The sequence below is a fragment of the Parasteatoda tepidariorum genome, chromosome 6, assembly GCF_982258835.1.
Source record: "Parasteatoda tepidariorum strain Cologne lab strain chromosome 6, Ptep-v5.0, whole genome shotgun sequence".
In the NCBI taxonomy this organism is placed as follows: Eukaryota; Metazoa; Arthropoda; class Arachnida; order Araneae; family Theridiidae; genus Parasteatoda; species Parasteatoda tepidariorum.
The window spans coordinates 89,728,608-89,862,433 of NC_141760.1; the positions used below are offsets into that span (position 1 = coordinate 89,728,608).

General features: G+C 28.3%; 5 protein-coding genes and 1 long non-coding RNA gene across 8 annotated transcripts; 4 read left to right on the forward strand and 2 right to left on the reverse strand.

Moving 5' to 3' along the window:
- The first annotated feature begins 4,635 nt into the window (after nucleotides 1-4,635).
- Nucleotides 4,636-5,525, forward strand: mRpL43 (mitochondrial ribosomal protein L43). The gene has a single exon (XM_016049535.5). It carries the CDS (start codon nucleotides 4,811-4,813, stop codon nucleotides 5,372-5,374), a length of 564 nt encoding a protein of 187 aa, XP_015905021.3. The 5' UTR covers nucleotides 4,636-4,810; the 3' UTR covers nucleotides 5,375-5,525.
- Nucleotides 5,526-9,345: 3,820 nt separating this feature from the next.
- Nucleotides 9,346-36,974, reverse strand: LOC107437510 (DNA replication ATP-dependent helicase/nuclease DNA2). Its single transcript, XM_016049534.4, has 15 exons — nucleotides 35,840-36,974; nucleotides 34,278-34,412; nucleotides 33,767-34,013; nucleotides 32,228-32,307; nucleotides 31,589-31,823; nucleotides 28,735-29,081; nucleotides 27,709-27,891; nucleotides 25,892-26,146; nucleotides 24,829-25,133; nucleotides 23,125-23,366; nucleotides 22,100-22,293; nucleotides 21,808-21,894; nucleotides 18,961-19,240; nucleotides 12,001-12,195; nucleotides 9,346-10,643 (listed from the first exon to the last, which is right to left on the reverse strand). Exons 1-15 carry the CDS (start codon nucleotides 36,706-36,708, stop codon nucleotides 10,464-10,466), a joined length of 3,834 nt encoding a protein of 1,277 aa, XP_015905020.3. The 5' UTR covers nucleotides 36,709-36,974; the 3' UTR covers nucleotides 9,346-10,463.
- An 88-nt stretch (nucleotides 36,975-37,062) lies between these two features.
- Nucleotides 37,063-50,741, forward strand: mRpS10 (mitochondrial ribosomal protein S10). Its single transcript, XM_016049533.4, has 5 exons — nucleotides 37,063-37,347; nucleotides 37,866-37,999; nucleotides 40,232-40,340; nucleotides 46,097-46,186; nucleotides 50,609-50,741. The coding sequence occupies exons 1-5, from the start codon at nucleotides 37,255-37,257 to the stop codon at nucleotides 50,687-50,689; spliced, it is 507 nt and encodes a 168-aa protein (XP_015905019.1). The 5' UTR covers nucleotides 37,063-37,254; the 3' UTR covers nucleotides 50,690-50,741.
- Nucleotides 50,742-53,967: 3,226 nt separating this feature from the next.
- On the forward strand, nucleotides 53,968-67,800 carry Rab1 (RAS oncogene family member Rab1). Its single transcript, XM_043041093.3, has 7 exons — nucleotides 53,968-54,405; nucleotides 58,200-58,272; nucleotides 59,405-59,452; nucleotides 60,247-60,294; nucleotides 62,521-62,616; nucleotides 64,875-65,006; nucleotides 66,337-67,800. The coding sequence occupies exons 1-7, from the start codon at nucleotides 54,383-54,385 to the stop codon at nucleotides 66,535-66,537; spliced, it is 621 nt and encodes a 206-aa protein (XP_042897027.1). The 5' UTR covers nucleotides 53,968-54,382; the 3' UTR covers nucleotides 66,538-67,800.
- Nucleotides 67,801-71,776: 3,976 nt separating this feature from the next.
- On the reverse strand, nucleotides 71,777-75,875 carry LOC147808202 (uncharacterized). 3 transcript variants are annotated; one of them, XR_015434780.1, is made up of 3 exons: nucleotides 75,596-75,875; nucleotides 74,242-74,301; nucleotides 71,777-72,386 (listed from the first exon to the last, which is right to left on the reverse strand). It is a non-coding gene; the product is annotated as an uncharacterized LOC147808202 (long non-coding RNA). The 3 variants fall into 3 exon arrangements; XR_015434779.1 differs by lacking the exon at nucleotides 71,777-72,386 and having other exon boundaries at nucleotides 73,525-74,301; nucleotides 75,671-75,875; XR_015434778.1 differs by lacking the exon at nucleotides 71,777-72,386 and having other exon boundaries at nucleotides 73,525-74,301.
- A 2,083-nt stretch (nucleotides 75,876-77,958) lies between these two features.
- On the forward strand, nucleotides 77,959-115,876 carry Ost48 (dolichyl-diphosphooligosaccharide--protein glycosyltransferase non-catalytic subunit Ost48). The gene is made up of 11 exons (XM_016049531.4): nucleotides 77,959-78,409; nucleotides 81,547-81,657; nucleotides 83,823-83,909; nucleotides 86,461-86,564; nucleotides 87,592-87,686; nucleotides 87,776-87,869; nucleotides 97,069-97,214; nucleotides 98,581-98,728; nucleotides 105,103-105,223; nucleotides 106,439-106,545; nucleotides 115,628-115,876. The coding sequence occupies exons 1-11, from the start codon at nucleotides 78,265-78,267 to the stop codon at nucleotides 115,781-115,783; spliced, it is 1,314 nt and encodes a 437-aa protein (XP_015905017.1). The 5' UTR covers nucleotides 77,959-78,264; the 3' UTR covers nucleotides 115,784-115,876.
- Nucleotides 115,877-133,826: the final 17,950 nt, after the last annotated feature.

Genomic DNA, 133,826 nt, shown 5'->3' on the forward strand with positions numbered 1-133,826 from the left:
TAAAATCACTAATTATAAAATTATGTTTTCAGACAAGTGTGTTGTCTGCAAATTAAAAGATGCATAAATAGATCGCATTTTGTGTCATTGAGAGAAAACATAATATTGAGATCGAATCCAGAACATCGAAACTACATCGAGATCGAAACTACAACATCATTTATCCCTAACGTGTCAGATTTCTTTCCTTTTTTTTGCATTTAATATCAAAACTATTATAATTTTTTCCTGCGTTCTGATAAGCCAAATTATATGAATGAAAAATCATTGATTGCCTGGTATTATGGTACCTTTACAGAACGAGAGAAAGTCTTACGGTGCGCCAGCAGCACACATCTCAAAATCGATGTCGTAAAAACGTAGTTTTTAACATCGCACAATATTGTTGCGAAATATTCTTCGATGTTTTAAGAAGCGCTGTAAAATGTCGATAAATATTTCCCAACATTTACAGATACTGTAGAATGTCGACCGACATCGTCAGCAAGATATTCACAAAGCCAATGTTGTGGAATGTTAGTTTGGTCATTATCACCATTGCGTTAATTTTAAAAACTAATAATTTAAAAAAAAGGTGTTTATGAATATTTAGGCCTGTTTGTAGCCTATAAAAGGTCATTTCCAGTTCATTTTCAAAAGAAATAAAATACCCTTCAATACTGTAACATTTTAGCAGTTATTAACAGTTTTAACGTGCATATTTACATCTGAAAAATTTACATGTGAATTACAGCCTTTATTTATTTAATTGGTAAAGCCTTTTCGATTAATTATTAACTAAACGCCACTATTTACATTTTTCAGGATAAGAAACTGCCCTGTACATGTATGCTATAATTTTAGTATTGTCAGCGATATTTTTTTATTATTCCCGAAAATAATGCAGCAATAAAATGGCTTTGCTACCAGTTTTCTCTCTTTTCCGGGGTACAAACATTCCTTTTATAATTTTAATTTGCCATTTCTTTTAACTTTATTTCTACAGTATCTAAAACTTATTGCTTTAAAAAAATGCCAAGATCCTGCAACTAAACCTAGAGAGAAAGAATTGCGTTTAGGACATGTAGTAATATTTTATTCACGTCTCACTGAATCTGCTTTCAATGGGCTTTTGGTGACGATCTGGGAAGACAAGTATACTGAGAAGGAATAAAAAGTGACAAAAAAATTTTGCAAATTTTTTAATGTTCTATTTCTGTCAACTAAACATAGATAATAACAGAGATGATGATCAAGATCACCCTTCATTGCTTTCATAAATAAATGTTTACAAAATGTTTTGTATTGCTTTAGCTGCATAAAAATGTAAGGATATGATATCAGAAATAGTTAAGCAATTTTTTTTTAACACTGACGTTAAGCAATATCTCCAGCTTGCGAATATTTATATTATCAGCATTGTGTTTGTTACTTTAAATTTGTATTATTCCTTTTAAATTTAAGACAAGTACATATTTTTTTTTATCTCGTTTAAAATACAGTACTAAAATAATGGTGATAGTAAAACATTCCCTTAATTGACTTAATATTTTAGCTTAATATACACATTATAATGGTCATAAAAAAAGTAAATAAATCAATATTAAGAAGAATCTTGTTTAAATTTTCCTCTGAAAAGTTCTGTATGTTCTTCACGAAAACAAATTTTGTGAACACATAATATAGCTTTTTCTATTGACGATCGATATGAGCTACAGGTGGGACGTAACAGATCTCTTTACCAATGGCAAAATTAACCATGTTTTCACCATTAGCGTGTGAATAGAGATAGGATTTCGAAGTACGTTTGTTTCTGTCTTGATTTTCACACCGATTAAAATTTTTTCGAACCTGGAAATTACATGAAACTAAACATTTCATGAAACATTATGCGTAATGTAAGTATCATGGAAATTTTGAAAACTATTCTTAATAATCTAAGCACGAAAAATGTTATGGATGGGGGGAACATCGTTCTACATTCCCATACATGTGAGCAAATGAAGAGAAGGAGGCTGTAAACATGGAAACGATCCTCTCCCTAGATTGCGTAATCGAGTGTTGTGATAACTAATGGCTAATTAATGAATACTGGAAATTGCCTTGCTTGAAAACGCATAGTTTTTTGGAGGAAAGCTCTTTACTTAAGGCTCCTATACTATCAGAGCTGACCTATCAAGCAATATTGGAGCAAACAAGTTCGCAAGTTAACGTTATGTTAGTATTGTGCTTATGTTAGCCCTTTGCTCCAAAAAGAGATGATAAGTCAGCCTGTCTAATTCAGGGGCTCTATCTTTACTATGCTCGTAATGCGTAATCTCTTATCATTAAAATACAAGCAATGGAATTGGTTTGACAAAATATATTTTCAATATTAATTTGCTTAATTAAAAATACTAATTAAACAAAAATATATTTAGTGGTAGCAGCGTTCTCAAAATAGCAACTGGTGGTACTTAAAGTTCAATCAATAGTAATGGCAACTTTTAAAAGTTGATGTAAAAATATATATGTTTTTTGACACTATCCCGTATGCATGCTTGTGCAAATCTAATTTAGGTAAATACAATATTTATAACTTTTTTTTAATTTGAATGGTATGTAAATGTTTTTGTCAAATATTGTTGGTTTAGTACATAATAGCTTTAAATAATTATGGAATTAAAAATTTCTGATGAACCCAAGTAAAGTTTATTTTTATGGGGATATCTGTTTATATCTGTTCCACTTGACTCAAATGAGGATATCGTTGCTCGAATATCCGAAGCTGCTATGCGCGTGTGTGAAATACCTGGCATCCTTGAATGAATTAATCGCTCCACCGACGCTGCCAAGCATGTATCGCTACTGGAGGACGCAATTTTGAATAGTTATTGTAAACATTAAACTTGTCCGCAACGCTTTCAACAAGCACTTTGTCCTCCCTTTCGTCTCTTATTTTTTTGCGTTTGCACCTCACCGCGTCACTTACGCCCACACATTCCTATACGGTAAATGATTGTTATAATGTCCTGTATCTACCCTTAAAATTTGTACCATTAATTCGGGACCACACTGTATATTTTATTTAGTATTTCTGTATTGTTAAGTAAATAATGCACGGAATGACATTATAAAACCATTGTTCTAAGTTTTACTGCTTCACAATAATACAGAAAAATTAATTCCAAAATCTTATTCTAAGAATAAAAAACGAAGCAAGATGATAACAGAAAATATAAAATCTAATACTATGTGGCGTAACTACCACTATAAATATTAAGTACCGAATCACTAGTACACAAGACATGTTAACTTGACTCTATCAGGAGGTACCTTTTGATAGATGAAGGTTGACATAGTCGATTTGTAATTCCCCCACAACTATACAGCATCAAAAGAAATGCAAAATAATGTTACGTTGAACGTTAGATAAAATATGATTTTGTGTAGAATCTAACGTTATGTAACGCAGGGAAAATAGCGACCTCTTGCATCTGTCTAATGTTCGAAAGTTGAGCGAAATATCGTTATTTTTTATTTTTTCTGAAGCTATTTAATATTATCCGTTACTTACATGGGAAACTAGGGAAGTGTGACTCGCCAATTTTGAAATAAACTAGTGGGATGTATGCCTTATGAGGAATAATTTTAGGGGCCAACATTCGTTTCGGTCCATAGAAGGTCCTGTGAGAGATAAAAAATAATTCAATATATAGAAAAATCAGTATTTTATTACTTCAATGCAGACTATTAGTTATTGTAATTGTCTCATACTCCAATTAATTTTGTGGTACTTTCACGTACTATATAATGCATATTTATTGTCAAAAATGATTTCGAAAATTTTATATATCAGTTCAGGTTTTACCTAACAGGTATTTCAGAAAAACCTGTTAGGTAAATTTAAAAAAAAAAATTGACATCAAATTTTTTTAATTTTTTTTTCTTTAAAAAACTTTCCAAATTAATTGGAGTATGCAATTATTGCAAATCAATTAATAATTAATTAACAATTAATTAACAATAATTTATTAATTAATTATTTTTTAATTAATTTATTAATTAGAAAATTAATTAGTTATCCAATTCATTACAAATTAATTGGATTATGAGACAATTACAATAACTAATAGTCTGCATTGAAGTAACACAACACCGATTTTTCTATATATTGAATTATTTTTTATCTCTCACAGAACCTTCTATGAGCCGAAACGAATGTTGCCCCCTAAAATTATTCCTCATAAAGCATACATCCCACTTGTTTATTTCAAAATTGGCGAGTCACACTTCCCTAGTTTCCCTTGTTAGATAGAAGAACAGAATTTATGTTGCAAAATGTCAATATTTTAGTCATTACAAATTATAGAAGGATAGATATTTTACGTAGTAAAGATGAATCCAATATATTCTACAATATATTCTCTTCCCAATATATTCTCTTAGAAGAAAATTAATGGACAGATATTTAAATACCGCACACATTTAAATTATACAATCTCAAACTGTCAGTAAAATTACATAATTAGCTATATTCCTATATTTACTACCAGATGGCGCAGCTGTAAATCCGATGTGCATGAATAAATAGCCTTTTGCTTTCAGTGAGAATATAACTGATCTAAATGTAAAACGCAAGCTATAAGCTGAACTATATTATAAAGCTGAGGTCTGCTAATGCGTCAACCCTATCAACAATTCTGTTATTCGAGTTACATGAAAAAGCATCTAAAATATTTTACTTCTCTTTCATATACCCAATCAACTTACGACATTTTTTATCGTCAAACAATTAAAAAATTTAAAAAGAATTTTTAAATTGCTTTAAATTATTTCGTGAAAGTTTAAAATGTCTAATCAAGTGTATTCTGGCTGCTCCACATACCTAAAAAGTGTTCTTCAAAACGGCATAGGAAGATATATTTGCCAACTTCAGCGAGTAACATTCAGATTTTCTAAAAGCCACGGTGGTAGTAGAGGATTGCGTGAGTTTTTAGAGAAAGACTTGATGGATCTTGTAAGAAATAATCCTGGCGTTGTTGTGTATTTAAAACCTCGCCGCATTGGTCCTCCTAGTATAACAGCTGAATATCTTAATGGCCATTCACACTATCATTCTTTTCCTAGAAAGCCTAGAGAAGAAATCGTTAAATGGGTTGAATATATGTTTACACAATCTGGTTTTCCTACATCACGTTTTATAAACAATCATCACACAGACACTCCCAGTATTCAAGGTGTCTGGACGCCATTTACTCACAAACCTACTTGGTTAAACGTGACACAATTTCCAAACGAAGATTTGTCCAAAGCCAAGACGTTTTTTCCTAATGCTACAGAACAGCTTTTGGACATAGCATCAAACTGCAACTCGGAGACTGTGGAAACTGAGCATATCAAATCAACTGAGTAAACGAAATAATAGTTTTTAATTCTATTTTGATTGTTTATCTGTTGTTTTGGTCAAGATTTATAATAGAAATAAAATGCTAGTTTTTATCAGAACAGATATAGTGATTGTGATAATGAACGGTATAACATTTAAAATAAATTGTTCAAAATTAGTGATGTTATTTTAATTCTGGTTAATGAACTGAATATTAGTATGTCATCTCTTAATATCTTATTCTTGATGAATTATGAAAAGTATGGTAATTTGTTCTACATTGGCAGGACCACACTAAGCATTCGCCACCTCGTCAAATGCGATAAAATCGTAAATTTGGCACACAAAAAAAATTTGGGGCGGATTTTTTCTACAAAAATTAAATATATATGTATATATTCATTTTGATGTATAAAAAAAAAACCAAAGGGAATTTTTCTGAAGAAATCTTGTATTTTTTATTTGTTAACAATAATTTTATTCTTATATTACTGCTCTAGTCTATGCAATTATAAAAAATAAACCTCAAACTATTTCTTCTCCTCAAAGACGTTAAAACAACTTCAACATTTTTCATTGCTCATCCTATTCAATAATACATTTTGAACTTTTTCCATTTTCTTAAATACACATTTTGAGTTTCATGCATTTTCTTAATACATTTTGAGCTATATTAATTTAAAAGTGTATTTCTATGCTACACTCATTTCTTGGATTAGCACTTCGAGTTGTGTTGTTTTTCTAAAATACAGATTTTGAGCTGTGGTCATCCTTAAATATGCAGTCTAACTAAAATTTAAAGCTCAGTGACTCTATGCTAGATGTTTTGTGCTTGTTACAACTTAAATTGGCATAAAATCGTAGGAATAGGAATCGCGATGGGTGATTTCTAAAACATTCATGATAAATTTAAAGCTCAGTAACTCTATGCTAGATGTTTTGCGCTTGTTACAACTTAAATTGACATAAAATCGTAGGAATAGGAATCGCGATGGGTGATTTCTAAAACATCTTAATGTGTAACTTCTAAATCACGTTAATACAACAAGTGATTTTTGATATGAAAATCACATGAATCACGGGATGTATATTTTTAAATCGTGTCATTGCGAATCGCAATGTGCGATATTTAAACCACAAGGATATGATTTGCGATATTTGATTTTTAAAAGACATGAATTGAAATTGTGCTGTCTAGTTCTAAAATTGAGCGGATACGACTCAAGAATTATGATGTGATTTTTACATTGCTTGAAAAATTGCTAGGTGTGATCTTTAGATCATGTGAATACGAATAGCAATTTTTTATTTGTGTATGAAATGCGGTCAATGTGGAGACTTAGTGATCATACCCGACTTGCAAAAAGAGATGAAGTGGCGATGTACACTTTGTAAATCAGGTCAATATGAATAGCAAAACATACAGTTAAAAAATATATATGAAGTAAGGAGTTGCAAGTTACACGTTAGTATTAATCATAAATCAAAATAGTAATAAATCACTTTAATGCGAATCTTGATTTGTGGATCAATTTAATGCAAATCGTGATGTCTATTTTATAAATTGCTTTTATACGTTTTTACTCGAGGATGTCAAGGAATTTGGTACGTGAAAAAAAATATCAGAAAAATCCCTCCCTTAGGATATATCATTGCTAAATTAGATCAATTTAAGTATAGAACTCTTTTTCCATACTTTCATAAATAATTACAACCAATGCTTGTACAATGGAAAATTTATGTTTTAATACATTTTAATAATTCTATAAAAATAATAATTACCAGTGGAATTTTACTTATTTTTTTTATTGTATTTATAAAATGGGTATCCTCAAAATGCTATTATTTTTTTCTCAGCTGACATTTAATATTAATTTGCAAAGTATCAATCACAGCCTTCCCTGCTTTCTTGTTTCAGTGGGTCTAAAGAGCAACTTAATCAAACTTACTTCATACTTTAGATCAAAAATCTAAATATGAATGTACATCAATCATAAGATCAGGTCAGATTATTAATCAATGTCACTATCTTCATAGTTAACCAGAACCCCCAATGCCTTCCTCTAAAGATTTCTCCATAACAACTTCCAATTTATCTTTGATCTCCAATTCTTTTCATTAATTGCAAGAAAATCAGACTCCACTGAATCAGCCCGTGTCAACCATGGCCTTCCCCGCTTTCTTGTTTCAGAGAGTCTAAAGAGCAATATTTTTTTTATGGTATTGTCATCTCTCATTCTAATCACATGGGCCATTCAATTCCTTCTATTTATTTTTATGTATTTAATAATATCAGGTTGTTTATGAATCTGGTCAAAGTTACTCCTTCTCCAGTTATGGTTTTCATTTACACCGCCAAATATACTCAGCAAAATCTTTCTCAGATATTACGCTACAATTTTCCTCTAAGTTTGTCATTGCACAAGCTTCAGAAGCATATGTCAAGACCCGCCGGACAAGGGTTTTGTAAATTGAGAACTTTGTTTTTCTAGCAAGAAACCTAGATTTAATAAATCTTCTCAGCCCATAGACAGCCCTATTTGCCAGATAGGGTTGATTTTTTATTTCAGGAGACATTCTGTTATCAATGATCCTAAGTAAGTATAACTCCTTACTCTTTCAAATCTATAAGAACCTATTTCAAGATAGGAGTCTGGGACTCTGTTTCTTGAGGATAACATGCATTTTGTTTTCTCTACATTTGTCTTACAGCCACCTCAAGGGCAAGAAATACTTCTTTCAGGGCAGGAAAGGAACAAGCAATTACATCAATATCATAAGCATATGCAAATAGTTGTACTAAATCAATGTCATCAAGCATTTGTAAATTTTTTAAAACTCTGTGCATCAAAACTTACAGATTCTGTTTTTTGTAGTATTACATGGGGTCTTTTCTGAAGCCTTTTTTTCACAGACTATTTTTTTTCCCGAGATTTTTGAAATTCACGCTGTTGTAAATAAAATAAAAAAATTAACTTTCCTTGGAGAAGGCTGAATTTAAAATTTTTCTTAAGAATATTGGTATTTTATAAAAATGCCTCTAAAAAAATTTAAAAAGTATCTGCAAAATTTAAGAATATTTGCTGGGGTATCTGTGCACGGTGTATGCAACTTCTTTAACTGATAGCTCTCAAAAATAATTAAAAACAAGGAACATTTTCCGAATGTTTTATAAATAAAAAAATCTATTTAATTTTCAAATTAAGCACCTAATTTAATAGATCATTTGAATCTATTGCAAAATAAATAAGCCACACAACTTTTCCATTGTTGCAATATAATTTATTACTTTATAAAGTTTATCTTGCATGTCATCAAAAAAAAAGAAACAAAATTTTTTAATTTTCATGATTTTAACTATACAAAAACAATTTAACAAGGCTAAATCTAAAGAAATATTCAAATTATTAATAATATACCAATCATGCTACATTTTTAACTTAAATTTATGGTAAATTTTCAGATAACTCAATCCACTATGAAATAAATAAAATAGTACTGATTATTCTATTAACAAAGAGGATTAAAATATATGTTTCAGTAAACTCCATCTTTTCAAAAATATATTTTTCTTAAAAAGTTAATAAAAAAAGTTTTTTTTTTTTTTTTACTTTTAGCAGCCAAGTTCCAACTGCATTATGCTTCTTTTTTTTTTAATTTTTATTGACTATTTTCTCAGCTCACACATAACATGCTGAAAAATCACTTTTTGCACACCAAAAATCTAAAGCAGTGTAATAAAATTTTAATTGTTAAAATATTTAAAAAGTTTGCAGTGATATAGAAAATAAAATTTTTAATTAAAGCAATTTAATAGATTTTGTAAAGAATTCTTTTTTTTTTTATTTATAGCAAAAATGTTATAAAATACTTATTAAGCATTTAAAAATAAATATATTGAAATAATTTCCACATTACTTTAAATTCTAGGAGGGAGAAAACACTACTCAAAATTCATAGTATGTAAAAAACAAAACCCTGATATTAATTCCTGACACTTAAGCATTTCAAAAATTTTATTACATATACAAGATGCTTTAAAATTAACAAATTTTTTTCTTTTACATATAATCTGTGAAATAATTGCTAATAGAATTAATAGTTTTAATAAATATATTTTAAGAATTTGTTCGATTATAATACTTTCTATTTTAATGTGTTTTTAAGCAGTTCATAGCCAATTATTTAAAATGAAAAAAACATTTAAAAAATTATTAAATTTTATTCATTTTTACTGAAATTCTTAATGATATAATAAACAAAAGTTTATAGTTTGAATCACAACACAAATTGTCACATATATATAGTTATGCATTCAACATATATGCATTTTGTAGAACATAATATGAGTTACAAATAAAAAGATTCAAATATCCTAAGGATCCTAAAAAATATGGAATTAATTTTTTTATTTTGTATACACAGTTATCAGAAATGGTGCAAATGCGGAAATACTTATTTTAATTCAGGTTTTTATCTATTATATTTTAATATTTTTCTTGAAAAGGTAATTTTATAACTGCTAACATGCATGGCTGTACGGAAAGCGTTTCTAAAGTGAAGTATTAATAACAACACAAGTAGGAACAATTTTCTAAAAATTAGTCTTCTTTGACATCTCAGTCTTGAAAGCAAAACTGATTAGTAAACTTTACATGCATGTATTTTAATTACTGATTATTCATGATGGGTAAAGCAGTGTGCTTACGAACTTCATAAGATAAGTTATATGCATAAATGATACTATCACTAATTCCAGTTTTATTCATTAGCCATACAAGTAAGCAGTTATGTATTTTAACGTGCAACCATAGAATTTTTTAAGTATATTTTCTTATATATATATACGTACACATAAATATGAATTGATAGGTATATTTTAATCCAGGATTTATAGAAAAATACTTATAAAATTTGCTATTTATAAAAGTACAAAAATATATGTTATTCACATGAATGGATTAAATATTTAAGCACAAATAGGTAAACAGTTCATATTTATATGTTTTACTACCAATGTATATTTTAATGTGTAACTTACAAAAATATGTTAATGTAATTCATAAAAATATTTAGAATGAACATAAATAGTTTACATTTCTACAGCACACATAAATTAAAGTGGAAAATCCTTGCTATTAAGATTTAAAACTTGTTCATTCTTTAAGCAAGCAAATATATCTTGGAATGGTTTAAATTGTATTAAAGAAGTTTTGCAACCAATGATGATCAGTTTTTTTCTAGCTCTTGTGATTGCAACATTTAGACGTCTTTCATCATTTAAAATGCTTCCTTTCTGAAAAAAAAAACAGATACATACACTATATTATGCATTGTATAATTTATTAGAAGTATAATTTGCAAACAAACATTGCTTAATTTACAAAAACTAACATTTGATATTATTGAAAGCAACAACTAGAACAACAACAGCTTAAAAAAGTTTTACATTTTAATGAAAATTATTTTTAAATCATGAGTATCATTGGTAAAGTTTTTTTTAAACTTGAAATTTTGGCAAAAATTAATATACTTTTAATTTAACACACTGCATAAAAAAAAATATTCTTCCCTTTAATCTAACCTTTTCTCTGTCTAACCTGTTCATTCAATAATAGTCATTTATAAAATTTAATTATGCTGGAGTTACCACAGAAAATTGTAACACAAAACATGAGATTAACTTTATGGAACTTAACAAAATTTAGTCTACAACTTTACCTATTTTTAAGAACAATATGTACATTTACAAACTTGATTTTTTATTTGTAATTTAAACATTTAAACTTGTGCAGGGGTGATTGTGAACCCAAGTCAAAATTCTGGAGAATTTCTTGAGTAAAAAAAAAAAACAGTTTAAATTGAAAAAAAATTTAAACAAGGTTTTTTTTCCCTTTTTCTCAATCTTTCTTAGTTTACTTAAAATATATTTAAAATTTCACACATACTTATACCATTTACACATAGCTATGATAACCTGGAGAAGTAATTGAAATTTACAAAAAATATGTCTTTTTTTCTTGAGTTCATGATTATATTAACTATTTACTGATAAAAAATTAATATTAATCTTGAATATAAAGCATCTGGCTCTCCCTTACAAACAAATAAAATAAGCTGCGTTTTTAAGTTTCACCTTTGAAATTTTGATTTCCGGAAACTTTTGTGATCAATGATTTTTTTTAAACGTCTGGACCTTCGATCTCCGGAAACTTCCGTATCACGGTTAGCGAAAAATCCGGATTTTTTCCGGAGCACAATCAGCCCTGCTTGTGCCATTTTGAAAACGCACTCAATACTGTTTTAAAGTAATTTTGAGAGGGGGAACATAGTAGTGCATATTTTAGATATAAGAGCACAATTTAGATGAATTGGAGCAAAATTAGTACAAGTTAACAGCAACTTTGACCAAAAATACTTGTTTTGGATCAGGATAGGGAAGCAAAGGTAGTTAAGGACAATTTGAACAGCAATTACATCACTGCATACAGGATTATCAAAACAATATTTAATTATAATAATTTCTTAAGCTCTTAAATATGAAGAGAAAAAAATTATAACTCCATTTGATTGTATTATATTTCAACCAAAAGGAAAAGTCTAATGATTAAATAGACTTCATGATTTTAAAATTTAATACAAATGCAACATACCAATTTATTTTCATTTGATGATTCCTTACACCTGACACAAGATATAATTATGATATCTTTATCACGGCCTTGATACTGATCAACAGTATTAACTTCAATATCACTCTTCTGAAATTCCTTTACTTTCCTCTTAATTAGGTCAACTTGCTGGCGATAGGGAGAAATGATGCCAATATCTCCACTTTCAATATTATTCTGTAAACATATAGCAAAAAAATATTTAAAAAAATAGTAGTTTAAAAACAGAGCAATAATTTGATATTCATATGGATTATAAATTATAGCAGTATATAAGCTAAATTATTATCTGATGTCCAGAAAATAATTTTAACAGATTATCCACAGCGACAATTTGCATGTTTTTTTTAACAGATAATCCATGAATTATACGTAGGAAATTACAGTAATTAATTCTTCAAATATTTTTAGACTAATTTCAGCAAACATACAAAAATAACTTTTTTTTACTAATGTTTTGTATTTTACTGACATTGAGAGAGTAATAAATAATATTAATAATAAAATATCCTTACAAAATGTTTCATCTTTCAAGTCCTTAAAACTGTGTTTTACTTTTCTTGTTACACATTTTTTCTAAGGCATACAAAAATTAAATGAATAATGTAACATTTTCAGATATTTTTATTATGAGTGTAAAATGGTTAATCAGTGTTCTGGGGTAATTATAACTACAAAATTGGCAATACAGATTAATTAAATTTCAGTAATCTTTTTTTTTTTTTTTTTTACTCTTTTGTGTTTAGAGAAGATAAAACAACCCCTAAAGTTACCTCTCCAAAACAAATTGTTATCCTAAAATCATCACTTTTAGCACTTTAACTCTTTAAATACCGAGCACTCTAAACCACAACATGTCCAGAATACCGCAAACGCCCGAAGTTGGAAATCAGGTAGCAAAAATTCCCCAGCTTTACTCTGAAATGACTGATCATCTTCTTATTCACTTGGGGAAATATCCCTAAAATAGGTGTGGGAAGAAAGACTACTTGAAGCAAGAATATTGCTAACATAACAAGATTTATAAAATGTTAATAAATGTTTTTAATCATTTGTTTGTTTGTTTTTTAATTTTATTATTTACATAGAAAATTAAGTATGTAATTCCTTGCAATCCAGTTATACAATTTCTAAACAAAGCATTTATATTGAAAATAATATTCTCGCTCAAATAAAATGCTTTTTTTCGTTGTAGAACAAAAACTAATATAATTCAATAACTTAAATAATTAAAAAATAAACTTTAAATTTCATAGAAACCAACATTTAAAGTTAACATCTGTCATTAAGGAGAAATAATTTTGGTGACAGTATTAAAATAGTATTCAACCTAAATGTGTATGTGTACATTTTACAATTTGAAATAAGAGAAACTTTTCTGATTATTTAATAAAGCTCTGAAACTGTTAAAAATATTATCCCCCAAAATCACCCCTAGGTATAAAAAATATTTTTCGCTAAATCGTTTAACTAATTTTTAATTATTTGAAAGTAAACGATTCGAAATAGATGCCAAATTTTTTATATGTCTTCCCATAATTAATATAAAAATATTTCAGTTTTTGCATTCCGGATATGCTTTTTATACGCTCTGATTATATGTAGTTTGAGCAAAGAGTAAGTCATATAAATTTCATAGTACAATATTTCTATATAGCTTCTAAAATAAATTAATTAATTATGGCTTCAAATTAATGAGATATAAAAATTTTAATGTGGTGACTCCCGATGTCGACTCAGTGTTATCGGAGAGTAAAAGATTAAAATTTCAATATGTATTTTGATTTAAAGCCTAAATGTATTTTTATTTTATTTTTAAATAATGTATTTACTGTAAAATGCTTATTTTGTTATGTATATATTCTTGAAAAATTTTCTCTCTTAATTTTTTACTTGTTTGTCTGATATGGTATGAGGTAAAAGACCAAAAAAAAAACTAAAAAATGTTTATTTGTAAGTAAATCAGTACTTTCTTTATTTTAATTTGCAGAAATATATACAGTACAAAACCCGTTATCCGGAAATCAGAAAACCGGAAAACCAAAAAACCGGAATAAAATTCGATAAATTTTCCCGCCATTTTTTTCAAGAATTTTTTTTTTCCTCATAAGATTTTAGTATTTTTCTTTCTTTTTTGAAAGATGTTTACCTTATCATCATTTCGGAAATAATCATTAGTGTATTACTTCATCGTTTTTTCTTCTTTTTAAGATTATTCCCAAAAAGTTTTTTTTTAGTTGAGTTTAACAATAAAAAAACGGCTTTTTGCAGCGATTCAAACAACCGGAAAAATCAGTTATCCGGAATAGCGATGGTACCGATCGTTCCGGATAATCGGTTCCCTACTGTATATAAATATATAATGTCTAAATTTTTATTTTATTCACTTATTATTTTTTTTAAAATTTCATTTTTAAAAAATTTTAATGACTATATTTAATAATCTATATTTAACTACTATATTTAATGCATAATTTTTTAACCTCTAATCCCATCGTTAATCAGCCAGACAGCTATTCTTTACGTATGCTAGGGAACACAATTACTTCCTATTTCAACACTGCCTTCTAGACTCAGATTTATCTTTCTGTCGCATTTTACTTGTAATTTTTTTTTTTTTTTAGTATACAACTAAATTCTTCTGCATTTTACTGAAGAGTTGGAAATCGGCATCTGTTTATCGACATGTGGTGCATTATAAATGGGTGTGGTGACAAGAAATTTCTTTGGAAGAAAAGGGGAATGTAGAAGAAATTTCTTACACTACCACACCATAATTTTGGTGACAAAGATATCAGTCCCAACTTCAAGTAGAAGTAGAGAAAATCTACAATATGACATGTTACTTTTCATTCAACAATAGCCTTTAGAAGCTATGCTGATAAGGCTTATCTTCTACAGAAATGAATGAGTTACTTGTAATATAAGGATATGGGTGGCCTGACAGCTGAATATAGAACATTCATTATGAAGGAAACAATAAGTTTATGAGAAATGACAGTTTACTCCCGATTATTCTCAGGCAAAAAATCCCTTTCGTAGGAAGATAGCATTTAAAATTGAAAATTAATGAATTTATGGAGACTTAACTATATCAAGAGTTTTGACACCAACAACATTCTCAACTAGTAAACATTCGTGTTCTTAGACCAGGTGTTAACAATTAATAAAAAAATGGGTCCTTTCAGCTTCAAGTGCAATACCTAAGTAATAACAAGCATTGAAAATGTGAAAATAGCGAGGCATTCATAAACAGCAATACAACGTGAATTATGATTTATAGCTGTCCAACTGCAAATGCAAAATAAAGTTTAAATTTCAAAGAATAGTTTCGGTACCCGTCAAAGCAGTTTTTTCTCCTGGATCCTATTGTTATAAATATAAAAACCATTTTTTCAGGCATCAAAGCCAACCCTCTAATTTAAAAAAAATAATGTTTACCTATTCATTTTATATTTAAAATTCGATTTATAATTAATTGTATTTAGTAATCTTTCAGTCTTGCAGAATTTCTAGCAGTTTATAATTTTGAACAATTGATATAGTTTTAAAGACACAATAACTAAATAATTAGATGTTTTTTTTAAAAAAAAAAAAAAACTTTGACACCATTACTCTAGTATTTTCTTTTCAGCGTAAGTAACCCAAAAAACTCCGATAAAAAAGGCAGACAGTTTCATAATTTAAAATGTTAAAAAGAAATGAATTTAAAATGTTAAAAACAAAATAGTTTTAAAACAAAAATTTCACGTTAAATGAGTTAAAAACAATCCAGATTTTATTTTAGCTGATAAATAATATGAACTTTTTAACCTCTAAAGAAATAATTTTCAATCAAAAAATTTGTTAAAAAAATTGATGCAAAAATCAAAATAGAAAAAAAAAATAAGAAAACATTTCAAATTTAAGAACAAGTATTATAATCTATTAAAAATGTATAAATAACTCTGCTTGTGCCTATATTTTATTTAATTTCAGAATTGTTAAATAGCCGTATAATTTTTGCATGCATTATTAATGTATAAAATATTTTTAATTAACACTTTTAAATATAAATAAATCAAATAATATTAAGAAATATTTATTTATAAAGGCTGAGCAACAAATATATATTTATATTTGCAAAGAATAATTTAACCTGTGATTTATGTTATAAGGTCACAAACATGTAGCGTATAAAATTAAGAAATAAAACTTTTATAAATAATATTCAAAGTAATAATTTAAAAATATTTTATTTGAAAATTAAAAAAAAAGAGCATATTAATTAGTTTCTTACATTTTGCTACAATATACTAATTTAAGCTTCTTTTTTTAAAAAAAAAAAATATTATTTTTAAATTAGATACAATGTGATATTCAAAATAGGTGTAAATATAAATAAGAGACAAATATACATGCTCTTTAACAATGTTAATGAAAACAAAACTGCATTGATATCTAAATTTAACAAAATTGTTTAATAACGCCTTTTTTCACAGGTCATAGACGCGCAGAATATTATTAATTCACAACATAAAATAAATTAGTCAAGCAATATTGAGGTAAATTTTCTGAAATTTTCAAATAATGTCTGAACAATAAAGATACATTTATATTTACAAACTATAATTTATCATTTTTACGCTATAAAGTCAAAACTATGAAGTTTAGAAAATTAACTGAAAAGTGTTTTGTGCAATATTTATGATTAACAAAATATTTGAGATAAAAAGACAAAATAAAGCATATTACTTAATTTATTATATCTCGATACCATGTATTTACTAATTTAAGCCCTTTAAAAAAATTAATAAAAAACTTCTAGCTTAAATACAATAAATAAAACATGTTATTCAAAATAAGGTAAAAATAAATAAAAGGCAAATATGCATCCTCTCTAACAGTGTAAATGAAAACAAAATGGCATTGATATATAAATTTAACGCAATTTAAAAATTTTTCAGAATATTATTATTCACAGTATAAGAAAATCAATTAATCAAAGCATGATTTACACAGGCACATTTTACATGTTTCGCATTCCCAAGTGCTTTGAATGCTATGATCCGAAGGAGTTTTCCTATTCATATTCTTACATTTCATGCAGATTCTTTTACGACCGTCAATCTTTCTTCTTTTATGCACATAATTAGCTGAGGTGGGTGAATAATCTAGAAAAGGACGTTTACGTTGAATCAGATGACTCGTTTCGATGTTGTGAATGAGTTCATTTTTAAAATGATAAAGAGAATTTTTACTTTTAGATTGTTCTGAAATCTTTTTCAAAATAAATGCATTATTGATGGCGGTGTCTATTACAAAGGAAAAAAAGATAATAACACAATTTTGAAGATTTTCTACTAACAGAATAGTATTTACGATTCTGATCAGCAAGATCTACACCGCCCATAAATTTGTTATACATTTCAAAGGATACTGGGCAACATACATCAATTTTTTCAGATCCTTTTCTTCTTAGAACTATTTTGTTTTCATTTTTAACGTTTGTTGAGAGCATGTATATTTGTTTTTTGTCGATCCAGGTTGTGCAGAGTATATTTGATAAGGAAAGGCATTGCCAAGATGCACTTTCATGATTGTTTTTAAATTTTAATTGTTTTATGTTTTCCGACAAATTTTTTCTGTTCTGCATAAGAGTACCACATGCATAGTGACCCGATCGATATAAAGCATACATTAAAATTGAACTGGAAAAAAATCCGTCAAAATAAATAACGTGTCCAGATTTTTTTTAAATTTGCGTCATATGCATCACTACGTCATATCCCAAACCTTTTCCACTTCTCTTGACATTATCCTGTTTTCCTCCATATAGATCAAAGCTCAAAACATACCCATGCTTTGATGTACAGAGCATCCATAATTTTATGCCACGTTTTGCAGGTTTAAGGGGAATATACTGCACTATGCCAAGCCTTCCTTTATACTTCAATAAAGCTTCATCAACTGTATGGAATTAAGTGCTTCCTAAAATTTTCCTAGATTTGATCAAACATTGGCCGAACTTTTTGCGAATATCTATAGTTTTCATCCGTTTTCTGCAACTCTGACTCTCTGTCAGAGATGTGAAAATAATGCTTGATTTTCAAAAAACGGTTCCTACTCATCAGTTTTTTTGTCATAGAATTTCCGTATATGGTGTCTTGGGACCAGTAATCACTAAACCCATTTTCACTAAACTCATGATGAGTAAAATGCCAAAAAAGCACCACAATTCGTCAATAGAAGTCAATGGCTCCAATTTGTTTTCTCTATGTTTTTCTGTTTTTAGCAAAACTCTGCATATTTGTTTGTATTTTCCATAACTGATTTACAAAGCTCATCAGTTAAATAGAGCTTTAGATTATCTAACGGTGACGAATCTGGTAGTTTCCATGGTTTGGCCCTGAATTTAGACAAAAATCTTTAACAAGAATCTTTTCATTTTTTAACTCAGATGTCCAATGAAATTCTATTGGATTTTCTTCATCATCTTCCTCATCACTATTACTGCTATCGTAAGGGGCAATAGTGGTTTCAGTTGGAGCTACATCATCGAATTCTTCATCATCCCCTTCAAAGCTTCTTCGGTCGAAAGACCTTTACGGCGAAAAGACATTTTTGTTTATAAAGATAAAGCAACTTTACAAGAGCAGAATGATATGAAACAAAATTTTGTTGAAAAATCCCTCTATTCTCTCCCCTTTTCGTAAAATTCCTTCAAGGACGATTACTGCTACACCTCCCTCATTGTGCGTCACTTTTTGAAAAGGGGGGGGAATTTCTAACTAGCTTCACGGGCACTTCAGGCATTTTCGGTAGTCTAGTTGACGAGGCGTTCCGGTAGCGAAAGTGTTAATCTGAAGCTGAAAAACTAACACCTAAATTTCTAAATTTACAGACATTTTTATAAGAATAAAATGTAAAAAATTTCCCGCATATAAAACATGGTACACTTACATTAATGAGAAACTCTACAATTGATTTGACAATATTTGCTTCATATTCATTAGTTTCCTGTCTTTGTAGGCTTATTTTACTTGAATTGACTATTTCATCTGTATTTAGAAAAGTAAGAGAATACATTAAGTCACACTTCATTACAGTAAGAATCCATGATGGTGTTTGAGATTTCAAAGATTCAACAACACTCAACTGTATAGTAGATTTGGCAATGTTTTCTGAGCCGCACTGCAATATGCCAGCATAAGTAATTTCGTTACACAATCTCATAATTTCCCTACAAAGGCAAAAAAAGTTTAATTAATAAATGACATTCTATACTTTTGTCCTGAAATACAAACACAAGTTACTATATAAGTACAGCATGAATAAACAATAAATTAACAAGACTATATCTTTTTGCTAGTAGAGTACACGATTAAATTACGTTAAATACTGTAGAAAAATATTCAAAACAAATTAAACAGCATCTTTGGATTAAAAATATTATTCTATAAAAAATTTAAGCAACACTAAAAAAAAAACAAATATGTTTTGCAAAAGTACATTACAATATAAAAGAATTATAAATTAATTTTTTGCAAAGAAATTACAAAACATTCATGTTTTGCTATTAAATTAGCTGCCTTAATATTTTATGATGTTTTTCTTAATTTAATTAATTTACTTTTTAATAAAAATTTTTACATTTCCCAATATTTTTGCTGTATGAAACATTTGGCTACCATTTGAGGCATATTTAACTTAGCATTTCAGGGGTCTGTCCAGACATTTTGTGAAAGTTCCGTTTTTATAAAATTGTGAAAAAATTATTCGTAATTTGTGAATATAAAATAAACGTTAAGTCAAATTCTTTCAACCAGGGTCCTGCTTTTGTGAATTTGTGCAAATAGGGTCCTGTTATTGCAAAAAACTTTTTCAATGAGTTTTTTAATTTAAAGCTCAAATTAATTATGCTCAACACTGTAAAATTATAATTTTAAAAAATAAACAGCAATTGCTGCTACTAAATTAGAGACGCACCATACAAATATTTGGTATTTAGCCTATACTGCTGAACGCAGAATATTCATTTTGGATGAATAAAGGAAGAAGCGTCTACCTAAGACAAAACTTGGTTCGTTTACATCTGTCTTTCTTTCCCCCCTGGGAAGGGTTTATTCGATTAACAAAACAATAATGAAGATAAACAAATTTGTGAAGGGTCCGATTAAGAGATAAACTATTTTGTGAAGGGTCCGTTTTTAAGTTAAAATATTTTGTGCAGGGTCCGTTTTTATGAAAAGATATTTTGTGAAGGGTTCGTTAACAGACCCAAATTAATTCTGAGCAGACCCCTGCATTTAGTAAAGCTACTAACGCTTGCAACTTTTTTCATAATAAATAATCATCTAGGAAGTACAATGGATATTAAGACACCTCATCAAGACAATATTAAGACATATTAATTAGAGGTTGACTGCTTTTTTTACCATTGTAAAATTTTTATTATTGCAATTTTTTACTAACTCTCATTAAAAACTAGTACATGAAAATTCATATTAAATTTATTTTATTGAAAATAATGTAATCTGCTAGATTCTTCATAGTTAAGCCTCTTTCAATATGTTATTTTTAGCTTATTGTAAAACAAATTTAATTAAGACAAAAGTTGAGGCCAATATTTGCAAAGGAAACAAAACAAGTAAAAGGCTCTATTCATGACGCATAGTCCATTGTAAGGGAAGTAACATTAATTATACTTGCATGCATACTGCCTAATTTTAAAGTAACTTTCATTCAATAATTGAAGTTTATTTATTTTAAAATTCTGTTAAACTGAGGAGCTTATCATCACAATATTTAAGGTAACTAGTTTGTACAATTGCTTTAATTACATATTTTATGTAATTCCATTCAAAGCAGTTCTGTTCAAAATATTTAATGGAAGTTGATGTATATTTTGAGCTTCCCTTGCTCAAAGTAGGGATAAAAACTTACATAATTGTTTGAAAATTATTCATATTTTACATAATTTAATTCAAAGCATTTTTTCTAAAATATTTAAAAGAAATTTGTAAATATTTTGAATTTCAGTAAAAAGTATAAGAAAACTTATTTAATTGTTTGAAAATTATAAATGTTTCATTTACCATAGTTAAGTTTACCATAGTTAACATAGTTTTGGCACAAAAAAATAACAAATATTTTAATTTGAATATAAACTTTTGTACTTAATTAAAAAAATAAAATGTATTAGATCATCATTTGTTTTTAAAAAACTTAATTGAACAAAATACTGGAAATTTATTGCATACTAAAATACATTGAGATAGCTATTAAGATAGATTAAATGTTAAGATAGATTACATTTATTTCAACAGTAATAAAAAATTTAAAATTTAATATAATTTGTCTAAAGTAAAAACTCCCCGAGCTATTCGTCTGGAACCGTGGTGATGACTATGGTAACAAGGGGTAACTATTTCCAGTAGGGGTGTAGGGTCATTGTTTAGGATAGGTTTTGGCTCGGGTCAGGGAGAGAAAGGGAATCTTTCTCCACCCTCCCATAAATGCGCTATTCTTGTTTCCATAGCCCCAGATGGCTTCAGATTTTGTGGCAAGAGGAGCTCTTACCATAGACAAACTATAGTAAACCTTTGTAATGTGATTATTTTAATATAATATATAAATAAAAGAGAATAATGAATATGCAGGAATTTAAACTGAATAACTTGAAATAAAAATGTATTTTTTAGTTAGAAACTTGTAATAATAATTTCAAGAATAATGACCTTTTAATTCAAAAAAAATTTTAGTGAAAATCTGTGAATATGCAGTGAAATTAATTTAAAAAATTCTTACTCATTCATTCTGTATTGTATTACTAATTCAATACTATTTTCAGGATTTGCTAATCTCTGAAAAAGACTTTCTTCCATTCCTTTACTCCTTAAAATAGAAGAAGAAAAAATTGAAAATATATACATATCTATGACTAACACTATTTGTCAAAGACATTCTATTTTTTAAGGAATAAATTATAATTGAAATTTTACATAAGTACCATTTGTATGTTTGATTCTTATCTATGTGATACAAAATTCACAAAGTTTGAAAATTTCTGCCACAGAATACATAAACAGTAAATACTTACCGTGCTTTTTCATTTGTCACAAGAGGTGGAAGCTGTTTGTCATCACCAACTAAAATGATTTTCTTAGCATGAAACAAGGGACCCAAGCAGGCAATCTGATTTATTTGGGATGCTTCATCCACTATACATACATCAAATTTCCTTACACTGAATATGGCATGATTTATTCCTAAACATGTTGTGGCAACCACCATCTGAAGAATTTAATACAAAATACTCAAAACTCATTCATAAAAGAAAAAATATAAATATCATATATAATAAATAAATTAAATAATGAAATTGGCATTAATATTTTCTCTAGAATTTTTTTTTTAATTCAACAAGTTGTTTTAGACAACAATCTCTTTCACTTATGGCCTTACCTCTTTCCCTCAAAAAAATATTTTTTTGAATTCAATAACTCAGGATATTTGTTGTAGGGCATGATATACATAAAAGAATACCTAAATTTCAATGGTATATTACAACAGTTTAATTTAGACTATTTACAACAAATCATGCATCAGACTGAAGGTAAACTAACCTAATTTTTCATACAAATGTTCAATAAGTGCACCATTAGTTATATGACAAACATCCAATTTTAACTTCGTTTCAACTTCACACACTTATGAACCATATTGTGGATACTTCAAGTACAGCCAACTAATGACAAGTACAGCTATCTTACAATTCACCAGTTTTCTTGCATTCTTGAAAATATTATCTTTTATGCTGCACATGAATCATTATATCTAAATATTTAATCTAGCCATCTGATATTTGATGCTTTTAAACGATAGTTTAAAACAATGATACAAGCTTTTAAACAATAAGAAATTAAGTTGCAGAGGAAATAAAAAATTTATTTTAAAAAATCATATAACACATTTAAAGCATAGTTTAAAAACAAACAATTTTAGTCACTAAGTTAGACAATTTGATTAGAAAAAAGAAAAAGTCTGGGAGAATATCTTATATGATATCCATTATAAAGACGAATTTTAAAATAAATTAATTCTTCTAAACGAAACATTTAATACCTGTTCCTTCATGAATGTTTGAAATTCTTCTACTGTCTTAAAATGTTTAGTTAATGTTTCAAATGAAAACTCTTTCACTCCAGAGTGAATTCTTGATCCTTGGCCAATTCTTACAAATTGAATGTGCTCCTTAAGCTTCAATAGAATATTGTCAACTGCAGAATGGGTGTAACTAGTTAACAGAACTGATAAGCCCATTTTCACAAATAGTCTCACCAAGGCAACAATTGTGGATGTTTTACCTAATGAAATATTTCACATAATAAGATCAATATATTTTTTTTAATACAAATACTATAAAAAAAACACAACATATGCTTTCATAATTTTCTTATTTCACTAAAAATACTACTAACTGAATTGCCAATTAACTTTTTCTTTTCGGAAGACAAAAAAAGGTGTCTAAGGGGTAGAAACGGAATTTTGTGGCAACTATTAGCTTCCTTCCATGAGAAGTTATTAGCAGATTCAACTAATATGAAAACAGAGAGTAAAAATAAAAACTGTTATGGTAGTCATTAAGCTATTATGTGCTAAGCAAATTTCTTGCTGTTTTGATAACTATTTCAATTAATTTAGATAATTTTCTGAACAAGTGAGCATCTAAATTATGTATGGGTATTTGAAAAATTAGAAATTTACAGCCTTTTGTGAATCGAATCATAGAGCACTTCATTTAGTTATTACAGTAAAAAAATTCAATGATAAAAATAATCAAAAGATTGTTAGATTGGCAAAACCAGGACGGAATAATAAGTCGGAAAAAAAGAAAACAAATAAAAATACCATTTATTATGTAATTAATTTATTCTTAAGAGGATTGTGACATAATAGAAATGAAAATAAATAATAGTATAAAAAGAAATGAAATGAGACGTTTATTAAAGAATTCATACAAAAACGCATCACAAAGCTTTTTAGAAGAATTTATTTTATTAAACATTGTAAATTGTTGATAATTTTTAAATCATATAGCTCTAACAAAATGAAACATACAATAGCAATCCTTTACCATAAAAATGTTTTAGTATCAAATAATAATATATAACTATATAAAATAATAGAAAAAGAAGAAAAGTATGTTTGTTAAATCTTTATTGCCAATACAAGATAATTCCGATCCAGATTTTTTTTTTTTTTTTTTTTTAGAAACGTTACAATTGCATCACGGGATATCAATATCTGAATTACAAAAAAGATAAAATCTATAGACTTAAAATATTTTAAATGAAACAAGATGTTGATTGGAAATGGAAAAAAATAGTCAAAAAAATGCTTAATTTGAACTGATTTATAACAAAATATAAAAAAAAAAAAAAAAATCTTAAAAATATTAAGTGTTTAAGTCACTAGCAATAATATAAGAGGTAAAAATAATAGTATACAGAAAATATAGTTTAACTGTTGTTAAAAATATAAACTAAATTTCTATAAGTAATATTTTTTAATTTAACAGAAATTTTTAAGGATATACTTTGTGCAACACAATTCTCTGAATTTCTGATTTGTACATGCTTTGATAAAAAATAACATTAATTACTCATAAAATAACTTTCAAATGAATTAAACTGTTGAAAGCATTCTCAAAGTTCAAATACTTATCTTATACATTAACAAAAATAAAACTTAAAATTTAATAACAATACTTGAATAATTCACACCTAAAAAAAATTTAAAAATTTTTTTAAAAAAACAATAAATTACCAGTTCCCGGCATTCCTTTGATTAAAAAGTAATCTTCAGCCATCAATGATTTGAGAATAGCTTTTTGTTGAATTTTGTTCAGTACTTTTAATATAGAGCGACCCAGTAACACTACATTTTTAGGTAAGGACTTCAAAAAGTTAGGATTCTCTTTAGACACAATATATTTTCTAAGTCTAGCAGCTTGTTCATCATCAGACATCAGGAGCATCAGGTTGTTTCGAATGCAAGCAGTAGCACTATTTGAAACTTGTTTGTCGATACGAAAATTATAAGTTTTATAATGTGGCACAGCATATAAATCTCTAAAAAATACAGAATAAAAGTATTTTAGTATAACTATTTATTTAATTCTACATAAAATGTAACAAAGAACTATGCAGAAATACTTCTATAAAATTGACTTATGATTTTTTTTTCTAGCAAAAATATAGCATTTCAAAGGATATGCATCCAAAGTATAATAATACACAGTTTAAGAAAGTTGAGTTCAAAATATTCCTTTATGAAGAGCAATTTTTAAAATATTATCTCTTTCTTAGAGGTAGAGATGGGAGCAAACAAGTGCTACAAAAAGAATAATAATTAAATGAAGCAAAATGTGGATAAAGGTTTAGACATTTTAAAGATATGCCTGTTATTTTTTTTCCTTTTTATACAGAAATAAATAAATTTTAAAGCGATCAATGTCTTTAATACTTACTATTTCTTTTCACATTCTGATAAGTAAAATAAAGTAGTTCATAAGTTACAAAATAAGTTTGGTATTTCTATATATTAATAAAATGTATGGAAAGGTTATATTTTTTGCTATTTTGTAAGCTTTCACTTTCAACCCTCAGACAGTTCTGAAAGTTAACTTTTATTCTTGCTCAGCATGCTTTTCTCAGAAAGTAAGCTTGTTTCTACCATTATTCCAGGGAGAGAAAAAAATGGTTTGTAAAGAAGAAACATCCTTACAACTTACAAATTTATCAGTGCAACGAAGAGATTGTGTATAAATGATGAAAAAATATACATACTTTAAAAATGCAATGTTTTATAACATTAAAAAACAACATACCTGTCAGTACCAACTTTGATGCAAACGTCATTGACATCCAAAATGTATCCCATTGAAATGGCTATTTCATCAGAATTATCTTGATTACTTAATGCAACATAATCCCCTGCCCTTAAACCACCATTTAAATGCTGCTCAGAAACAGGGCTGTTTACATTTCGATTGAAAATATTCATATAATACTTCTCTTCTGTTTCATTTATAGGTATGCATTTTTCCAACACCATCCAACTTAGACACATGCCTTTTTTCTCTCTGAAAGAAAAAATAAAATTCATAAGTGTTGTAAACTAAAAATATTTAGGAACTATCACAATATATGTTTAGCAAAAATACTATTAATTGGGAATGATTTTAAAAAGACCAAACCATTTTCATGTGCATAAACTAAAATCAAGAGTATCTAAACTAACTACGTAGTTAATCATTCAACTCATAGAATATGCATCAAAAACACATTTTTATATTTTCTATATGTATATCCAAGAAATCAGGGCAGCTAAAAGTGAATGCTCTCAAAAATTTTATTAAAATAAAGATAAGTGATAAAATGTAATCTTTGGAGTATTTGAAGATGTTAAAGTAAAACAATAAGATTCCGATATTGTAAAACTGGCAAAAATCATTATATTTAGATAGAATCAAAGAAAATAAAAGTATTGAGAAAATAACTGAGTAAATAAAAGTATTAATATAGGAAAGTGTGTTATAATAAAGTGTTAAAAAATAACTTAGAACATAAAACTGTTATAAAGATACTGCACTAAAAAAGTAATCAGAAATAACATAAATATTAAGCATAAAAGTGATATAAAAAAATTGAAAAAACTAAATTGTAACTAAAAATTAAACACAAATAAAAATTTAAATATTTCTTAAAACTGACTTGATCTTTCAAGATAGTATCAAAACTGCGTATACTGATTTTTCTGTTTATTATATAAAAAATATCATGCAATATTTATATACATATATACAGGGCCTGTGCTAAGGATTTCTAATTATTAGTCAGTGAATTAGCCAAACATTAAAAGTATTCACCAATTTTGGAAAGTCTTCGCCTAATGCAAATCTTAATTTTTTATGATTAATTTTTCCCCATAGAAAACTGCTTCGCGGTAGTTTATTTCAGGCTTATATTACTTCAACCCAATGCTAATTGGTTATGCAACACATCTACCAAAAATTACTGTAATCGAATAAAAAAATATTGATTTGTTTAGAAATATTCATTTTGACGTAATTTTGAAGATCGAGTTAAATATGTAATTTTGTTTCCAGTGGAAAAAAATCATTTGCCAAAACATAATTTTATTCGCCAAATTTACGATTTTATTGCATTTGGCGAGCTGATGAATGCTCAGCGTGGGCTATGTATATATATATATATACATTAAAAAAATAACTAAAATAGCACAAAGGTGTGGTAGAAAATATTTTCAATCTATTAAGCTTTTGCAACGCTTTAAAATGTCCCTTACATGTTGATTTTTCTTCTTATTCAATGAACAAGTGCAGAGAAATTTCAATACAAACTAGCTTAAATGCTAATATTAGTAAAAAAAAAAGTGCATTTTTCATACGTTTATAATCTGTAAAATAATATTTTTAAACAGAAACACAACAATTTATGAAATTTGTAACAAAGTAACAATAATATATAAACTTTGGAGCTTTAATAAAGAAATATATATTTTATCTATGGTCAGCTGAAAATATAACTGTATCAAAATTATTCAAAGTTATATATATAATAAGCATATTATTGTCTGACAAAATAAAGTACTTACATCTTAATTTAAAAATATGAAGCTTACCTAGAAAGAGCATCTTCTGTCCAAAATGCATTAGACACTGCTGAACTAGTTGATTCTAAAAGAAGAAGATTTGACCAATGTATGAAATATTCCAGATGACTAGAAGTAAGATGACTAGTAGTTGATGGTATCAAAGAGATCATAGCATGATTTGGATCTAATTTGTTAGTTTCTAAAAAGGATCTGAAAATTATTTAGAATTATTAAATGTTTTCAATACATTAATACATGATTAGATAATTCCACATGGTTTTTAAAAACAATGATTAAAATTTTCATGAATATTTATCCCTGTAGCAGACATGTCTCTAATATTCATGAAAGGCCACATGAATTTTATATGTAAAATTATGGAATGTGAATTTTATGAGTTTTATTAAAACCCTATTCTAATTATCCTGAATAAAAATGGACATTAATGGTACTAAATGCTTAGTACAATTTTCTATGATTTCTGTTGATGATCAGTTTCATAATACAATAAAAAAAATTGCCAAAACTTCTGTTGTAATCCTGTATTCTTAACCAATGATGCATATATATGTTTTATTCCATCAAATTTAACACACAGTATGGGGAGTCATGTTTGCCCATCATGGCTTAAGCCAGGGTTGGATTTCTCATTCTAAAAGCCGGTTGTCTGATCTCATTTGCTTTGATCACCATCTGCTCCCTGACCCAAATTGTAATAGAGTAATATGCACACAGACTAACATTTTCTTTGAATCATCATTAAGGATGAACCTCTGATTATCATTATTTCACCATTAGTGGATTTTGTGCAACATTGGCAATCAAAATAGGTTAAAATTACGAGAAAAGTTTCACTAAGGATAAATAAAAATAAAACAAACTAATAAAAGCATTAATCAATAATTTAAATTGTGGGAGCCTTGACCTCCATCACCCTAAGGCCGACAAACAGACTAACATGGGAGAGCTTAATTTAATGAGTGTATTAATAAGATCTCCTCAGCACTTTCATTTTAACTAGCTACTCAAACAACTTTTGCATTAACTACTTACTTTTGATAAACTGTACATGGTAGAAGATAAGGACACTTTTGGCACATTCTCTTATTATTTATTGGAGTTGGAAGATGGCAGTGCTCAATGTCTTCATTTTGGTACTCCGTTGATGAAAACCACTTATACGTATAAAATGCAAGCTCATTTCGCAGCTGTATCAGACCTCTTCTAGAATTATGGTCTGCAGATACTAATTTCATGTTAGTGGGATCCTTTAAATACAGCAGTAATCCTTCAGAAACATCTTTCATTCTCTCATCCATCATAAGAGTGTATAAATTAACCTGACCCATGTGTTCAGCAGAAAAGGTAGGGCGACCAGTTTTTAATTCCAAAGGTAAGATCTAAAAGTAAAAAATATTTATGCAATTAATTAATAATATTATTATAATATATAATTAACAATTAAAAATAAAATTCATAGAATATAATTCGAAAATAGATCTTTTAACAAAGGAAAATATACTCGCAATTTAATGAAGAAATAGTGCAAATTACAATTAGAAAGATCATATATGGGGAATAACTAACATTGTAAGAATTAATCTAACTTAAAAGCGAACAAATTTTATCAGGAAAAGGGTGCAAGAAGTGGCATAACTTTTATACAAGGAAAAAATATTTTGTGATATATTGAAGAAATATTGTAAATTACAATTTCAAAGATAATATATGGGGAATAACTACTATTGTAAGAGTCAATCTAACTCAAGGGTAAACAGTAATCTCAACATTTTTCCAAAATTTACAGCAGTAAAAGGGACATCTTCTAACAAAAGAAAATTATACTTGCCACTTAATAAAAAAATATTGCATAACTCAAAAATAATATATGGGTAATTGTTGTAGAAATTAATATAACTAGAAGGTGCACAAATTTTTAGAAAAGGACTGCAAAAAAAGCTAGATTTTAAGGTTTGCAGCAAATTCAATTTTTGTATCAATTGATAGTATCTTAATTATTCCAAATGTTATAAGACCAATATTAATTTGTGTAAAACTCCCAAGACAAGCACAGCAAATTTTTCAATTATTTTTAAATGTATTTATATATACGAATATATTTATAATATTTTTATAATATATTAAAGTATATTAAAATACATTCAAAGCTTTGCAAATTTTCTATTCTTTAAAAAGAATTTAATTATTGCAAATTTTAACTTACTCAATGAAAAAAATAATTATATATATCTTTTGCAGTGTATAAACTTTTTCATTTGAAAACAAATTTTTGAACTTAATTTCTTTTTGCATGTTTAAGTCTAAGAAATTTTCTTAAAAGTAAAATCAAAATGTTGAGAGATTTAAATTTTTTTAACACTTTATATTGGAAACCTTACATTTTAAAAATTTCATTTTAATTTCAGTGTAGCAATTCTATTTTTTTAAATGTTTATTAAAATAAATTTGAATAACAGAATAAAAAATGATTTTAAGATAGTTATGTATGTTTCCCCAGTTATATTTTGGCTGTAAGCCACATTTACTAGCAGAGTTACATATTTCCCGTCATACATTGGGCACCCTTAGACAAACTAATAAATAAAATCTATAAAAAAAAAATTTATATTAAATAATTTTTCAAAATGTAATTCCACAGAAGTTGTTATAATTATATATTTCTTCGACTAACAAAACCCTAATCTGATAACAAAAAATTTCAAATTACAAATAGCATTAAAAAATAAAATAATGCCAGATAATAAAAAAATAATTAACCTGTACAAATAAATCCATTAAGATAATTAGTTTCTATCAACTAGCAAAAAAACAACTCCAGTTATGTTTTATGGTTATTTTCTTATATTGATATAACTTCAACTGGTAAGGTGAGTCTAAAGAAAGTTAAACAAAAGAAGAAAAAAATAAACTGAAAAATCTGGTTTAAAACTTCAAGCAAAAAATCAGTTTTGTGTTTAAAAATTATTTTGATACCATATGAAGAAAACACTTAATGGTGTCAGTTCATGACAGCATTAAGTGTTTTATGTCAGTTAATGTAACAAAGAAATAATTTTTTAGAACATGCATATTTACTTTTAGACTTCTTAAATATATCAAAACTGCTTCACAAAAAAAAAAAAAAAAAAAAAAAACTCTTAGTGATTGGTTTAAAAAATTGGTTATTCTAACTTTAAAAAACCAAACTGAAGATAAAAATATGCAATTTTTTAAATCCATTTTTTACCAATTGATCTAACTTTGTCTAAACATACCAATCTTAAGCATTAAACTAAACTTTAACTTTAAAAAAATGGCACATTTCTGCAATACATATAATGTTACTGATTTTCCAAGGTTTTTTCTGGGAAGAAATTTTTAGTCTAAAATAAAATCTACAATAATTTGAAAACTAATTGCCACACTTCAACATCATAAAATTTTAAAAATATTTAACATTTTAACATAAAACAATTCTAAATAAATTCATAGCAATCAGGATATTTAACTTTGATAACAATGAATTCTAAATTAATATGGAACTTAAAATTATCATTCATCCAAGTGAAGTACAAATAAAAACAGAACGAATGGGGAAAAAAGGGAAACAAATTACTTTATGTTATTAGATTATTTCATCATAGGAAAATATTTCAAAATTAATACAAACAAAAACTATCTTAAGCACATGATAAAGGCATTGACAACGTATGATTTTATTATTACAGATACTACAAATTAGATACTATATAAACACATCAAAAAAAAAATCTAAAACTTAAATCTAAGTAATCAAGATGCAGATAGATATTTTACAAATATTACAATAAAAAAATCAGAAGAAATAGACATTTTTAAGGAAAATACAAATCAGCTTCACAATTACAAATGAAATGTAAAATAATACTTTAGTTTTCTTCTGGTCACGAAATAAGGTGTTCACGGTCAAATCAATTTTTCCTTTAATTCCATACTTTGGACACCATACATTGTCTTCTATACCCTCCACACACGTGACTTGTATATTTTCAGATGCATTCATTTTATTTAAAGAAACATGCCTTTTAATCCACAGAGCAATATTTGGAACATATTCCTTTACTTGTTCTCTGATCTCAGAAAAGGACAAATTTTGGCAACTTCTAAAACATAAAAAAGGATTTTAAACTAAAAAGTATACTTTTTAAAAAAAAATGATTAACTAATTTTAAATTGTTCAGATCCCAGTAGCCAACATTTATTCAAATCCCTTTAAAACTAAATAAATTGAATAACTAAGCAGACTTTAAAAATAATATAAATGTAATATAATAATATAATAAAAATAATAAAAATAATATTCATTAATAAAATTTAAAAGTTTAATTATTGACTTTCATTACATGAACAAACTATTAAAATAGGAAATAGATGAAAAATATGACAAAATATACATAAACATAATCAATAACATCAAGAATATATGAATTCAATAAAGAATAATGTATGTTATATTGTTAAATAACACAACACATAAATCTGAAATTTATAAAATAATTACACTCACAATGCTAGTAAATTCTCCTGCTTCCATAAAACTGAATCAAGAATTTTATTAATTTCTTCAACAGAACCTCCATTAACAGTCTAAAAGAATAAAAATATGCAATTAGTTACAGAACTACTGCTTTTATTTTAATTAATAAAATTAGCAGATTAGTAAAATCAAGAAATAAAAATTGTGTAATACTTTATGTCAAGAAAAGTAATTTCAACCCTCTTTCATCTATATCCAGATGCATATTTCTAATAAACTTTTTTATTAATAATGACAAAAATTTAATTGGTTTACAAGAAAGCATGACGGCTAAGAGTCAGAATTTTACAAACAAGCCCACTTAAAGTTTAATAAAGATTTTTTGTTGATTTTGTTTTGTACAATTTGTGTTGACTAAAAATTTAAATTTTATAATCTAAGTTTCTGCAGACACAATTTTTGTATAGTAAAACACCACTTTTGGAATCGTTTAGCATGAATGAACATATTAACATCAAGCCCAATTTTGCAGATTATCTATCTTAAATAAAATTCATTTTCATATTTATTTTTAAAACATATGTTAAGTTAGAAGATGTAATAAATGAAAAATAAGTTAATGTACAATAAATGTAAATTTCAGAAAACACTTAACACAGCCACATGGTGACAGAAGGAGTCAGTCAGGTTATGTAATACTACAGAAGATAAAGCTTTACATTTTTAGATTTAACAATAAAAATATTTAAATTTACACTATAATTCTACAATAACAATTTTCAGACACTTTTATTTTAAATTAGTTACTTTTTTAAATTTTATAAAAAATTTTAATACCTTTTACCTATCACTTGTGGCACAAATGTTAGACTGGTGTTTTAGTTATTGCTCTGATTTTCTATTTGATATTAAAACTCATTTTTTACTTTTGTTTTTATTATTATTACTTTGTATAGGTGCTGAAATATATTTTTGATTAATATTGTTTCGTTAATTTAACCTCCCAAAGATGGATTCAACCACTGTTAGATATTGATTTATGAAATATCTATGATTTTAAAAAAAATTATGTGGATTATTAAGTCAAATTAAAAATATTTCAGATCAAACTACTAAAAGAGAGCTCCAACTCATCTCTAATGTACATACTAAAAAGATAACTGATATATAACAATGTTGTTTCTGTCTTATGCCACTTGACAATGCTGACAAGACTATTTTAAGGCAGTGGGGTGCACTTCTCGTTTATCAGTGACGCATTCTATGACCAAGAATTCAACTTCTGCCACACACATACATCACAGCCCATTTTACAAGGAGGACACATTCACACACCATCCATCCATTCACAGATCGTAATTTTGGCCTGAACCAGAGTACAATTAATCTCCGATCCAGTACCCTCAGAAGAGCTTGAAGGGCTTTGTGACCCCAACAGATTTAGCCTGCGCCAGACATAATTTGTACACAGGGAGTCTTCTGCCCACAGGAATCGAACTCATGACCTTTTGGATTATAAACCAGGCTATCTCAGCCCATATAAAACAATAAATATGATATAATAGAAACCTGTTGAAATATATCATGAACTAAATTTCCAATCATCATAACTTTATTCCCTGAAGACCAAGATGGAAGGATATGGTTGAGGACAGCCTTCCTCATGCAGAATAATGTTGAAACAATGGCTGTGCTTGACAATAGGAAATCAGGGTTGACAACAAGGAATCCAGTTTTGTCATTTATAACACATGTGTCCTTTTCAAACTCTGACATAACATGCACAATGTCTCCAACATTGACTAAACTATCAATCCTAGAAAAAAATAATAATTTTTAAAGCTTTGAATATAATAATAAAGTCTTTAAAATATACACATCTATCAGAACTAGTTGTGATAACATAACAAATCATTGTAAACACTAATATAAACATTATAGTAATTAGTAATGTAACATTAATTTATAATGTAAACATAATGATAACATTTAAGAAACAATGTAAATATTATGAATGACAAGCAGATGCAATAATTTAAGACAAATTTCACAGACATAAATAAAAATTTGAAACACATACCAAAATCCTCTAAGATAACATGACCTTAAACTGGAATCTTGAGCTTTCAAAATCAATTTAACTTCATAAGGAACACTGCTTCGATTTACATCTTGTACTCGAAACAAAACAGAACTTTTTTGTGATGAGCTAAATCTATAAAATATAAAGAAAACATAACTGATACAATATTTAATTAAATAAACAATGGTAATGTCTTTCAGAATTTGGGTCTACAATGCTGTGAAATTAATAAAAATCACTAGATAACTCAATTTTTTTTCACATCAACACTTTAATTCGGATCTTTTCTAAGCTTTTGTATTGTGAAAAACACAAAAATTTGAAAAAATGAAAAGCAGTAGAAACCAGATTATATGAATGCTTATCCAATAACCTGAGTAGGTTATCAAACACCCCTTTTGATGCACATTAAAAGGTCCCGACACAAGTTTCGAAATTATTACAGTTAATGTCACATAATAATTGTTTAGTTTTTGTACCTTGTGCTAACTAAATCCAATTCAATTTATTTATCTATTTAGAATATTGAGAATGAAAATTAAAAACAATTTATAATCAAAATTAAAAATAAAATGAATACTGAAATCATACTATAAAAAGAATAATTTAAAAAATACACAATGAAAATAGACAAATATACGGTATCTGACTAAACTGACATAAGTTGCATTGCTAATTCATGCAAGACAGGGATTTCTAACCAGATGAAGGGAGAGTTTAAAAATATTACACCTAATGTTGCCCAATAACTGTTTCCTTTTTGGGGTCACGTGCTAATTAAATCCCTCATTAAATCCAATTCAATTAATTTTATTTTAAATATTGAGTATGAAAATTAAAAATATATAATAAAAATTAAAAATAAAATTAATAATGAAATTGTAATATAAACAGAATAATTAAAAAAATTATAATTAAAACAGGCTAGATATACTGTATCTTGCTAAACTGACATTGCATCACTATCTTTATAAGTAATCTAGTTGAATTCTTCAAACTTTGTTTCTGCGTGTGTCTTTTAGAACATATATTAACAAATTTTAGATTTTAACAAATATGTGTAAAAACTATTTCTAACAATGTAGAGCAAATAAAATTATTTCAGATTATCATTTATTAAATCTATTTAAATTTCCACCAAAAAAATTTTTTTGAAAAGTAATTTTCAAAATAATACTTAGCCGAAAATTCAGCCAAAGGACCGAATACACCGAATAATGGTCGAATATTCATTGCATCCTTAATTTATATCAAATGTCACGTTTTGTATTCACATAATTTAAAAGCCACTATGATGATTCATATTCAATGGACTTAAAAATTATACATCAGAAATCATATTCACGCGATTTTAAAATTATAATAAATAAATACACTGATAAGATTAAATGACCACAAATAGCAATAATTTATCACAGAAATGCATAGAAAAAATCAGGACAATTTAATTCTGAAAACATTAAATGATTGATAACATTAACAGAGATCACATTAAGCTGAGTAATGTAATAAGAAAAAATATATATTTATTATTTAATTCCATTTATGTTTCTTCTTACTTAAAATCATTTTCATCAACATGAGGTTCCAATAAGGCGACATCTTGGATAAAAGTATCATTTTTCCATTCTAGCTCAGTCATCCAACTAAAAGAATTTTCCATATCACAAGTAATATTTTTGGAAGGAGAATCTCTGCATTTAACAACTTTATTATCAGTCTCATGACCAGCAGAATCAAGTCTCAGATTTTGAACCTCAGAGCAAATGCTTGTATCAATTACTTCTAAATGTGAATTTGTTTTAATGTTTTCACAATCTTTGCCAGTCAACGAAGTAGAGTTTGATTTATTGTACATGTTTGAGGCAACATTTTGAGAATCAGTCTTACTAGAAGTGCTTAGAAGAGGTGCATTAAGATTGTGACTTAGATCAATTTTTGCATTAACTTGCGGAATGAGACATGTTGATGCAGGTAATTTAGAAGTATTGCATTGCAGCTCTGCATTTTCAAACTGGTTTATTAAATTCGTTTTGACAGATTTATTCACAGAACAAGTCTGTCTTGCACTATCTAATACAGATTTATCAAATATGATATTAACAGAGCAATCATTTTTTGCGGTGTTATGATGTTGATTTAGTTGCTTTTCAGATGTATGTATTTTTATATTAGAAGAAGATGTTCTATAGACATCACTATTGTCTGACGTTCTGTTTTTCATCATGTAGTTAAGCAAAGAGACTTGCTTGCTCTTGTTCTTAAGTTTTTTATAATCAGGAGATCTTTTAGTTGGAGAACTCGTGATTTTTTTTCTCTTGTGGGGTTTTGAAATTTTAACATTAGATCTGGCAAGTAAAGATGCTTTCTCTTTTATATTTTTTGGTGTAGGAGGAATGAAATCATCACTATCTGATATTGGTTCCATGTTAAAATATAAATAAATCTTTCCACTGATGAATAAAGATTTCTTTTATAACTTACATTTTTTATATATTACAGGTTAATGAATAATGTATCACAATTGAAAGTTTTGAAAAATAAAGCAAATAAGTCCAAATATAAAATATTGTATTTGTTTTTACGAAAATACATCTGTAACAGAGAAGATAAATACAATTAGTTTACTATCTAAAGAGAATCAACCTGCGCGGGTATAGGTGGTAAGCTTGTAGCTGACTATTTCTATGCAGTAGAAAGACTAGTTGAGAAACGATTTAAAAAAAAATTTAATACAAAGTGGTTAGCAACAGCATGTTTAAAAATTGCAAAGATTGATTTTGTTACAAAATTAAACTTTCGGAACTTTTGTAAATGTTTTATTTACATTTTTAACAAAAGTTAATAGTATTTTTTATAGTATTGTAATTCGAACTAAACATTTATAATTTAATTCGATTTTATAATGGTTTTTTCCACTAAAAGATAAATTCTATTTGGTTGGCTGAGTTGAAAATAGCTTTTAATTCCTAATATGTTGCGTTCAATGTTAAAAAAAAGTTCAAACTTTTTGTATAATATACCTTCCTTTAATAAACTAGCAATATCAGCAAATATTTCAAATCAGGTGATTTTTTATGAATTTAAGTAATTACGTAAAATACTCCTAAATGCATGGATATAATATTGATTTTCGCAGTATATTAATTTTAACAATTGTTTTAAATTAAATATATTTTACGAGTATGCCAAATTTATGATGCTTAGGATACAATAATTTATAGCTTAAAATATACTTTTTTAGTTTAATTTGGGGATATTTCCGTATCGTGATCTGTAGCAGAAACTGCTATCGCCAAGGTGCCAAAGAAATTTTAAACGTGCAAATTTTTAAAAAAAAGATGTAGATGATGGCTACGAGTTATATCTTTCGAGTTGGTCCCTTTCTGTGATGTTTTTTTATAGTGGGCTGCTGCCCAGAAGTTGCCAAGACTTGGTGATTATTCTTCCACAGACCACAATGTGAAAATCTCCCTCTTAATTTAACTTTCGAATCTTGTTGAGGATATTCATTAAACAATTAATTATTATAGCCATATTCCGTGTAAACGGTATTAATCTTCTCCCCCCCCCCTTTTTTTGCAGGTGCAGCCGAAGCTAGATGATCTTTACAAAAGTGTTCTTGTAGAAGTCAGAGGTCATGATCAAGCAGTCTTAAACAGTTATGAGTGGTTTGCTAAAACATCTGCAAATGAACTTGGATTGAAAATTGCTAAAATGTAATTTACATTTCAGAAATTTTACCTTAAAGTAATTTTCATAATTCTCTTCAGCTATTTATATGATTTAATGCCAAGGTTAATTTAATTTCCTGCCTTAATACAAAAAAATATATATATATAATTTTGAATAATTGCCCGTGTAAAGCTAAGCACAGATGGCGGTATTGGTTAAAATTCGTCGTAAGACTTCTGGGTTACTATTTCCGATTGGTTATTATGCCTGAGATTGAAAAAAGGTGCAATCAAATATTATTACACTTGGAGTGTTTACAATATAATGAATTTTTTCAATTTGAATTTCAACCAAGCAAACAACATATAAATTTGAAAGACTCTGCGGCCATAGTATGCTCTGCAACAGTGTTTCCCAAACTTATGACTTTTGTGTACCCTTTCTAAATTTTTCATAACGCTGTGTACTATTAATAAAAAAATTAATGTATTTTTTTCTGTAAAGAAATTGCCCGAAAGTTAAAAATCACTACTGGCTGTTGATACCCCTAATTATTAACTGTTGACTCTGCAAAAAATAGCCAATAGAAAAATACGATATCGTAAATTTCTATGCCTAGCTTTGTTTTTAAATAAAATTTTGTAAAATTTTTGTTTGTTGCAAGATATTTCGCATACAAACGCGTACCCCCGCTAAACTGTTCCCATACCCCTGGGGGTACGCTTACCACACTTTGGGAAACACTGCCCTGCAAGATGAAACCCAAAAAATAACTAAAAGTGATATTTTACACAAATATAGCAATATACAAATAAAGGAACACACTCAAAATATGGCATGCCTTACACCTTATTTATGTTGTGATATTTGTTTTCTTAAATTTGTTTTAGGCTAAAACCAGTTAGAATTTATGAATTATAGGAAATTCTTATGAATTTGTAAAATTACACGTAAATTTGAGCGAAAATAACATTTATAAAATTTCCCAGAGTATTAAGCCTTTTCACAACTCGCCTGATAAGCGGAGAGATATAATGAAAATTTTCTAAATTTCTTCCAGTTTTAGAAAGCTTGGTATTGTTTACATTCAGTCAACCATCAATATTCACTGATGGTACCAAGTCATTGATGGCATTGATACCAAAAAACCTGTATGAGGCCATTGTAAATTTTATGCCTTATCTTGGAAATAATATGATGTTACATATTTTGGAAATAAATAATTTTACCTCTATAACAAAATTTTTTAAGTCAATACATTAACAGATATGGATAAAATACACAAACACTATTTTGAGAAAATTTTTCATCATCACAGAGCATTTTCCTAGTATTAATTACAGAAAAAAAAGCGTCAAAATTCCCCTATATTTTGTGCATTCAATATTTTTAGTATCAGGGACACACTTAATTTAATCACTTAATTACTCACTTGAATTTAAAAAGAAAATGATAGAAGGAAAAAAAATGGTCAAAATTCCCCTATTCTGCCTTGCGGTCAATCAATCTATCAGAAGAGAAATTTTTCTTCTCTGTTTCACGCAGCATACTTTTCCTTTGTTTATCTCATTGTTTTTTACTTTCAGGCATCGAAAATTCAACGGGCAGCACTTACGCTCTCAATTAGTGCACTCACCGATGTGTATATTATCAATTATAGGCAATGTTAGGGAATTTAAGCATATGAACTTATGGTGCATTCGTTAAACCATGATCTAGTTAGAACTCACATATTTTGTAATTCATCTGTTTTGAAAATGATGAACAATTTTCTAAGTATGATAATCATCGAAGAGTTTTATAACAAATCAGTGATTTTTCTATCAAATGTCATCAATAGCAAGAGTCAATAATTTGTTTATGGAAAGTTTTTTTAATTTAAATTTTGTGTTTGCAGAAAGTTTTTCATTTTATTTTAATCTGTACATAAAAAATTTTAATATTGTCTATCAGCTTATGGAGTTTTATCATAGTCTTTTTTTTATTTTATTGTGTTTTACCATTCTATTTCATTCGTTTTCATTTTGCATGTTTAATAGCTTTATTTTATACATAAAATTATAATATTTATATGCTTAATGTCATTTGTATTAAATTGCTCTTAAAAACATATATACTTACTCTTTTTATCTGGTTAAAGTAACTAACAATAATAAAGTTCTCAATGGTTTGCTTTCTTTTCTTTTTTTTAATTTCTAACAATTGGATTTTTAAAAATAAAAAATTAAACCTTGATTTTGTAGTTAGATATTTTTGACTATTTTCTCTTTTTTTAGATGGGAACCTCCAGTTCATAAGAAACGCAGGACACTGCTAAAATCAGTATTCATTTATAAAAAGCACCGAGTGCAATATGAAATGAGAACTTACTTTCGTTTATTTGAAGTGAGTACTTTATTACATTTATTTTAAACATTTCTTTTTCTAAGCCCTATTTCAAAGCCCTAGGCACACATTTCACAGTTGCATATTGCTTGTCTAATTTGATGCTTTTAATAATTAAGTTGCAGATATTTTTTTGTTCCATTTTTTTTAAACTATGCTAGGAGGCACCACCCCTAGTTCACTCTGCTCACCAATCCCCATGGTTGTTCTTCATTCATCATTGTTTTTTTGTTTTTTTTGTAAAAGTCTATAAAAAAAACATCATTTTGTTTATAAAATATGCAACTATTATAATTTTATGTAAACACATTTTATTAATACAGTACAGAACCCGTTATCCGGAAATCAGAAAACCGGAAAACCAAAAAACCGGAACAAATATCGATAAATTTTCCCGCAATTTAAAAAAAAATTATTTTTTTTTCTCACAAGATTTTAGGGTTTTTCTTTCTTTTTTGAAAGGTGTTTACCTTACCATCATTTTGGAAATAATCATTAGTGTATTACTTCATCGTTTTTTCTTCTTTCTAAGATTATTTCCAAAAAAAAATTTTTTTAGTTGGGTTTAGCAATAAAAAAACGGCTTTTTGTAGCGATTCAGAAAACCGGAAAAATCAGTTATCCGGAATAGCGATGGTCCCGATCGTTCCGGATAATCGGTTCTCTACTGTATTTTAAACGTAGTGAAATATAAGGGTACCGGGATTTGAAAAATATCAGCTATATGTGAAAAAAGAAAATTAAACTTAGGAATATAGAATGTGCGATACAATGAGAAGTAGTTTTACTAATAACAATATATATAAGGATGACATTCACAGCCGGATTAACCTATAGGCACACTAGGTACGTGCCTAGGGCCTACGAAAAAATTGGGAGAAGAAAATTTGTTGACAGAAATAATTTAGCTTTAAAAACAACAAGTGTATTTTGCACAAAATTATGAAGATACAAATAAAAATATAATATTTTTCGGTAATAAATTATTTTGCAGAATCTTATGACCTAATATATTACTTTTTTGCGATTTTTGGATTCAACGAAATCTTGTATTATGCTGTCGAATTCCAAACTACGCAAAAAGTTCAATAAACAAATTTTTAAATTAAAATCCATATTAATAAAAATCTAAAAAAAAAAAATATGCAAGAAAATTTTAGCATATATTTTGAAAAGAGGGGAGGAGTGGGGGAAGGAGGGGAGGGCCCAAAAACGGCTATGCCTAGAGCCTACGAAAGGCATAATCCGGCTCTGATGACATTATATTGTATAACAATTAGCATTAGAAACACATTTTGTTTCCCTAAAGATTTAGTATTCTTAAAAATTTCAATCTAAGTATTAAGATTTATTTATGGCAACATTTAATCAATCTCTTTTTTTTCACATATTCATTTATTTATTATTATATATTTATATAACTTTTGACATCAAGTTAAACTTGAGCTAATGAAATGAAATTCGCGAGAGAGAGAGAAATTTTTCTACGACAATGGGTAAACAGGGGTGGCAAGGTTTAGGACAGAATGGATTAATCCATGGTTTAAACCGTCCTGTCCAAAACCCCTTTGTACAAAACTGTCTTAAACTGTTCAAAACCCTTTTACTCAAATTATGTCACAATTTTATCTGAACAATATTTAAGAGGTAAAATAAACATAGAACTAATAACATATTGATAATTAAATGTACTACGGAATATTTGTTTTTAAAAGTATAATGTTTTATTAATATTGTTTGACTCTTCAATTTAAACATTAAACAAAGGAAGATTAATCAGTAATCAAGTTCAATTGGTCCTCTCATTCAATAATACATAACTGAAGTTTGACCTTGCCATACAGGTTAAGCTATTAGGGACTAAGTGCTTGGTTAGTCATAAACAGGTTTGTTTATCTATAGCACTATTCAAGAATATTTTTATTTCATTCATGTTCAATTCTTTTAGCATAGTGGTGATGTGTCAGTAACTAAAACTGATGTCATGCCCTTCAAAACTGTTAACACATTTTTCAGTTATTTTGTATTTCCAATTTAAACTAATATATTTATATTTAAAAACATTTTTTTTTAAAAATAGGCATCTTTTTTATCATCCTGCGATGCAGACATAATAAAATTTTTTAAAAAAAATATTGTGAAAAATAAAAGGTTAATTTTTAAACAAATTTAGTATTTTTTTTAGGAAATTATTTTTTAATATTGCATTATTTATTCTTATGCAAAAACATTATTTATCAGTATTAAAAGCATATTTATATTTAAAGGATTAGGTATTCACTTTTGTTGTTCAATGAATTATGGAGCTTCAAAAATTATAAACCTTTTTCTATTATATTATTTTCTTTTGATAAGTTAAAGTAAATTGTATTAAAAATTTCAAATATTTATTGATACATGTAATTATTATGTGTACAATGGTTAAACCTATAGAATTTTTACCTTTTACCAAAGTTCAAGGTTTTTGACAGTTTTACCCAGTTAGGGACAGTTTTACCCAGTTAGGGACAGTTTTACCCAGTTAGGGACAGTTTTACCCAGTTAAGGACAGTTTTACCCAGTTTAAGACAGTGAAACCCACGTATCCTGTCCAAAACCAGTTTAGGACGTCCAAAACCCCAACCCTGTGGGGTAAATAACTATTATTCAATGATAAAAAATTAAAAAAATACCTTAAAATTGCAATAACTTTTGCAGGAATGGAAATTTTGCAAAGAAAAACTCTCATTAATTTTATAATTCAAAACGGCCCTATCTTCACTTCAAATGTTAACTTTGCAATTACATTTCAGAGGGCAATAGATCGACCTACAATTATACTTTTTTTACTGCAAGTTTAACTATTAATATTTCTCAAACTAATAATCTAAGCATAAATTTTTTTATTCCATTCTACTCCTTGAACATTTTTCTACATACCATTGTAATTTCAAGTTGTTAAGTTTTGTAGTTTTTGCAAGACAAAATAAAATTTTATGTAAAGCAAATAGGTGAGAAAAAATTTGCAAAAAAAAATCATTTAAAATTGCAGTAAATTTTGAATATATTAGAATCATGAAAAAAATCTGTGTTAATCTCATATACAAATATGGCCCTTTCAGCATGCCAAATTTTAAATCTACATTTTCATTCTTGCAACTTATACAGCCACCTGTATTGTATTTTATCCATGAAGTTTAACGGTTAATAATTCTTGGAGCAATTGCCTAATGTTACATTTTTTTATGCCATCATAATGTTTATTTTTCTACTCTTAGTAATTTATAGTTTTTAAGTTTTTAAATCTTATTATCTCTGCATAGCAAACCAAAATGTAATGTTAACTTGAACATCCAAAATACAATAAGTTTGTCAATTACCCTTAATAAGAGAAAAAAAATTTGTATAAATGGTGGTAATCTTAGTTTGTGCCTAGGTATGGTATTTATGGATTGAGTTTATGTTATAGAGTTGTGAGCAAAAAACCACCATACAAACCTGCCCATATGCTTAGTAATTTAGAAAGTTAATTACCTTTCCACCAAGGAAATTTCACTTCTGCAGGTTAAAAGTTTAAGCTGCTACTAAAGATTAATTACAATTAACTGTTAATTAAGTTACCTAATTACATAACATGAAGCTAGAATTGACAAAAAAATATTGATCTAATGATACGGTTTTAATATTCTTGTTTTCAATAACCATGGTTTGAAAAGTATATTTATACTTATATTTGAAAAGTATGTATATGTGTGCTATTTGATTAGTGCTGACTGTTAATTAAGTTTTAAAATTTAAAAGTCAAAACAAATTTTCTCTGAATGTCTAATCAATGTAAATTCAATAAGAAAGTGTAGTTAAAGGATACTATTAATAATACAGTATAGTAAATATACATTACTGTGAGGTAAAAAATAAATACAGATGAACCCCGCTATAGTGAACCGTCTACGGACTCAGTAATGTGTCCACTATAACCGATGGTTCACTATATCCAAATTTTTTGAAGAATATTTTTTGCTCAAGACAGTTGAATGATTGAAAATTGGGTTTGCAATTTTACATAAGTCATTTAAAAAATTATTAACAGATAATAAAGCAAAAATTGATGAAAAAAGTACTTACGGTTTTTTAACATTTTTAAAGCACCTTGGTTTTTGAGATTTACCTATGACAGTTAATTTTCGCTTTTCCGAGCCATTCATGTTAGCACAGACAAGAACTGTTATTCACACTTTGAAGAGTTTCTCATTAGTGCATTTTTCTCCTTTAAATTTTAACGTCTGCTTGGAAATCAATTTGTAAAATAGTCCAGCTTCGTCAGCATTAAAAATGTCTTTCTCATTATATAATTCTGTATAATACTCCGCCACACTTCTGTTTTCCACTTTTCCACATCCGTTGCATCAACACTCGCTTCTTCTCCAACAATCTTTCCTGAAGAAATATTATACTGTTTTTGGAATCTATCCAGCCATCCATTGTAGCACACAAAATCCCTTTCCTCTAATTTTTCAGCAAACTCATTCGCTTTAATTTGAAGCATAGGTCCGGTCACAGAAAGATTTCTATCCCGCTGAGTGGTGAACCATTTTAACAAAGCTTCTTCAACGTTTTCTCTTTCAGCTCGATGCAGTTTTTTCAATGAAACCAAATTTTTGTCGTATGCGGCAAGAATTGCACTTCGATTTTTCCAAATGTTTGAAACTGTAGATTTTGACAAGGAAAATTCCTTACACAGTGCCGATTGATTGGTTCCATCTTCAATACGCTTTACAATTTTAACTTTGTCCTCTATCGAAAACTCTTTTCTCTTTAGAGAATTTGCCATTTTCACTGCTTTTGAAATAAAAATCTTGTCTCAAATAGATAATGTAAGAATATGAAAAGAGCAGCTGTAGAATGAGTTAAATTGTTCCCCTTCTTGATTGTCAAGGGATGATTTTGAAAAGAATATGGTTTGAACAGATAAGAAAATTCCAAAATTTCAGCAGGTGGCCAAGTTAACTAGTTGTAGAGCAAGCTTGGGGAAAAGAGACAAAGCGAGGCTTGTCAGGGAAGGGGGAGTATAAGATTCTGTTTGACATTTATTACAGTATAGTTAAAAGTGATGAGCATAAAGGAGTGAAATATGACACATTTTATAGGAATGCATTCATTTTCACTCCCAACACCTACAAGTTTAAAGATGGAGGACTGAAAAAGATATTTAAAGAAATGAAATTTGCATCCACTATAACCGAGTTTCCAAGTTCTAAGCTGTTCACTATAAGCGTTAAAAATAACATTATTTAAATAGGAGTACGGACGGGACTGCTAAAAGAGTTCACTACATCCGAGTGTTCACTATATCCAAGGTAACTATAGCAGGGTTCGACTGTACTATTCCTAAGTTTTAATGCAATCTTTTAACTTGCATAATTATTGTTGGTCAAATATTCTAAGGATAATTGTTTGAAAAATGTTTCCTGTTTTAGTGCAGTATTTGATGTGCTCACATGAAACATACTTATACAGTCTGTTTGATTATTATAGATTAGAGATTTTATTACAAATCTCAGTTTTCTAATGATACTTTTTTGATTACTACCTAATTCTATGTCGGAATTAGAATAAGTTAAGTTATGTTTAAAAAATATCCTTTAAGCATTCTTTACCTTAAATATTTTATTTTTAAGCCTAAATCATGTATAAAAATATATATATTTCATTATGGTACCATAGCTTAAACTATGTGCTTTTAGTATTCTAAAAATATGCATTATTATTTTTTTTAGTTTAAGCACTTAACTGGTTCAACTGCTGATACTTACCTGGAATATATTCAACGAAATCTCCCTGAGGGTGTTTCTATGAAAGTTATTAAGGTATTCAAATTAACTTAATAAGTTAAAACAAAAAAAGATTACTGTTTCAAATTTTTTTTCAATTACCTATAATTTTCTCTTTATTTCATTTTAATACTAATTTGTGCATTTGCTCTAATGTTCTTTTCTATTTTTGTTCATGTTTTTAAAATTCATTATAGTATTTATCAGCTGTATATTTTGCCTTGGTGTTGAAATGTTTAATCTTCTATTAAAAAATGACCAAATTTAAATAGATTTTTCTTCACTTTTTCAAGACTTATTTTCTCATGTTTTAGTAAATTCTCATGTATTATGTTGGCCAATTTGCGAAATATTAGAAAAATTGTTATTATTGAAGATACAGATGTAAAAAAAAAACTCACTAGTTGTTTATGAAGGTTCATTGTAGGGTTTCATCTTTTTTCCCCCATAGTTATTGGATTTTAGAGGAACAATTTAACCAAATACATGTATACTAATGTTGAAAAAACAAATAGTCAAATCGAAATTGTAACAACCCAGATGATGAGTTCCTTGGCATTCTTAGGTCTAGCATATGATGACTATGATAAAGTAGTATAAATAAAAACATAAATAAAAAAGAATTTTATAAGTATGAAGTGTGACCAGAAACTATGGGATTCTAGATGTGATTTAGTTAGCCTGATAAATTTCTTACTTAAAAACATACAAAAATCAAAAAAACTACAAACAGAATTTTTTTTCTTTTTTGTATTACTCTTTCTTTATATTATTTGTTTTTTGCCTAATTTAGCTAATGTAAATTCTAAATCAGTCTTCTTACATAATCATTTTTACATATCTATCAACCGACATTAATGTTTAAAGATGCTTGTAAATTCCGAAACTTTCTTAAAAACTTATAGTTTACTAGCCTTCTAACTTTTTACCTTTAAGCTAATCATGGCCAAATTAAGAAGGAGACAACTGGGGCTGTAGTCAGATCCTCAATTATTTTTAAACTCAGGTATTTTTAATTTTATCTTTTAAAGTTTATGAAGGAAAAATTTATTTGCGTAATTTTCTAAAAATTTAATTGATATTTTCATGTGTAATATTTTACAATTTTCTTTTAGAATCATTAAAAATGTATTAAGTATTTTGAATGTAAAATTCATAGAGGAAAAAGACAATTGGTCATGCTGTTTTCTTCAATTTGTCTCAAAAACTTGATTTTTGTAACTAATTTTCTGTAACCATCTACTAAACACTCAAAGTTTTCTTAGTAAAAATATAATAAATCAGTAAAAATTGCAAATTTTTAATTTTTTTCTTTTGATACTTAAAATTTTGTATGTTGGATAGTTCTTGCTACCACATAACACTTATAATTTAATAAAGGATATTTTTGCTGGCATGAACACTTAATCCTATTTTAATGTTTAATGCAATTATTTGCTTTAATGAAATTATTGCTAAACCTTTTGTCTTCTCAAATTTTTGTAAAACGAGCTCAATTGGATTTCCGTTACATAAAAAGTTTCAATATTTTAATATAGATAACTTTTTGATAATTTCCTAGGCTTTGTAGGTAGTTCCCCAAGTTACACATCAGCCACAGACCCCATCATACTTTAATCCATCCCTGAAGCAAAATATCTGTATTGTTCTTGCTTTAAGGAAATGAATTTTTATAATTTATTAAAAAAAAAATTTTAAAAAAACTGCTCCAAACATCATAGTTTTTTTTATTTGCAATGATTTTATTAATTTTGGTACAATTATTGTTAATGTTAGTATAATCATCATTACTGTATTAATAATAATATTTAATATAATATACTACAATTGTTTTTTATATCTTTTCTAAAATTATAATTTTAACTTTATTCTAAAAAATGTATTATCAAAAGCCTTATTTTTTTCTTTAAACGGCTCACTATTTTTTATATTAATCTGTATTAATTTATATATATATTATAATTAATTTATATATATTTATATAAATTATTATTAATTTATATATAATTTATTATTTTATTTTTTATTTATAATTTATATATTAATTTATATATATATATATATTTTTTTTAAGGGACAAAAAATCTGCTGGTAAAATTAGGACAATTTTAAGATCAGTTTTTGTAGTTATTGATAGATATTCAAACATCATGCAGGATAAAACTTGAACATTGATTTTAAAATTATGAACAACAATTGCAGGCTTTGTAGTTGTCCTGATAAAACTATTTTGTCATAATTGTTAGCTTTTTGTTCTGATATTCCTGTATTTCTATTGTATTCAAATATCCAATTTTTTAAGAATGCAAATGTGGAATTTTAAAAAATAGATTTGATTAATTTTAGTTAATTATGCTGGTAAAAATCGCAAAATTCCGTACTTCTAATTTAGGTACCATATACGCATAGAGAAAAATTCTGGTTAATGAAACCAAAATGTGTAGTATTTAAATAATTCATTGGTGATTTTTCTGTTCATCTGATAATAGTTCACCCACAATTCTGGTTTTCAAAATTATAGTTCCTATCACCCCATATGTTGTAGAAAATACTAAACTGAAAAGTAAATTAAACCAAATAAATGGTTTTTAAGGTATCATGATAAGTTATTAAATTTTACCACCTTTACCAAACTTAATCAATGATTACAAAACCATATTTTATTGTAACTTCTACTGTAATCATTACCAAAGTGTTCTAATAAAAATTACTGAGCTTCTTGGTGTTCCCAAGAGTCCCCTTGGTTTGGCTCTATGGAGCCAAAAACACAATAAATCTTACCATATTCTGATACTTTTGACCATACTTTTTTTTTTTCTCAGTACGCTAATATACATGATTCAGGCATATAGCCTTATCCACAGGTTTCATAGTTTAAAATGTTTTTGGAAAAGAAACTCAATTAACAATTATATCAAATTTTTATGATGCGGAATTCAGTGGTAATACACTCATTTATTACTTTAAGCAAGTGCTATAACAAATCTTGTTGGGTGGTTTTTTGAGGTTTCACAATTATTGGTTTGTCACTTTCATCTAATTTTAAAAATGCTCTTATCCAATCAACGCTACAGTAATCATATCACAAAATTTTTAAATCATGAATTGAAGCCATTAAAATTACTTTTGAAGTCACTAAAGTCATACCCCAAAATTACTTTTGAGCAAAAATATTAAGTGTCACTGTGTTTTCATTCCAAGATTACTGAAACCCTACTTTAAAATTATTTGATAAAGAAATCTTGAGTTGAATAACAAATTCTAATTATACATTGATATGAGGAAAAGTTGACTAGTTGATGCTGTTTTGTTTTTTTTTTTTTTTTTTTGTTTTTTTTTTTCAATGCAATTTGATAAAAAAATTTGTATACATTGATTTTAAACTTTTATGAATTGTTCATTATCAATGAAATCATACTGGAAACTGTTAATACTTTCTGTTCTAAGCAAAATAATTCTGATTCTAAAAATAGTATTTTATCATTCTTTTGTAATAAAATTCAATTTTATTACACTTAAGAAATGGAAATTGTACCTTTTTTTTGTTTACTTTTTAAAAAATAGCCTGGTATATGTATATTGTTCCAAAAAATATTCTGATTTTTTAGAAAATTGTTGTTCTGATTTTTCCTTTGGCCCACTAAGAAGCCTACAATTCTCACTCAGGCTTAAGCACAAAAGTAGCAGTTGTATTGACAAACATCGCAGTTGTACACAACTGTGTTATAATTTATTTTTTTTTATTCATCAGAGGAAGAGAGTTAAATTCATGTGAGCAAAACCATAGAAATTTACATGAACTTAGTTGCTGAAAGTACAAGTTTTTTTTTAAATTAAAATAATCAAACTTTCAACAACAAAAAATTATTTTTCATTAATTTACAGCTTTGGTAAAAAAAGCTCAATATCATCTTATTATAATTCTGATCACATTGAGATTTTAATACAAACATGATCTGTTATCTCTCCACCTGAAATCAGAAATTGAACAATATAAAATTTAAAATACAAGTGTCTGGTTTTACTTGAAGTTTCTGCATAGTTTAACCAGTCAATAGCTGATTCTTTATCAGAATAAATAATGCTAGAGTTTATAGAAGAATTATAAATAATTACTTACAAAATGCTTTTTCTGACCCATAACGCTTTTTTAGAAACCCATATTAATTTAAATAAATACAGATATTTAAGTTCACAGTATTTGTTATTATTTTTAAAGTAAAATGCGTATTTTATATCAGATTTTGAGGTACGAATGTTTTTTTTCCCCCTTTTAACTTAGAATCAAGTTGAGTTGACTAGAGTTGAGTAAAATGACTAATATTAGTATTATTTTTGTTTTAAACTCAAAACCCAATGATTAATTGTTAGTTTTTTTGGACTTGTTAAGTATTTGTTTTTATTATTACTGTTAATTATGAATGTTTAAAGATTAATATTATAATCTCTTACTTTCAGCACCGAATAGAAAAGCTTCCTGACCATATTGCAAATCATGTAACTGAAAAGAAAACTGAAGACAGCCAGAGCAAAAAATAATAACAAATAATTGTTGTATTGACATTGTTTAATAAATTGTTGTACATTGGAATTAGTATTTAGTTTACTGAGGTTCCCATCATAAAGAATATTTTATTAGTCATTTTTTTAAATGTTGCCTTTGTACAATAAAGGGAAAATTTTTCCTCATATATTTCTTTATATTTATATTTTTTAAATTTAAGCGAGAGAAATGCAGGATTTGTAGTTGACCTTGTATTCCTAATTTTCTTGAAGAAAAATATTTTGTCCTTACTTTTAGCTTTTTATCCTGATATTCCTGATTTTTGTATGGGTTTAGAAAATCCCATTTTCTAAAAATACAAATTTGGATTTTAAATAATTGATTTGATAAATCAAAAGATTTGGAGCTTTGTTCCAACATCTTTTTTTAATTACTTATTTTAGTAAAAATCATAAATATTCGATTGCTCAAACTTAGGGATTGCTCACTATATATGCATAGTTCAGACATGTAGCTTTATTTGCAGGATTTATGGTTAATTATATTCAAACTTTTTGTTCAGGCAATTTCTGAAAATAAATTTCAGTTAACAAGTTTACATTATCAAATTTTTCATGTAATTAAGGTATTGTACATATTTATTATTTTCTGCAAATACAGTGACAAATATTGCATTTGTAGTTTCACAACTGATTTTTCTTTTAGAATTTTTAAATGAATAATTGAGCAATCATCCACTAAATTACTTTTGTACAAAAATTCTAAAAAGTATATTCATTGTGATTTTCGAGATAATTGAATCCATATTTTAAAATTACAAACTTTAAACAACAACTTTAATTAAATATTGGCATGAGGAAATATTATCTAATTGATACTGGTGTAGCTTTGTAAAGGTCAATGTAACCTTCAAAATGTTTGAATTTTAGAAGAAAATGCACAGGCAAAAATTGATTTTTTAAGAAGTTTTAAATAGATGATCAATTATGCTCCTGATTCAATCATGTTATGATTCAACTAAAATAAAATATTGCTGCACATTAACAATGCATAAAGCAAATTAGCATTCTTTTCAACTGTGCCAGGTTTAAAATTCGGACTAATGATAAAATTTCACATTCAATTCAAAATTTTGTTTTACAAATTAGTTATAAAAAGGTTTTAATGACTTATTTATTTCTTTAGTTATCAAAGACTGAGTGGTGAGGCCACAAAATTTGGCCTTTATCTGATATATATCATGGGCCCGGGTGGACTTTGATTAAAATTCTTCAGGTTCGGACCACCAAAAAACTCGCAAAGTAAAGAACAAGGTCAAACTCGCCTCTACTGTGTATGAATAAAGAGCAGCCCAACTTCGTTGTATATAAATCTTCGAAAAGAAGAATTGAATCAATTTTCAAAAACTTTTTAGGGTCTATCCACAGTTGCTAACGTAACATATTCAGATTTTTTTACATGTTTATTTATTTAAGCAAAAATAGATAAACAGAACTTTTCAAAAAAGTGCAGTCCCGCAGTGAAGTAATGGTAAAGACACGGTTCCCAGAAGAACACGGAAGTCAAGCAACACTGGCTCTGGTCAGTAAGCTGGTGGCCTATGTAGGGACCGAGTGTGTGCGGTGTCGCCCTTCGTTAAACTGTTCTACCGTAAAGTGCTCTACTTCGCGTACAGGTCGTAAGGGTGCCAAATCAGGGGAACCATTCTCTCAGCTGAGGATCAAAATTGCGATGGCATGTCTACGGATCATACTAGGGGATGTTTCTCGGACCGTCGCCAGTAGCCCATTGCGCAGCTCTAGTGCGACATAAATAAAGTACCTACCGACAAAAATGTGTAATTTTTAGCAGTTATTTATTATTACTTCTCCAAAATCAGGAATATGGCTACAATAACGTAATATTTTAGACACAGTAAAATCTTGCAGCAATTAGTTTAAATAAAATAAGAATAATTCAGTTAGAGGTTCAATAAAAAAATTGCAGCACAAAAACAAGTGCATAAACTGAATTTACGTCTTATTCCTTTGAAATACTGTATATAAAGTTTTATAATTGTTCAAGAGGAGCCCAACTTGATTCCTCAAGCTATTTTAGATCGTAATTCTATTCAATTTTCATTTGTTTGATATTCTCATTCAGAATGCAAGTTAGAAAAACTGGTTGGAAAAAAAAAAGCGCGGAGCTCCTGAATTTGTTTATGATGGCAATGTTATATACTAGTTTTAAGAAAGCTATGGAATCAATATTTTCACTTCTCTATAAGCTCTAAAATCGTTAAAATAAATTTTGTAAGGTAGTTTGCCATGATTGTATCATTGGAATGTATCAATTGTAGCATTCAGTGATAAACTCGTGATACCCAATGGAGAAATTAGTAATGCTCAAATCGACTCCAAAAAAATGCATTTCATGTTAGTATTTATAAAATCTCTTAGTCTAATTCGCCCTTTAAAAATTTTATTTTGTGTTGAAACATGACGAGTACAAAGTAACGGGTTTTCTGAAAACGTGTGATGTGTCATTTCAGCTTATTACTATGAAAATGGTGTACACCTCGATCTGGGTGAGTTAAGGTCCACTCTCAGCGAATGCGTTTCACGCACTTCCGATCACTGCGTAGAAAAACGGTGAAACTGATTGGTGGGTTTTTGTAGAAAAATATTTTTCACCAATCAAGTTCTAATTCTCTCTCAACGGCTGTCGGAAGTGTGTGAATCGCATTTCGTGAGGATGGCCCATTAGGAAGATTTATATTTTATTCACCGCATAAAGTTTGATTGCAGATAACTAACCAACAAAATAAAAATTCTTACGAGGTCTAAAGAAGCTCTTACGGGTTACTCCGGTTCGGAGGGGCCGGGGTTCGATCCTCGACTCCACCAAGACCCACCGAATACCTGCAATATTCGTATTCATAAGATACTACATCCATGGAATCGAAAGTCCTGTGGTCGGTCGCTGACTAGTATCAATTGTACAAGGATCTGGAGAAAATTTCGTTCTCCTTCAGCTCTAAAGTTTAAATTGAGAACATGGCCTCACAAGGGAGATCTCTTCCGCAGAGGATCAAAATTGTGATTTTAGGACTTCAGCAGATCATTTTCTTTATGTTACTCAAATCATCGCTAACAGCCCATTATAAATAAAATACCTACCTATCTTATATGTCTAATAATTTACAGTCTCATGCCAGGAATAAAAACATATAGAATGTTATAATAATGACAACTTTTGTAAACAATAAAATGGTTTTTATTTCTTATACTGTCTGTTTTTAAGTAAATCATTTTAGAAAAAAAAAAGGTGTAATAGAAAAAATTCTGCCCGATTTGTCCTGAGTCCTATGTTTCGGTTTTGTAGTTGGTTTTTGTTTCTCTTTCCGACCCATTGCCACTTCAGTTAAAAAACTTATTTCATATGAAAATATCGTTTAAAATCTTTTGTGGCCAGTTGGTTTATAGACAAATTTATTTCTGATGAATTATTTCATTTTCTCGTATAATTAATAATAATTTACTCACAAGGTATTGGACTTGCCACGTCAATTACATGACGTCACGCTGCTATCGCCATCACCTCTTGTGTACACCCTCTTTACCTTCTTTCATGAAACGTCGCGAAGTGTTAGCCATTTTGTAGACTATATTTTCAGCCTATCATATCTAAAAATACATTTTTTGAAGCTAACAGAACATTTCTAATATAACTTTATATTTATTCTTGTTATGTCCACAATGAATCCTGAATAGTAAGTATTCAAATTCTTTATTCGAATATTTTTCCTTATGTTGAGACTGCTCGGAACTAGTTTTGTTTCTTATGTTATATATTTATAAATGTCTTGCATAAATTATAGTTGTTGGAAGTTTCATATTATTTAAATATATTCGAATGGTTTTTGCTTGATTATCCATAGATAGTTTTGTAATTCTAGTTGGTTCAATATAATGCATGATAATTAATTGGATAAGTAATGTGATAATGACTCACTCATCTTGTGACTAGTTGCAAATAGTTTTTGATAACAAACCAACATATATTAAAACCAAAAAAACTTCACTTTATAATATATTCTTCAAAAAACATAGCAAGCTTATACTATATAGCAAAAATCTTGCCTTTGGAAATGTGTTATGATTGCATAATGGCTATTGTTTACTTATTTTTTATGTAAACTACGTATCTAACGGAAAATTTTTCTTCAATTAAATGTAAAGGTTTAAACTTAAAGTAAGTTACTTTTTGAGTTAAATTATCCTGTTTATGAAACTTCAATTTTAACATTTTCCTTCTATGCGTATTTAGTCCTAATTGCGTATTTGTTTTGACTGGTTTCATCATGCGAGTTCGTGATCGATATTCCTTATCAAAATAGTTATTTAATTTTTATTTGTATTTGATAACTTCAAATCAGTCAGAAAATGTGTTAGTGACTGTAAAAATTGCTTTTGAGTGCTAATATGTCAATACCTCTGTTTACATGTGTGTTTGAATACTTTTTAAATTCCTCCAAGTGTTCTATGCTTTTTAATAAAGACGCTTTTAATTAAATGTTTAATTTTGAAATTTATATATATATATTTGCAAATATTTAAAAATTTAGAACCTAGTATTACTTTAAACATTTACATACACTTAAATCTTTTATAATTTTCCTTAAGAGTGTAAGACTGCTTTCAACTTTTCTGATGGAAATATTAGAATTTTTTTTATTAATCATGTACTACTTAAATCTCAAATTGCTGTTGCATGCTTAATTGTTATAAATGGGATTTATTAAAGTTAACAGGGGCAGTCTAGGTTTTTCTGAGAGGTACCTATTTTAAGTTTTTTAAAATAAATCAACACAAAAATATGGATTTATCATTTCTACAAAAAGAAATTTTTAAGAAAAAGTAATTTGTGAAGGAACTGCTAAAAGGTAGTAAATTTGGCCTGGACAGACCCCTGGTTAATAAATTTTAAAATTAAAGCTGATTATTAAATCAACATTTTGTAATAAGTGTCTCAAATGGGAATGTTTCCATATCATGACCTATGTTAAAATAATAGCAAAGTCTTTGCGACTTCTTGGCAGTGACCAGAGAGAAACTTTAAAAATAAACCTCATTACAAACGAGTAATTTGAAGGATATAATTTATACTAACTTCCAGGCAAACCTCTCCATGTATTTTTTTTTTTTTTAAATTTGAAAGTTTAAAATTCATATAGTGCCTTAGTGATTGTATTTTCAAGACATCGCAGTACAGAAATATCATTTCTCAAATACTGTTCTTTGCCTTTTCTTGAAATATTTCAGAACTCTTGTGAAATTTAAATTTCAAACAGTACTTTAAAAAATATTTAAATATTGGCTACCAGTTGTCTTTTACTAAAAGTAGTTTATAAGTAATTTATAATAATATTTGATTTGTGTAAATCAGTTTTGAACATAAGAATAGAAATCTTGAAAGGGAAGGGTTTAGTAAACCTAGCGGCTCATATAAAATTTCATAGATGGTAGCATGGTACTAGTTGTTAGGAAACTGCATGGAAAATTCCAAGGAAGTCATTTTAAGCTGCTTAAACTGCTGCTTTATTTGAACTGCATTTTATAAATACTGAATAATATTTCTAGAAAGGATAAGTGTTATGTTTTTAATAATTATTTTGCTTGTTTATAGTTTAGATAAAATTTCAGTATTTCTTATGCTCTTACATGGAGTGCAGTGGATCATAACTTGGGGCACAGTGGACCGCCATTCAATGTGCCTAAAAGTACAAATGTTTTCGTGTGATGTTTTCGCATTACTGCTTCTAAGTCGAGAGTACAAAGTGTTAAGGTTTTCTGAACTACAATGATCATTGCCTTGTTGGCTGAATCCTGAAAAGTAGAACTGATAGACAGAAGTGTCTTATATTAGACTATTAACCTAATAGCCTGAATTTGTTTTTAAAAAATTTCAGAGAGTTCAAATGATTTTTAAAGCTTTGTCATTCATGGGTTGAGAACTTAAAATTTACACAATCAAGCTCATTTATTGCAAGCTCCGATTTAACGAAATCTCATATTATGTCAAGTTTTTGGTAATTGGTTGATTTAAAACTGATCCTCTGAACATAACTTGGATTATATGAAATTTTTTATAAAATTGGGATAAAATTGTAATTTTCAAGAAAACAATTGCTAAAAAATAGTTTGTAGATAAGCAACCAAAGCTTCTTATCTTTTTTATTACGAATTGTGATAACCTACTTCAGAGCTCATTCTAGGCAGAAAAAAGGGCAGGGTGCAAAAGTTTAAAAAAGGGGCATTATTATTCTAAAAAGGCAATAATTTCTTTCTATGGGCCTTACACGTTCTATTAAAAAACATTGTCAAGTAATAAGATTTTTTTTAATTTTACTAAAAGTAGCGAAGCAATCATATTTATTACTAATTTTTAATAATAAATTAACATATATATCGAGTTAATGAGCTAATTATCTTAGTAATTTATTTAAAATGCATGCATATACTAATAAAATAATAAATGTATGTTTTTAAGTGTCAGTAGTTATGATTTAATAATTAAAATGATTAATAATTATGATTAATAATTATGATTTAATGATAGTGGAAGTAACTGCAAACTTTCAAAGATAGTGCAATAGCTATTTTTCCTTTCCCATATAAATCTATGTATTGACAGCAACGACAAACTAAATAAAAAGCGTTGAAAAGTTTAAGAAATCCATTGTAGAATTTGGTGGAAAAATAAAGAAGGGTTGAGGAAAGAAAGAGTATGGACTCTATTACATCAGGGCACTAATTTACTTCAGGGGCAACAAGGTGGATTCTTTTGACTAAAAGGGCAGCAGGGTGCTGCGCCCTGTTTACCCTGCCTAGAATGAGCTCTGCCTACTTATGTGTTATCATGATAAAGGTTTATGTCCCGCAGTATACTGATCGTTAAGACAAGGTTTCCAGCAGATCACCAAAGTCAAGCATCACTGGCTGCTGTCAGTGTGCGGGTGGGTGACCACTTGGATCAGTTTGCGTAGTGACCGAGGTTGTGCAGTATTGGTCCTTGTTGAACTGTTCTTGTGTGCAGTGCTCAACTTCGTATGTAGGTCGTCGGGAGTGCGATCCCCTCTGCAGAGGATCAAATTGTGATGGCATGTCTTCGGATCATCCTCAGATGTTTCCCAGACCGTTGCCAATAGCCCATTGTGCAGCTCTAGTGCAACATAAATGAACAACAAAGATAAATGATTATTGCCATGAGTTCTGTACATTCAATTATTGAAGAAAGGCACAAAATGATTCATAAACAAAGCTTTCACATTTTTCTTTTAGTGTAAATAAAAACAATAAACTAGAACCAATTTTTAAATATTTTCTAATTTTTTGTGTTTTATACCTTATATTTTTAGAATTTCAGCTGATACAGGTTTAAAGAGCACCTTTATTTTAATGTAAAAATTGCCTAAATCATGTTTTCATTAGAAGAGTTTGAATGTGTATGAAATGAATTTAATTTTAACATACTTATTAACTTTTTTGCATTTTTTTAATCTAGTGACTATTTGTTTAAATTGCTTTTAATTGGGGACTCTGGTGTTGGAAAATCATGTTTGCTACTGAGGTTTGCTGTAAGTATAGTTACTTATTTGTGTGTTAAATGTTATGGTCACTTTTAATCAATGCTTAAAAATTAATTTTATGTATGAAGGTTTTGTAATTGTTCATAATTTTGTTCTGTCAATTTGAAATGTGCTTTTAAGGAGAGCATTGAAATTTTTTTTTTAGAAAAGGTGCATTCTTTTATTAGCTTAGCAATTATATTCATGGTATCCGCGCACCTGAGAATTCATGGAAAGTCGTGAATTTCAATATTAGGCAAAATTTGTCATGAAATGTCATGGATTTAGATTGCAGATCTAATCTTTTAGATCTAATTTTTAAAATGGATTGCTGGAGGACTTAATTTACACCCATGTTCAAAATTGTTTTGAATAAAAAAATTTTTTTTTTATATAAATATGAAAAGTTAGAGAAATGTTTATTCATGTTTACACGAGTTAGCTTGTTATTCCATACCATACTTTGAGAATTAGCTTTTAATAAATTTTTCTTTTCTCGGCTGCAAATATTTCTCAACTGAAAATATTAAAAGTAGTTTCCAAAAATGTCCGCAAACTGTTTCCTTGTATCGCATAGCAACTGCAGTAGTTTTGTTACGTGTAGTGTTCTACTTCTGACTACTGCCTTATTTTCAGGGAGTGCAGAAATCTTTTACTCTTATAAATATTTCATTTGTTATGAAATTTTATTTAAAACAAATTTTGAAATATTTAGATTATGTTTTATTTCAGAAATTCATTTTGTTAGACTGCAATATTTTAGTTAATGTCTTGAATTATTCTAAACTTTCCTAATTTTTGATGGAGAAATATTATTCCTTTTAAATTAAGTAATAAAGTATTTTCTAAATGAGTATTTTTATTTTAAATGTAATATTATTTTATTACTTCAGTGTTAACCTGTGAAGAGGTTTCAAAAATTTTACTTTTCTCATTGAAAATTATTTGTTAGAGCCTCCAAATGTTTGTTAAAACAATTATCTGCGCTTTCTGTTCAAGTAAAAAAGCTTAGCAATATGTTAATTGTTTTAAGAAAAATAATAAATTCAGTTATTAAATGTAAATTTATTTTGTTAAAATTAAAAAAATATATTTGACTTGTTAAATTTTAATATTTAAGGCATTTTTTTTCTACTTTTAGGATGACACCTACACAGAAAGCTATATCAGTACTATTGGTGTTGACTTTGTAAGTGTTGTTTAATGTTTCATAATATTTGCCTAAGTGTAACTATTTCATTCCAGCATAAAAATTGTTTCAGGTTATCTAATCAGGTTGTGTATTAGTTGCCATGATTAGAAGAAATTTTTTTTTTAACAGGAATAAATTCAAATGTTGAAAAGTAAATAGTTTTGCTGAAGTAGTTTCTTTAATTAAAATATATGATAGTTATAAAAAAGAATTTCAAAATATTAAATCTCATTAAAAAATGTAGTAAGGAGATGTAATAGATTCATTCTGTTCAAACTTTTGCCATTTTTGCAATTATACTTTTTATGATCCAAATTGATTAAATGTATTGGTAATTATTAAATATTCAATATTTCTCGTGTTTACTCATGTGTTAAAACTTGATTTGCTACATTGTTACATTTGAATTATTTTAGGTTTTTTTCCCCAATCTGTTGTGATTCCTGTATTTTATAATAAACAAAAGGAATATTAATAAAATTACTTTTTTCTTAATGTATATTAATAGAGGAAGTATTTTAATTTTTGCAAAAACTTCAGATTAAATTTAGTTTATTGTCTAAGCGTTAAGCTACTGGGCGAAAATTGTATTGAAGTTTTTATGCTATACTACACATTTTTTATAAATGATACGGGGGTATGCCGTTTTTCATTGTAGAGTAGCTTGTAACTTAAAAGTTTTTTTAAAAAAAACAGTAAAAGTGCTATTGTGGAATGTTCTTCAACTTTTATTTAGCTGTTTAAGAAGTTATTTTAAAAAAATTCTTGTCTAACATATTTTTATTTTTTAGAAAATAAGAACCATAGAACTTGAAGGTAAAACTATCAAGTTGCAAATAGTAAGCCATATCTTTTGTTTCTTCTATCATGAATATGAAATAAATATAAAATAAAGTTAATCTGTTATTATTGTGCAGATTTAATGAAATTCTAAAAATGTCAGTAGATAAATGAGATGTTAAAAAACTTTTCATTCTTTAAACCTTTAGTCTTTTTTTTTTCATACAAAATCTTTCTAATTTTGTAACAATTTTTAAGTATCGCATAACTTACATTATGGTCATAATGTTAGTATTATGTTTTAAACAATGAAGTAACTTTATAAACTAATTGTTTATAAAGTTACTTCATTGTTTAAAAATGTGTAACTTTAACTAACTATCAAGAACATTGTTTTTCATAAATGCTTATGCTTTATGAAAGATAATGTTTTTGATAGTGAGTTTTTTTTAAAAGGGTTATGCCATCTTCACCTATTTACCTCTTTAATTATTATTATGAAGGTTTTTTTAATTATACAGAATGTTTAAGTTTTATAATTGATATTTTATTATTAGTTCATTTTTATAAGAAAAGATTAAAATATCTTCTGATTTTAAAAAGGTATTGAGACTATTTTAGCTCATTCTTTGTTTTAAATAAGCTTTTAACTGCATTTAATGTTATTTATTGTTACCTCTGGGTAAAAATATATTGGATTGCAATAAATAAATAAATAAGAGCTCCCAAATATTTGCACCAAATGTAATGTAATGCAGAAATTATTATAGTTTGTCAAGTTCATGAAACAGAATTTAAAATATTAATATTTTTCAATAATTTTATTTACTTACTGCAATCTAATAAATTAAAGAAAAAATGGTATTTCTATTGATACCTATATAATTTATATTTTTAAGTGTGCTTTAAAAAAATATTATAATTAAGTTTAAAAAAAAATAAAGATCAGCAACTAATATTTAGTGAAACAGATTATAATTGTATCGTGTTAAGGCTAGTGAATTAGTTAATACTGTATTTTCACCAATACGAATAAAGTTTTTATTTAAAGATTTCAATATATATCTAATGGATCAAATGCAATATGTTTTCTAACTTTTAATGTGCCTTAAACATAAATGCAAGTCTGTTAATAAAGCCAATAAATATGTAAGTGACTTCAGTCAAAATAAAGCAATAAGCATCTAAACTGCTGTTAATTAATAAACTTTTGAATGTGATAGTGTTTATTTCAATTGATTGCACTTTTTAATAAGTTAAGATTTAAAAATGAAAGCAACATAGAAACAAGCATGGTTACACTGATCATACTGAAAAAATTTAATATAAGGAGGGTTTGAATATCTGTACTTTTTTTCTATTTGTATTTCATTATCAGTAGAAGGTTATTGTTATGAAAATTTGATTTGAAATGCCTTTTTATCTGCTGAAATAAATGTTCTGCCATCCATTACTTAGAAAAATTTCTATATGGTTGTGAACGAAATAAAAAAAAGTTCCATAAACTCTTAAATAAATAAAATGCTGTGACATAATAAATAGTACACTATGTATAAATAAATATTCAACTTTTTCTTTCTAAATTTCTTTATAAATTTCTTAAATTATAATTTGAAAGTGATATAAAATTTATTTCTATTAAAATATAATTTTCATTAATAGTTTTTAAAGGAAATAAAGTTAGTTTATATTTAAATTGTTAGATTTATTTTAACTTCATTGCAAAAAAAAAAAAAAAACGATTCTATGAATAACATTTGTTTGGTAAATTTTTGAAAATTATGTTCTTGAATATTTTATTGTTTTGCCATTTATCAGTGGAAACAGTTACAGGGTGCTTAGCATTTTTGAAAACTTCTTAAAGGTGCTTATTTTTGATTTTAGTTTTTTGAAAGCCCCTAAAGGCGCTCTTTTCATTGAGTGTTTTTAAAAAGTGCTTAATTTTTTCCCTTTTTTGAAATTATATTTTTCTTTACCATGTTGATTTTCGCTTCGAATTATGCAAAAAGACTTTTAAAGTGCTTAAAAGGTGCTTATTTTTTGTTGAATAATTTGGCTACACACCCTGAGTTAAATTGTGCAACTTTAATACCTCCTGAATTTTGAATAAAAATTTTGCTTTCATTGTATTTAAATATATTAACTTCAGGTATATCTGATTTCTGCATGATTGATTTAAGGCTCTGTAAAATTGAAGCTGTTAATTGCATTTAAGATTGTGTATATTTTTTTTTATCTCCAAGGTTAATATGTTATAAGTAGTTAAAAAATGTTTTTATTTGTAGTGGGACACAGCTGGTCAAGAAAGATTTAGAACTATTACTTCAAGTTATTACAGAGGAGCACATGGCATTATAGTTGTATATGATGTAACCGATCAGGTATGTGGGATTTATTGTACTTTCAAGAGAAATTACTTACTTTTTGCTTGTTTAATAAAAAGATTTAATGGTGGTGTCGATTGTCTTGTGTGACAAAACTGTCTGTGATTTCTGTATTTTTTGTCATTATCAGGGATAAGATTTTTCCGCTTTTTAGCGAATTTCCGCTTTTTTCACTTTTATCTCTTGAATTTCAGTTTTTTTTAATCAAAAATTCAGATTTTTCTAAAAGTTTCACTTTTTTTATAAGTATTCTGCTTTTTCAGGAAATTCACTGATTTCCAAAGAGAAACAGAAAATTCAAACTACAAAGCTAGCAATCCTTTCTCATTTTTACTTATTATAGCTATTTTCTCCCCTTTTACTCGCCGCAGATAAGATTTTCCGAATTTTTTACCCGCCCTCCAGATAGATCCGATTTTTCTAGTTCAAACGACACTGCTTCTGACAAGTCTTTTAGAGGTTCCAAGCCTGGAATCTGCTAATATCTCGATTCTTATTCACACAATTTTAATATCAAACATAGCTTTTCATATTTGCGTGTTGCGATTCTTATTCGCGCAATTTGAATATTGTACGTTGCGATTCTTATTTACGAGATTTAAAAATCCGATATTGTGATTCGTATTTACGCCTTTTTAAAAACCTATATAGCGATTCGTATTCATGCAAGTTTAAAATTAATGTCTTGATTTGCTCATTTCGGTTTATAATATCAAACATTGATTTTTCGTATTTATACATGATTTTAAAATAAGGCATTGGGATTCGCATTCACGCATTCTAAAAATTATGCATCATGATTCGTATTTACGCGATCTAAAAATTATGAATCATGATTTGTATTTAAGCGTTTTAAAAATTCTATATCCCAGTTTGTATTTCCTCATTTTCAAAATCGTGTATCTAGTTTCATATTCATATGATTTCAAAATCCATAATTGTTATTCAATTTTAAGATCAACTATCGCGATTCTAGTAAGAAGTAAATTTTTTTTTTTTTTAATTAGTTACTATAAAGGTGACTGTTTTTCTAAGGACGGTTATTAGTATATGTAAGTGTTACAACATCGTAGAAACTGGAAGGGAATATATTCAAAACTTACCTTCTGTGCTTGCAAAGAAGAAAAAATAGGATTTGTCACAAGATGTTTGAAGATGGACTAACGACTAAATATAGCAAACATAAAAGATATAGCAAACAAAAGCAATCACTTAAAAAGGGATTTAATTTTTTTTTTTTTTTTTTTTTTTTTTTTTTTTTTTTTTTTTTGGAAAAAGAGTTAATTAACTCATCAAAATTTTATTTATAATTGCTGTTATTTATGCTATAAAAGGCAAAATTTGTATCAAATAAAAACAATTATCTAAACAGTTGCTGATTGTCATGTAATTTTTCAAACTAAAATAGCAATTTTTGTATGTTAAGGAGTTACTATATATTTTTACTTCACTGTTATTGATATGTTTCAAAGGGCAATAGTTAGATTAGACTATAATATGAACATAATGATTTGGTCCATTGTTAAAGTTTTTTTTTTCCAATATAATTTAAAAAGTAATATTACTGATATATTTGCTATAAATCACATAACAGTATTTATTAAAAGTATTGTCAGTAGTTTTAATTTGCTAAACCAGGTAGTTTTTCAAGTAATAATTGTCTCTTATGTGAACTAAGGAAAGATATAATTTCCAGCTTTATTTTTTCAATTGGTAATTTTTATTTTCACTAAATGTTAAGTAGCAATGTAATCATTTATATAATAATCGATTAGTACACAATCAGGGGTCTGTCCGGGCCAAATTTACTACCGTTTAGCGGTACCTTCACAAATTCAACTTTACGAAAAACGGTAGTTTCACAAACTACTTTTTCTTAAAATTTTATCTTTGTATCACGTAACAAATGATAAAACCATATTTTTTGTGTTGATTTTTTCATAGAGTTTTTTAATTTTCACAAATTATGTCTAAATTTTCACAAAATAGGTACCTCTCAGGAAAACCTAGACAGACCCCTGACAATTGTATGTCAACACATTATTTATTATCTTAAACTGTCTGGAATTTATTATTAAAGGGTTGCGCTTTACGTAAAATTTACGATCGTGAAAATTCAGCTTTTTTGCCTTTTGGCTAATCTCATCCCTGCATTTTGCTTCAACCTCAAATTCTACTAGTTATGACAGATTTTTTTTTCTCTATTTTTTGTGTGACAATATCACCATTCTTATCTTTGCTCTTTTTTACTTCAGGAATCCTTCAATAATGTCAAACAGTGGCTTCAAGAAATTGATCGTTATGCTTCAGAGAATGTTAATAGATTGCTTGTTGGAAACAAGTGTGATTTGACACCAAAGAAAGTTGTAGATTATGTTACAGCCAAAGTAAGTAAATTTTTTTTTTTCATTATAGTTTCATTTCATTAAACTTTTTCGTATTTTAAATGTGTCCACTTTTGTTGTGATCTTAACTCATGTTATGATCTTAAAACTTATATAATTTCAGATTTCAATTAATATGAGAGTTGCAAATGATTATTTATCTTTGATTTTTATGTCACTTAATCACAAGTAGTATAAATGGGGAAGACATGTAGGGGTTAAAGCTAAGACTGGCTCATCCTGGGCTGGAGAGAGCTTAGACTACTTCACTAAAAATAAGGTTTCAGACTTGAAGTGATAAAATTTTCATTAACCTTTTACTTTTAAACAAACATTTAGTAAAATTAAGTATAAAAATTTGTGATTAAAAGGTTTTGATAACTAATTTTGTTCAGGTATCCGGTATATATCTGACCTCTAAAAAACAAGCCTGAACTCATCTAGAGGCAATATTACCAAATAAGTGGTTTGAAAGTTATCTAAAACAGTATTTTATTATTTTTTTATTAATGTTTTTGGGACATGTTTTTATAAATCTTAATTTTGTTAGGTCAGTGGTAGTTAAAATATTTAAAAATACTACAGAATATATTGTCACAACTCATTGTGGGTATTTGCTTGATAGTGGCAGAACTTGACTATTTTACTTGTTGGCAATAGCCTTTCTAATACTGAAGGATACTGATTTTTTTTTTTTTAATATGTAGATGAGTTAAACTTAGAAATGTTTTTCTTTATCTAAATATATAAAGTTAGTGAAAAAATTACAAATCAATAGATGAAAAAGTTATAATTTTCAATTTGATATTTGTTGTAAGTGCCTTTCAGATTTGTGTGGGATTTTAAAGTTTTTTTGGCTCAAAGAACAAATTTTCTTCTGTTTCCCCCCTTTATAAACAAGGCCTCAACATTTCTGATTGGTAATATATGGGTATATATATCAACTTGTTTCTTCTATAAAAAATAGTAATGCATAATAGTATGCATGTAATTTTTCACTTGAAAGTATTAATTATGTCATGCTCTTGGAAACTGTCTTGTAATCAACTTATGCTTTTTAACAATTATGTGTGACCATGAAAAAAATTATGCACTGTAATTAAGTAAATGTTTCTGTTTTTTTTTTAAAAAAATGGTTTGTCCAGATACATTTTTAGTGGGTTTGTACTCCCTACCTAATGGTAACAAATGATATCACTAAACTGCCTGTATATAAAATGTGAACAGAAGATGTAAAATTCTGCGACCTGTCTTATTTTTATCAATGTCTGTTTAATTCGCATTGTTTCTAATGTTCAATTGTGCATATTTTAATTTGAATTTTTTTTTAAAGGAATTTGCTGATCAGCTGGGTATACCATTTTTGGAAACCAGTGCGAAGAACGCCACTAATGTTGAGCAAGCTTTCTTGACTATGGCAGCTGAAATTAAGAAGCGAATGGGACCACCAACCTCAGCTGCAGGTGCTTCTCATGCTAGTGAAACGATCAACCCCACTTCTCCTGTTAAACAACAAAGTGGCGGTTGCTGTTAGAGAGTAACTCTGATTTCAGTGGCTTGCATTCATTTTTTTAACAGTTGGTGAAATTAAGGCACTTGGCTTCAGTTCGCTGGAGGTAGATGTTATGGACTCTGCCAAGGGAAGAAAAAAAAAATCATTAAATAGACTACATTTTGGCACCATTATTATATTCCCTTGTATTCTTCTGCTTATGTCTATTTAAAAATTCAAAATCGTGTTTTAGATTCCTAGATTGTTTTTTTCCCCCTTTTGTTTTGTTCAAAGATTAAAACTTCTGTATGAAATGGAAATTTTGATTATTTACATTGCCTTTATTTAACCACTGTGTCTAGTTATAATTCAGTCTTTATTTATATATGTAGCTCATTGAAAGTGACAAGACTATATCATCTTGCATTGAATTCTTGTAAACATAGTATTTAAAAAAAAAAGTAATTCTTGATGCCATGCAAGCGTGGCGTTTGTTAATTTTAGGTTTATCATTCCAACCCTGATGTGTGTATGTGTGTCTGCTTCGATCTTAGCTGTTTGTACAATGTTTAATGTTTGGAATTCTAATATGAAATAGTTCTTTATTATTTGATTTTTTTTAAATTCAAAATTCATTTGGTGTATTGTAAAGTTTCCCCCGGCTTTAGTGGGTATTTAAATTGCATTGGATAAAATTTTCCCTCTCAGTTCTGGTGTTTTAAAAAGCAAATTTTATTTTAGATATTATACAATATTTTTAAACACTATATTGCAAATTAAGTTGTAAAATATTTGATATTGCTTTAACACGATTTAGACACTGTATTATAGTTTGTAAAAATATGTAATTTTTCCAGTAAGAAATGTTGATTCCATTCATCTAAAATGTTCTGTACTTACTAAACAATTTCATTAAATTTTTTGTGAGCTGGATAAAAAATTATTAAAGATTTCTGCGCATATGTTTCAAGCCATTCTTATAAATAATTTATTCAAATATTTAGTGCCTTAAGTTCATTCATTTGTTATGCTGAAAATTGTAAGCAAAGGGCTTTTCTAGGGTTTTATTTCCCCAGTATTGTCATTAAAATATCAAACTTAATTATTTAAATTATTTATATACAGGTTTGTTTTTTATATACTCTGTAATTAAGTTATGACTTTAAAAATGCTGCTCTGCAAAGTTTCCTTTCCAATTTTGCAATGATGAAATTGTCCTTTGTATTTGTAGAACTTGTAAACTGGCTAATATAACTACTGGCTGAATCGTGTATTGAGTATTTTTAATAAAAGAATTGAAAATTATTGCTTTGAATCCGTAAAGACTGCGGTGTTTTCTATTTAATTCTGAACTTTAAAGAGTAATTATTTTTTGTTAATTCATTTTTGAATAAAATTATTGATATATGAAAATAAGCCTGTTTATAGTTCAATGAGATACTTCTTAAATATACTAAAAATATTATTCTGATGAAAGTTTTTGTCATGCTTAAATAAATATAAAATTATGTCATATATCAGCGCAAGAAAAGTTCTCTATAGTCTTTGGCATATTATTTTCGAATTATGAATAATTTTATTTCTATTTTTTTTTTTTTTTAGTGTAAAATTTTTATTTTATTATGCTTTCTCCTAATTTGGACAGATTTCAGTTTTACACTTAAAAAAATCTTTTTCTGTGCTTTCCTTTTTGCGTAACTTGTGATCAAATTAGCTGATAAACAGAAACTAAAGTACCCCTCTACTCAAATGACAATATTTTCTGGTCATTGAAATATAAAGTTTAATAGCCATAATGAACTCACATCTGCATTCAATATAGTGGTAAAAGTAAGCAAATGAGAAGTTTCATAATTTTAGGCATTCTTTAACAGGGTGCGTAGCGTTAGTAAAAAGTACTTAAAGGTGCTTTTTTGGGGATTTCGTTTTTAAAAGCTTTTAAAGCTGCTTTTTTCAGCTGGCGTTTTTAAAAAGTGCTTTTTTTTTCGAATAATTTTTTTTCTTTCCCTTCAGTGATATCTGGTGGATCCCATGCATTTCACGAAAAATGGGGAGTTTGCTACGTAATCATTCACGCGGACTTTATGTCGTACCCTTTGTTATGACTTGCACATGCGTGCACACTTGAAACCGAAACCAGAGTGCTCGGTGATGTGGGAAAGTACTGATTGTTTCGATTTACGCCCGTTTCTTTTTGGGTTTTTTTTTAACGCTAAAACTGTTTATAAAAAGTTTTTGTTTTTCAATAATATCATTGATTAAATATGAATTTTTTGAAAGCTTGAAAATTTTTGTAGAGTGCTTGAAATTTTTTTGAAAGTGCTTATTTTTGATTCAAAGATTTGGCTACGCACCCTGTTTAAGCAAAAATAAATTATGTAAAACTAAAACATTGCAATACGTTTACATGCCACCAAGTAGGTAGGGGGAAAGTTATAACATGGGACCATGGTGTTTTCCCGAATGGGGCAATCGAGTATTCTGATTGCGAATTAGTCTTATAAAAAAATATTCTGTTCCCCAACCTTCACAAGTCAATCCAATCAAGAGAAAGATATACTGTCTTTATTTAATAGTTATGTTTCTAAAAAAAAAAATTTTCGTTCACTAAAAAAATAATGAATATAAATCGATTGCTGGACTTACATAGCAAATCAAGATAACCATGTGATAATGTTTCAGTCTAAAACAATGCTAAAAGTACTTAAGATTTAAGAATTGGACTTTGAAATTCTAAAGTTAGCTGAACAATACAGATTATCAATTTTTAAACTATAATTAGAAGTAGATTGCTGATTATCACACTGAAAGTAGATAAAGATGGAATATGTACAGGTTACATAGGTAAAGATGAAATATGTACAGGTTAAAGCTGCTAATTTTTGATAAAATTCTGTGAATGTATGTTTCAAACCTGTTTCTAAGTTATTGACAAAATAGCAGTAAATCTAATGAAGTAAAATCGAATCATGTAATTGGCAATCGAAATGTGCTTCAGATGGCTTAAAGCAGAACTCTCTTCCTATGGGGCCGTTCAAAAAATACGTACACAAAAATGGAAAATTTTTAACCCCGTCCCCCCTTCGTACACTACCGTACATAAGGTCTTACCCCCCCCCCCTTTGAGTACGTACATTATTTTAGTCTGCCCCCCTTTCTCATTAAAATAATGTTTTAAATAAAATTAAAATATTTATTTAAGGAGTGTGTAGGAAAAAGTCTAAATTTGGTGTATGCTTATAATGTACATACTTTGTATGGGACCCCCCCCCTCCCCATCGTACAAAACCGTACTTTTTGAACGGCCCCTATGGCAGCACATGCTTTCACCATTGGCGTGTGCAGAGTCATAGAAGAAGGAAATACGTTAGTTTCTGTCTTGATTTTTATATAGTTTGAAATCTTTTAAGATGGGATACTACCCAAGTAGCACATAACATTAGATAATATCAGAAAAGCGGCAAAATCTAACGTTATATTACACAACTTGTAATATTAGAAAGATATAAAAGGTCGCTCTTTGCTCAGCCTTTTATAATATTAGATTCAATGCAAACTAATATTATCTAGCGTTCGCCATAATAATCTTTTGCGTTAGTTTTGATGCTATATAATATTAGATTTTGTATTTTCTGATATTATTCTGCTTTTTATTTTTTTGGAGTAAGTAAGAGGAAAATATGGATGGTAGTAGAATAATTCGACGATACAATTTTACTTAATTTTCTGTATTGTTGTGAAGCAGTAAAACATAGAACAATAGTTTTATGTCATTCCATGCATTATTTACTTAGCAATACAGAAATACTAAATAAAATTATATTAGCGAATTCTGCTACCTTCCATTTTTCTCCTCCTTACTCCAAAGTATATCTTATGTTCAGCTGATTTTTTCGAATATTTAAATTAGGAAATATTTTATTGCAACTTTTTTTCTTTTATTCATACAATGGGTTTTCTGACAAATTTTATATCATTAATAATTTTCAAGTCTTTAATTTTAAAATGTACTCTTAATTTTCTTTTTAAAAAAACTGGGTTTATTTTATTAAAATCTTAGTTTAATTTGTTAGTTTGTAATATATATTTTTTTTAAATGGTTTCACAATTATCATTCATTATTTATATTCTGAAATTAAATAATAAAAACCACACTATATAATTATAAAGTTATATATTTACATTTGAACTGAGTGGAAATTTAAACTTAAAATTTTTTCCTCTTACAATTGTTCAATTTTTAAGTGGACATTTCTTGTAATAATTGGCACAATGAAGAAAAAAATTTTAAAATATTCAAATTACTTACTTCAACAAATTTACACATATTTTTCCCCCTTCTTTTTTCACTGGAATTGCTGGAGAAATACTTACGTAACTTTATTCTTTTAGTATTTGAAATTTTATTTAGCAAAACACCTAAAAACAAAACTCAAACGCAAGGTAGAAATTTTTCCAGGGAATGAAACCAGGAAAGCAATTAATATCACGAAAATTGCTAATATTTTTTTTTAATAATGTTAGAATAACTTCAGGAATTTTCATCAATTCGATAATTATTTAAAGGTGTTATGTTCTATTAAACTAACAATCTTTGCAAAAAATTAACATAACATTTTAATTTCAAAACTGTCAGTAAATATCATGTTATCTAAATTAAATTTGCACAAACATATAATTGCATACAAGAATGAGACGAAAAAATAATAAATTTTTTTACATTATCTTTTAAAAGTTGCCTTTAGTATTAGTGATCAAAATCGTTTTTCTCTGATTATATAGTATGCGTTATGAAGAATTAGCCTTAAAAAAACATATATTATGCATTTAAAAAAGTTGCTTTTGCGAAGAATTTTATGTATAAAAATTTAAACAAGATTCTTCTTTAAGTTGATTTAAATTTTCTGTTTTTACAATAATGTAAATAAATGTTCTGCTAAATTTTAAATATTAAGCCTAAGAAATTTTTACTATTATCATTATTTTACAATTACATTAATTTAAATCTTTGCAAAAATCTATAAAATCATAAAAATCTATATACACTTCTTATCTCAAATTTGAACTGCAAAATTGAAGTTAATAAATACAATGCTAGTAGTATAATTGCTCATAAGTTAGAGTTAATGTTTAACAATGATGTTAAAATAAAATTGCTTCTGATACCTTCAAAATTTCTCGAATTTTCATAATACTTAAACATAACTATAATGACTAGAATAAATTACACAATGCATTAGTTAAGAATAAAAAAATAAATCAAATCAAATCATGACAAACATTTCACTACTTAATTATTTTATTTTAAAACAAAACACAATATAAATATAACTTCACTAAACTATAAAAGCAATACATTCTTACCATCATTGTTTAATATAAGCTTATCAATATTCTTTTGTTAAAATATAAGTTAAGAACACGTATTTGTAATTAAATAAAAAAAAAAAAAATTTCTAAAAGCAACAGTAGGACCATGTGTTATCATTTTAATTATTATTATTTTTAAATTAAAAAAAATTTCAAAACTTTACAGTCATTTCATACAGTTTAAAGTTTTTCTTCAATTCAATTTTTTGTTTTTGTGTTACTGAACTATATTTCAGAGCAATAAACTGAAAATCTTTGCTTTACTGAAAGATTTTATAAATTGGTCAGCAGCATCTTTGCATATCACACAAACGAATCACACAGGGATGCACCTTTCTTCAAACTTTCAGCTCCGGCAGATTTAAAGAGAGCCTCCAGTCGTTTTGTTTTCTGTCAGGATCGAACATATAGCTCCTAGTTTTCTACCAGAAATTAATTTCCATTTGCATTGTACAGCACCCAAGCTCAAAAATTGAATGGCTCCTTCCTGGTAGATAAGCTTGTTTATCCAGCAGACGAAGCTAAAATTATAAGAGAAAAAAGTTAACTTTACATTGAAAACACTAAACTTAAACCTCTATATTACTTTATATTGAAAACATTAAATTAGTTAAAGTAAATTTAAAACTATTAAGCATTGAATATTTCTTTAAAACTTAAATCATTTTATTTGAAAATGTTTACAATTTAATGGGTAGATTTCCGTAACAATACCTGCACCAAAAAATCTCAGTATCACCAAGCAAGAATAGAAAATTATTTCACTTATAACGGCCTTCAAATAATAATTTTATTTTTTCTTAATTATTATTTTTTTAAAAAAGAAGAAATTATAGGTCAAAACGCTTAAGCTCTTTTCAATTGAAGTGAATATTCAAGTATATATACAGATACAAAAATATATCAAATTCAATACTTTTTAATTTTTTTTAAAGATTAAGTACAATGACACTTAACTGTTAAAATATTTTGTATAAGCTTATAGAGCCAATAGGAAATGTTCAAATTTTTTTTAAGAACTTCATAAATAAAAATTTTAACACCTTTTAAGTACTGTTCTTCATTTAACGTTGCTTATTTTTTAACTATTTGCTATCATTTATAAATTAATATAATTAATCATATATCAAAAACATCTGTCTAATTCATGAAATGAAAATAAAGATATTTAACTCACCATTTTACAATATATTAAACAGGAAATTCAAAAAATGTAACAACAGTGTTCAACTTGTGAATAAAATTTCAAACATTCTAAAATGCAATGGTTTTAACTAAAAAGTAATTGATTAATTAATAATTATTTAAACATGGCAAACTTGTTTACAAATTTTTTTTTTTGATCTTTATCGTTGCAATGAAAAAAAATTCAAACTGCAAAACTCTTTTGTGACAAGCCAACAAAAAAAGTGGCGAAAAGTGTTAAATAAACAATTGCTAATTTTTTCCATTGCTTATTTTAAAATTTGATTAATGTAAAAGAACATCAATGTAAAAAGATACTATGAGAATTTAAAATCATCAATTCATGGATGAAAAAATCATACAGAAGGAGAATTCTCTAACAATTCACATATTTCAAAGTTGTAAATATATATTAAATATAGTTCGCCCCTTCCCCCAAATATTTTGACATAGCATTCTTTAAAAGTCAGTATGCATACCCAACATTTGTCAAATATCTTTTTTCTTATAGTTTAACAAATTTTTACAGCATTAGATTATTTCTAATAGGAATTTATTTAAAAAATACAATTTAATCAAAGCTCTACATTCACCATAATCACCATTTTGAATAGACCATATTATTGTTTATTTTTTAATCATTTACAAATTAATATAAATAATGATGCATCAAAAACATTCAAATAAAAATCAGTCTATATTTAAATAAAAATGTTTAATTCATTGTTGTACAATATTTCAAACATGAAATTTTAATTAAAATTTCTTGAAGATGAAGAGCTATATCTGAAATTGTAAAGGAAAATTAAATTTACAATGGAAAAACCAAATTTAAAATTCTTAAACAATGAATATTTATTTTAAACTTAAATTATGCAATTTGAAAATGTTTTTAAAAATTTTTAATATCTTTTACAATGAAATTCAATGAGTAAATTGCAGTATCAATACTTGCATCAAAAAATCTTGGTAGAGCCACACGAAAAGCAGAAAGTAACATAGTGGGAAGGAGATTAACAAAAGAGTTTAGCTCATAAACACTCTCAAGCAAACTATCATATGTTTAAAAAAAAATAAAAAAAAAAAATTCAAACTACAAAACTCTTTAACCCCTTTTATTAGACCTGAAAATAAATACTCACTATGTGGCAAGCTATCAACAAAAAAAGTGTGAAATAAACAATTGCTTACTTTCGCCCATTGCTTATTTTAAAAATAGTAGATTTTCTTGAAGATGAAAAGCTATATATACTGAAATTTAAAAAGAAAAGAAATTAGATTTTGAAATGAAAAAAAAAAAAAAAAAAAACACATTTAAAACTATTTAACATTGAATATTTATTTGAAACTTTAATTATTTAATTTGAAAATGATTTTAAGAAATTGAAATATCCTTTACAATGAAATTAAATGATAAATTTCGGTATCGATACCAGCGTAAAAAAAATTTCGTTAGTGTCACACAAAAAATAACACAGAGGGAAGAAGATCAACTAAAAGAATTTAGCTCATAAGCACTCCCAAGTAAACTCTCAGATATTTAAAAATAAAATCAAATTGCAAAACCTTTTAACTTCTTTTATTATACCAGAAAATAACTACTCGCTATGTGGCAAATCAACAAAAAGAGTGCCGAAAAATATTAAATAAACAAATGCTTATTTTAAAATTCGTATAAGTACATCAATATAAAAAGATACAATAAGAATTCAAATTCATCAATTTAAGGTTGAAAAAACCATTTCGGAGAATTCTTTAACAATTCACATATTTCAAAGTTGTAATATATATATTGTCCCTCCCTCCAAATATATTTACATTACATTTAAAAGTCAGTATGCATAACACTTATTTTTTTATTGCTTAATTAAATTTTTAGTCTCAGATTATATGTAATAGAAATTTATTTAAAAACTTTATTAAACAATAATTATTTATTAGACTAATTATCATAATAATTATTTAATAAATATTTATTAAACTAAAAGAAACATTACAGAATAGGACAAACTCGAAAGGTACAACCCCAGGCAAACATATACATATTTTTGTTTAAAAAAGTTACAAGTTTAAAATCTATTTGGTGATTGCACTTGGCGGGACAGATCACGATACTGAAATATCCCCAAGAAATTTAAATAAAAATGTTTAATTCTTTGTTTTACAATATTTTAGACATGAAATTTTAATACGTTAACAATATTGTTTGTATTGAACGTTAAACATTCTAGAATGTAATGGTTTAAACTGAGCTAAAAGTAGCAGATCATTAATTTTCTAATTGTTTTAACTTGGCTAATTTGTTTACAGACAATTATTTTTATCTTTTCCACTGTTGCAGAAAAACTTTGTTACAGTCGAATTACTTAGCAAACGTTCTTTTACAAGCATATTTTGAACTAATTACATTACTTATTATTTATAGCTAAACAATAACTTAACACAGAAGTCAACTACTATGTGCGAACAATAATGATCACAATTCATAATATAAACTGACTTTATTTGATACATGATTTTTAACTAAAGCAAAAACATTACTTACAATACTTCTTTAACGTTTCATGTAACTATCATTGAAATGTATAAAGTTTTCAAATAATTACTAAATTATAAATACCTTATGTAATTGAAAAGAAAGCAGCTAAGTTCTAACAATGGCGCCGTAAACAAACGAACAGAAGAAGCTAACGAGGAAGAAGGGGAACAAGATTCAACAGTTGAAAAAGTTTTTTGAGTTCAATCGTTCGCAAACTACTACTAATATTATTTTTCGCTTTCTTTGCATTGGCTAAAAATGACATTTTAAGTAATATTTAATTTATTGTTTTGTTTCATAAATAAATGTTTATTTATTAATAATATGGGATAACCTTTCGCAAAAATGTGACGCTGTACCAAAAGTAATGAAATAGATGAATATTTTGAAAGTTCGAATGTTAGATCGAATACTATTTAATTTTATATAATATTAGTTCTAAAATTAGAAGATAGGATTCAAGAGCGTTGCGTTTTCTAGCAGGGCAGTATTATATTGCATCTTTCTAATATTAGATCATATCTTTTTGCTACCTGGGTATATGGATCCGGAAACTACATTAAAAATAGTTATAAAAGAAAGCATCATGGAAATTTTAAAAAATTTCGTAGTGTATTCCCAGGGGCCCCCACCATCGGGGGAAGGTGGGCGCATGATGCGCTCACTTAAAGCTTGGGGGGGGGGGATTTAGAATTTGCCCAAGAGCTTGGGGGGATGGGGGCCACTGTATATTCTTATGCAACTGAAAAGAGGAGGAGAGGGAAGGGAGAAGGGCCAAAGAGGTGGAATTGGTCTTCTCCCCAGATGGCGTATTTCATTAATTGCTTCCATCTGGAAAATTTAAAGCAAGCAAAATTGTGAAAATTTGACCATGCCTTTTCAATTGCTTCTCGAACTAACTCTCTTTTGATCAATATTCAAACATACCAACCCTCCTTTAATCGGTGCTTGAAGCTGGAACCTAATGTCATTTTAATATTTCTCAATCCAACTATCAATGAAACCTTTTACTAACTCGAACCTGCTATCTTTTGAACAGTTTACGAACCCAATCTCTTTTGAACAATGAGCGTATCTACAATCTTGTAATCGGTACTTGAATCCGCTGTAATTTTTCAGTGCTTAAAACCACCATCTTTTTATAGATTCTCGAGCCTATTATCAATTGATTAAGAATCAAACCCATTATTTTTATCATTTCTCCAACGCACATTCTTTTAATCAATACTCAATCCACCTCTTTTTATCAGTACAAGAACCGACTATCTTTCAATCTGTACTCGAACTAAAGAAAAGTTTACCAATAATTGAACCCTCCATTTTTATCAGCAAGCGAGTCAGCTATCATTTCATCAGCTTTCACCAGTACTCGAACCAACTCTCTTGCTATTGTTTTTCGAACCGACCATAATTTGATAAATAATCAATCCCTCTTTTCTTTATTTGTTCTCGAACCCGTTATTATTTGATCAGCACTCGTACCTACTTTCATTTATCAGTAATCGAAACCACATCTTTTTTTATCAGTGCTGGAACCCACTATTATTTGATCAATACAGGAGACTACAATCATTTCTTCAAAGCTTAAACTCACTATCACCCACTATATAAGAACACTTTTCTAACCAATACCCTTTTATACAATATCGATCAAACTCTCATTATTTTGTAACCGAACCAAATATCATTTGATCAAGTTGTTGCAGTTATAGTTCATTTACGTCGCACTAGAGCTGCACAATGGGCTATTGGCGACGGTCTGGGAAACATCCCTGAGGATGATCCGAAGACACGCCATCACAATTTTGATCCTCTGCAGAGGGGATGGTACCCCCTTCTTCGGTAGCCCGTCGACCTGCATGCGAAATCGAACACTTTACGGTAGAACAGTTTAACAAGGACCACACCCTCGGTTCCCAAGCAGATCATTTGATCGAGACGAACTCCTTATCAATAATCGAATCCTTTACTTTTATTTGATCAATACGGGAGCCTACAATTGGAACGAGTTTAAAGTTCAGTCCATTCCCTTTTAATCCTAACTCGAACAAACTACATTATACCATTTGTTCGATAATCAGACCCCCCTATTTTTCATCAGTATTCAATACCGCTATCATTCCATCACCACAGAAACCTAATATCATTTGAATATTACTCGAATTCATTATCATGTGAATACTTTTCTAACCCACTCTCTTTTGTTTAATACGGAAACCCGCTACCTTTTTATCTTTTCTAGAACCCACCGTTACTTAATCAATAAGCAAATTTTTGCTTTTCATCAACTAAATATTATTTGAACATTAATTATTTGAACACCTAATATCAATGATCTGAAACTTGAAAAGATAGTTGGTTCAAATCCCATTGAATGAAAGAGATTACTGAAAGTAGAAGTTATTTTTTTCCCTTACCATCATTACGATATCGATTGCTTAAAAATAATTGCTATCAAACCGGCGTTCTGCTAAGCAGCGAAGTCAACACGTCACACTATAATATTTTGTTATCGCGTTTGTGTTTTTGCATTCGGCATGAAAAAAATTTAACGTTGTTATGGTTAATTAGTTAATTTGTTGTTTTTTTTCTGCTGAAGATTACTATATTCATTGTCATCTCCAGAGTTTTGTATTGTTAAATATTGATTTTCCTGAAATTAATTTACGTTAACAATGGAATATAATCTAAAATTGATACCTCTGCTGTTAGCTTTCTTTTCTATAATTAATAATGTTTATTGTGGTGGACAGACATTGGTTCTTTTAGATAATTTAGCTATTCGTGAAACACATTCTATTTTCTTTAAGGGTTTACAAGGTAATGTATTTATTCTAGTTTGAAATAGGTATTTCTAATCTTCTTATAAGCATTTTTCGTAAAATGTTTTATGTGTATCATTAAAAATTATTTATTTGCCTATCGATATATTAACCTTCTTTGATATATTAACCTAGTTTAAAACCTTTTTTACTTGTAAAGAAAATCCCGGAAACTATCATCGTAAACTTCCCCTACAAAAAAAGAAGAAAAAAATTTCAAATATTAATATAAATACGAATCGACAAATTTTGTAATAACTCCATAAAAGTCATCGGGCAGATTTCTGTATCATGATCTGCAGTAGAATAGTCGCCAAGTCTTGAAAACTTCCGGGCAGTGGCAAAATCATCACAGAAAGGGACTAACTCAAAAGGTATAATTCGTAGCCACCCCTGGGCAAACATCTGCATATTTTTTTAAGAAAAATTTGCAAGTTTAAAATCTATTTGGCACCTTGGCGATTGTAGTTCACGGTACGGAAATATCCCCAAATTACCTTTGATGTTTAATTTATTTATCCAGTCCCACTGTAGACTGATCATAAAGACAAGGTTCCTAGTAGAACACCGAAGTCAAATATCACTTTCTGCAGTCAGTCAGTGGGTGTTAGATCACTTTGATTAACCTGTGTAGGGACCAAGGTATGTCCTCGTTAAACTGTTCTACTGTAAAGTGCTCGAGTACGTGTGCAGGTTGTCGGGTTAATAAAGCAGGGAGCCATCTCCTCTGCAGAGGATCAAAAATTGCAATGGCATGTCTTCGGATCATTCTTAGGGATGTTTCCCTGACTGTTGCCAATAGCCTATTGTGTAGCTCTAGTGCGACTAAATAAGGTACCTATTTAAGAGAAATAACTAATCTGTCATTGAAATATACTGGCACACTAATGATGGAGTGTGTTGCAAAATGCTTTTCTTTCCCCATAAAGTTTTTTCTCTAGTTTTCCTGTATCAGTACCTGTTCGTGCCTACTATAAGGGATTTTTTAAAGTTGCAACAACTTACAAAAAGAAGATATTTCTATATCATAATCTGTCTTGCCAACCACAGTCACCAAGGCTCCAAAGGTACCTGTTGTCAAACTACAATTGCTAAAGCGCCAAATGGATTTTAAACTTGCAATTAAAACTTCTAGAGGTTTGTCCGAGGGTGAATTATACCCTTTCAATTGGTCTTCGGTGAATTTTTTTTTTTTAGTTTCTCACGGGCTACTGCCCAAAAGTAGCTAAGACTTAGCTATTATTCTGCCGCAGATCGCAATGCGAAATCTTTCTGCTTCAATTAGATTTTAAGCTTACATAACTTGCAAGATTTAAATCTATATTTTAAGCTTGCCAACTTATAAAAATAGATTGTTAGAGGTTTGTTTCAAGTTAACCTTTCAAGTTGTCCCCTTTTTTGAAGTTTTTTTAGTTTTGCCCAGGTTGCTGTTAAGACTTAGTGATTATTCTGCTGCAGATCACAATTTAGATAATGCCCCCCAGAAATGTAGTGATTTGTGGAGCAGAGGGATTTTGGATACAAACTATACCCTTTGAATTGGTCCCTTTCTGTGATTTTTTTTTTAAGCTTCATGGAAGTTACCAAAACTTGAGGATTTCCTTATCAAACTTATTTTAGTGCGGGTACTTATATGAAAACCTTACCATTACTGTAAAATTATGTTGTTTGTAATCTTGTATTTTTGCAATGAAGAAATTTCTGTCCTTTGCATTAATTATTAGTGAGTTAAACATAAAATCATGTTTTAAAAATGAATGTTTGAAACAATATTTTTTTTTTTGTATTTTGTTTATTATTACAAATTAACTATTGAAACAATAAAGAACTGTAGAAAAATTGCTACAAAATAACAAAAAAAAATTTATTTTGCTGCCATGAAAAAAGTCCCTAAACTACTAATGACCTTGGTGAGGCTTAATCAATTGTTATAATTAATACTACTGATATTGTAGTAATATGGCCCTAATATAGAAAATGTGTTAACAAAATTTTTTTCTGCGCCAGGAAACTGAGCTGTACAAAATCTTACTGCAGTTCATATATTATTAATTTTTCTCAGTCATGGTAATGTACTTAGAGTTCTCCCTAGGAATTAAGAAAGGGCAGAGTGCTTTCTCCGAAAAAAAGGCACTTTGAATTTTCAAAGGAAACTCACCTAACACCATAAGCATTTATGAAATTGTGTAATATTACGTAATATATGAATTTGATCCACAACAATTCTTAAATTACCTTCATATGCTATTTTATGTCTATTTCAAAAAGTAGTTTTTACACATTATCAGAACAAGAGAAAAATTTGTAGTTTATAAAAATCAGTTATAGACATGCTAAAAGACAAATCTTTGATCATATATTTTTTTTTATTTCAAAAAAATATTGCACTAAGAAAAATGATTAATTGATAAACAACTTAGAAGCATTTTTCTATAATTTTAACTAAAAATTATGAACGTTTGAACATGCATTTTAAAGAAAAGGATATTTATTTAAAAAATTTAAAATCACTTATAAAATTTATTAATATACTGTTTGCTGAAGAAAAAAAAACCCATAAAAATTTTACCAGTTGAGAATGATCCTAACAAAGTAAATACTTGTAATAGTAATTGGAATTAAACCTATAAACACAGATAGTTTACCAGTGTGTTTTGTAGTATCTTTAAGAGATGGCGACTTATTTTTGCAAAAATGGCTCAGTTATAAAGATCAAAGGGCTGATATTGCAAGCCACCATCCTAAAAACGCTTAGGGAGAACACTGTATTTACATTGTGGCTATTCTTTTTCTTATTTAGAAGATTAAAATTTCTGAATTATCTAGAAATTAATCTAATTGTAATTGTTTTTCACATTTCAATTTAGCATTGAAGTTTTGTTGCCATTTTTTATTTAAGCCAGTAACACTAGCAAACTACAGTCTATGTTGAACTGTTAAACCCTCTTGCAGTATTTTTCTGAGGTACAAAATGGCTTTGCATGATAAATTTTGCAAGAAATCATACATATAATTCTCTATAAATGTGAAATTTTTGCTCGTTATAAATTATTTGCCATAATTTAAAGGACACAATGTGTTCTTTTTAAATTTTTTTTATTTGGTTGTCTTATTTGTGGGTCTTTTTGCTTTTAGATAGAGGATTTCAATTGACTTTTAAAACTGCTGATGACCCTGGTCTAACCTTGATGAAATATGGAGAATATTTATTTCAGCATTTGATAATTTTTTCTCCCTCTGTTGAAGGTATGCATCAAAAATCAGTTAAAATTCATGTATTTTCATAAATTCATGTATTTACATAAATTCATGTATTTTCAACTTCTCTGTGCCCGTTATTTTAATTTCCATGTACATTTTATTTATGTAAGTAAAGGAAATGTGTCTAGATGTTTGTGATGTAGATTCGATTGGAAAAGTTTTATAAATCAAATTGGATGTATTTTTAGAGAAAGTAACATCTTCCTCATAATTTGAATGAAAAATCAAATTTACTGATTCCGTACAATTATTTTTTATCCCAATAGAATTTTTTTGTTGTGTAGAAAATTTTCAAATAACCCTACAACAATAAACTACTTATTGATTGAATATGTTCTTCTTCTCTGTGCCCGTTATTTTAATTTCCATGTACATTTTATTTATGTAAGTAAAGGAAATGTGTCTAGATGTTTGTGATGTAGATTCGATTGGAAAAGTTTTATAAATCAAATTGGATGTATTTTTAGAGAAAGTAACATCTTCCTCATAATTTGAATGAAAAATCAAATTTACTGATTCCGTACAATTATTTTTTATCCCAATAGAATTTTTTTGTTGTGTAGAAAATTTTCAAATAACCCTACAACAATAAACTACTTATTGATTGAATATGGTAGCCTTTGAAATTATTTGTCAGATTATTATAGAAGTTAAATTGGCGAGAATACAGTATTTATTTTTATCATAAATTTAGAGATGGGAGGTGAGAATATTTTCATGAGGCTGAAATTTAGAGAATAAACGAGAACATTCTTAATTTCTTACTGATAAAATACAAAAAAAAAAAAAAAAAACTTAAATCATACTTTTATAAAAAATATAGATCAATTATTCTTAAACAGATCACAAATTATGTTTAAATATACTCATAATATTATAAATTACTGATAGTTTTATTTCTAGAATTTTATTTGAACAGATTTTAAAAATTTTTAACTAAACTTATGATTTTTTGTATTTTTTTTCGAAAGTAGAAAATATTTAAAATTTCTTAAGATTAAAATTTTGTAAGGCAATCTTTATTTAAGAAAAACAATACCAAAAAATGTAAACAAAATTTAAACTTGGACAAAAAGCTGATAAAATTCTTTATTAAAAATTAAGCTTTTTTAAAGTTTTCAAACAAAATTTTATATTTTTGAAAATTAAATAATATTTTCATGCTCTAAAAGTGAAATTTCATCTTCACATTTTATACTCATTGTCATCTTCATTTATTCTGTGATTAATAGCTGAATTTGGTTGTGTAATTCTTGAGAATAAATACAAATTCTAAATTAAGAACAATATTTTTACAGCATTATAACTGATTTATTTGTCCTTTAGAATTATTTTTAAAACAAGATTAGAAAATTAGAAATGTTTGAGAACAATTTTGAATGTATTAAAAATAATGTGCAAGGAATGCTTGTTTCATTTTAATTATCTAATAATTGCTACTATATAAAATTTGTTATGCTTATTCCAATATATTTTTTTAGTCTTTGAGATATTTATTCATTCACAATAATTATTTGAACGTTTCGAGAACAATTATCGAAAAATGTTTCTTTTTCATATTTATGATTGTATAGCTATTTTATCTCATGAAAACCTAAAAGGAAATATATTAATAATTTTTAAGTTATGTGATGAAATACATTGTTTATATTTACACTTATTATTGTGTTTTCTAATTTTTAAGACATGTATATGTAATGTATTCATGTGTAAAATACAATTAATTATAAAAATATTTGCTAAGAAAATATTCTTGAATATTCTCCTTGATACAAATACTCCCAAGAATATTCTCTAAATGAGTATTATTAGAATTTTATTTACTTCTTTTTAAATAAACTATAGTAATTCTCTACAAATATTTAATGGGGGAAAAAGGAAAAACTATTTTTATGTGCATTTCATTAATACTGTGCATTCGCTTATATTTATATCAGAACATATGAATCTTTCCTTCACATGCAATTGCTAATTTTATTTTCTGAAAGAATTTCTGAGTTTGGGAGTTTGTAAATGGAATGATGAGGGATGAAGTCGTTATATCAGTTAATGATAAAAATTATTTTTGAATGTTATTAAAAGTTATATTTCTAGTGTGCTAAAGCTTTATTAAATATAGTTTAAGTTATTAATTAGTTTATTATTTTTAGAATTTGGAGGAAACTTGAATGTGCAAGCTATTACAGATTTTATCGATGCTGGTGGAAATGTGTTAATTGGAGCTAGTTCAAATGTTGGTAAGCATCAGTTCTGATATACTGTTTATGAAACAAATATGATATTGAATGTTTTTTGTTCTACAAAATTATTCATGTGTGTAAATAATTCCAGTATTGTATATTTTACAAAACAATCTAGTGCTTAGCCAAATTTTCCTAAAAAAAATTGTTTCGAAAGAAAGCTCTATAGACAGACAACTTTTACTGTGAAACATTTTCTATGAGAATAAAATGGAAGTTTGTAAAAATGCATGCCCCTAAGGTTTTGTGTGTGAATCCCAATTCTGATAATTTATTTTTCGCTATTCAAATGAATACATGAATTAAAAAATGTTTCATCCTTCTGATACAACTTTTCTTAAAAGTACACTGAATTCTAACACAGTTAAGTTCTTGTAACTTAAAACAATGTTAAAAAAAATGCAATATTACAGCTATTATAAATTTTTTTTTGTTAATTTTTCTTATTATTAAATATTATAATTCTGTTATGCTAACCATGTCAAAACAATCATTATTCCTTTTTAGAGTTTTTTAAATTATTACTTTTGTCAATGAAAGTTACTATATTATAATTGACACTTGCATGCTATATTCTTTTGAAGTAGACTGTTGTATATTTTTCATTAAAAGTCAAGCAACTGAAATGAAGTTACTAATGTTATTTTTTAAACATGTTATTTTTTAAATAAATTATAACATGGTTATAATTTATTTTAAAATTTTGCTATATCTTAAGCAGGGTTGGCAAGGTTTAGGACAGAATGGATTAATCCACGGTTTAAACCCTGGTTTAAACCGTCCTGTCCAAAACCCCTTTGTCCAAAACTGTCCAAAACCCTTTTACTCAAATTATGTCACAATTTTATCTGAACAATATTTAAGAGGTAAAATAAACATAGAACTAATAACATATTGATAATTAAATATGCTAGAGAATATTTGTTTTTAAAAGTATAATGTTTTATTAATATTGTTTGACTCTTCAATTTAAACAAAGGAAGATTAATCAGTAATCAAGTTCAATTGGTCCTCTCATTCAATAGTACATCTTGCCATACAGGTTGAAATATTAGGGACTAAGTGCTTGGTTCGTCACAAACAGGTTTATTTATCGATAGTACTATTCAAGAATACTTTTATTTCATTCATGTTCAATTCTTTTAGCATAGTGGTGATACATCACCAGTGTCAGTAACTCAAACTGATGTTATGCCCTTCAAAACTGTTAATACATTTTGCAGTTATTTTGTACTTCCAATTTAAACTAATATATTCACATTTAAAAATAATTTTTTTTTTTAAATAGATGTCTTTTTTATCATTCTGTGATGCAGAAATTATAACATTTTTTTAAAAAAAATATTGTGAAAAATAAAAGGTTAATTTTTGAACAAATTTAGTATTTTTTTTAAGAAAAATTATTATTTTTTAATATCGCAAAAATATTATTTATCAATATTAAAAGCATATTTGTATTTAAAGGATTAGGTATTCACTTTTGTTGTTCAATGAATTGTGGAGCTTCAAAAATTATAAACCTTTTCCTATTATATTATTTTCTTTTAATAAGGTATAGTAAATTGTATAAAAAATATCAAATATTTATTGATACATGTAATTATTATGTGTACAATGGTTACACCTTTAGAATTTTAGCCTTTTACCAAAGTTCAAGGTTTTGGACACTTTAAGACAGTTTTGGACAGTTTTACACAGTTTAGGACAGTTTTACCCAGTTTAAGACAGTAAAACCCACATGTCCTGTCCAAAACCAGTTTAGGACGTCCAAACCCCCAACCCTGATCTTAAGTAATGTCATAAACCATATGGAGATAGAATATGCGTTTGAAAATCTGACGAAATTTGAAATTTAAAAATTACTTTATATAATAGTTATAAAAATAATACTGAAAGTTATACTTTTGATGTTTTGCTATACACACATTTTTTATATTTATTTAGGGACATTCTCTTCTGTATCTTTATTTTAAAATTCAGATTAATATGCTTTGTGCCTGTTATAAATTAGTTATTGGATTAAAATGAAATACATAATTTTTAAAAATGTTCAAAATATTTAGTGAAAAATAAATACAATTTTGCCTAGAAATTCAGTTTTAAAGTTTTATTGCATACTTTATTTTGATTGTGCAATTGTTTTATAAGCTAAATTAACAACAAGGATTTCTGCGCACATGGCATTGAGGTTTCTTTTTGTGTTTTTGGCCTTAGTTGGATGTTACAAATTGAAAAATAATTAAAAAATACCATGGAGAAAAAAAAGCTTAATTTGTTTTTTTTTTGTAAAAAATCCTTAGAACTTTTATAGTTTAGAATCAAAACCTTGTTTTTTTTTTTTTTTTTTTTTTTTAATTTTAAATATTATAGCATTTTTAGATGTTACATACAATTTTTAAAATTAATTATAGAATCTATGACAAATATATTTTTTAAAACTTTTTCCAATAATCAGTAAATTTTGTAAAATCCTAGCAAATTTTGTAGCAAGTAATCATTATTATACAATGCATTTTTAATTTTTTCTGTTTGTTTTTCAATACATCAGGAGATTTAATCAGGGAGCTTGCAAATGAATGTGGATTTGAAATTGATGAAGAAAATTCAGCTGTTATTGATCACTTGAATTATGATATTGAAGATGATGGAAAAGTATGTGAACCACATTTATATGCAATTTTTTTCTGTTTTATTTTAAAAGCCCTCCTTACAATGCTTTCGCACAGATTAAAAATTTGTTTACTGGATTTTTATGTGCATTTATATTGCATTTATATTGCATTTATTATGTGCATTTATCATTGTCTCGTTGTTCATTAAATGTTAAATCAAGATTATTTTGTATGTCTGCTGTGTAACAACTTATGTTGATCTTAAAGTAAATAATTCTCTGTTAATTGATCTTAAAAATGAATAATTCTTAATTGATCTTGAAGTGAAAAATTCTCTTTGGCAGTAGATTGTTTGGCAATTAGATTAGCTGACAAACTCGACAGAAAAAGTGATATACCTATATGTGTTAAACCTATATGTGTTAAATCTATTTGTGATAAACATTAATTTACCTATATGCATTTTTGAAATGCTTGGTTTTGTTATCAGAATACAATAATTAAATACTTTTAACTTTCCTCTTAAAACTATATATTTTTATATAATTTTTACCTGCAAAATATTTTTCACTTTTCTAATGAATTCAGAAATTTTTTTTAAATTGAACTCTTACTTTATAACAAAACCAGTCTTTCATTATAAAGTGAGAGTTCAGTCAAAAATGTCTATGATAAGGCTTGCAATAAAAAGTTACCTTTTATTTGAATTTGATGTGTATTTCATCTAGTAAATAATTGAATAAAGTAATTCTAGGAAGCTTAAAACTTTGTAGAGATATTTACATTTTATTTTCATTATTAAATTTGCTTAATAAGGCAAATTGATAATTTTGTTCATGTTTTATTTGATATTACAAATATATGTGTAAAAATATTTTTTAAATTTTAATAACGTATAAGTTTTTTGAAAATATCTGAGACAAATATATTTTAAGGCTTTACAATACTAAATAATATTTTAAAGTTATACATTACAAGTAAATATTTTAAGGCTATACATTACTAGTGAATGGTTTCTATTTCATTGAAAACCAAAATTTTTTTTAATTGCTTTGTTTGTCTTATAGCATACCCTTATAGTAGCTGACCCCAAGAATTTAATTGATGCTCCAACAGTCATTGGTTCTAAAAACATTCCTCCTATTCTTTTCAAAGGAGTTGGGTAATACTTTTTATTGTTTATCAATTAATTATTTTTACGTACAATAGAGGTGATAGAGTGTAAACCAAAATATTTTTTTCTTTTTTTAGTATCATATCAGATCAAGAAAATTCACTTATTTTAGAGGTTTTGTCTGCTTCCTCTACAGCTTATTGCTACATTCCAGATAATAAAATTACTGAGGTTTGTATAAATTGTTTCTGAATTTTTAAAAAAAAAAAAAAATTTGGTCTTCTATCAATAAATTAATGTACAGTATAAAAATATAAGTGATCTTTCATTTCACAACTTATTGTAAAATTTTTATACCATTTTTGCAAGAACACTTCTATTAAGAATCGTAGTTAATTAAGAGTTTTTCCTACTACTGTCGGGTAATATTAAGATTGTTTGATTATTAAGATAGTTTGATCAATAGTTATAAAAAATACTTCTTAGAAAGAAAATTGACCTTGCTCTTACTAAGTCTCCTAATTTTGGAACCTTTGAATAAGATTTTGTTCCCTTCATGAATAGCTAATTAATTTTTTTTACTGAATCTTGTTAGTATTTTTTTGTTTTTGTAAATTGTTTTCTATTAGTTAAATATAATTCCTTTTTTTTTAATTATTCAAATTTTAATGAAATTGTCTTTTTTCGCATAAAAATAAATTCATTACAAGTAATTTATTCAAATGAGACAGTTTAGAAATATTTTATGAGAATAGTATTAAAAATAGTATAACAATATAATAATTATAATATAGTAATTACAATATAATAATAACAATATAAATAGGAATAATAGTTTTTAAGTAATAACCAACAAAAGGCACGGAAATTCTTTTTAATAGGGGTTTTATAGCTTTTTTATATAAGAGGTTCTTAAAATGAGGGACATAGTGTCTTCTGACTAACCAAATAAATTTTGATTTATTTTTGTTATAATGTTCTGCTAAAAGAGTACGTTTTATACTCTTTTGCTTGAGTATGTAACTTTTAAATTTTTTGAATTCGTTAAAGCTATTATGCAGATTTGATATACCGATAATTAAGGTACTGTTTCTTATGGATTTTTACTCATTTAGTATCTTATTGTGTATTTTTTCTCATTATGTATTTCTTCTCATTGAAATCAAACATGAATCAAAAGAATTAATAAATCAGAAATAGAATTTTTCTTTTTTTGTATTAAAAGTACTATTTTTGAATTGCTCTTACTATGTGGAAAAAACACGATAACTTCTAACTTGTTAATCATACGGGATTAGTATTATTCGTTTCATTATAAAAATTGTTTTTTTCTTTATTGCTTCAATTATTCTTTCTTTTGAAAATTCTGCTGCTTTTAAGCGTGTTTCTTTCAAGGAAAGTTCTGTTATTATAGAATTAAATATTTTGTATTCTTATACTATTTCATATTCTTTTTAACAATTAATGCTTTGGAGTTTTCAATTCAATGTAACAACTTCATATTTTCAAATATAAATAATAAGGAAAATATATTGTATATTTTATTTTTTTCTTGACATGTTGTACAGTCAGCAAAAAAAAAGATATCACCCTGAATAACTTTTGTTCTAATGATCGGATTTTCACGATCTAAGTGTCAATCTTAATGGTTCCCGGGGGTGACCTCAAATATGCTAATTAATTAGTGCTAACTATTAATTAAGTTACGAAATCAGACACAAAAACGTACTTTCTCTGAATAAACATGTATTTTTTTTTACATATTTGGATTCCTGACCTTCAAAATATAGGGGGTAGCCGCAATCTGGGAAATGTGGTCCCCATAGTTTGGTCAGGAGAGCGATCCAAAGTTCGTACCCCTTAATGTTAATTTCGCTTTTTGCGTTTTCAGTCATATTTTCAAAACTAATGAAGCAATTCAAAAAAAAAATTGCACCCACTCATAAAACTCATTTACCCAAAGATAATTTCATGAAAAAAATAATTTTCAATATTTATTATTTTTTATTATTTAATTAAAGTGAGGATGAAAAAATATTGAATTATTAGGTATGAATTTTTTTATACCATAATAATCTACATATTTTTCAATAGAAAAATCTAAAGTTTCAACTGTTTTTATTTATTAGAATCTGAAAAAAATTTAAATTAATTATTTTTAAAAAAATAATTTGGCGACAATAAAAAAATGATTAAATGGGGCGATTAATATTAAAATGTGATAAACTTGCGAGGAACTTGACTTCGCGCGCATAGTGTAAAATTTCATTCATATTTTTTTCGCTAATAATCGTTTGTTAATCTTTTTATTTTTATTTCTTTCAAACTATAAAATACGATGTTTCTTTTTAGTCATTTAATAATTTATTTGTAATTCAGTAAAGAAATTATGAATAAAACATTTTGAATAAAAAACACTTTATTCAACGAATGTCTAGTTTTATAAAGGCGTGCATCTGATAGAATATGATTATGCACCAGATTGTGCTTACTTAATGTGATTATTTTTTAATTTTTGATTTTCTTTTTCAATAACTGATACAATTTCAATAATATACATACGTATGCACAGATTTAGAATAATATATTTATCAATTTCTTGAATATATATTTTATAATTATTAATACGAATGCGTAGTCAACATTTTTTATCATCTTAAAACTTCGCCCGGTGGCTGAGCGGTAGCGCTTCGCGATGTCGTTCCTTGGGCCGGGCAAGGCTGACTCAGCCTTTCATCCCTTCAGTGGGTCGATAAATAAATACCAAGCATGATTGGGAACTAAACACTGGGGGTTCCGCGTTCGGCTGACCACCTGACCGGAACATCTGCTCCTGCACCCCAGAGCCCCAGGTTCAGAAAACTGAGGTGGGCACAGTAGGCCTTGGCCCTCCATGGGCTGTCGTGCAGCTGAGTTTAGAGTAGAGTTTTTTAAAACTTCTTTACATCTTATATATCGCCTTAATCTTAAAATAAATTTGTAAATTACCTGTCTGTGCGTGTTTCGCAGAATTATTTTTCTAACTTTTTTATTGAATTTTAATGCAATTTTTTTTAAAATTCTATTATGTATATTTTTCTTCCAATAATATACTAATCAATCGTTTAAGTACTTTAATTTATGTTTTTCTTTAAAATAAAATTACTTTTTTAATTATTGCTAAGTTCTTATTGAAAGAAAACTTAGAATTATTGCCAGCTATCTGAGAATTAAATCTTGTTAAGAAATTAAAAATATTCTACTAATCACACACAATATTATTCGAAGCAGAACAGCTGACTATTTACTAAAAATACTATTGTTTACGAAAAATGAAGATAAATTGTTAATTTTATTTTTTTATTGCTTCTTATTTATTCGAGTAATGAAAAGTAAATGCGTATGTGCGCACAGGGGAAAAATTTAACAGATTGTTTTGTTTTTTAAATGAACAAAAAACTATGGGCATGCAATTTTAATTCAACATTCAAAGTTAATCTTGTGCACTAACCCTTTTAAGTTACTCTTTTGTCTTAAAAAGTTGAAAATATTTGCCTTAAAAGTTGTTTGTATGATTTCTCAACTTTTGCACCGTTCAAAAAAATATTGCTATATCAGGAAAATGTTCGATATGCCTTGTTTTGTTAAACAACTACTAAAATAAAAAATTGTAAAAAGATTTGAAAAACGTGCTATTTTTAGAATCATCATCTCAAAAATTGTTCTTTTACTCCATTTGACTTTTTTCTTCTTAAATAACTTATAATCATAGTTTTAACACACGTTTTGAAGAAATTATGTATACAAATTTCTCCTAATATTTCGTAATAAAAAAACAAAAATATTAATGATTTATTTATACAGTGAAACCTGCCAAGTTGACCACACTTGTAAGTTTTACACCTGAATAAGTTGACCTCAATTATCAAGAACGGAAATTTTCCTACATAATAAAGAAGCAAAACGTTTGTAACTTGACCACCTGTCTATCTTGTATGTTGACCACTGAAATAAGTTAATTTTGTCTAGGAGTATTATGAAATTCTATTCTAAAACCCTCATAAGTTGACCAGAAAAAAAAAATTCAGAAAATTTTCTGTCATTTTGCAATGTATGTTAATATTTCACTTGTTTGGTGAAATAGTGTAAAAAGCTAATCTAAACCTTTTTGTGAGTTGACCATCTGGGGAAACTGTAGGGAGTCAGCTTTTGACCATTTCTTTCATTCATTCATTGAAAACAGGTGTGTTAGTTGAAAAGTTGCTCTTCCAGTTGCAATAGTGAGCAAATAGGCTTGTATGTGTAGTAATAACAGAATAAATTTTAAAGTGTTAAAATAATTTTGTTTTGTTAAAATTTTCAATGTTTTCGTGTTCTGATATTTTAAGAAATTATTTTTATTAAACACTTCACATGCATAACTAACAAAATAATTTTTTTTAAAAAGTTAGTTAAATATTAAAATTATTTCTGTGTAACAAATTGAAGTTCGTTTAGGTTTAAACACATTTCTTGAGATATTCATTTGGCCATTTGCTAAATCAAATTTTTAAGTCATGTAAAAAAAAATTTTTAATGTATAGCAACATGTAGGAAGCGAAAAAGTAAGCAATGTCCCACCCCTTCTATAAGTTGACCACTTGTCTACGTTGGCCACTAAAACAATGCACATGAAGTGGTCAACTTACACAAGTTTTACTGTAATTGTTTCATTGAACCAGAGTAGTTAATTGTTTTCGTAATAATCGGCCTTACAACTATTTAACTTAGATTCTTTGGACTATGCGTCACTTCATGCATGTCTTTCGAGATTGAAATTTCAAAGATAAAATGTAAAAATTACAAGAATACGTAAGCTGGTTTCAACTAACAAAAAAAAGGGACAAAATCGTTGGCAAAAGAAGTTATCTCATGAAAAGAGTGTCAGAGTTGAAAAAGTATTGAAAAAAATTGTTACTCTTGTTTAATTAAGGGTATTATAAACCTAATTTTCTTTTAATCATGTTTTTTAAAGAACTAATGAAAGGAGTGTGTAAATAACATCAACTCATAATTTTCTTCGTGTTTTTTTTGTTTTTATTTATTAGGATATATATATATATATATATATATATATATATATATATATATATATATATATATATATATATATATATATATATGTATATATATATATATGTATATAATAAATATATATATATAAATATATATATATATATATATATATATATATATACATATATATATATATATATAAATATATATATATATATATATATATATATATATATCTATATATATAAAAATCTCTTGTCACAGTTTTAGTGGTTAAACTCCTCCTAAACGGCTGGATCGATTTTGATGAAATTTTATATGTATATTCAGTAGGTATGAGAATAGGTTTATAACTAATTTTTTTTTCATTTTTTGGACAGATTTAACGTATATTTTAAATATATCTTTATTTAATCATATTCCAATCCAAACTAGACATAGAAACCTGATAAATCAAAAAGTAATATTCACGCACGTTGCAACAATTCACTTTAAACTCTAATACTTATGCTCGCCCTTAAAAGAATAGCATCAAATATATTTGGAAGTATGTGAATAAAGGCAGTGATATGGCAGTATTTCGAGTTGAAAATACCAATGTGACTGCTCTTCCGGTGAATAACAACGATGAAAGAACACTGTACCAAATTGGCCGGTACACCAGTTCAATTGAAGCTGCTTGACTTATCTTGGGTTTCCCAATTCATGAACGGGATCCAACCGTTATTCATTTAACCGTCCATCTTGAAAACGGTCATCGCGTATATTTCACGAACGAGACAGTGATTGACCGAGCTATATAAATTCACCAAAAACTACACTCACCGAATTTTTCGAATTGCGTAATCGTGCGGATGCTTTTGGTGCCTTTGCACGGACATTACTCTACTTAGAAGTACCACACTATTTCAGTTGGGCTCAAACAAAAAAAATGGACTTCCCGCAAGCAAGGCACACCGGTTGATGCATGTCCCGGTTTATTCAAATCAAACACCTTGGGGAGAGTATAGACGTAAAGTCGATGGACATCAGCATTAAACGTTTAAAGATGCATGTCTTGCACTCGGCTTGCTGGAAAACGACAACCAGCGGGAATGTATGCTTTGCCGAAGCAGCATTGAACTGTACTGCAAAGCAAATTCGTCTACAATTCGCTATAGTATTAACTACGTGTTTCCCGGCCCGTATAGAAACGTTATGGGAAAATCACAAAGATTCAATGACTGATGATATACTGTATCAACATCTCACACGTTGCAACGATCTAACGATAGCATTCAGCTATGCTATGTACAATGAAGCACTGATTGCTATTAAAGATCTTTGCATTATTATTGACAACTTGCCTCTCAGTCATTTAGGTATGCTTTCGCCAAATTGAAGTGCATCTGATTTATTAAACAATGACATGAATCGTGAACTTCAATGCAATATGGTAGAAATGGCAGCGATTGTTACTCGCAATGTTCCGCTAATGAATGAGGAACAAAGGAACATTTATGACTGCATTATGCTTTCAGTTTCAGCAGGACAATGTGGATTTTTTTTGGGATGCACCAGGTAGAACTGGCAAAACATTTATTATTTCGCTAATTTTCGCTGAAATACGATGGCATCGCGTTGGCCGTTGCATCATCTGGCACTGCGGCAACTCCATTGGATGGAGGCAGAACAGCTCATTCAGTATTTAAGCTGCCACTAAATATTCAAAGCAACCCAGATGCAGTGTGCAACATAAAAAAGCAATCGTCTAAGGCTACAGTATTGAAACACTGTAAAATTATCATCTGGGAAGAATGCACTATGGCACACAAACATTCGCTTGAGACGTTGAACAGAACATTGAACGATATAAAAAAAAACAATGACAAATTATTTGGCTTCACTCTGTTACTCCTTTCAGGAGATTTCAGACAAACACTTCCCGTCATTCTGCATTCAACGTACGCTGATGAGATCACTGCTTGCTTGAAATCATCTCCACTTTAGCGTAATGTTGAAAAAGTTTAACTAAAAGTAAATATGCACCTCCAAATCTAAATTCTTCAAGATCCAGCTGTTGAAACATTCTCGAAACAATTGTTAGATATCGGTGATGGAAAAGTTACTAAGGATGAGACTGGAAGCATAAAATTACCGGACGATTTCTGCACAATCATTGATTCACAAGATGCTATCATTAACCTAATATTTCCCGCGATGTACACACACAATACAGGGGCGATTTTAGCAGCAAAAATATGGACGTCAACGAATTAAATCTGAAGATACAACAGTTATTGCCAGGTAACTTGATGACATATATATCCGTTGATGCAGTTTGCGATCCCTTTGAAGCTGCAAATTTTCCAACATTTTTTAAACTCATTGGATTTACCTGGCATACCACCGCATAATTTAGTACTCAAAGTTGGATCTCCGGTTATTTTGCTTAGTAATTTGAACACACCAAGGCTGTGCAACGGCACGCTATTAGTCGTTAAAAAAATAATGAACAACGTTATCAAAGTCATTATTTTAAATGACAAATTCCGTGTTGAAAGTATATTTTTTCCACGAATCCTTATTATCCCCACAGATGTGCCAATTTAATTTAAACGCATTTAGTTTCCCATTAGATTGGCATTTGCAATGACAAGGCCAAGCAATGTCTGTTGTTGTCTTAGATTTGAGCACACCATGTTTTTCACACTGAAAATTGTACGTGGCATGCTCTCGATTGTGCAAACCATCCAGTTTATTTGTGTTAGCTAAAGATGAAATGACAAAAAATATTGTACACTCCATTGCACTAAGAGATTAATATTGTCGACTAATATTTTCAGAATTCGTTGTAAATATAATTTATAACAAAAAGTTACAATAAATTAAAAAAAACTATTATTTGATGTGTTAATATTTTCACATTCCGTCATCGTTCACAGCACTCCATGTCTCTTCCACTCATATACCACACACGCACACACTTACAATAAATAAGATATATTTTCACACCCTAGAAATAATTCAGATAGCAAAACAACGTTTGCCGGGTCAGCTAGTATATATATATATATATATCAAAATGCTTTTAAAATGCCATATAACATTTATTAAGTTTTACAATTTTATCGAAAATAAATACCGTGATTTCTATAAAATTTTGCGATTATGCATCAGAATAGCTATCTTTTTTCAGGTCCACCTTTGCTTGATCGTTTTTTTTTTCCTTTCCTAAGAAACTCGAAGTGAGGGGCAAAAGCATTTAACCCTACAACTCTTCATAAATTTATGATAACTTATGAAAATTTGGTTTTAATTCAAAACTGTCATACAAATTACATTAAAACAGCTTTAAAAAAATAAATAATGTCAGATAAAAATTCAAAGATTCTGTAATCTTGGAGAATCAAAAATAATTTATTAATTTATTTAAATTTCCTTTTTAAAGGAGATTTAAAAAAAAAAAAAAAAAAAGCCCAAAAAGCAACGCGAAAAATTCTTTTGGTTGCTTAGCAACGAGAAGCACTATCTTTTCCCATCTTGTCATTAATTCAGTTTCTTTATGGTTGTTATAAATTATTTCCCCTTCTATGGCGAGGTAATTTGGCATATTTTTAAACCATCGCCAGATATATAAATCCTTATTGCCACCTAATTTACAACCCATTTTTTTCGAAATTTTGTCTACCCCCCCTATTTTGAAGGTCAGGAATCCAAATATGTAAAAAAAAATACATGTTTATTCAGAGAAAGTACGTTTTTGTGTCTGATTTCGTAGCTTAATTAATAGTTAGCACTAATTAATTAGCATATTTGAGGTCACCTCCGGGAACCATTAAGATTGACACTTAGATCGTGAAAATCCGATCATTAGAACAAAAGTTATTCAGGGTGATATCTTTTTTTTTTGCGGACTGTACATATAATATCAATGTTATGTTTGAATTTAAACTTACATGCAGGGATTTAATCAAAACTTTAACTTTAGAGCTAAACTGCTTTGAAAAAAAAGAAAGAAAAAGGCTAATTATAAATATGTTAATCAATGTCAGTTTTCTTATTCTTTTAGTAATTTAATTCTTAAAATAGTCATTAATTTTATTAAAAAAATTAACCTGTTCTATTATGCATTCTATTTTGTTGTACTCAGTCCACAGAATTTTTTTTGTTGAATTTTCTTACTTTCTGAAATGTTCTAGTTGTTATTAAATAGCAAAAGTTCAGTATATTGCATGCATTTAAATATAGACTGTGAAGGAAAAATTTCAATATATGACATTGTTCAATTAAAGGGAAGATATGCATATCTCTAATGTAATTTTAATCAGCTTTTTCAATATTTGTAAAATTATTATTTAAACAAATAGTTTTAAATTAAAATTATTAATATGGGGAAAATAATTTTATATTTTAGTATCCTCATGCTGTTGGCAAAAACACATTATTTATATCTGCTCTACAAGCCCGCAACAATGCAAGAGTTATGTTCTCTGGTTCACTTGACTTTTTCAGTGACCATTTCTTCCAGTCAAGTGTACAGAAAGTTCATGGAGGTCAGAAGTAAGTGGAGTAAGAACTATAAATAAAGATCTGAGTAGAATAACACGTTAAGTTACTAGCTTTTTGGTTTTCAATAGAAAAAAAGTGTTTTGAAGGTGATCCATAATTCTGAAGGATATTTCCATCTTTCACTAAACATATAGAATAAATGTTGCAAACATAAATAAGAAAGGGATAATTTTTTGTTGCGTATTATTTTTTTTTTTAACATTTTATTTTATATTGTCATAACAAAGCTTTCTTAAAGCATCAAAAAGTATAAATTTATTTCTTAACATAATATTAATTAGACACTATAAATGCCTATAGTAACCTGCACATAGATTCTTTCACTAAACATTTTAAATGTTTGTTTCCATTCATTTCTTTATGCATCTGTATAATTGAATATTTACAGAAGAAATTTAAAAGTAAGTTAGGTACACTACAAAAATCAATTCAGCTTACATGGAGAGGGTATGAATTGGGAAATTCATTTTTTGATTAATCTTGGCATATTAATAATATAGCTAAATGGTGTTTGTAGTGGGTCTACCACTACAACAATACAATTCTAATTTACTGGTATGTAAGACACATTAACTCGATTCAGTGTTGGGGTAGCCTTTCATAGATGAAGGTTGACATTGTCGATAACTACTATCCCCACATTTGTGACCTTCGAACATGATGTGAACGCACCTAACTTGATAGAAACTCCCACTTCCCCTTGAACACGTCTACTTCAATGGATGGTCCACATTGTACAGTTGACTTGTGACTGGGACATTATCCACATCCTCTCGCTGTTGCTACTCAGTCTCGATCACACACAACATCGACCTGTATACACTCTACTGCTAATGGCAACACAGGAGGGACCACGACCGTGAGCATAATACAGATTGCACTGTCAGCATTTAAAAGTACAGTGATCTTGATACAGCTCTCCCAGCTTCTCACAAAGCAGCAATGAATCAACTAGTGGTATCCGTTCATTGAATTCTATGACAGATATAATTCTGGTGGGGGAGTACTGTAGTGTGTGGACCACTACAAAAGTACAATTCCAATTTGCTAGTATGTAAGACATGTTAACTTGATTCTATGTTGAGGTAAAGGTACCTTTTCACAGATGAAGGTTGGCATTATCGATAACTACTATCTCCACAGTGTTCATTCCTAAAAATGATAAAGCACACCAGCCAGCCAATCTAATTTTGAAAAAAAAAAAAAAAAAAAAAAAAACAGTTGAAAATTAAACTATGCTAGTTTAATATATTATACCAGTTATATCTTCAAATCAATAATATAGATTTTACTTTGATCATATTCATGCATCTATTAAAACTTTGTTTTGAATAAATATATCTTGTTTTGTTTTAAGGTATGATAAATCTGGCAATGAAATTCTCTCTAAATCTTTGACACAGTGGGTTTTTAAGGAAACTGGAGTGCTCAGAGCTGGTAATATAACTCATCATAAAAAAGGAGAAACAACAGCACCAGAAGCTTACACAATTTTGGATGAAGTAGTAGGTTAATTTACTTATTTTTTTAACAAAATTTACTTAATTTACTTTATTGTAATTTTTATCTGTCTTTTTAATGTCTGTAGAATCGTTGTTATTAGTAAATAATTATTTATGAATTGTATTTATTTAAATTAAAATAAATACAGGTATGTGATTCTTCTGATAATTGTCAAGATTCTGTGAATCCCAAGAATGTTGATTTTAAAATTTCCACGAATCAATGAATTATGTTCTAACAAAATTTTCTGATTCTAAAGATTACATTTCGTTACTTATGCAAAATCTCGTTAATGAGACATTTATTTCACCCTTACTAGCACCCTCATTTTTTCACGTAATGGTGACTATTTTACTCAGATTTGTTAGAGAAAAACACAACCTCAGATAAACTCAGACTGAAAAAGAAAAATTCAATTCCATAATAACTTTGGTTAGAATTAACCCACTGGCGGTTAAGGAAATGGGCAAAATTGGGAGAATGTTTCTCCCCTACACACAGTTCCCCTGTCAGTTAACATGGAAAAGCCGGTTTTGCTATGCAGAGAAGACTGCAGGTTAAAATGCGACTTTTTACGTGCAGAACCGTCAGTGGGTTAGGCTACTGAGGCGATGGCAATTTTTTTTTTTTTTTTTAATTTAATAAGTAATTTCTGAATGGATCATTCTAAAAGATCGTTTGCTAGAATAAATGTTTTTTTTTCTTTTTTTCTAAATTTATGTTTTAACTTTTTTACCCCAGCTATATTAAATACAGTCTTTAAATTGATAAGAAAATGAAATAAATTTTCAATGGGGAAGAAGTATTGAGAGCATTTAAGAAATCATTTCAACCTGAGGGGTCTCATAATCTGTGTGGTCCAGATGAAAAGAGCAAAAGATGCTGCTGTCCTAAATATTTCAAAAGAGCTGTATCATTTTCTCTCCTTTCTTTACAAAGATAAAGCAAGGTGACATGAGAAAGATTGATTCTTTAGTAGTGAAATAGCTTAACAATATTTTTAGTTATGTATAACGCAAAAAATTTACATGCTTTAAAAATGGTGAAAGGGTGTATAGTTTTTTCATGCAATTTAAAGCAGAAATAGCTTTTTTTTTCTTTTTTTCTTCTGTCAAGTTTGGAAAAAGTAGTGTCCGGTTTGAAGAGTTCAGGGCATTTGAAGTCCGTTTCAGGGCAAAAATGACTGTTCGCGTCCAGTTACGGGAATGTCTGCTTTGCGGGGAAAGTACATAATGGTTTAATCATGGAAGATTCCCGGGGAATTTTCCCGGTTTTATTTTTCCGGTTTTTTAAATAAAATTTCATCCTTTTTTTTTTATATATATATTATATAAACTGTTGTTTGTTATTTTTTACTTATTATTACCCCCCCCTTTTTTTTTCATATGTCTATAATTTTTCTTTGTTTTATTCTTCATTTTGAACTTATATATATATATAACATAACAGTTCTAATTTTTAAGTGTAGAAAAGTTTTCTTTTTCCTTTTAGTTCTTAATCTGAGCTTGAATTCATTTTTCTCTTTAAAAAAAACTATTTCATTAAAAATCTAGCTCATTGTTTTTAACACTTGAATACATCTTCTATATATTTTTATGATTGGCAAATCTTTTTTTTTCTCAATCATCATGAATTTTTCTGATCTGTTAGATATAGATTTTAGTAAATGAAGATTTCTCCTCTTTTGCTCTTCATATCATACCTGTAGTCCGTGGATCGAGATTCAGACAGAAAGTAAAAGTTTATTAACAAAAAGCAAACAAACACATACAAATTTAAAAAGAACGCCATCTGGCGGTATAAAAAGAAAAAGACTTCGTAGCTATCCTTCCCAGGGAATGACAACAATCTCCCCCTGCGAGAAGGATTTTACTTTTTAACACATATAACAACATACACATAAAAAATATTAATTCTCTTAACATAAATTTCAAATTAAACTTATTTTTTCCAAAGAAAAAATTAACTTCTCAAAAGTTACAGCTTTAGTTAAAAAATCAGAAATATTATCATTAGTATTCTTATAAACAGTTTTTAAAATTTTATCTTCAATCATATCTCGCACAAAATGAAATTTAAGATTTACATGTCTGGTTTTGTTAGAAGATTTACCATTATTCAACCAGTCAATAGCTGCTTGGCTATCAGAAAACATAGTAACAGGAGCATCAATAAATTTTTTACAGTTCATTTCCTTTAGCATATTTATTGTCCAAGTAAGTTCTCGAGCTGTGTCAGCTGCAGCAAATAATTCAGCTTCACATGTTGAAAGTCCTACACATCTTTGTTTTCTACTTTTCCATGTTATAAGAGAATTACCTATCATAATTACACAACCTGAAAAAGATTTGCTTGCATCCGCACAACTTGCATCCGCACAACTTGCATCCGCACTACAGCTTAAAAAACCAAATTCTTTACTATAAAACAAGACTCTATCTTTTGAACCGTTCAAATATTTCAAAACTCTCTTGGCCAAAACATAATGCCTTTTTTCTGGACGTTTATTAAATTGTGATAAATAACTAGTTACAAAAGCAATATCTGGTCGGGTTCTATTTGCTAAATATAAAAGTTCACCGACGATTTCCTGATAATCAGTTTGATCTACTAAATCATCAGTAGGATTAAAACATCTATCTTCACCTTTAGTTATGGGAATATTTGTTTTCTTGCAATTTTCCAAACCATATTTTTTCATTAAAGTTTCAATGTAATGAGTTTGAGATAGACCAATTCCGTTTTCTTTTTGTGTAATCTCAATGCCTAAAAATTTTGAATCATTAGTTGTTTCTTTTAATTCAAATGTTTGATTAAGTTTTGAAATAATTTCCTTGCATAATTTCGAATTATTAGAAAATATTGCCAAATCATCTACGTATACACAAATTGCGAAAAAATCATTATCATTAATTTTAGTAAATACGCAATTGTCAGATGCAAGTTGAGTGAGACCAATCTTTTTAAGTTCATTTTTTAACTTTATATGCCAATTTCTACCAGATTGAGGTAGACCATAAATACTTTTATTTAATTTGCACACTTTATTTTTACAATATTTATCTTCAAAACCTGGAGGTATTTCCATATATACAGTTTCGTCAATATCACCATATAAATATGCAGTTTTAATGTCAAAAAATTTAACAAATAAATCCAATTTTGCTGCTAAAGTAATTAATAACCTAAATGATTCAATATTTACCACAGGTGAATATGATTCAGAATAATCAACATTTTTTATTTGATTAAACCCTGCTGCAACCAGTCGCGCTTTGTAAATTTTGTTTTTATCGTTATTTTTAATTGTATACACCCATTTACTTTTTATTATTTTTTCCTTCTTAGGCCTCTCAATTAATTCAAAAACCTTATGTTTCTCCATCGAAAGAAGTTCGTTTTCCATTGCGGTTTTCCACTCGGAATATTTATTACTATTTATCGCTTGGTCATAATTTTGAGGAATAGATGATCCTTTCAAGGCTAAGTTCGCGTTAGCTGATATTTTATTTTTAATTCTTTCAGAACGTCTTAATGCAGGAGTATTTTGATTATTTTCATTTTGTGAATCAGCACTTTCTTGAGAAGATTTATGAGAAAAAGAAGGTTCACTGCTTGATTCAGTTGGAGGGGAGTTTTGGGTTTCACTTTCGATTTGTGGTAGAGATATATTAAACTGAGTCAAATCCTCAATGTTCCATATACTACATTCATTTTTGTTTGTTAGAAATTTACTTCCTCTTAATGATTCGTTAAATTTAACAGATCGCTCTTCAATTACAATATTTTTATCAACATCATATATTCTATAAGCGCGCCTTTCTCTAGAATAACCGACGAAAATCCCACGTTTTCCCGGAACATCAAATTTATTTCGGAATTGTTTAGGTATATGAAAATAAACGACGCATCCAAATACTTTTAAGTAGTTAAGTTTAGGTTCTTTTCCTGACCATATTTCAATCGGAAGATTCTGTTTATTTTTACGCGGTGTTAGATTAGAAATGTGAGTGCTAAAATTTATCGCTTCAGCCCAGAATTTTAATGGTAATTCACTTTCATATAATAATGTCCTAGCCCTTTCTACTAATACTCTTATGGCTCGCTCAGCACGTCCATTTGACGAAGGATTATACGGTACTGTTTTTTCATGTATGATCCCGTATTTTTCTAGAAAACTATCAATCTCGTTATTGACAAATTCTAGACCATTATCTGTTCTGAATCTTTTGATTTTCTTATTCATTAAATTTTCATACCTTTCTTTAAACATACATAACATTTCAAATACTTCATTTTTATGCTTCAAAAAATAAGAAAAGTACATCCCAGAAAAATCATCCACTAGTACTAAAAAATATTTTGAATTTCTCAATGAATCACAATTTATTGGGCCTGCTAGGTCCGCATGAATTAACTCTAATATAGAATTACTTTGTGCAATATTAACTGATGGATGACTCTTATGAGTTACTTTACTTATATCACAAGATTCACAATGATAATTTTCAAAATCTTTAAAATTTATGCCAATAACATTTTGCATTTTAACCATGTATTGTGGATTTAAATGACATAGTCTTTTATGCCAAATATTATAAGTATCCAAATTACTTACTTCATTACATTCTAGCTCAGAATCATCTACATCATTATAATCAAAAGATTTAGGTGAAACGTTACTACACGGTTCCATTAAAATTTCAAAACGATTGTCTACTTTTACAGCTTTTAAAACACTGCGATTATCATTAGTTAAAATCAAAATATCATTACCATTAGATTTAATTTTATAACCTTTATCAATTAATTTAGATACTGAAATTAAATTGTTTCGTAAATCTGGTACATATATTACATCGTATATTGTTAGATTTTTACTGCAATTATCAACTGTTGTTGTAGCTTTTACAATACCGATTCCTTTTGAAATTAAATTTGACTTCTTACCTGCTAATTGTATTATCCCATTAACATAATTTAAGTTTTCAAAAAAGTTTAAATCTTTTACCATGTGTGAAGTAGCACCAGAATCCAAAATAAAAACAGTTTTGTTTTTACCGGTAGCACTAGAGTTTATTTGGTGTTGTTCTTGTTCTGCGGTAAGAGCGAAATTTTCACTAGAATGTTTATCTTGATTTTCAAATGCACAATGAGCGTTATTGTTTTTGGTTTTGTTCATGCCCGATTTATAGTTCGAAAATGTTCTTTTTTCTTGAGATGTTTGGTTTAGATTTCCCTCGTTCTTGTTTCGGAAATAGCAGTCTTTAGCTAGGTGATTCGTTTTATGGCAGATGAAACATTTCTTCCTGCTTCTATTTTCATATTTATATTTTACACCGAATGCTTCTGTTCGTCTAGGAATTTCATTTTTTAATTTTGATAAGCTGTTTTCTTCTTCACGCAGTATTTCTAAAATCTCATCCATTGGCTTTTCACGTTGGGTTTTCAGGATTTCTCTTATTTTGGATAACTTTCCTCGTAACCCTCTAACAGTATAATAAACAAGTTCTCGTTCAGAAATTTGCAGTCCAAGTGATGAACATTTCGTTTTAAGTCCTCGTGATCTTGCAATATAGTCTGACACATTTTCATTTTCCTTCATTTCAAGATTTTTTATTTCGTTACTTGCATCGATTTTTCGATCTTCGGTTTTACCAGTAAATGTGCTTTGAATTTTTTCCCATAGAATTTTTGCGTTAGTTTCATTTGCGAACTGAAGACTTTGGTCATCAGAAAGCGATAGTTGTATGTATGCAACTGCGTCATCATTGTTTAATGTCCATTGTTCCCGCAACTTTGGATCAACGGGGGCTTCTTCAGTTAGCACATTAGCAATTTTCTTAAGTGTCAGCAAAGCCTTGACTTTAATACTCCACTGATAAAAGTTCTCACTGTTCAGCAGTGGGATACTCGGCAGATCCCTGTTCATATTGATTTTGGAATCCAAACGATGTAAATCACGGCGAAACTAAGTGAAACTTTTTTTTACTGCGTCATAATTTTCAAAACCACACTCTGCTACCAACTGTAGTCCGTGGATCGAGATTCAGACAGAAAGTAAAAGTTTATTAACAAAAAGCAAACAAACACATACAAATTTAAAAAGAACGCCATCTGGCGGTATAAAAAGAAAAAGACTTCGTAGCTATCCTTCCCAGGGAATGACAACAATACCATTGTCTTAGATTTAATTTATTTAAATATGTTTACACATTTATTACTAACACTTTTAACTATTTGATATTTTGCGCTTTGATCAATGTATTTTTTAATTCTTAAGAATGTGCTTTTCTTTAATATTTTTTATTTTACGCTTGTGTATTAAATTCAAATAATTATTTCTAGTATTCTGATTATTAAATATTCAATTTAGGTATATTCAATTGAGGTAGAGATACTAAAAGATGGTGTTTGGATGCCATTTGAAACATCAGATTTGCAGTTGGAGTTTGTACGAATCGATCCATTTGTACGAACATCTTTGAAAAGGAAAGGTAATGTTGTCTATTATTTTATGCTTTGTTTTTTAATTATTCAATGTTTTTTACATTTGTATTTAAAATAAAGGGGAAAAAATGGTGAAATAGTGAACTGAACTTTTGACTTTTCTGTTTTGATTAAGTCTGCAAATTTTTCAAGGTTGCATCAAAAATTAGGTGTAATTGTATATGAGTGGTGGTAGAAGTGTAACAGCTTGTACATATTTCTGTTTCAATTGGTACATGTTTCTAGCTTACTTTTTTTGTACACTTTTGTATCTTATACTTTTTTTAAATAGCATCAATCAACTTCAACAAAATAATAAAAAAGCATCAAAGTTATGATAAATATTATTGTAAGAAATGAAATACCAACATTTCATAACTATTAATATTGAGATTACAATTCTTGGACACAAGATTTGGACCATTTTTAGATAAAAAAAATAAATAAATCAAAACAGTTTTAGGAAAATCATATATATATATATATATTTTAAAATAACTATTTCTTAATTATTTAAACATAGAATTTAAATTTTACAAATATGTTTCGAATTATAAATAGTACTTTGTTAATAAGTAGGTTAACTTTTTTGAAACATATTGCATGAATATAAATCATGTTTGATTTTAAAATTGCATGAATATGAATCCCAATGTCTGTAAAATTTAAGAATTTTCACAATAGTATCTGTGCGCATCTATATTATTTATTATCTTATATTATCTGACTCTGCTAATAACAATATAAAAAATTTTGTAAAAATCAATTAAAAACTTTAAAAAGCATTTATTTGTCATTAATGCTCTTAATGAAATCTTCCAATTTTGCATTAAAGAATTAAAAAATTTTGTAGAATTTATAATTCACGCAGATCTTATGCTTTCATGAAATTACAAGTATTTATACTATCACAAATGAAGACCTGTGATTTGAATTTTTTTTTTTATCATATGTTCAGTTTGTATCTTTTTCTCCTTTTTGTATATTAATTATTGTTTACGTATGGTTTTTGTATCATGTTTCAATATTTATTGAAGAGTTATTTAGTATTATTATTTAGTAGCATTAAAATAATTGTTCTAAAATGTTGATAAATGTTTTGAAGCATCAATAAGTTTAAAGAATGTATAATTTCAAATAACGTTAAGAAGGTATGTAATGAGTAATTTGTTCCACTTTTACCATATTTAATTGATGCAACTATATATTTTTAATTATTTTAGGTAAGAAATATGTTGCAGAATTCAAACTGCCTGATGTATATGGAGTATACAAATTTAAGGTAGACTACAATCGAATGGGTTACACTCACCTGTTTGAAACTACTCAGGTAACATATATGTATTTACTTTTTTTTATTATTGTTTATTCTTAATTTTTATTTAAGGAAAATATTTTTTCATGTTTTAGATCATTGGTTAAGTTGTTAAGTGACAAAAATTGTCATATACGTTTCGAGCTTTTTTATTGGTTTATGATAGATTTAAATAACTCCCTTGGTGAACTATAATTTATATTTTCTAATTAGTGTTCTACACTTATATTGTGAAATATATAAATATTTATTACAGTACCTATTTTATTGGATACTGACATAAAAAAGTAATTATATATATATATATATATATATATATATATATATATATATATATATATATATATATATATATATATATATATATATATATATAATTTTAATTTTTTGTTGGCAACAGCATAGCAAATGGAAGAAAGATCATTGTTTTATATATGTCTATATTAGAAGTTTTATAACTTTTTTTTTTTTTGGAAATTTAGTTTGAAGGCTTTTTTTGCACATTATTGTATATTTTATAATTATTATAGTTTTGTAAATATCTTTTTATTGATATCTATTCGCAGAATATTTAGTCATCTCATTCATTGTGTTTATGCTTAAAGTAGTTTTCAAAATGAAATATAGATGGCAGTATAAAGTCACGTGAATAGTAAATGTTAATTTTTGTTTTATGTATATGTAGTTTTAGTTCTCTATGTGTTTTGTCTCAATAAAGTTGTGTAATTAAAACCGGCATGGTAAGTGATTATTTTCCCCGAGACGAATAAACCCTTTAATCATTTGTGGCGCCATTACGTGGGGCAGATGTGGATGACTCATGTAAGTGACTTTGATTTTTGAATTTGTTTGAAACTTGAATAGAATTGAATTTTGAATTTGGGAACTTTAGAATTGAATTTGAATAACCATGTCGGTCAGTGATAATGAGACAGATGAAATTGATGAAAACTCGAAGAAAAAAACCATTCAAAAGAGAACAACATATAGAGCATTAACGACTAAACTGCTTAATAAAATAGAATCCTGTTATAAAGATGAAAATTTAGATGATGAGAATAAAAATGAAGAACTAAAAACCTTATACGATCAATTGATTGAAAAAGAATATGAGCTTGTAAAACTTAACATAAAGATAGAGGCATTTATTTCCGTTGACGAAATTGAAAGGGAAATAATTTCGGTTGATGAATATTCGGAGAAAATTTTAAAATGGAAAAGTAAAGTTAAACGAAAAATTGATAAAATTAATGAAGAAACGCAATCGGTTTCTTGTCACGAAAATTTACCTCTAAGTTCATTAAATAGAACTCCCATGATAGAACACAAAAAATTGATTTCCTTACCGAAATTAACTTTGCCTAAATATTTTGGAGACCCCTGTTTATGGCTTGAATTTTGGGCCCAATTTGAAGATGCAGTGCATAAAAATACCGAATTATCAAATGTCGAAAAATTCCATTACTTAAAAAATTCGTTGGGTGGTTTGGCATTAAATTCTATTAAGGGTTTTTGTTTGACAGATTCTAATTATGACAAATGCATAAAATTAATATCTGATAGATTTGGACGAGAGGATCTTGTAATTAATGGTCACATGACTAAACTCCTTAATTTAGAACCCGTGAAAAACTCTTCTAATTTGAGAGCGTTTCGAAATTTATATGATCAACTTGAAATTAATATTCGTTCCCTTGAAAGTTTGAAGGTCGCATCTGGTTCGTATGGCCAGCTTTTGTGTCCCATAATTCTAAAACTATTACCTCCTGATGTTAGTTTGGGATATAACAAAATAAAAGAATCTAAAGGTCAGTTTAATGTAAATGAATTAATGAAGTTTATCAAAATCGAATTAGAATCGAGAGAATCGTCATTACAGCTAACACAACCAAAAATTGATTATTCCCCTCCATATCATCGTTCGGCAAACGAATCATACGCGAAAAGAAATAATCCGCACACTTCCACCTTAACTACTATCATAAAAGATAAAAAATGCATATTTTGTTTTAAGGGACACGATTCTTTAAATTGTCGCTTATTATCACTTTTTGAGAAAAGGGCCAAATTAAAAAGAGAAGGTCGCTGCTTTAAATGCTTATGTAAAGGTCATTTGAGTGTAGAATGCCAGGAAAATGTTCGATGTAAAAAATGTATGAGTCAAAATCATAACGAACTGTTTTGTTTTGGGAAAGAGAAACCGATAATAACAAATCACTCAGAAAAGCGAAATGAGGAGCCAGCAGCCGCGCCTCAAAATCCTGAATCAATTATTTCTAGTATTGCGCATAAGGCCAATAGTCAAAACAAGAGTATAATTTTGCCGACGTGTTCTGTAACTGCGCGTAATCCAAATAAAAAATGTAATTCTAAAAATATTTTAATGCTTTATGATTCAGCTAGTAGCTGTAGTTTCATTACGAAGGAATTAGCAGATAGTCTTAATTTATTGATTTCTCGAACTGAGCGATTAGAAGTATATACATTTGGAAATAACCCAATTCAAAAAGATTTCGGGGTCACGACAGTTAACCTATCTCATATAAATAATCCAAGCAGATGCGCGAAAGTAGAATTATTTATTACTGATTCTATTTCTCATTGCCACGTGCAGGCTCCGAATGATATGATTAAAAGAATGTTAAAGGAATTAAATTTATCATCTGAAGAATTGTTTTCTTTTGAGGGAAAAGAGAAAATTCACATTTTATTGGGATGCGATTTAATGTGGAAATTTTATACCGGAAATAAATTAGAATTTTCTAAAGGGCTTTATTGTATTGAAACTTTATTCGGTTATTGTATTAGTGGAGTTACGCAATCTATGAATTTAAGAACTCAATCAGTTAACGTTTGTATTTCGGAAAGAAAAAATTTTATGAATTCAGATGGTGATTTAAATGCTAATTTAAGGAAACTTTGGGAAATAGATAATTTGTTTATTGGGAAGGATGATAATAGCATTTTAACTAATGATATGGAAATTTTGCGACGCTTTGAAAATGAAATAAAATTTGAAAATGGAAAATATGTGGTTAGGTTGCCTTTTAGGGAAAACATGAATCTTTCTGATAATTTTTCGAATGCTAAGAGGAGGCTCTGGAGTTTGACTACCCGTTTTGAGAAAGATCAGGCTCTCTTTCAGGATTATAATGAAGTGTTTAGAGAACAGTTAAAATCGGGTGTAATTGAACCTATTACTATTGAGAAAGGGATTTCGTCAGACCATATGTATTACATGCCTCATCATCCAGTTATCAGAAGGGATAAAGAGGAATCGCGTACAAAACTACGCATTGTATTCGATGCATCTTCTAAAGATAAAAATTGTTATTCATTGAATGATAATTTAGAGGCAGGTCCAAATCTTAACCCTAATTTGTTAAATCTTCTTTTGCGGTTTCGACAGAATTTTATTGGAATTATAGCAGATATTGAGAAAGCGTTTTTGCGCATTTCTTTAAATAAAAACGATAGAGATTGTCAGCGCTTTCTTTGGTTTGATCAGATGCCGCCAAATGAGATTAAGATTTTTCGGAACACTACAGTTGCGTTCGGGGTTAAGTCTTCGCCAATTTTATTAGCCGCTACAGTTAAGCACCATATTGAGAAATTTAAAGGGTCACACGAGTTAGCATACGCGGCGTTAAACGATTGCCTCTATGTCGATGATTTAATTACAAGTGTGAATAATTTAGAAGACGCTATTGAACTGTGTAACGACACAAAGAACATTCTTATGTCTGCCAACATGAACTTACGTGCCTTTAAAACTAACAGCATCGAACTGTCGCAATATTGGCAAGAAACGAAATTCGAAGAACCTTCCAAAAATAGTTTGATTCCAATTAAGGTACTAGGTGTCATATGGGACACCGTGAAAGATGAACTGAAATTGGATTTATCTTCCATAAACTGTTCTCTCTCAAGTACTATTTGCACGAAGCGTGCCATTTTGCAACTATCATGCATGATTTTTGACCCTATCGGGTTTATAGCTGCATTCACGATTCGAGCAAAGATATTGTTGCAAGTTACTTGGCAAAGAGGACTTGGATGGGATGATGAGTTACCTAATGATTTGAGAAGAAAATGGAAGAAATGGACATTTGAAGTTCCGAAACTGGAAGACATTATTATACCTCGTTGGTACTTTCCTAGGTCTAGTCGAGAGAACATCGATTTTCAGATACATATTTTCTGCGATGCCAGTGAATTAGCTTTCGGTACTATAACTTACCTCAGATACATCAATGAATCAGGACAGTATGAAGTTAGCTTTGTCCTTGCAAAAGCTCGAGTTGCACCTGTTAGGAAAATTATGCTATCGAGACTAGAGCTTTTATCCGCTGTCCTTGGTGCAAGAGTGCTAGACTCCTTGAGAAGTGTTTTCCACATAACGAACAATTATTATTTATGGAGTGATTCCATGGTGACTTTACATTGGATCAAGGGGTGTGCTAGCAATTGGAAACCCTTTGTAGGGAACAGAGTAATGGAAGTTCAAGCGAAAACTGAACCAGAAAATTGGAGACATTGCTGTGGTATCTATAATCCTGCTGATTTGCTGACACGTGGGTGCAAAGCAAGTGAATTGATAGACGGAGATAAATACAGACATGGACCTCCTTGGTTGAGACTTCAAGAGTCAGAATGGAATAATGGTAAAGGTTTCAGCTCTTGGAATAGCGAACATTTGGACGATGAAGTTCTTATTGAGAAACGAAGCAAGCCCATGAACATTAATATGAATGATTGCAAGGAAGAAAGCCAGCCTGATTTTATGAACGTCATAAATAAAATTTCGTCATGGACTAAATTGCAAAGAGTATTTGCCTGGTGTAGAAGATTTATTTTAAATTGCAAGTTTCCAGCTGCAAAGATTAGTGGTTGTTTAACAACTGCAGAGATTCAAAACTCTAGAAAATCTCTGGTGAAGATAGTTCAAGAATATGCTTTTGGTACTGAAATAGAATATCTGCATAAAGAGAAGACACTCCCAAAAAATAGCAATCTGTTGCCTTTGGCACCCTTTCTTGACTCATCGGGACTGCTCCGAGTTGGTGGAAGATTGAAGAATTCCAATCTTTCTGACCGTCGAAAACATCCAATACTTCTCCCAAAAGGTCATCATTTATCAACGATAATTGTGAGATATTTTCATGAAAGCCATCTACATGGAACTATTCAAATGACATTGTCAGCATTAACGCAAGAATATTGGATAATTGGTGTCAAGAATCTTGTCAGAAAGACTATCTCCAGTTGTGTAAAGTGTCATCGTCAAAATGCTAGAATTTTGACACAATTTATGTCTGATTTACCTTCAGTAAGAGTTACACCTTCCCGAGTTTTCTCCATTGTTGGAACTGATTATGCCGGTCCTTTCCAAGTGAAGTCCAGAAAAGGAAGAGGTGTGAAGACTATGAAATGCTATGTTTGTTTATTTGTGTGTTTATCCACAAAAGCAGTTCACTTAGAACTTGTAAGTGATCTGACTTCTGATGCCTTCCTAGCTTCTTTAAGAAGATTTACATCTCGACGTGGAAAACCTGATCAGATACACAGTGACTGTGGGACAAATTATGTTGGTGCGTATAGAGAGTTGAAACGCCTGATTGCATCACTCTCTTCAGATGAAGGTTTTCAAGGCTATCTTGCAAAGGATATCATTTGGAAATTCAATCCTCCTGCGGCACCTCATCATGGAGGATTGTGGGAATCTACTGTTAAATCTATGAAGTCACACCTTAAAAAAACTGTCGGTGAACAGATCCTCACCTACGAAGAATTCCTAACCCTGATTGCTGAAGTAGAAGCTTGCCTTAATTCTAGGCCACTTACCCCTCTGTCGGATGATCCTGCAGATTGTGAGGCATTGACGCCTGGTCATTTCCTTATTGGTACTTCATTGACATCAGTACCGGATTCTGATCTTTCAAAGGAAGTGATTACACCTTTACAACGATGGAGGTTAGTGCAAAAAATGAAACAACAATTTTGGAAACAGTGGTCAACTGACTATCTTTCCACTCTTCAAAGGCGACCGAAATGGCTCCAAGTAAAGAAAAATCTTGCTGTAAATGAACTGGTGCTAATCAAAGAAGATGATTTACCTCCACTGAAGTGGAAGTTGGGACGTGTGCTAGAGACTTATCCTGGAGCAGATGGTAAAATCAGAGTGGTAAGGTTGAAAACTGCAAATGGTGAGTTAAAACGTCCTATTGTTAAACTTTGCCCACTGCCTATAGAATACAAACTTTGAACTCATACGAACTTTGAACTGTTAATTTTAATTTTTCAGTCAAATTTAATTTTCATTTTAAATCAAAATTTTATGATGGTTGATATTTGTCTGTAAGTGCATTTCATTAGATCAATTTTGTTTTTGTTATAGTTAATTTGTTTATTGTTTGTCTACGATTCACATATATTTCATTTAAAGTTGATTTAGTTTTGTGTGAAGATTCTTAAACTTAAAATTTTCTGTAATTGATTTATTGCTGCTTTATCTTTGAAATTAAAGTTTGAATGAATGTATAACATTTCATGAACCCCCTAAGGGTTCATGGCGGGGGAGGATGTTTATGCTTAAAGTAGTTTTCAAAATGAAATATAGATGGCAGTATAAAGTCACGTGAATAGTAAATGTTAATTTTTGTTTTATGTATATGTAGTTTTAGTTCTCTATGTGTTTTGTCTCAATAAAGTTGTGTAATTAAAACCGGCATGGTAAGTGATTATTTTCCCCGAGACGAATAAACCCTTTAATCACATTGGAATTAAAAAAAAAAAAAAAAAAGTCTGCACACAAAGTAACTCTAATAACCTCATGTTTTCTATTCACATTTAAACTCTATAGCAACTGTCTGACTTATTTTTTAAAAAGTTGTTTTATTTATACCTTTTATATTAACAATCTGATGTTTGTAATTAGGCTTATTGTTTTACCTAAAAATTTATTTAAGCTTTCTTACTTTATTAAGCTTTTTAGTTAAATGCATTTTTTTTGCATTTGTTGTTATTATTTATAATTATTTAAAACTTGATAATTAAAATTCTTTGAGCTAGATAGCTTTATGATAAATTGTTGTGCAGTTTTGATATTGTTAAAATTATAAGCAATTTATTATTCAAAGATAAGATAAATGTCTTTAAATATTAGTATTTATTTAATAATGCTAGTTTCAAATAGAAGAAATATTTACTACATGTACATTAGATATGGTACATATTATGTTTTATAATATTAAATGCTTTAGCATAATAAGGTAAAATGAATTTTTATATAAAAATTCTTATTTTTATGAATGTGAACTGAATGAAAATACATTATCTTAATAAAATTTTTGTATGTTTTGTTTATATACTAACTATATAAGTTAACATGTAATAATATATAATATAATATATATTTATTTATACTTATGTATTAACTTATAAATAAAATCTTCATTTATTTATTGTTAAATTAAACTAAGTTTACATGTTAAAGTTTCAATCAATTTATTCCTATTTTTAAAAACTAAGAAATATTATATAAAAATTCATCATGGTTTTGTGCGTTTAAATGGTCGAATATATAACTGATTTTTTTTTTCTGTTTGGAAATTACCACATTATAGGCATTGTAGTTGTCCTGTTATTCTTGATTGAAAATATTTAGTCCTTATTTTTAGTTTTTTGTTTTGTTATTCCTAATTTTTGTGTGTAATCAGAATCCAGTTTTCTGTGAATGTAAACATGGGTTTTAAAATGAACTACTTGAAAAATCAAAAAATTTCTATTTTGGATCACTAAAAAAATCGCTTAAAAAACAATAGATGTCATCTTTTTAATTTAATTGATAATGCTTGTAAAAATTGCTAAAATGGATAGTTTGAACTTAAGAACTATTTCTTCAGGGTTCCACTAATTATGCATGGTTCAGACATATAGCCTAAACTGCTGGACTATTAGAAAAATTAGAAATGACATCTATATATTGATGATGAATAGTTTTGGTAAAAGAACAGTATTGGTAAAATTTCATTTTAACTGTATAAATGTAATGAAATGATATCTATATAAGTTTCTCATATTACTATTAATTAATTAGTACTCCATTAATAAAATTATATAGGAAAAGTTTTTAAAAAATTATAATTCGCTCATTTATGAAGAAGAAATTTAGTTAACAATTTTACATTATTAAACTTTTATGCTGAAGAATTCAGGGATCATATACTAATTTCAGCAAATGTAGTAACCAGTCTTGTAAGGTGGAGTTTTGTGGTTTCACAATTATTGATTCGATTTAAAAATATTTTATCACTATCAACATTACAATAATCATAGAATTTTTAAATGATTATTGAGGAATCATGCACTTAATTACTTTTTCACAAAAATGTCAAACAACATGTTCACTGTATTTTCACTTAAAAATTATTGAAATGCCACTTTGAAATTGTTTGATTTACGAAGTTTCGAACTTGATACCAATTTTTAATTAAATATTGACTTGATTCAAATTAATTACCTCTAATTGATCTGTCTTATTATTGACTGAAAATGATATTGGCTATTTTTTTATTGCAGGAATACTACATATTAAAAAAAAAAAAAACTTTGTATATATTGTTTTCATGCAATTATGAATTATTCAGTGCTCCATTAATAAAATCATATTAGGACCATTAATAAAATAATATTATACTTTCTTTTCTGAATGCATTAATTCTAAAGTTAAAAATATTGCAATAAAATTTGCACTTATTACACTTAAGTTGAGCAAATTTTACTCTTGGGTTTGTTCTTTGTCTCTATAAATCATCTATAGTATCAAATAATGTCCTGTTTTGCTTTTGATTTTTTGTAAAATATTGTCCTGATTTTTTCTTTGATCCACTACATGGCCTGATATTATAAAGATAGAAATAGATTTTTATGTGAATAATAATAGACATATTGTTTTATTTTAATAGGGATATGAAAACATTGCATTTAAATACAACATTTTAACTGAATAGCATTTAACTATCTTTATTTAAAATTTTTGTTCTATTACATTGGCATATTAAATTTAATTACACGCAATATTTATTTTCTTTTATAGGTGTCTGTTCGACCCCTTCAGCACACACAATATGAACGTTTCATTCCCTCAGCCTATCCATATTATATAAGTTCATTTTCAATGATGATTGGTGTCTTCATATTCAGTTTTGTATTTCTATACCACAAAGACTACACTAAGGACAAGGCGGAATAATACTTAGCTCATGGATTTCTTTTTTTGTGAACAAGAACTTTGTACATACACTTCATCTCACGAATAAATATTCTTGAAGTTCTTTATTTTTAATGGATTGTTTAAAATTTATTTTTGCACTACATTTTAGATTTTTTTTAAATTATTACCCAAGTCTACAAATATATTTCTTAATTTTCAAGTCATTTTGTGTTCTGATTTATTTATTTTTTAATTAATTTTTTATTTTCTGTTTTATAACTTTTTTTAGGATGAATATTTTTGCTCTTCATTTTTATTTATTTTTTTTTTTTTAAATATTACCCAAGTCTACAAATATTTTTCTTAAGTTTCAAGTTATTTTGTGCTCTGATTTATTTATTTTTTAATTAATTTTTATTTTTTGTTTTGTAATTTTTTTAGGATGAATATTTTTGCTCTTCATTTTTATTTTTTTTAATTATTAAAGTCTACAAATATTTTTCTTAAGTTTCAAGTCATTTTGTGTTCAGATTTATTTATTTTTTAATAAATATTTATTTTCTGTTTTATATTTTTTTAAAAATATATATTTTTGCTCTTCATTTTTATTATTTTTTTTTTAAATATTACCGAAGTCTACAAATATTTTTAAGTCATTTTGTGTTCTAACTTATTTATCTATTTTATTTATTCATTAATTTTTTGCTGTTTCATTTTATAGCCTTTTATGCTACGTAAATCCGCAAATATTTTTTGAACTAAAAATTTTTTTTTACCCGTTTTGTGCTCTGATATTATGTTTCTTTCATTTCTTTTCTTTTATTTCGGATATTCACTTTTTTATTATCATATGTTCTTATTTAAAACCAAGCAATCCGAAGTTTGAAGTATTTGATCACACAGCCTTTAAAAAACTAAATTTATATACATTTATTTGCAGTATTTGAATCTGAATTTCTTTTATTATTTTTTTTTAACTTGCAGATTTAAGTAAATTTTGCATACTTAAATTATGAACTAAATTTTACGATACACCCTTACAAAAAGAAAGTTTTTCTAGAATTTTTTACTGGCTTGACTATATTTGGGTCACTATTGCAAATAGAAAAACAGTTTTAATTTCTCATCTACTTTTGCATATCACTTAGTGAATGCAGTATGTTGCATTATAAAATAACTCATGATTTAGATATGTTTATCTCCTATAGTAGAGCTGTAAACGAAAAATTGTTTTCATGTTTCAAATCAGCACACCAAATACAGTCAGTTTAATTTGATTTAAGGTTTTTTGTCACCAAACCATTTATTTACTTGTTGCATAACATCAAACTTATAACCAAACATGTACCAATGAGAAAGATTTGTGTCATTTTTTTTCTGTTTATGGATTTAGTATTTTAAATTTTTATTTAAAATATTTAAGAATAATTCAAGCATTTTATATACATAGTGTAAAATTCGAACAAACTTAGAAAAGAATTTTTAATTTTATCTTCAAAACTCATTTTTATATTTCTCTATTGACTTTCGAAAGATAAGCTAATCCAGCTAGGGTAACTACGTTTACTAGCACACGCTTTGAAAAACAAGGATAACTAGGTACAGCTAGTTTTCTATGTCTAATTTGATAGTAAAAGCATTTAGAAACTATATATTTTGAGGGAAAAAGCATTAAGCAGTATTTTATTGAATGCACCATAGATATTTACTTAAATTCTTACATAAATATGACTTACAAAATAAAAAAGGATTTCAGAAAATTGTGTTGGAACATTGCAAAAATCAGATGCAAGTAAAGAATGTATTCTCTTCCAACTGTAATGCATTAGGGGTATTTACTTTCTGTGCTTCTAATTAGGTTGGGGGACAGCAAAATAGGGAGCAAAATCACTTGTTCAGCTGATCATGTAAGGATTGTGGTTGAAGAACTTAAAAGCAGCAACTTGTACTTAGGTAGTCCCAAACATTCTCTATTGGATTCCTGTCTGGAGATCTAGCTGTGTAATCCAATTCTAGAAAACCCTTGATATGATGTGGTCTATGCGGCCTTGCACAATTGTCTACTAAAATGAAATCAGAAGCTCTCTAGAAGCAAACTTAAGAGCTCCAAGAACACACATCTGTTAGCATAAAACTAAAAATCTCTCTTCCAAAGGCATGGTTTGTTGTGAGGATATTCAACATGTCGTCTGAAGCCACAAATATATCACTTCCATAATGGTCAGTGAAGAATGAATAAACTATCCTTGGTCTGTCCATCTAAAATTATCAAGCAGGAATATGATACCTGCCCAGTAGTTAGACATTTGGGATGCAGTGTTTTGGTGTGTAGTGTTTTTAAAAAGTGCTTATTTTCGATTTTGCTTTTTAAAAGCCCTTAAAGATGCTTTTTCATTGAGTGTTTTTAAAAAATGCTTAATTTTCCCGTTTCAAAAATGATATTTTTTTCTTTACCATATCGATTTTCGCCACGTGTTATGCAAAAGCGTGCTTTTCACACTGTTCTATGCAACGTTTTCACAATTCATTCAACCACAATCTATTTCGGTGTACCGTCGGTCCATAGCGTAATGGAAGCGCCAATCAATTTACATGTTTGATGAAATACTTGTGAGTCCGCATGTGCGTCTACTTAGCTGGGCTCGGTGAGATTATTGCACTCTCATGTACAACTCTGCTACATTTTTCAAGATATTCTTAATTTCAGGCTTCATCTTTCACCCTCTGATATCGAACCGAAAAATCTCTCAAGCATTTTAAATGGCTAATATAATCAAGAAAAGAGTTTTTTTGTTGTCTGAAACTAGTTATTTTATCATGATCATGTAAAGCCTTTGAAAATTATTTTGCACTTTCTTAATGTATATAGTGCTTAAAAATCTTTTTTGGGTGCTTAAAAGGTACTTATTTTTTGGTGAAAGATTTGGCTACGCTCCCTGTTTCACTTAGAAATGTAACCTGCTGGAAGCCTGCGCCCCTTCCGTTTCTGGTAGAATCATTAAATTTTTTGAGTATATATATATGTTTTTTCAGCCCTATGTTTTCTCTTTTCCGGATTTATTATTTTTTTAGATTAACGATCACTTAGACTTTATTTTATTAAAGATTAATGGACTGCGAAGATATTCACTGGATGGTTTGATTAGCCAGCCAGTTCTCCTGATCAGAATTTGATGTGGAATTCCATTAAATACTTGTTTTCGGCTTTTGCGCGTTAAAAGCCTACAGTGACTAAGTGGTTTGAATCAACGACGTTCTTTGCTTTAGATCTTGACACTCTGGAAAGCTCTTGCCCTTCAGAGTGAAAAAGCTGGTACAATATATCTATATATATTTTTTGTTTCTAATTCGTGGCGTCAAATTGTTGCCACTTCATGAAAACTATAAAGTATCATATCTAACGATAACTTTTTAAATGGAAATTAATTTAGAGAATATTCTATGGAGCGCCAAAGATTCTGAACTGTGACAGAGAAGGTCACTAGTTCATGCCCCCGAAATCTTTGTAGAGCCTTGACTACTTGTAATTTTGGATGTTTATTTCAAACTAGAGCTTCTCAAATGGGCTACAGGTGGTGGTTTATGATTTATCCTCAATTTTGATTCAAAAACAATACTAGCATATTCACGCACTACACTGCCATAATTTAAACAGGAGGGCAAATATATATCACGCATATATAAAATAGTAATCACCTCCACACTACACTCCTAAACCACCCAGTCGTTTGTGGACTCTGAAATCACCGGGATATTACGTGAGGATGGGTTTCGAGCACGCTACTGAGTGTTTGGCAAAACAATGTGACAGCTCGGCTATTGATTTATTGAAATTACATACATTTGCTGACTTGTGTGCTCAATATAGGCTTATAAGTCATTGTCAAGTAGAAAATACAGATAGAACAATTCAGAGAAAGACATCACAAAGAATACATCCAGGGTTACGGCGGGATTCGAACCCGCTACCTCCACGCTTAACAGAGCGTTTGGACCGGCGATACCGCTCGGCCAGGGAGGCCCCCAGCTCGGCTAGGGAGGCCCCTTGTTAAGCACATTTGTATGTTTGTGTGCTCAAATTACGGTTAATAAGTTATTATAGTCAGGTTGAAGAACAGACTGTTGTTGTTAATTTACGCCGCACTAGAGCTGCACACTGTGCTATTGGCGACGGTCTGGGAAACATCCCGGAGGATGATCCGAAGACATGCTATCACAATTTTGGTCCTCTGCGGAGGGGATGGCACCCCCGCTTCGGTAGCCCGACGACCTGCGTGCGAAGTCGAGCACTTTACGGTAGCACAGTTTAACGAGGACCAATACCGCACACCCTCGGTCCCTACGCAGACTGATGCAAGTGGTCACCCACCCGCACACTGACCGTAGCCAGTGATGCTTGACTTCGGTGATCTGCTGGGAACCGTGTCTTAACGATCAGTCCACTGCGGGACAGGTTGAAGAACAGATAGCACAATTTAGAGAAAAACATGATACATACAAGATTGCAATAGGATTCAAACCTGCAACGTCCAACCTACTAAGTTTTGGCACAACGGCGTGACTGCTAAGCCAAGAATGTCCTATTCAATGTTTATTCGAATTAATTACTAGATAACAGAAAATAATGAATGTTTCTGATGAACATTTACGCTGAGTTACATAGAAAGTCGGCGGCAAGTAACTGCGAAAAATGGTGGGTAAGTTTGATGTTTTATGCTAAATTTCATAAAACAGTCCTTTTAAGTTATGTTTAAAAATAATATTTCGATTGAATTTCCATAATGGTTACTTAGGCATTGTTAGGTGGGATTTTCAGGCTTTATATTTTTAACGAACACCACCCACCATGTTTTCTTTCCTTTTCTCTGTTTTTTTTTTATGTTTTCCAAATTTTGTTCTTTTCCCAATACTTTACTGTTCAATAGTGGCTAAAAAAAATCCCACGCTATCAAAAATGTTCTACTACGCTATTTTCAAAATGTAGTTTTTGTACAAGAATTTTAGTGCATATGTTTGTATTTACAAGTTAAGTGCACTTTATGAAGTGCTGATGATTTAAAAATAACCACTCTGCAGTTAAATTTCTACCAAGCATATTCTATGAACAATAAAAAGTTGTAAAATATAATTTAAAATCCTTCTATTGGTGAAGATTAAGGTCAACTGCCCGCAATTAGGATTTTTCTAAGTTGCTTACTAAAGAATTCATTCTGCAACTGATTTTTCTAAAAATATAGGTGTTAAAAATGTAGGTTGTTATTTATAGTTTTGATAACGCAAGTATCTCAGTCATAAACTAGAATTTGATTTATTTTTGCATTTTTTTAATAATATTCTGGAAATGCGAATATATATACGCACGTGCGAACCCAAAAGATTTTGTTTAAAATTATAAAAATTGCTATATTATTATACTGCTGTGTAATTTATTATACGATTACTTTCATTCTAATACTGCAAATAGTACGGATTAACAATAATTAGTATAATCTATTCTGGAGGAACCACACCTGAATATCAGTGAACTAACAGTTCCTATATAATTAATACTTCAAACCTTATTTTACTCACATAATTGACTACCACGAAAGGTATACATTATAGAAACATGAAACGTTGGACAACGTAATGCTTATGATAAATACTGGTTTAAAAAGCTTCCCAATTCTCAGAACTCCTGTGACCCTTTCAGGGTTCCGTGGGACACCTTATGGGAACTGCTTTCTAAATTATTTCTTTTTCCGCAGCTCACTGTATAAAAGGAAACTGTAAAAGACTGCAATATAACAGTAGTTGCTTTGCTGGCTTTAAATGAAAAAAAAAAAAAAAAAAAAAACCTACCGAACATATATATTTTTCATAGTCTAATTTTCTTTTACCTCTTAAAATTTATTATACAATTACTCTGATTCAAATACTGCAAACAATACGGATTAACTATAATTAGCATCATTTAATCTGGAGGAACCACGCCTAAATGTCCGTGATCACTAACAGTTCCTAAATAATTATTACTTTAAACCCCATTTTACTTACTACCACGAAAGATACATTATGGAATCATGAAACGGTTTACAACGTAATGCTTATGACAAATAAAAATATATTGGTTTTGTTAGGTTCTTCGACCTGAGTATTTATATCAAACATCAATGCTTCCTTTGTAGTGAAAGAGATAATGAGCTTTTGTGTTTACATCTTCTTCGGACATTGAGCATTCGGATTAGCCTTGTTTTCTATGTAAAAATATATATGAGATTTGCTATAATGAGTGGCAGCACGCGTACCTTTCATGATTGTAACAATTCTAGAATTCTGGTCGAATGCTTGCTTCTGGACTTTCGTGTCTGATTTAAAAAGAAATCTTAAATAATATTTTTTAAGATTAAGAACCGGCTGAACTATTTTTACCTCTTGAGTCCTATGGCTGTTTATTGCATGGGAAATGCTTTCGTTCATAAAGTCTTCAAAGTTATGGTGTACGATTATCATTTCGAGAATTATCAACTGTTAAACTTTTAAAAAATACCAATTGGGCTAATTTTACTGCCCGCTGGAATGAAACTACAGACTTAAATTTTAGTGTGCTGAAAGGGCAATTTTTATTTATGAACTTAGAGCAAGTTTTTTCCCCTCAAAATTCCAATTTGTTTGAAAGTTTAATTGCTTTTTTTCGCAATTTTTTCTGTTTAAATAATGATTCTTTATTCATTGTTGTAGAAAAATTTATTTCTAACTCTCGAGAACTTTATAAGCTCGACCTTACATGTTAGAAATAACAACAACAACAAAAAAAGGAATAATAAATAAAATTTAAAAAAAAATAAAAGGAAAAGATTAGATGTAGCCAAATATATAAATCTTAATAAGTGAACCTTGCATCGAAATTTTTAAAAAATGTAAAAGACACAAAAACTGTTTCCAATTTTTGTCCTTATACAATAAGGTTATTGTTAATAAGTGTAATTCCTTTCCATGTTTTACTTCTTTTTGTGACACATGTTCTCTATTCCTAAATTTAAATGCTTTTTTTCAAGTACAGTTGATTATTTCTCAAATCCAAGTAATCATTCATTTCATTACGGATACTAATGAGCAAAATTTTTGTTCACAAAATTATAATGATTATAAAATTAAAAAACAAATTTTTTTTTTTTTTTAAATTACGACTGTTAAGAAAGTAAGAAAAGAAAAAACTAAGAAATATGAGCAGCAACCATGATAAGCGGTGCCTCATAGTAAGTTATTTATTTATTTATTTTATAAAAAAAGCGTGTTCCTTTCAAACAATTCCTAATTTTGAGTGTTTTTTTTTTAAATTTTTTTAAAAGGTGATGGCTTGTTATTTTCTTTCTGAAAGATGGAAGTATAATAATTTTAGTTTATCAAATGTTTTTTTGCTTCGTTTTCTTTCATCTACTTAGCACAATTTTTTTTTTTTTTGCATGTAAATCATGCTATTTTCGGTAGCATTTGATTTCAGCCATACGGTAAGGGATGAATATCACTTAGTAATAACTTTCTCCTCTTGAAGACGTGAATATAATGTCACCTTTAAAAGGGAAAAAATTCAATATTTTCTCTTCAAGATGAGAATACAGTATTCCAAATATATCAAGATATAAAATTTCAGGTTCATCAAAATACAATATTTTGATTGTGGCTACTTAACATTCTTAGATATGATTTTTCGGATCAGTTTCAAACATATAACTGTTACGTTAAGAAACAGCTATTTTGAAATGAACTTTATTGCTTACAAGATGAGAATTTCAAACCTTGCAAGTTTGAAAAAGAACACTTTCAAAGGCTTGATAAATTAAAAACCACTGAGCAAATCTAGCAAGTTTATCAAAATTTACAATTATAAACTCTTCTGAAGAGTGTTTAAAAGATACACATAAAACCAATTGCTAAATTTTAGAAATGTTAAGTGATGAATATCGTTCAATAATAACTTTCTCGTTTGAAAAGTCAGAATACAGTATTCCAAATATATCGAAATATAAAATTTCGGGTTTATCTTGACTAACTCTATATTGAAGCATTCTTTTAAGCATACTTAGCATGAAGCATACTTAGCATTCTCTTATGCGAATTTTAGGAACAGTTTTAAATCTTTTAACTGTTACGTGAAGAAACAGCAGTCTTTTGTAATGTTTAAAGAACTTTCTTTTCTGGAAGATAAGAATTTCTAGCCTTCATAAAAGCACGTTTGAAAAAAAAAAAACGTTTTCAAAAGCTTGAGAAATTAAAAAACACTGAGCAAATCTATCAAGTTTATCAAAATTTACTATAATAATTAACTGTTCTGAAGAGCGCTAAAAAGATAGGCATAAAACCAATTGCTTCATTTCAGAAAGTCCATGACCTGATTCTTTTATTATTTGTGCGTTTATAAATAAATAATGAACAAACCGTTTTCTCGTGCGTGGTTTAGCGTAGGAACAGAGTGTGATATCAAATCTTGAGATGGAATCTCTCATCTTATTGTTTGGTACCTTTCGAAAGCGTTTTATTATTTTTCTTCTTCTCAAAGCAGTGTTGAACTACAATAACGAGAGTTTTCTTGATCTTTAACGAGCTGGAATACTATGGAGATGCTACTTCGATTAGCGTCGTTAGTTTTCTTCTCTGAAAGGTCACTTTATTTGAAAGCGATCGCCAAGAAGTAGTTTATTTTTTTCTCACATAGCATCTTGTTCGTTGAGATTTAAAAATAAATAAACAAAATAAAAATTCAAGTAGATGTTTGGACTTATACGTCTGATCGAAACATTACTTTCTATTAGTTCGTATGGCGATTTAAGAAGATTTAAAGTACCAACATGAAAAACTTAGTGCTTCAAGAATTCTAAGAGTAGGGGAGAACCACTGAGATTTTTTTCTCTAAATTGATTTTTAGTATTTTTACAGTAATCCGACAACATACATATTGAGAGAGAATTTAAGGGCAAAGTCATCATAGATTTTTTTCTAAATTTATTTTTGTGTTTTTGTAATACTATAATTTAAAACATGAAAGGGAAAATTACTCTGGATTTTCCCTAAAGTTAATAATTTCCATGTTTTTACATGGATGTGATTATATACCTATTGAGAGAAATCAAGGGAAAAAATATTATGGATTTTTCTCTAAATTGGTTTCTATATTTTTAAGAATTAGATCGACATTATACATGGCGAAAAAATATTAAGGGGAAAATCACCATGGATTTTTTTTCTTAAGCTGATTGTCATGTTTTTTTATTAATTTGTGGTAGTGACTGAAGAAATATAAATTGAAATTCATGTTTTAAAAGGGCTATAATAGAAAGACGCAGAACATTCTATAGTAACGCATATGTAGAAAAGAGGTGAATGTAACCTGGGAACAGTGTTTAATACATTATATAATTAAATTAATTGCTTTATTGTTTTTTAATTAACTTATATGATAGAGAATTTATGTGATTAAAAGGAAATTGCTCCATTTATATTTTTTAAAAATACTAAAATTGTGATATTTAAATTTTATTTTTTTATTAATTATTATTATTTTTTAAATTTCAGCATGTATTACTGTTTATTAACGCACCTCCGTTTTCGTTATCGTTATTTTTAAATCAAAAGTATTAAGAATTTGAAATTTCGGAGGATCATGTATTTTAAATCTTTGCATTGTATGTTTAGTTTCTAAATGAATGAATTGAATAGAATAGAATAGAAAGAAAAAGAAAAATTACTACCTCCGAAATCACCGTTCAAGCTTCTCACTTTCATTAAAGCTATGTAATTTAGTTTAGTTAAAACTATTAGCAGGAAAATAGCAATTTCTTTGCAGTAGCATACCTTACATTGTTAGATGAGCACTACTTTTTGCTTTGTTTCAAGCTTTGCAGTAAATTGCAGCTTTGCAGGTTTTTCAGATTTTTCGAGGCAAAGAAAAAAAATAACAGCTGTAAAATTATAATTCTTTGCAGCTATCTTTTATTACGTCTGAAAAAAAATATAATCCCAAAAAGCCATATTTTATTACGTCTTAAATCTTGCTATTTTATATAAAATTCATTAGTAGTTTTGAACTTTTTTTCAAGGAAACTTATTTTATCTCTAAAAGCTAAAACAATTTTTATTTCATTTTTATCGTTTTCTAGGAAATAACATGGCCAAACAATTTGCCTTTGTTAACATAAAAAAGAAGATTATTTTTAACTTGGGGGCTTGATGGAATTTTTAGGCAAACTAACATAGAAATAATTTTAAAATTCTTCTACGCATACTGTTTTTTCTATCCGATGATTGTAAAGCGCGAAGCACAACTGCGTTTGGAAAAAATTATTGCTTTTTTAAGTATACAGCTCAGAGGTTTTTTAAATATAAAACCCAAACTACATAAGCTAATATTGATAGTTAAATTTTTAATGATTTTCAATTTTTAAAGTTTTAAATTTTCGCTCTAGTAGAAACCTCAGTATCTAAATTTTTCCTACTTTATCGGTAATCTGTTCCACTGTGTGTCAGATTAGAGAAATGAGAGAACGAAGCACGCCGAAAAGAACTACGAAAGTAGTTCCGAGCATTGGCAAACGAGCGAGTAAGGATGGAACAAATGTAATCGGGAGTATTGAATAAGATTAAGAGGAAATGAGCTAGCTCAGTGATCAAGTTCAGCAAGTGAGCTCAGTTATCAAAGGATTGAGATTGGCGATCAGGCATGGATATACCTATTTAACCAAAAAAACTGTTAGCTTTTTATTATTGAAACATGCTTTAAAAAATGCTATCACATATATTTGTATATTTGAGCATAAATGAGAATGCATTATATCGATTAATCACATTTATTCTGAAACATTGATTCCTAAGTAGGCATGGTTTCAACTATAATTTTATAAATTAGGTCACCATTTTACTATGTATATTTTTTGCTATCACATGTATTTATATACTTAGACATAAATGAGAATGCATTGTACTGATTAATCACATTTGTCCTAAAACATTGATTTCTAAGTAGGCATGGTATCAACTATAATTTAATAAATTATGGCACCATTTTACTATGCATATTTTTTGACCGTATGACCTTTACAAAGTTAATGTTTTGTCCTCTTTTTAGAATAAAACTTTTTACCTAAAAAAATGGATATTTCTAGGGGATTTATTTCTGATAGAAAACAAAGTTATTTATGGTCATTTTCATTTGTTCTTAAATTAGCACCATTAAAAAATGTATGTCCCTAATTTACCTTTGCTGTAACGATTTTTTTTCTCTACCAGTCGACAATTCCGAATAAAGTATTCCATTTTCAGTAGACGTATGACCTCAACCTTAACCCTCGAAAAATCATTAGAACATTCTCCTAGGTCAAATTGTTCGTAGAATATTTTCCTCGTTAAAGGAGGGAAAACAATTTTTTTTTTCTATCAACCGAAAAAACCCATCGTAAAGTTCATCAACCACTGGAATCGAGCAAAAAGGAGTGGATTTTCAAAAAAGCGAAAGCAATTTAGGTTTGCGTGTTAACGATTTGCTTTCATGGATTCCCATCATTATGAACATCTTAAAATGTATTTAAATACTTGTTTATGTAGCTTTTGTGTTAAAGATATTCAAGAAAAAGGGAGATTGTTAAAGCCATAACACATAATAGCAATTTGGGTTGAAAATAGCAATGCTTTATTGTAATCCTTATTTAAATGTTTTTATTTTTGCGCAATAATCGTGTTTATTTTACGTGATTATACCTGGTGATAAATTAATATCCTTTTATCTCTCTTTCAATTACAGCTTATTTAGTTTTATTGCTATAGCTACAATACTTTTTTTATGGAAAACATAAAACCTAATTTGCTTGTTTCAACAGTTGTTATAGAAAAAATTCATGATTTAACGATTTTGTCTTCATTGCTTTATTCAGAAAAGAGATTTTTATTCGAATGAAGAGTTCAATATACTGATTATAGATCAAAAGCAAAAATATATATGAAGTAATAATTGATATAAAGGGAACTGAAACGAAAATGTTTCAAAATTAACAAAATTCATCGAAAGGAATAAATTTTATTGAAAGAAAATTAATGTTAAAAATTAAATAATTCCAAAACAAATTAACAGATATTAATGAGATTTGATTTAAATATATACGAGGAATACGAATTTTTTTTTTTTAAATAAGGAAAAACCATTAGATGATTATAATACACACTCATCGGAGTTGGAAGGTATGAAACTGTAATTTTAGGATCGAAAAAAAGTGGCTAATATAGAGGGTACCCTCTTATAGATATTATACACCGTATATATTATAGTATATACACCGAAGAGCCATTACATTATGACCACCCTCCATCTATAACAATGGGCTCGCCCAGGCTTTCACGGTTTCTCCGCCCAGGAAAAATGTTTTCATGGGGTGCATCAGGACCCATAATCCTCATAGAACAATCTCTGACGTCTGTAAGCTACTTGAACATAGTTGTAGACCAGGTTCACCCATTCATGGCAACAGTTTTTCCTGCGGGGAATGGTGTTTACAAACAGGATAATGCACCATGTCATAAGGGTCGAATCGTCGAGGAACATTCCAGTGACTTTCAAGTCATGTCTTGGTTCCCAAATTCACCTGACCTTAATCCAATAGAGCATTTGTGGTCCTACTTGGAAAACCAAATTCGTGTTGCCACGCTCGCAATGTGAGGGAATTGCAGGACCAGTTGGTGAGCGCTTGGTACCAGATACCTCAGACTACCTATCAGCACCTTGTGGAATCAATGCCACGGCGGGTGCTAGCAGTTTTGAGGGCTAAAGGTGGTCCCACATGTTATTAGCAGATTGGTCATAATGTAATGGCTCTTCGGTGTATATATACACCAAGATTTCATACAGGAAGTCTTATATTTTATTTTTATTAACGTCGTTGAACAGCTGACCCAATTTTGAGTTTACTACTATCAATGTTCGACTCCGTAGTCTAGTAAATTTTAAACCGAATCCAGAAGACAAGGGAGCTATTTGGGAGAAATTTGCCTTCGTGGAGGACTTTTTGATGGAACTAACCCGTATTTGCGTTACACGGAGAGGAAATCAACGAAACCTCATATGGTGAGCCCTACGACAAGGGAATTCTAACCCATGATCCATCTGTCATTGAGGCTATTTTACGACAGCACTGTGATCTGTACGAGCCCTGAAGAATATCAGTTTAAGATATTATGTGGTGATTATATCTCTTCCCACAGCAGCTTAGATCTTTTTCCACAGAGTAGGTGTTTGGAGAGCAGACTGGCCAACCTATCCGATTATAGAATTTGAAAAACAGCCCTTGTATTTCACTTCAATCACAGTGAACCTTTTAAAGTATTTGGCCATACAGAACGTCACCAAATTTCCAATGATAGGTTTCTCGGACATTGGAATTTGGTAGTACCAAAGAATATTGAGGAGTCACCGATATATTCTTAGGTAGAATGTCCCTGTTTCTTTTCATATGAAAGCATGGATTACAATGAAAAAATTAACAGCACGTAGTTGGTACGTCAAATACGTGGGTAAACTGAATGATAACCGCTTTGTGGCAGCTGTTGTTCACTAATATTTTGTATTTACAGTGATGGAAAAGCAATATAATTAAGTGTGAAAGTTGATTATCAAAATTAATCAGTCTTATGTTAGTGTCTATTTTCAAATTTTTCAGAGTATATCGATGTTCTGAAAAACACATATGTTATTAGATTCCGTTGACTTTCGTATGATCAAGAAAAAATAAATCAAGCATGTATGTTACCCCTAAAAAATATATACTTAAAAATATTATTATGGATGATAATTATTTAATTAAACGAATACAAATGTATTTACTTAAAAGCAAACCTATTAATCGGTAATCATTTCTGAAATTTTAATGTCATCAAGTCGAGAAAGTTACTAAGTTCTTTCCGCTATGTTAAATGTTTTGATACTACGTAATTATAACCAATGCAAACTTTAAAAATACATTATTTGAATACAACTGCGTAATAATAATTGTTAATCTAACAATAAAAATGCTTGTTTTAAACTTCCAAAAACGGGCTTTGAAAATTTTCAGTATCAGTTTTTGTGAAGCTTTATTTATTAATTAGCTTACTGATTAAATTTCAATAAAATTCTTTAATAAAATTTTTGCGCCATATTTATTTTTAAAAAAAAATTATAAGCTGAAAGAACGTGGTAGTTTCACACCTTGCCAACTTTGCTCACAATTTTCACGATTCTTTTGCAATCAAACCATTTTTTTCCCATTACGATAAACAGCTGGTTACTTGAGAAATTTATTTAACTAAAAGATTCCAAAATTTTTTGTTGTATTTACACAGATAAAAATTTTTACACTGTTGTGATATACACCGAAAAGCCATTACATTATGACCACCCTCCATCTATAACAATGGGCTCGCCCAGGTTTTCATGGTTTCTCTCCCAGGAACAATGTTTTCATGGGGCACATTAGGACCCATAATCCTAATCCCTGACGTCTGTAAGCTACTTGAATACAGTTGCAGACCAGGTTCACTCATTTATGGCAACAGTTTTTCCGGCGGGGGATGGTGTTTACCAACAGCATAATGTACCATGTCATAAGGGTCGAATCGTAATGGATTGGTTCGAGGAACATTCCAGTGACTTTCAAGTCATGTCTTGGCCCCCAAATTCACCTGCCCTTAATCCAATAGAGCATTTGTGGTCCTACTTGGAAAATCAAATTCATGCTGCCACGCTACCCCCTCGCAATGTGAGAGAATTGCAGGACCAGTTGGTGAGCGCTTGGTACCAGATACCTCAGACTACCTATCAACACCTTGTGGAATCAATGCCACGGCGGGTGCTAGCAGTTTTGAGGGCTAAAGGTGGTCCTACATGTTATTAGCAGGGTGGTCATAATGTAATAGCTCTTCGGTGTAAATTAAATTTTATAATTTTGTTCAGTTACCATAGAGATGTCTAAGCTGACGTCATTTCACCACTGGAAGGTCATCAATGATCAATCAGTTTCGGATAGCAACCAACAGGAATACTTTTCTATTGGGATAAGAATATTAATCGTCCAATAGAAATGATACAAACTACAATTGATTGCCTTATTTTACTCCAGTGAGACAGTTCAGCCTTCGGCTTGGACATCTCTACTGTAAATTCATCCATAAATTTTATATTATAAAATTTTTAAAAATGTTTTTCACCTAACAAATTATTTAGTGCTATAAATTAATTCTGAGGTTTGCTTTGGAATTTTAAACAGATGTTTTGTGCTCATTATTTCCATTGCATGTACGGGAATTGAAAATAGTTTCACATAAAAAATTTGTTATGAATAAATATAACTTACTTACTTTTTAATAATTTTAATGCTTTGTTAATAAATATTTTTATCATTAAATATAGCTGAATGCCGTTATATAATATCGTTGATATTATAAGAAAGGAACAACAAATTTAATTTAGGAAAACAATCAATGTTAAAAAATAATATTAAGAAGGTATAATAAATACTGCCGGTAAACATTATATACCTTTAAAACGAGATAAATGAATGATTTAAAGGAAAATACCGTTATAAATTTTCTTAATTTTAATTTGTAGACAGCGAAAGAAATCTCTATATCCTTTGTATATTGGACACCTTTAAGAAGCAATTTTTCTGTTCAATAAGAATATACCAGACGATTAGTTATCTTTTAATGTAATATAGAAAAACAGATTATAAACAAAAAATCTTTTAAATATTCTTTATTCCTAAGAATTCATTTTCCATATTAATATGGCAGCTAAAAAGCATTAAAAGTCTATAAAATATACGTTGCATCTTTATAGAAAATTATTGAATATACATCATACAATGCGTATAAATTAGATAAACTGGTTTACTAATACTTTTAAGAAAATTCAAATCATTTGAATACAAAATTAACGATTCGTGAGTTACTCCCATCTACTAAGAAAGATAAAGATTTTTATTATTCTATGAAAATATCTAATGCAGAAATTTAACTTCTTGTTTTATTATTTTAAGAAGAAGGCGCATTATTTTCATTTTATATATGCTATTGTAAGAATTCTCGACATTCCCCAAAACTTGTTTGTTGAATTGTTTACCAAGAACGGACAATGACTTATCTTACGCCGTAGCTGAACTCGGTAACTACTTAATGAGAAATTATTGAAAACAGATGGTAAAATAAATGTATGCATCATTTAGGGCAAAGAAGGGACAAAAAACAGTTGAAATATGGTATAAATTGATGTCGAGATGATATACTAAACCGAAAAATAAATAGAAAACGATGATATTCTAAATCACTACGGAGAAATAAATTAATAATTTTCGGAAGCAGTTGAGGTAAATGCGCGATATGAAAGTTCTTTTTATTTGTTATTCTACGAGTGTTTATTGTAATTTGCTTTAAATTAGGAGTTTGTGCAAGAGCTTTTTAACCTCAGATGCCATAAACATTCGATGACTTGTGCTGGTTTTGCGTAGTCGAGATGTTACCGTGACATTTTACTAATTTTAACCAAATTTAAGAATTTAATCATTGAATTAGAATTTGTAATTTAGTTAACAAGGTTATTAAGAATTTAAACAACAACTTTACAAAGAATTAATAATTTAATTAACAAATTTATTAAGAATGTATAACTTAATTTTAAAATTTTTTTAAGGATTTATAATATAATTAACGCATTTGCTAAGAATTTATAATTAATTTGCTTAATTTTTTAATTCGAATTTAATATATAATAAACAAATATTGAGGATTTACAATTTACTTAACAAATTTACTAAGAATTTATAATTAACTTACTGGATTATTTAATTAAAAAATTACGAAGAATTTGTCTTTTAATTAACAAAGCTATTAAGAATGCATACTTTAATTAACAAATTTATTAAGAATTTTTAATTAAATTAATAAATTTATATTTTAGATAATTACTTAAAAACAATTTAAAAATGAATTATAATTCACAAATTAATTAGGAATTTACAATTTAATTAAGAAATTTATTCACAATTTAATATGACTAACGCATTGATTAAGAAATTATAATTTTAATAACTTATTTAAGACAATTTCACTTACACCCTCCTAATTTGCTTGACATTAATAAAAGAGACTAAACATAAGCATGCTTTTAATTCCTATAGTCGACTGGTTTCCAACAGAGTAACACGGATTTAAGTTTAGAGACTTAGGGTTGAAAAAAAACATTATATTATTAGTGTTCTTCCCCTGCTCGCTACCACTCAACAACCCCCACGAGGCACAATTTTTCTTAAATGCTTATTTAAGTTTTGATTACTATAAAAACTTATTGTTTTTTAGCCAGAGATTGTTTAATAATTAGGAAACAGCCGCTCTCTGCTCGCTAATATCCAAACTGCTTTCCCAGTTCCTTTCAGATCGCTTTCCTATTAAATATTGCAGTTCATCATTCTTAAGCAATTTAGATAGTAAAAATTGTTCGACATTTTGAAAACAATTGGATTGCAAATTTATGCGCATTTAGTTATTACTCATTGTAAAAGTAATACTTAAAATAGTTAAAATAATTTTATCACACAGCATGATTATGCAACTTGATTAGTCTCCCCGAGTAACGAAGATAAATTTCAAAACTTAGAAAAATAAATATTTATTTGCTTTTAAAATGAAGTATAATTTAAAACTAAAATCTATTTATTTTTTCTAATAACTATGCTTTTTATTGAATTTCATGATTTGTATATAAATGTATTTATAAATTTGAAGAAGTTGTATAAAATGAGGTAACCTTTAAACTTTATATTCATGTTGCAAGTCCTTCAACTTTATATACACAAAATTGTACGATTCAGTCGATATGCACAATGTAGCAATGTAAAATTAATTTAACTCTTAAGGAAATGCATGCACGTTGAAAAATAACGTATCTGCAATGCGAAAAAATAATCAACCAAATAATTCTTGTTCTAACGATCGGATTCTCTCAAACTTAGTGCCGATCTTAGGGGTTCAAAAGGGTGACCTCACGCAAGCTAACTAATTATTCATAACAATGAATTTAGTAACGGAATCA

What these genes read in the sequence shown, in the direction of transcription:
- mRpL43 (XM_016049535.5), top strand. Translation starts at nt 4,811, where the DNA reads ATGTCTAATCAAGTGTATTCTGGCTGCTCCACATACCTAAAAAGTGTT.
- mRpS10 (XM_016049533.4), top strand. Translation starts at nt 37,255, where the DNA reads ATGTTGCGTTCAATGTTAAAAAAAAGTTCAAACTTTTTGTATAATATA. An exon ending in CAGCAAATATTTCAAATCAG is followed by an intron (nt 37,348 to 37,865) that starts GTGATTTTTTAT and finishes CTTTTTTTGCAG; the next exon opens with GTGCAGCCGAAGCTAGATGA. An exon ending in CTTACTTTCGTTTATTTGAA is followed by an intron (nt 40,341 to 46,096) that starts GTGAGTACTTTA and finishes TATTTTTTTTAG; the next exon opens with TTTAAGCACTTAACTGGTTC.
- Rab1 (XM_043041093.3), top strand. Translation starts at nt 54,383, where the DNA reads ATGTCCACAATGAATCCTGAATA. An exon ending in GTTTGCTACTGAGGTTTGCT is followed by an intron (nt 58,273 to 59,404) that starts GTAAGTATAGTT and finishes TTCTACTTTTAG; the next exon opens with GATGACACCTACACAGAAAG. An exon ending in TAGATTATGTTACAGCCAAA is followed by an intron (nt 65,007 to 66,336) that starts GTAAGTAAATTT and finishes TTTTTTTTAAAG; the next exon opens with GAATTTGCTGATCAGCTGGG.
- Ost48 (XM_016049531.4), top strand. Translation starts at nt 78,265, where the DNA reads ATGGAATATAATCTAAAATTGATACCTCTGCTGTTAGCTTTCTTTTCT. An exon ending in CAGATAATAAAATTACTGAG is followed by an intron (nt 87,870 to 97,068) that starts GTTTGTATAAAT and finishes TTTATATTTTAG; the next exon opens with TATCCTCATGCTGTTGGCAA. An exon ending in AAAGTTCATGGAGGTCAGAA is followed by an intron (nt 97,215 to 98,580) that starts GTAAGTGGAGTA and finishes TTTTGTTTTAAG; the next exon opens with GTATGATAAATCTGGCAATG.
- LOC107437510 (XM_016049534.4), bottom strand. Translation starts at nt 36,708, where the DNA reads ATGGAACCAATATCAGATAGTGATGATTTCATTCCTCCTACACCAAAA. An exon ending in TTCATGATATATTTCAACAG is followed by an intron (nt 32,308 to 33,766) that starts GTTTCTATTATA and finishes TTATTCTTTTAG; the next exon opens with ACTGTTAATGGAGGTTCTGT. An exon ending in GTGACAAATGAAAAAGCACG is followed by an intron (nt 21,895 to 22,099) that starts GTAAGTATTTAC and finishes TTCTATTTTAAG; the next exon opens with GAGTAAAGGAATGGAAGAAA.